Here is a 144179-nt window from a genome sequence, read left to right as displayed (position 1 = left end):
TCAAGACAACTCATTCAAGGAATTTTGCTGGAAGAGGGAGCAGAGAAATGGGGCATTATCTGAAAGAGGAGGTGGGTAAAAAGAGAGATTTTAAGATGGAAATAATTATATTATCTTGCAGACAATGGGAACAATACAGTAGAGCAAATTTTGAAGAAGTAGGAAATAAGGGTGGAAAATTGCAGGGACAATGACTTTGAGGAGGCTGGGAAGGGTCAGAATAGAGCACAACGAGAGTAGTTAGCCTTAGATAGGATTGCAGCTTTATCCAATAGCAAAGACTAAGTGCAGAGGCTTTTTGGTAAAAACATATGAACATTCTTTCTGTGTTTCTCCTATTTTCTCAGTGAAAAAATAAATGTTCATCAGCAGATATCAAGAAAAGGAAGTCTTTCAAGTTTGCCAGGAGAAAAGAGGTTAGAATGTAGGGAAAATACGCTGACTAGAGAAAAGTAATAGTACTGCTAGCTTCCCTCAAGACCTAATTGAAATCTGTGATCAGGAATTTAAAGTCAGACCAGGCAACATCTTAGTATGTATTCATCAGCTGAATATCCAAGTGCCACTGTGGGACAAAGGAAGTAGCATAAATTCATAGTCTGTATATTTACCCTCACTTCTATCTCAGCATAAACAGGGATATAGGGAGAGGGGAAGTAGATAGTAGAAGCAGGTATGGACTGTATAAGTGAATATACATGTAAATATATACATGCATGTTAACTACAAATTGACACTTGCCAAGAGCATTTGCCAGCGCCTGAACAACAACAAGGGCATTTGCCATCTGCCTCTGTGGAGGTTGAACCCTCTGCTGTTGCAGCTGCTGAACTTCAACACCTCCGAGGGGAATTCAAAGTGGAGAGAGAGGCACTCTGCTCCAGGGATACTGATGGAACAGGTCTTTAGATACTTAGATATTTTCAGGAACTGATTTCATGATCCCATCCTTGCATCTCTTCCTATCTAAAAAATCACTAAATCCCTTCATGGTGACATCAGCTCCTTGTGACTACCAGGAAAACTTTTGTAAAGTAAGTGCTTGATTGCATTGAACTCCCCCCTCACCAAGATCTTTCCTATTGACCTTCCCCATTACCTCTTTGAAGAAGTCTCTCAGAGCTATCTGAGGTGCTGTATCCCGGACTGCAGTCTTCATTTTGTCCCAAATAAAACTTAAATCTCACATTGTGCAACTTTTTAGTTGACACAATATGCACACATACATGTACATACACAAATCAGTTCTTCAGAAAGCAATATAATTATACTCATAATATGTCAGGGTCCAGTTTTCTTATTATAACCTTTTGTAAAATTTCCTACCCTTCAAGATAAATTCTTTTAAGTTTAATTAGCAAATAATTATTCATGCCAAGAGAAAAAACCAACTGTCATCATAAATAAAGGTAAACAATAGTTAGAAAAATATACCTAACAGTCAACTAAAATCAAGATACATCATGTAAGGATATAAACAAGCCAAATTCAAAAGAAACTATGCAACAATAGTTAGAATATTTGCCTTGCAATCTCCCATTAAATATTTTGTTTCAACAAACCAATATCATTCATCAAATTAAACCAAAATTGCTTTTAATTTTATTAGCTTCATTTATATATGTTTTAAATTTTTATTTTGTTAATTAACAAGACTTTAGAGTCATGTAAATATAAGGGATTTATGCCTAGATTTATGTTTGTACAGATTTGAATAGAAACATAATAAAATAATATAATCAAGTAGAAATTCACTCACTAATTATATTTGAACACACTGGAATTAAAAAGTATCCATAAAAACTTTCTATTTAAATGGGAATTTTTAAATTCCCTTTAAGAGTTATTATTAAATTGGGTTTCCCAGGTGACTTAGTGGTAAAGAATCTGCCTGCCAATGCAGGGGATGTGGGTTCATTCCCTGGGTCACGAAGAACACCCAGGATCTTCGTGGAGAAGAGAATGGTAATCTACTCCAGTATTCTTGCCTGGAATTGGACTTCCCTTGAAGCTCAATTGGTAAAGAATCTGCCTTCAGTGCAGGAGACAGAGGTTTGATCCCTGGGTTGGGAAGATCCCCTGAAGAAGGAAATGGCAACCCATTCCAGTATCCTTGCCTGTAAAATCTCATGGACAGGGGAGCCTAATGGGCTGCAGACCATGGGGTCGCAAAGAGTCGGGCACGACTGAGCAACTAACACATACTTACTTATTCCTGCCTGGGAAATCCCATAGACAGAGGGTACTTGAGGGTTACAGTCCCTGTGGTTGCAAAGAATCAGATATGACTGAGCGACTGAGCATGCAACCAGATATTTAGGAAAGACATGTAAGAGTTGAAGAGCCCCATCCAATATAGAAAACTATATACTTACCTCTATAAGCTAGGCATTTTACATGCATTGTCTCATATTTATAATAAAAATAGTATAACAACCATCACCACTACCACACTATCTGGACTCCTGTCATTTGCTAAGCATATCTTATGTGCCAGGAAAAGTCAAGTCCCTTTGTAAACATTTAATTTTCAGATGTTATTTACTAATAACTACAGTTTCTGAAATAGGATAGTCATTTCTCACCTTTTTTACGGATGAGGAATCTGAATCATAACAAAAAAACTGTCCATGATCAACAACAATTAAGACATGGATCCAGGAATTGGACTTCTGAATTCAGTGTCTAAGATACAATGAGCTTCAAGGTCGAAAGGAGTTCGCCCAATGCCACACGGCCAGTGGGCTGCCAGCTAAAGCTAGTCTCAGGTCAGCTCAGTTCAGTCGTTCAGTCGTGTCCGACTCTTTGCGACCCCATGAATCACAGCACGCCAGGCCTCTCTGTCCCTCACCAACTCCCGGAGTTCACTCTAACTCATGTCCATTGAGTCGGTGATGCCATCCAGCCATCTCATTCTCTGTCGTCCCCGTCTCCTCCCGCCCCCAATCCCTCCCAGCATCAGAGTCTTTTCCAGTGAGTCAACTCTTCGCATGAGGTGGCCAAAGTATTGCAGTTTCAGCTTTAGCATCAGTCCTTCCAGTGAACACCCAGGATTGATCTCCTTTAGAATGGACTGGTTGGATCTCCTTGCAGTCCAAGGGACTCTCAAGAGTCTTCTCCAGCACCACAGTTCAAAAGCATCAATTCTTCAGCGATCAGCTTTCTTCACAGTCCAACTCTCACATCCATACATGACCACGGGAAAAACCATAGCCTTGACTAGATGGACCTTGGTTGGCAAAGTAATGTCTCTGCTTTTTAATATACTATCTAGGTTGGTCATAACTTTCCTTCCAAGGAGTAAGCGTCTTTTAATTTCATGGCTGCAATCAGCATCTGCAGTGATTTTGGAGCCCAAAAAAATAAAGTCTGACACTGTTTCCCCATCTATTTCCCATGAAGTGATGGGACCAGATGCCATGATCTTTGTCCCTCAAACCAGAGGGCACATTGTAAAGGATCCAGATCACAGCCAGCTCCCCAGAGAAGAAGAGAATGGAATGCTTGTGAAAACTGAACAGTGGGACTCAAAGACAAACCTTTCCTTTCCTAATTTCCTCTCTGAAAATCAGGGTACCATCACTCTTAAATGTTGAGAGGACAGCCTATGGATATTTACATTGCAGAGATTTAAGCTGAAAATAAAACATAACAAAGAAATAATTTCACAACGAACTTTTATTACTATACAGCTATGTGATCTGTCAGAAATGCCTAAAGCAAAAATTAATAAAACAAAAGAACTTGGGATAACAGCAAGGGGATCAAAAAGAATGTAAAGTCAGAATCTTTTCTGATTTTTAAGGCATCACCAGGAGCTGACTATGGCTCAGATCATGAACTCCTTATTGCCAAATTCAGACTTAAATTGAAGAAAGTAGGGAAAACCACTAGACCATTCAGATATGACCTAAATCAAATCCCTTATGATTATACAGTGGAAGTGAGAAATAGATTTAAGGGACTAGATCTGATAGATAGAGTGCCTGATGAACTCTGGACGGAGGTTCGTGACGTTGTACAGGAGACACGGACCAAGACCATCCCCATGGAAAAGAAATGCAAAAGAGAGAAATGGCTGTCTGAGGAGGCCTTACAAATAGCTGTGAAAAGAAGAGAAGCAAAAAGCAAAAGAGGAAAGGAAAGATATAAGCATCTGAATGCAGAGTTCCAAAGAATAGCAAGGAGAGATAAGAAAGCCTTCCTCAGCGATCAATGCAAAGAAATAGAGGAAAACAACAGAATAGGAAAAACAAGAGATCTCTTCAGGAAGATTAGAGATTCCAAGGGAACATTTCGAGCAAAGATGGGCTCGATAAAGGACAGAAATGGTATGGACCTAACAGAAGCAGAAGATATTAAGAAGAGGTGGCAAGAATACACAGAACTGTACAAAAAAGATCTTCATGACCAAGATAGTCACAATAACGTGATCACTGACCTAGAGGCAGACATCTTGGAATGTGAAGCCAAGTGGGCCTTAGAAAGCATCACTACGAACAAAGCTAGTGGAGGTGATGGAATTCCAGTTGAGCTATTTCAAATCCTGAAAGATGATGCTGTGAAAGTGCCACACTCAGTATTCCAGCAAATTTGGAAAACTCAGCAGTGGCCACAGGACTGGAAAAGGTCAGTTTTCATTCCAATCCCAAAGAAAGGCAATGCCAAAGAATGCTCAAACTACCGCACAATTGCACTCATCTCACATGCTAGTAAAGTCATGCTCAAAATTCTCCAAGCCAGGCTTCAGCAATATGTGAACCGTGAACTCCCAGATGTTCAAGCAGGTTTTAGAAAAGGCAGAGGCACCAGAGATCAAATTGCCAACATCCGCTGGATCATGGAGAAAGCAAGAGAGTTCCAGAAAAACATCTATTTCTGCTTCATTGACTATGCCAAAGCCTTTGACTGTGTGGATCACAACAAACTGTGGAACATTCTGAAAGAGATGGGAATCCCAGACCACCTGACCTGCCTCTTGAGAAACCTGTATGCAGGTCAGAAAGCAACAGTCAGAACTGTACATGGAACAACAGACTGGTTCCAAATAGGAAAAGGAGTACGTCAAGGTTGTATATTGTTACCTTGCTTATTTAACTTATATGCAGAGTACATCATGAGGAACGCTGGGCTGGAAGAAGCACAAGCTGGAATCAAGGTTGCTGGGAGAAATATCAATAACCTCAGATATGCAGATGACACTACCCTTATGGCAGAAAGTGAAGAGGAACTCAAAAGCCTCTTGATGAAAGTGAAAGAGGAGAGTGAAAAGGTTGGCTTGAAGCTCAACATCCAGAAAACAAAGATCATGGCATCTGGTCCCATTGCTTCATGGGAAATAGATGGGGAAACAGTGGAAACAGTGTCAGACTTTATTTTTTTGGACTCCAAATCACTGCAGATTCTGATTGCAGCCATGCAATTAAAAGACGCTTGCTCCTTGGAAGAAAAGTTTTAACCAACTAGATAGCATATTAAAAAGCAGAGACATTACTTTGCCAACCAAGTTCCATCTAGTCAAGGCAATGGTTTTTCCCGTGGTCATGTATGGATGTGAGAGTTGGACTGTGAAGAAAGCTGATCGCCGAAAAATTGATGCTTTTGAACTGTGGTGTTGGAGAACACTCTTGAGAGTCCCTTGGACTGCAAGGAGATCCAACCAGTCCACCCTAAAGGAGATCAATCCTGGGTGTTCATTAGAAGGACTGATGCTAAAGCTGAAACTGCAATACTTTGGCCACCTCATGTGACGAGTTGACTCACTGGAAAAGACTGATTCTGGGAAAGGTTGGGGGTGGGACGAGAATGGGACGACAGAGACTGAGATGGCTGGATGGCATCACCGACTCTGTGGACATGAGTTAGAGTGAACTCCGGGAGTTGGTGATGGAGAGGGAGGCCTGGCGTGCTGTGATTCATGGGGTATCAGAGAGTCGGACACGACTGAGCGACTGAACTGAACTGTAGATGACTAGTGTTGTCCGGCACGTTACAGTCCACAGGTTTGCAAAAAGTCAGAAACAACTGAGCATGCCTGCACGCAGTGTTGCAGAAACCATTTGAGTCAATGTATGCAAGGCAGGGTGCCCACTGAGCACGTAAATGCAACTGCCTCAGGCTCTAAGCAGACTGCTTCCTTGGCTCATCTGAACCCTTTGAGAGCCTGACCTTTCTTCTCACCTGGTCCTGAATATGACCCAGATCTACAGAGTACTTAGCATTTTTCAATATGTTTTACCTCTCTTCAAGGCACCAAAGATTTATCTCAGAACTGAAAAATAAAATTAGTACAACAACAATTACAAAAACAGCTAACTCATTTGAGAAGACCCTGATGCTGGGAAAGATGGAAGGCAAAAGCAGAAGAGGGCAGCAGAGGATGAGATGGCTGGATAGCATCATCAACTCAATGGACATGAACTTGGGCAAATTCCAGGAGACAGTGAGGGACAGGAAAGCCTGGCATGCTGCAGTCCATGGGGTCAAAAAGAGTTGGACATAGTGACTGAAGAACAACACAAATGGTCTGTTTTACTCTTTACTATCACAGGGAACAGGCATATCCTTCACCCCATGTATTAGCTGCCTCCCCCACAGTACACACTTAATAAATGCTTAGTATATGAATGAAAAATGCTCAAAAAATGAATATATGTGAAATACAAAAAGATTATACAAAAGACAGAACTGTATATAAAATCAATTTCCTTAATTACCTATTAAGGAACACAGTTTGTAAAGGAAACTTCAGCTGTCACTGAAAACAAATTACTCTTTGAATCTGTTTCTTAAAAGGTTTGCTACCCAAAATGCCTGGATGTGATTGGAGATGCAGAATTTCAGGCTCCACCCCAGATCCACTCAATCCAAATCTGCAGTTTAGGTAATGAGTCTTAAGAAGTCTTGAGAAGCTAGTATGTTCTCAAAGCCTGGTCACCACTAACTCAGAAAGAGTCAGACACAACTGAACACCTAACATCCTCCATAACTTCAGATATTCTCACTGGTATCTCTGGATGGGAGTTCAGGACTGCATGTAGCAACAAGTACCATCTGTGATTTCAAAGTGATTGATGTTTGATAATTGTTACTTTAAATAAAATTGATATGTATGGCTCTCTATAGATCCAACAAAATAATATTATGAAAATTAAGAGTTTCTCAGGAAAAAATTCCAATGAGCTTTTTTTTCTTAAATCAGAATTTGGTTTGGCACAAATAGGTAGATTGGTCTATTAATACCTAGTCTCCTGGGATGTGTGTGTGTATATATATTTGTGTGTGTGTATTAAACCCTAGAATTAAAGTCTAGAATTTAATTAAGTCTAGAATTGGAGCTGAAACTCCAATACTTGGGCCACCTGATGCAAAAAGCTGACTCATTAGAAAAGATCCTGATGCTGGGAAAGACTGAAGGCAGGAGAAGAAGGAGATGACAGAGGATGAGATGGTTGGATGGCATCACTGACTCAGTGGACATGAATTTGAGCGAGCTCTGGGAGATGGTAAAGGACCCGGAAGCCTGGTGTGTTGCAGTCCATGGGGTCGCAAAGAGTTGGACACGACTGAACAACAACAAAATCTAGAAAGTCATAATCATCATTCAGATATATGAATTAATAAAATTATAGGTACAAAAGCCCAGAGGGAGAATAGAGCACTTAGGAAATATAGTTTCAATAGGAAGTCTTCCAAAGAAGAGATCTTCCCTTTAAAAACTAGATTAAATTCTACCCCCATAATCACCTCCCATATTGTGCCTATTGACAGTAGCCCATAATGTTGGTTTCTTCTATTTATACAGGACAATTCCCAAAGGTAACAAATAAATTGTAATCCTTGTGAGACACTATGGTTTAAATTGCAGAGAAGAGGGCATCACAGATTAGCACATACCCTTAGACTTGAAAACTCTCAAACCAGAACAGGAAACATTTCAGAGATTATAGTCCTTTAATCCATAGTTCCTTCTATATTCACATGAGTTTATCAGTGAATGTGCTCTGGAAACAAAGTTGGCTTCACATCACTGACAATCACAAATAGTATACAGGTCAGAAAGGCTGCATTTCTAGAGATTTTCCAGCCTTATTCTATGATACATTGGAACTTGTATCTAGGAAGTCTTTATACTGCTAACTTTATATCTGAAAGCTGTAAAATATTCTTTATAACCAAAGGTTTCATACATTTTATTTACTGAGAATATAACACTGACATGGAAATTGCTTTTATGCATAAGTATATTTGCTTGACAGACATGTTATTTAATTATTGGAATATGGTAGGGTAATCTTCAAATGAAATAAGCTTTCAGACAAATTCTCAAATCATAGTCTAAGCCATGAAAAGAAGAGATTTCAAAATATGAAGTTGAATGTATCTTTGAAAGATTATGAAATTGATTTTCAGTTCAGGGTTATATTTTTGTTTATTCCAAGGATCTATATCACATTAAATGTTTTCTAAAAATCTATATCCGAAACAACTTATTTTAATGTTAAAAAAGTATTTTATGAGAACTTCTTGTTTGAAAATTATCATTGCTTAAGAGACTAGAAATCAATGATGCTTAAAATACTGTAATTTTCTTCTTTCATTCAAACCTCACTTCAAAATTGTAAAATATAAGCTTCTCATAAGATCACCACAGGAAATCAATTTAGTTAAGAAAAAGATACACGAAAATATTCTACCAAAATTGTATAAGCCTCAAGCTAAAAAAAAGGGTTGTTTGAGAAAAAGAATTCTATTATATTCATAAGTCCTGAACAGAAAGATGACTTTTCCACCTATTCTAGGAATTTACAGTAGTTTGTCAGCCATGAGATAATAGTATATGGAAGTTTCTGAAAATCTTCAAAGAATCATACAGGTACATAAATCTATGAAAGATGACTCATATGGGAATGGCGCAGTCAGACATAAAATGAGAACTGTCACAAAAAATGGGACCTGGGGCAACTCGAAATAATTTAAAGTTGAACAGATAAGTCTGTTTGAAAAACCAGACAAATCAATATGGAAGACTTGATAGAAATTATAAGAAAAACTATTTAAATGTAAAAGAAATTATTTTGTGTGTGGTAGAGATAAAAGATTTCTGTTCCATTTTCCTTTTTTAAGCTCTCCAAAAATGCATAAAGCAATGAATTCCATGTATTTTCCAATTTCCTGTGTACTAGAGAAAAATTTTCATTACTATGAAACAGCCATTTTTTTCTGTTCAAGGTTTACACAGCACTGTGGATATCTTCCCTAAAGTCTAATATTGCAGTAATCAAAATACCCTTGGCCAGAAATAGTGATAGTTCAGAAAACTCCCTCAGATTTCCTTTCACCAACGTCTCCATCCAAGCTCTCATTAGAGTCTAGAGTAGGAGCACCAAACAACGTTTTCTTATAGTATACTGTGCTTTTAAAGCAAAACTCAGGAGTAAAGAACTCATTTTCACATTGTAGTTTGGCAATTATTTTAGTTGGACAAATACTAAAATATACTAACAGGCAAAGGTTTTCATGTTCACTCTTCTGTGCTCATTGGATGCTTGAATTTTAGAGGATGGTAATTTTTCAGTAACAATGTTGTACTCAAGGAAAATCACCTAAACAAAACTAATGGGTACTCTTAATTTAATTTTCATTATACAAAATCACTTTTCCCACATAAAATTAACAATGACATGGATTGATTTTTTTTAACTATGGTAATTTGAAAAAACCGTCACATTTCTTCATACAATTTTCACCTAACCTACTATATTTCATCTGTCGTGAATGATTTTAGCATTTGCATTAGCATTTGCAATAATGCCAGTGATTGCCTTAGTTGGATGAGAACATGCTTTATCCATAAAAGATGAAGTAAATAGCTACTTGGTTTTAGACAAAATCGGACTCTTCCAAAAAAGAAATAGATAAGAATCAGCCAGTATATTCCTCTACAAATAATATACCCTAGGATATAAAATTTAAACAAATGTCAGGGAGCTCAGTGCTCAGATGACTATATATGAAGTTCAGCAAATTGTGCTAATACTTAGGGCCCATACTTTATTAAAGATATCTCAGTTAAAGGATGAAAATATTTGATTTATTTTAAAAATAACCAATAAACCACAGAATGGGTTTTATATCCTAGGCAGAAATTACTTAAATATGTGAAGAAAGCTGATCGCCGAAGAATTGACGCTTTTGAACTGTGGTGTTGAAGACTCTTGAGAGTCCCTTGGACTGCAAGGAGATCCAACCAGTCCATTCTAAAGGAGATCAGTCCTGGGTGTCCATTGGAAGGACTGATGCTAAAGCTGAAACTCCAATACTTTGGCCACCTCATGCGTAGAGTTGACTCATTGGAAAAGAGTCTGATGCTAGGAGGGATTAGGGGTGGGAGGAGACGGGGATGACAGAGAATGAGATGGCTGGATGGCATCACCGACTCGATGGACATTAGTTTGAGTAAACTCTGGGAGTTGGTGATGGACAGGGAGGCCTGGCGTGCTGTGATTCATGGGGTCGCAAAGAGTCAGACACGACTGAGCGACTGAACTGAACTAAACTGAACTGTCACCAAGCAGAAGATGGATATTTTCACACACACAAATTTAGTTTGGATAATGAGACTAATAACACCATACAGATATTATGAGAGTATGAAAAGCTTATTACACATATAATGACACTTTCTGGGGAGAATAGAGTATGCTCCCAAGACTATGCAAAAATGGCTTAAAAGATCAGTGAGAGGACACTGGCTTGGGCTTGGATTTTTGTGATGGTCAGAAGGTACGACATAGATTTAGGTTACTACAAATATGGTTTCAACTTGCTGGCAACATCAAATGAGGCAATACTCCAGATTTCTTATCCCCTTGTTCAGCTATGGGTCAATAAAAGGGAGAGTAATGAGGGTTTAAAACTGTCAGCAGACAATCATCAAAAATGGAGTTGGACTCTGTATTATAATTCACTCTTGATTAATAATAACCAAAATGTGCCATGTTCAACTTCACTGATTTGAACTTAAGTAAACCATTACGGGAGTTGGTGATGGACAGGGAGGCCTGGCGTGCTGTGATTCATGGCGTCGCGGAGAGTCGGACACGACTGAGTGACTGAACTGAACTGAACTGAACTGAAACCATTACAGCACTTCATGAGGTCTATAGCCTGAGACCATTAAGGGTGATAAGAGTTTTTGGATGACTGACTCCAAGAGCCCAGAATGATTTTATTTTCTGAAGTGAAATAAATGCCCTGGTCACTATTAATAATGTTTGGAAATGAGAGGTATAAGGAGTGCTTTGGTAAGGTCTTACATTGTGGCTTTAGTGGTTTAAAGATATGTATGACCTTGGGTATCTATGAGGCAAGAAATTCTCAGAGTTTTCTACCCAAAAGGACCCAACCTTGGACAAGGAATCATTGCTACCATTGGCCAGGCCATCTGCCTAGGGATACCATAGGTAGTGGCTCAAGAGTATTTAGAACTGTGCGGAAGGGGCTACTTGTGAGCCAGGGCAACAGGTACTACGGTGACTGCATGAAGTTTAGTTAACCTTGCTAACCCTTGGGGGCCCATCCATTATGGGGATGGAAAGCAGGCATGCTCCATCTAGTTTCTTCACATGATAGGGGCTATGCCACCCATAAAATGTATAAACACTTTTACTCAATTGATCTCAAGAGGTTTCTCGTGTGGCCAAAGTGATGTGGAAGAGGAGGGGCCTCCTCAAAAATCATGACACTTCTCAATAGAGTTGACTCAGGAATCCAGCTCTTCTGTAGGTGAGAAAAGGCCAAGGACCCAGGCTTAGTTCTGATCCACAAGTAACATTTCTGCTTTAGCTTAGAGGCTTCAGCAGCTATTCTTAGCTTGCAAGGTGCTAGTTCTATGAGCCAAGGACTAATGGGCACCTGGTACAGTGAGCAGGTCATGGACTCAGAAACTGTGAGAGTTGTTCGCAGAAAAGCTCAGTATGCCAATAGAAACTTCAACTCTACTGGCTTACAGCATCCAAGCCAAGAAGGATAGTTTCTTGCCCTGCAAGCTCGGGGACAACTTTTGGCTGTCACAGTTGGTCCAGAAACTCCAGGAAGCATAGAGTGTTGCTAAAACCTCTACAATGCAGGAGTCTCTGGAAAGTACTGTTCTCAGATTGCGATTTAGTCAAACACTTGAGGCTTCTGTTGTAGGGACCCCATTCAAGATTGACCAGTTTGCAAGAAAAAACAAAGGGTCTGAGCACAATTTATAAATGAGAACTAGGTTGCCTCCAGAATCCAAAAGATGTTGGGATTATTCTAACATTGTTGGTATAGGGTTTTTTTTGTTGTTGTTGACAGCATTAGGAATGAAGATACCCTTGACTAATCAAATAATGCCAAGAAATTTTACTAAGGTAACAATGATCTCATACTGTGTGACAATGGTCCAATCTGCTTTGTCAGCTCCTTTGTGAATGTTTATATCTTAATGAGTGTGTCAAATGAGTGTTCTTAGAAGAGGATGTTTAATTGTGTTATGCTATAACTGTGCTCCTAGAGAAAGCTGGACAGGTTAAAATGCTGCAAATATTGTGTATGATGTTTTGGCTATTGAGATACACCATGAATAGCCAGGTAAAGGTGTACTGTCTTCCTTCTAAGGTCAAAGTTAACTGCAACTGAGAGGCTGTTGAAATAGTGAATCGTATTAGTAAAAATGTATGACTGCAGGGTATTTAGTCATTGCAGGTTTTCAGAATCAGTAATTTCAATAATATTAGATATGGGGTCCTTAATAGGTGGGACAACATCATTAAGATTGTGGTAATACACTGTGAGGTACCATTCGCTGGATTTTAGGTTACTAGCAGGCCAAATTGGGCTGTTATATACAGCACTGGGAATAGTCATTTCTTCTCTCTATAAGTTCTATATAATGGACTTTAATCTCTGAAGTCTTGTTTTAATTTCTATTCAGCTCTATTAACTGTTAAAGAATATCCATGGAGTCCTGTTTGTCAAGTCAGTTTTAAGCACAAATATCTAAAGTGATATTTACTCTATTGGTCAGAGATTCAATGTCTACTATGGTATATTTTAGGGCAACAGATGCTATGAGCGTGGGTAAATCAGGCAAAGCAAGAGTTCTGATGGAGGACAGATAGGTTTGCAGCATGATTAGTCACTCAGTCGTGTCCATCTCTGTGAGACCCCTTTGACTGTAGCCTGCCAGGCTCCTCTGTCCATGGAGATTCTCCAGGCAAGAATAGTGGAGTGGGTTGCCATGCCCTCTTCCAGGGAATCTTCCCAACCCAGGGATTGAACCCAGGTCTCCCACATTGCAGCAGGATTCTTTACCAGCTGAGATAGAAGGGAAGCTCAAGAATACTGGGTAGCCTATCCCTTTTCCAGGGGATCCTCCCAACCCAAGAATCAAACTAGGGTCTCCTGCACTGCAGGCAGATTCTTTATCAGCTGAGCTACCAGGGTCAATCAGGCAAAAAAATAATTCTGATGGAAAATATATAGGTTTCAGTTCAGTTCAGTTCAGTCGCTCAGTCATGTCCAACTCTTTGTGACCCCATGAATCACAGCACGCCAGGCATCCCTGTCCATCACCAACTCCCGGATTTCACCCAGACTCACGGCCATCGAGTCGGTGATGCCATCCAGCCATCTCATTCTCTATCATCCCCTTCTCCTCCTGCCCCCAGTCCCTCCCAGCATCAGAGTCTTTTCCAGTGAGTCAACTCTTCGCATGAGGTGGCCAAAGTATTGGAGATTCAGCTTTAGCATCAGTCCTTCCAATGAACACCCAGGACTGATCTCCTTTACAATGGACTGGTTGGATCTCCTTGCAGTCCAAGGGACTCTCAAGAGTCTTCTCCAGCGCCACAGTTCAAAAGCATCAATTCTTCGGTGATCAGCTTTCTTCACAATCCAACTCTCACATCCATACATGACCACGGGAAAAACCATAGCCTTGACTAGACGGACCTTGGTTGGCAAAGTAATGTCTCTGCTTTTTAATATGCTATCTAGGTTGGTCATAACTTTCCTTCCAAGGAGTAAGTGTCTTTTAATTTCATGGCTGCAATCAGCATCTGCAGTGATTTTGGAGCCCAAAAAAATAAAGTCTGACACTGTTTCCACATTTCCCCATCTATTTCCCATGAAGTGATGGGACCAGATGCCATGATCTTCGTTTTCTGGATGTTGAGCTTCAAGCCAACATTTTCACTCTCCTCTTTCACTTTCATCAAGAGGCTTTTGAGTTCCTCTTCACTTTCTGCCATAAGGGTGGTGTCATCTGCATATCTGAAGTTATTGATATTTCTCCCGGCAATCTTGATTCCAGTTTGTGCTTCTTCCAGCCCAGTGTTCCTTATGATGTACTCTGCATATAAGTTAAATAAGCAAGGTGACAATATACAGCCTTGATGTACTCCTTTTCCTATTTGGAACCAGTCTGTTGTTCCATGTCCAGTTCTAACTGTTGCTTCTTGACCTGCATACAGGTTTATCAAGAGGCAGGTCAGGTGGTCTGGTATTCCCATCTCTTTCAGAATGTTCCACAGTTTATTGTGATCCACACAGTCAAAGGCTTTAGCATAGTCAATAAAGCAGAAATAGATGTTTTTCTGGAACTCTCTTGCTTTCTCCATGATCCAGCGGATGTTGGCAATTTGATCTCTGGTGCCTCTGCCTTTTCTAAAACTAGCTTGAACATCTGGAAGTTCACAGATCATGTATTGCTGAAGCCTGGCTTGGAGAATTTTGAGCATGACTTTACTATATATATATAGGTTTAGCTCACCTTAAGTATTTTATGTTTGTTAACCACCCTAAAGGGGCTTACCTGGTAGCTCAGATGGTAAAGAATCTGTCTGTAAACCATACAGAATAGCTTAAGTTTAGTGGGATCCCAAGTTATAATCATAATTTGGGTACCAGTATTAATGAAGGCTTGCTATATATATATATTTAAGCAGATAACACAGTTCATACAGAATAAATGAGCTAGTTGTGCAAAGAACATTTTGCACCCATTATATTTTTGTCATACAAATTTATTTAGCAAATTTTTGCTTTCCAATTGGGTCAAGTTTTAAACCTCTGTTTCAGCTTTTGTTCCCTCTCTCAGTATCAGGTAGGGTTTAATTGTTTGGTTTTTGTTTTATTGCTTGTTTGTTTATTTGGCAGTTGGCTTCCCTGCTGGCTCAGATAGTAAAGCATCTGCCTGCAATGCGGGAGACCCAGGTTCAATACCTGGGTCGGGAAAATCCCCTGGAGGAGGGAATAGCAACCCACTCCAGTACTCTTGCTTGGAAAATTCCATGGATGGAGGAGCCTGGTAGGCTACAGTCCATGGGGTCACAAAGAGTTGGACATGACTGAGCAACTTCACTTCACTTATTTGGTAGTTACTGGTTAGACCTGAGGTGGGGAAGGAGGTACTCTCCACCCTGCTCATATTTGTAAGTTTATTTTTACAGAGAACCTCAAATCAGTATCATCAGTATCAGGTGTCTCCCATGGCAAGAGTGGCTTTGGTAGTTTCAAAGATCTCAGACTTAAATCAGGTTAAAATTAACATCTTGGCTGAGTCATGGGTGTATCATGAGTATTTGGGCATTTTTCCCTGTAACTTTGAAGATTAAAATTTTTTTGGCAACAGAGGCATAGGCAGTAGCAGCAGTAGAAGTATTCTGTAGGGTCCTAGTGAGCCATCTGCTTAGGTGTGTGGTCCTCAGTGCGACACAGAGTAACCACTCTTCTCTCTATGAGGGACCAACCAAAGAACCTGAGTGATACACAGAGTGTCGCTCTGTCCTTGAACACTGCACAGAATGGAGACTTAGTTCCTGGTTAAGACACATGACCAGTGGTAACAGGGATGTTCCCTGAGCCCCAAATTAATCATAACTTAAATTGGAATTGAGACAATTGGGGCACAGTTGGGTCCAGGCCATAGAATGGACTCCTTTTGTCCCTCACAGCACTCAAGCAAGCTAGATAAGGCTGCTGTTATGGCATGGCTGAGGTACAACCAGCAAGCAAGCCCATCGGAGTCAGAGAGCAAACAGAAGTACACAAAGGCTCAGAATGAACATAAGACACTTCTACCATATTCTGTTGGACAATGTGAGTTACAAGACCATCCCAGAGTCAGAGAAGGTGGGAACTACAAAATTACAGGGCAACAGGCATGGGTATAAGACAACCTTTATTTGGGGCCATCAATGTCATCAAAATATGGGAAAGTCATCATTCCTTGGGCTAATCAACTACAATAAATCTCAGCATCTTGTGACATATCCAAAAGATTGTCTTGAGGATCAAAAAAATAATTTTTATATAATAACTGACACACAGCAGACCCTAAAAAACAGCCACTTCTCTTTTCTCTCTATAATCCAGGGGCATGGTATATTTAAAAGAAGATTCTCCTCTCCTGACCAAGCAAAGTGATGCAAAGGTAAGGAGCTGATAAAAGCCAATCCAATTACAACTATTCCTTCATTTTTTAGGTCAAGTTAATGATAAGGGACGACAGAGAATGAGATGGCTGGATGGCATCACCGACTCGATGGACATGAGTTTGAGTGAACTCCGGGAGTTGGTGATGGACAGGGAGGCCTGGCGTGCTGTGGTTCATGGGGTCACAAAGAATTGGACATGACTAAGCGACTGAACTGAACTGAATGATAAGAGTCTAGTCAAGGCTATGGTTTTTCCAGTGGTCATGTATGGATGTGAGAGTTGGACTATGAAGAAAGCTGATCACCGAAGAATTGATGCTTTTGAACTGTGGTGTTGGAGAAGACTCTTGAGAGTCCCTTGGACTGCAAGGAGATCCAACCAGTCCATTCTAAAGGAGATCAGTCCTGGGAGTTCACTGGAAGGACTGATGCTAAAGCTGAAACTCCAATACTTTGGCCACCTCATGCGAAGAGTTGACTCACGGGAAAAAACTCTGATGCTAGGAGAGATTGGGGGCAGGAGGAGAAGGGGATGACAGAGAATGAGATGGCTGGATGGCATCACTGACTCGATGGACATGAGTTTGAGTGAACTCTGGGAGTTGGTGATGGACAGGGATGCCTGGCGTGCTGTGATTCATGGGGTCGCAAAGAGTCGGACACGACTGAGCGAATGAACTGAACTGAATGATAAGAGTCAGTGCCAATTAAATTTTTATGTTCATGAAATAGAAGACTTGGGAGCTATGTGTGATTCTGTTTCTTACTATCCTACTAAAAGAAAAAATCTAGAATGCAAAAGAACAAAGTGCACACAGAATATTTTTTATGAATCAATCCCAAAGAGACAGAGGGTCTTAGAATAGGTTGAAGTGCTCATTTCTAGTTGTCCTTGAAACCCACAAGCAGTGATTTCTCTTAGTGAAATACTCTCATACACATGCAATACATGTTCCTTTTTACCAATTTCAAGTTGAATTTCTGACACACCTACCAAAAGAACTTCAATATAAAAGAATATGTAGGTTCTAGTAAAAAATTCTCCTTCTTAGAATCACTGTACAGGTAAATAAGAAAAACTAGAAATTGTTTTGGTAATGTTTAAAGATTAGCAAAATAACAGAAGAAAAATAACTTAGGTGACCATAAAATTTAAAATAAATTGCATTTTATATTTATTTAATTTTTAACATTTGATATAGGTGGATTCCCTGGTGGCTCATCAATAAAAAGAATCTACCTGCAATTCAGGAGATGTGGGTTCAATCCCTGGGTTAGGAAGATCCCATGGAGAAGAAAATGGCAATTCACTCCGGTATTTCTGCCTGGAAAATCCTATGGACAGAGGAGTCTAGTGGGCTACATTCCATGGAGTCACAAGAGTTGTACACAATTTAGTGACTAAGCAGTACAACAAGCTATGAAAATATTAGTACAATTTTGTTTTATACACAATATTTGAGATAATGCAAATTCCCTCAAATGATATTATGAATTTTAATTCCCAGCTGTGTTTATGCTCAACATATGGCAGTGCCAACTTAACTGAAAAACACAAATACTGATTATTCTTCCTTATGATTAATCTTAAATCTTATGCAAATTCAATTATGCAATTTTTTTTTTTTTTTTTTGCCATTCCACATGGTATAAGGAATCTCAGTTTCCCCACCAAGGATGAAACCTGTGGCCCCTATGAAAATGGAAGTATAGGCTCTTAACCAATGCCAGGGAAGTTCCTTAATTGTGCAAGTGTTGAAGCCTGCAACCATTATGTAAGATATTATATTTTTTTATTACCTAAGTCTGGTTTAACCCTGAAAACTGTTACATGCTGGTTGGTTAAAAAGTCTCGAGTAGCATCAAAAAAGCAAACTGTAATCAGATGCTGATTTTCAAATTGCTGAGTACAAAACAACTATTAATATAATTATTTAAAATTCTAGACTATTTCACAAAATATATTTGAATATAACCAATTTTAAGCATTAATCATTAGAACATAACAAACAACTTGAATTAATGGGAGAATGGACTTTTTTCAACTTTGTCTAAGATCCTTAGGGTGTCAATGAAAAATCAGTTTTTTTCTGTATTTACACCAAAGATAACCAGTATGTAGTAGGTTGAATAATCTGTTAGATGGCTATTTTCAGTATAAATGGAAAAATTGAAACTGGATCAGAAATATAAAATATAATAACAAGCAATACAAATAACTGTATGTTATTGAGTGTCCAAATGTTTCTTAATGTGTTCTGTGTGTATTAACTCATTTAATCCTTAAAAACTGTTTGCAGTAGATCTTATAATTTTAAAAGGAAGAAACCAACACATAGAAGTGCTGAGTAACTAAACCAGGGTCAAATAACCAGACAGTGGCCAGTATTTGAACTGGGTAGTCTGGTTCTGGGGACATGCACCCTGAATCACTATTCTATTCTGTCTCTCACTGTATTGATAGTACCGGTCAGGGATTTTAGAAATTTGTATATGGGCTGAATATTTCTGTTACCTAAAATGTCTTACATTGAAATTCTAACCCCTAGTGTGATGGTATTAGGAGGTGGGGCTTCTGGAAGGTGACAAGTTCATGAGGGTAGAGGTCCCTTCTACCTTGTAAAGATATAGTGAGATGATAGCCTTCTGCTGCTGCTAAGTCACTTCAGTCGTGTCCGACTCTGTGCGACCCCATAGACGGTAGCCCACCAGGCTCTCCCATCCCTGGGATTCTCTAGGCAAGAACAACAGCCTTCTACACACCAGGAAATGGGCACACACAAGAAACCAAATCTGCTGGCATCTTACTTTTAGATTCCCCAGGTTTCAGAACTGAGAAAGAAATATTTTCTGTGTGAGCAATCCAGCATATTGTGTTTTGCTATAGCAGTCTGAACAGACTAAGATAGAAGGCAACCATTCTGGCCTTGGCATCAAGAATGAAACTGGAGCCTATTATACAGAGTGAAGTAAGCCAGAAAGAAAACCACCAATACAGTATACTAATGCATATATATGGAATTTAGAAAGATGGTAACAATAACCCTGTATACGAGACAGCAAAAGAGACACAGATTTATAGAACAGTCTTTGGGACTCTGTGGGAGAGGGCGAGGGTGGGATGATTTGGGAGAATGGCATTGAAACATGTATATTATCATATGTGAAACAAATCGCCAGTCCAGGTTCGATGCATGATACAGGATGCTCGGGGCTGGTGTACTGGGATAACCCAGAGGGATGATATGGGGAGGGAGGTGGGAGGGGGGTTTAAGATGGGGAACACATGTACACCCGTGGCGGATTCATGTTAATGTATGGCAAAACCAATACAATATTGTAAAGTAATTAGCTTCCAATTAAAATTAAAAATAAAATAAAAAATTGAAAAAAAAAAGAATAAACTCTATCCCTGTATTTGGCATGAAGCTATTTTGTGAACTGGTTGGGAGATTTGGGGTTGGTGAGATGAGGAGTGTTGAGTGCAGGAGTAGAGTGTTTTGAGTGCCACAGAAATAAAGGTCCAGAAACTCATGATATTCTGAAGGATGATAAAATGGTCGGTCAGTCACTACTGGTTCTTGGGCTGGCTGTTAGCGGCTCAGTCATGTCTGACTCTTTGGACTCCACAGACTGTAACCTACAATGCTCCTCTGTCCATGGGATTTCCCAGACAAGAATACTGGCATGGGTTGCCATTTCCTTCTCCAGGATATCTTCCCTACCCAGGGATCAAGCATGGGCCTACTGTGTTGGAGGCAGATTCTTTAGCATCTGAACCACCAGGAAAGCCCTGGCTCTAGGGTTCATAGGTAAAAATGACTGGTAACACCTTCTAATAAAAGGGCAATTCAGGGACTTCCTAGTGGCTCAGTAGTAAAGAATCTGCCTATCAATACAGACATGGCTTCAATCTCTGGTCTGGGAAGATCCACACCACAACCATTAAGCCCACACTGTAGAGCCAGCGAGTTGCAACTACTGAAGACCTTACACCCTAGAGCCTGAGCTCCACAACTAGAGAAGTCACAGCAATGAGAAAGCTCACACACCACAACTAGACTAGCCCCCACTCTCCACAACTAAAGAAAAGCCCATGCAGCAACAAAGACCCAGCACAGCCATAAATAAATAAATTGTATTTTTTTGAAAAGAGCAATTCATAACAAAGGACATCTACTATTTAGAACTATTAAAAAGTAGCTGGAATGCAGACACTGTAAAAGCTGGAGCAAATACCACACGAGTCAGTAGGTAGTGTATGAAAAACTGCATCCAGTACTGCACTCTAAGTTAAGGAAACTTGAATACATAGGTCTGCTCACAGGTGCTAGGGAACATTGAAATTAGACCACCCTGGAGTGGGAGGGTCCCAAACACCTTCTGAAGCAGTGTTTAGGAAAGTAGGGTAACTTCCTGGTGGCTCAGATGGTAAAAAAAAAAAAAAAAAAATCTGCCTGTCATGCAGGTGACCTGGGTTCAATCCCTGGTTGGGGAAGAACCCCTGGAGAAGGGAATGGCAACCCACTTCAGTATAATTGCCTGGAGAATTCCATGGACAGAGGAGCCTGGCAGGCTCCCCAGTCCATGGGGTTGCAAAGAGTTGGATATGACTTATATTTTCACTTTCACTTCAGGGAAACTTCAAGGCTCTTCTTGAAAGAGAATGCCTTCAAACTCTGAAGAGCAAAGAAAAAATGGAAAGACCATGTAGCAATATCAATAGTAAAAATAACTGAGAGCAGGATGAAATGAGACTCAAAAAATAGCTTGAAATTAATGGTTTCTTAGAAAAGATTGTGAACTGCAAGTCCATACTACTATGTCACTTTTATGTGGTTGCGGGGTGTCTCTGTGTAATACATCAGAACCCTAGACATTTGTGTTGGTCTGTTCTGGCTTCTGTAACAACATACCACAGACTAAGGAACTTCCCAATTATAAACACAGTCATCGCTCACAGTTTGAAGGCTGGACATCTGAGATCTGATTGCCAGCATGGTCAAGAGAGGGCACTCTTGGGTTGCAGACTTTATCCTCACTTGGGACAAAGGGCTAGGGGTTTTCATGGGGTCCTTTTACAAGTTATTAATCCTAACAAGAGGGCCCCATCCTGATGACCTGAATACCTCCCAAAGAACCCTTAGGATTTCAACATGAATTTGGGGGGTGGGGGACACAAACATTCCAACCATAGCAATACTTTTACATGCATTTTCTGATGTATGTGATTAGGGGAAATAAAAATAAGATGTTCTTACTGTAAGCAGCTCATAAAATAGTTGAGCCATTTCTGTGCAACCCTGTCCTATATAAAATTTAAAAGAGCTTTGAAAACAGATGCTGTCTTAGGATTCCCAAGAAATAGTTAAAAACAACTGACAACAAAGGATCCTGAACATAGATTGAGATGCAATTCTAGGGAATCGTCTTTTTTTGGTTTTATTCTTTCTATGATATGAAAGAACTTATTACCCTTTCCACCTCCCTTTTGTAGGTGATAAAAGTGGGGCAGTGCTCAGAGTTCTGACCACATCTCTTCAGTTTCCCTGGTTTTTACACTAGTATCTTCGAATGGAATGCTAAATTCTAGTTATAATCAAATAACTGTGTGTGTGGGAATGGATAGACTTGACTCAAATAACAGAGCCTATTGAGCTCTCTCTACAGGTCAGAGGCCAGAGATGCACTTGGGCCCCAAATATTCACATGCACTCATTTTGAGCATAAACTATGTAGAGGGCCCATTTCAAAGTATTTGCTAAACCTCAATAAACAAAAAGTCCTTTCTTTCACGCAGCTTGTTGATAGTAGAGAAAATAGATTTTTTAAAAAATATACACAAATGTATAAATTATCACATAGTGCTATTAAGAAAGCAGATAAAAAGCAAGATCATAGGTGGTAATGTATAAAGGACAGATATTTTAGGTAGGGGGACATGGAGGCCACTCTGTTATGGTGATAGTTTAGGAGAAAACTATAAGAAATTGGAGAGTAAACCCCAAATGTCGTGTCCCATGCAAAAAGAAGATTAAGTACACAAGTAACAAATGCTGGAGAGTATGTGGAGAAAAGAGAACCTTCCTACAGTGTTGGTGGGAGTGTAAGTTGATACAGCAACTATGGAAGAGTATGGAGATTCATCAGAAAACTAAAGCAGAATTACCATATGACCCAGCAAACCCACTCCTGGGAATATCCCCAGACAAAACTGTAACTCAAAAGGACACACGGACCCCTATGTTCATAGCAGCACTGTTCACAATAGCGAAAACATGGAAACAACCTAAATATTCATCAACAGATGAATAGATAAAGAAGATGTGGTACATATTTATAATGGAATACTACTCAACCATTAAAAGAATGAAATACTACACAGCCATAATAATGCCATTTGCAGCAACATGGATGCAACTAGAGAATATTATACCGAGCGAAGTAGGTCAGAAAGACATACCATATGATATCACTTATGTTGTTGTTTAGTCACTAACTCATGTCCGAGTCTTTCTGACCCCATGGACTGCAGCACGCCAGGCCTCCCTGTCCCTCATGATCTCCCAGAGTCTGCCCAAATTCATGTCCGTTGAATCAGTGATATCACTTACCTGTGGAATCTAAAACATGGCACAAGTGAAGCAATCTACAAAACAGGAACAGACACACAGACATAGACAACAGACTTGTGGGTGCCAGTGTGGAAGGAAGGAGACAGATGGACTGGGAGTTTGAGGTTGGTAGATGCAAACAATTACATTCAGAATGGACAAACAAGAAGGTCCTAATGTTTTAGCACAGAGAGCCATGTTGAATATCCTGTGACAAACCAAAATGGAAAATGATATAGAAAAGAAATGTATATACACATACAACTGAGTCACTTTGCTCTACAGCAGAAATTGGCACATTATGAACCAACTATACTTTAGTAAAGTAAAATAAGAGTAAATACAGAAACTCTGAAGTGAAAACGTGCTTTCTGTGCTTGATAACAGTGAGGAGACTGGTGTGGTTGGAATAGAGTGAAGAATGCAATCAGAGTAGAAGGAGCTCTCAGGAATGCTGGTGCGCTGGTATAACCACAAGAAGGACTCGGAGATGGAAAGCTATTAGGTTTGGAGCAGAGGTGCAGAGGATCATCTACAGGGAGACATGAGGAGTAGAAGTCTGTGTCTCCATGACAACAATCCAGTGCAAGATGATGCTGGCTTGTCCATGGTGACAACCGTGAAGGGAAGAGAATCAGTTTAGATTCTCGATGTATCCTGAAGGTAGAACCAACAATATTTGCTGATGGATTAAAGTGGCATTTAATAAAGTGAAGTCAAGAAAAATTGAAAAGGTTTTGACCTGAGAGAAAGTTACAGATATAAACTTGGACTTCATTAAGCACAGAAGGAGTTCATAACAAGAAGAGTTTAAAGGATAAGATCCTGGGGCCTACCGTGAAAGTAAAAGAACTGTGCAGATAACAGTATTAGTCATAGTTGGTGAGAGTTTAATACGATTCATATTCTGTGTTAAGCACTTTATATCCAGTATCTCATTTAATATCACATCAACAGTAGGAAATAGTGTTAAAATTCATTTTTTCTTACAAACATTTTGACAATATTTACTAAATTCTGGACCCAGATCATTTCTAATAAATGGGCAAAAGCAGAGAATCTTAGTAGCATTGAACCCACACATCTATCCAAAGTATTTCTATATTAGACTCAATCTAGCTCACTCAACTGGAGAAGGAAATGGCAACCCACTCCAGTGTTCTTGCCTGGAGAATCCCAGGGTCAGGAGAGCCTGGTGGGCTTCCGTCTATGGGGTCACACAGAGTCGGACACGACTGAAGTGACTTAGCAGCAGCAGCAGCAGCTCACTCAACACTAAATAGGAAAACAGCAATATCCTAAATGAACCTGTTATAAGCATTGTTTAATACCCAGCAATGATTCCCCCTTAAACCACAGTCACAACATCGTAGAGGCTTTTGAAGGACCGACAAATCTTTGGAGACTTTGTTGAGCTACACTGTGAAGACTTTACCTGACAAACACACTTTTTTTTTAAGACTTTCCAGTTACTTACTTGCATAAATGTTTTGATTGAAGTTTCCTGTATTTTTAAAGGATTGCTGAACAAAACAGAATCATATGAACAAAAAGGGCTTAGTGACGTTTCTCTATTCCATTTTCTAAGAATCAAGGAAATAAGTCACCCTTTTTTTTAATAGAAACATTTAAATAATTTCTTGTGAAGGTAACAAGACTTAAGCTCTTGTCTTTTTATATATAAAAAGGTATGTATTCTAACACATTAAAAAGGAAAATATATAGCTCAGAAGATAATCTTATTAAGGAAGCATGACTAACAGCTATAATCAATCATGTATTGATTACACATCCCCTAGATCTAAGGGTTTATTCACTTTTAGTTTCATGATCATTATTTCTTATACTAAGCACTTCCTAATAAAGACAGAGTGATTATGTTCTTTGTTTCACATTCCATTTGACTAAATTCATATTTTTTAAGTTAGGGCCATGACATAACAGCTTGACAATTAAAAATTAGAGCAATTAATAAGAAACTATAACCCCGATTGCTTCTGGAGAAGAAAACATACTAATTGGGGAATGGGGATCGGATGCCATTTTGTTTCTGTCTCTGTATCTTTTTTATATCTTTTGGGTTTTTTTCCACCATGGACATATAACCTATTCCAAAAAATGGTAATTTTATTTTAAAAGATTCAGTTTGAACATTCCCCTTTCCAACATAAGCAATCCTTTAAGCAATTCATAATACTGGAAGGGAAGTAAAAATATTCTCCTAAAATATTAAACAGTATTATGTAATTAATCCAGTCAGATACTCAATTTCCCAACAGATATATAAAATACAAAAAAGATTTATTTTATGTCTGAGCCCTTCTGTTTAATACTGCTTATTGCCAAAACTCAACATTTTCACATCATTATGATAAAAGACCTTAGATGTGCTCTATTTTTACAAAGCAAAGGAGGAAATTGCAGGTCTGGTTAGTAAGAAACTTCCTCCACAGCCTGCATACTGAGATAGGAAAACATCATTGGTAGTAATTCAATCATTCCTCAACAAGACACTTCAAAAAGGGGGATTGAAAAAATAATCGACCAATCAAGTCTTTACTGAGGCACTACAGCCTAATATTTGAACTCTGAAGCCAAATGGCCCTCTATCACATAACACTCTGTGGGATTCCCCTCTTTGCTTCAACTACATGGACTAAATTGTTTCCCCCTAAAATTTACATATTGAAGTCCTAACCCCATAGGGTCTGTATGTGGGAACTGAGCCTTTAGGGAGGCAACTGAGGTTAGTGGAACTCAAAGACAGGATCCTAACCCTATAGAACTGGTATCTTTATAAAAGAAGAGACAGATTTCTCTCTTCACATATGAGGAGAGAAAAGGCCACGTGAGGACAGTGAGAAGCCCAACTGAAAATCAGCCAAAAAGTCTCACTGGAAATCAAATGACCAGCACCTCACTTTGTTACTTTCAACCCCCAGAACTGCGAAAAAGTAAATTTCTGTTGTTTAATATTCAGTCTGTGATATTTTGTATTTTGTTATGGCAGCCCTAGTTGACTCCTAATGCAATCCAGGTGGCGCTGATAGTAAAGAATTTTACCATGCAATGCAGAGATCTTAACAGATGCAGTTTCAATCCCTGGGTTGGGAATGTCCCCTGGAAAAAGAAATGGCAACCAACTCCAGTATTCTTGCCTGGAAAAGCCCATGGACAGAGGAGCCTGGCAGGCTACAATCCATGAGGTCACAAAGATTTGGACACGACTGAGCATGCACACTCCAGGTGCTAGGTGACTACTACAGACTTCTTATCTGTAAAATAGGGGTAATGATTGTACCCACCTGTAGCATATGAGTTAATAAAATGTAGAATATATCTGGCATTTGTTCAATAATTTTCATGCTTTGTCCACCAATGATTTTTATTTTAGCTGTATTACAGATTCAGAAATTTAGAATTGCATGTCTCATCTGTATTCAACCACTTATTAACCAAAGATGTATTTATACGCCTTTTGTTACTTGAATGTTATTGACCAGAGACATTTCAATATTCACTTATATAACAAATTGCCAGCCGCAGGCACCAGTTTCTGCAAAAATCCCCAAGTCAGTAATGTGTTAAGACAAAACTCCATAAGGCTGTATTGCTTTGGGCTACTGGAGAGAAAGTTCAAAAAAAAAAAAGTTGGGCTTCATTATTAGCAGCCCACATTATGAGACTTAAGTCTGATTATAGTCTCACTTAAATATTTTATAAAATTACCCTATAATAGGATGCTGCTTAATGAAGTTATCCTCTTATTAGGCAGCAGCAGCTGCTGCTGTGGTACACTTGTCTGTCTGAACAATGTTTTCCAGTTATATGAGAGGTAGAATGCATAGAACTCATGGTGTTGTTGTTCAGTCCCTAAGTCATGTCTGACTTTTTGCAACCCCATGGACTATAGTACACCAGCTCCTCTGTCCTCCATTATCTCCAGGAGTTTGCTCAAATTCATGTCTATTGAGTTGGTGATGCCATCTAACCATCTCATCCTTTGCCACCCCCTTCTCCTTTTGCCTTCAATCTTACCAGCATAAGGGTCTTTTCAAATGAGTTGACTCTTCATATCAGGTGGTCAATGGATTGTAGCTTCAGCATCAGTCCTTCCAATGAATGTTCAGTCTTGATTTCCTTTAGGATTGACTGGTTTGATGTCCTTGCTGTCAAGAGGACTCTCAAGAGTTTTCCACAGCACCACAGTTCAAAAGCGTCAGCCCCTTGACCTCATAAATTACCACTAGGGGTAGCGATTCACCCTTTAATCACTAAGAAAGGGATAAAAAATGTATAAATATCAAAGGACAAATACACTAGGAGAGACAGTCTCACAAGATAAGATGGCAGCAATTTTTGCAAGATGTAAAACCAGATGGGAGACTTCTAGTCCTACTTCTCAAGATAAAAAGAATTGAAATTTCACTGCCTATGGAGAAGAAACTAGCCTCAGCGAGCAGATGTCTGGAAAGGCTCAGAAACTGAAAGCATCACATATGTCTAAAGACAGGATGCAATATTGTCTGTAAACAGGCTTGTCTGAACATTGATATGAGGAGCAGGTGGACCTTGGTATCCCCTCCTTAAGCCTGTGCAATCAGGCCCCTTATCTTTCCTTCCCAGCAACACTGAGATTCTGGAATCCGGGCCATCAGACACTGCAGCAGGCAGAAGCCAGTCACCAGCCAAAACTGGAGTATTAACAGAATACTAACAATTTCAATGTTTTTCCCCACTCAGCAATTAGAATACCACCCAACAAGAAATCAGATTTCTCCCCATGGAAACTGATACTCCCAAAAGAGACCCTGTAGATACTTTGAAGTTCTTATAAAGCTGAAGCACATGAGACAAGACATACATATACTTGGGACATTCATACAGCTTTTTAAATCTTGGCTCTTAAATATAAATAAAGTGCCATGGATCATAACTCTCTAATATGATTTGGAGAGACTCAAACAAGAAAAACATAAATGTGGAATAAACAGAAACAACATAGAGAAAACAAAAGAACACTTTTAAAAATGTATAAGGGGGAGATGGGCACCACCAAGAGAGATCAGTGATCCCGTGCTCCCCCGCCCCCAAAGTGCACACACACTCTCTCTCACACACACACACTCACACAAACACACAATCATACACACTCGTGCCAAGTGCTCGCTGGTTGGATCCCCCACTCAGGCGGAATGCAGCAGAGCCCGGGGAGCAGTGTGTCTCCAGCTACCTGAATGTGCCTCACTCCCAGGAGCCAGAGCCAGAGGGGGCAAAGGAAGTGACTCCCCCGGGAGAGCCTGGAGAGTTTCAGAAGGTACAGCCTTACTACCTGTTGTAAGAAATAGCTCTAGGAAATGACACTTAACGAAGTCATTCCATCATCCCCATGTTTTATATTTGTTGAGGGCAAGGCCTCTGCATGCAGTACCTTATGAGCCACTGAAACTAAGCACAAAGGGAAAAAAGGGTCAGTGTTTTCTTCTGCATGCTGTTTTGATGACGAAAGTATAAGACTCTTTGGAGCCATATGGAAAGAACTGCTTCCAGAAGGTCGGCCTCATGCAGTCATTTGAAGGCCTTAAAAGAACAAAGACTGACCTCCCTCACCAAGAAGGCATTCCACCGAAACATTGCCTTTGGACTCAGACTGCAACTTATCCGTGGTCTCCAGCCTGCCAGATTCAAGATTTGGGACTTACCAAAGACTAAAGTGAAGTGAAAGTTGCTCAGTTGTGTCCGACTCTTTGAAACCCCATGGACTATACAGTCATGGAATTCTTCTCCAGGCCAGAATACTGAAGTGGGTAACCTTTCCCTTCTCCAGGGAATCTTCCCAACCCAGGGGTCTCCCACATTGCAGGTGGATTCTTTACCAGCTGAGCCACAAGGGAAGCCTACCAAAGACTGAAAGCCTCCACGATCATAGATCAAGTCCTGAGCCTTTGGAGTGGGAGCACTGACTCCAAGACCCTAGACTACCAGAGAATTAAACCTGCTGCTGCTGCTGCTGCTAAGTCACTTCAGTCATGTCCGACTCTGTGTGACCCCATAGTCGGAAGCCCACCAGGCTCCCCCATCCCTGGGATTCTCCACAAGAACACTGGAGTGGGTTGCCATTTCCTTCTCCAATGTGTGAAAGTGAAAAGTGAAAGTGAAGTCGCTCAGTCGTGTCCAACCCTTAGCAACCCCACGGACTGCAGCCTACCAGGCTGCTACATCCATGGAATTTTCTAGGCAAGAGTACTGGAGTGGCTTGCCATTGCCTTCTCCGGAATTAAATAGTATCCTAGGGAGTATCAAATAGTGAGAACTCACACAAAGGAAACCACTTGAATATAAGACCTGGCATCACCCAACCACCACTGAAATCCTGTGCAGGACACCTCATCTAAACAACAAACACAAAAAAAAATACAAAACAAATCATCAGCAGACAGGATTATGAGCTCACTCAGCCTTGCCTCCGTTCCGTTCCGTTCCGTTCCGTCGCTCAGTCGTGTCCGACTCTTTGCGACCCCGTGGACTGCAGCCTACCAGGCTTCTCTGTCCATGGGATTCTCCAGGCAAGAATACTGGAGTGGGTTACCGTTTCCTTCTCCAGGGGATCTTCCCGACCCAGGGATCGAACCCGGGTCTCCCGTATTGGAGGCAGACGCTTTAACCTCTGAGCCACTTGCCTATCAGAGTAAAAACAAACAAAAACAAAACAACAACAACAAAACTCAGTACAAATCTCACCCTATACAAAGCTTACACAAACCACTAGACCAACCTTCAGTTCAGTTCAGTTCAGTTGCTCAGTCGTGTCCAACCCTTTGAGACCCCATGAATCACAGCACGCCAGGCCTCCCTGTCCATCACCAACTCCTGGAGTTCACTCAAACTCATGTCCACAGAGTCGGTGATGCCATCCAACCATCTCATTCCCTGTCATCCCCGTCTCATCCCGGCCCCAAACATTCCCAGCATCAGAGTCTTTTGCAGTGAGTCAACTCGTCGCATGAGGTGGCCAAAGTATTGGAGTTTCAGCTTTAGCATCAGTCCTTCCAATGAACACCCAGGATTGATCTCCTTTACAATGGACTGGTTGTATCTCCTTGCAGTCCAAGGGGCTCTCAAGAGTCTTCTCCAGCACCACAGTTCAAAAGCATCCATTCTTCGGCGATCAGCTTTCTTCACAGCCCAACTCTCACATCCATACATGACCACGGGAAAAATGATAGCCTTGACTAGATGGACCTTTGTTGGCAAAGTAATGTCTCTGCTTTTCAATATGCTATCTAGGTTGGTCATAACTTTCCTTCCAAGGAGTAAGCGTCTTTTAATTTCATGGTTGCAATCAGCATCTGCAGTGATTTTGGAGCCCAAAAAATAAAGTCTGACACTGTTTCCACTGTTTCTCCATCTATTTCCCATGAAGTGATGGGACCAGATGCCATGATCTTTGCTTTCTGAATATGGAGTTTCAAGCCAACCTTTTCACTCTCCTCTTTCACTTTCATCAAGAGGCTTTTGAGTTCCTCTTCACTTTCTGCCATAAGGGTAGTGTCATCTGCATATCTGAGATTATTGATATTTCTTCAGCAATCTTGATTCCAGCTGGTGCTTCTTCCAGCACAGCATTCCTCATGATGTACTCTGCATATAAGTTAAATAAGCAAGGTGACAATATACAACCTTGACATACTCTTTTTCCTATTTGGAACCAGTCTGTTGTTCTATGTACAGTTCTGACTGTTGTTTCCTGACCTGCATACAGGTTTCTCAAGAGGCAGGTCAGGTGGTCTGGGATACCCATCTCTTTCAGAATTTTCCACAGTTTATTGTGATCCACACAGTCAAAGGCTTTGGCATAGTCAATGAAGCAGAAATAGATGTTTTAATGGAACTCTCTTGCTTTCTCCATGATCCAGCAGATGTTGGCAATTTGATCTCTGGTGCCTCGGCCTTTTCTAAAACCTGTTTGAACATCTGGGAGCTCACGGTTCACGTATTGCTGAAGGCTAGCTTGGAGAATTTTGAGCATGACTTTACTAGCATGTGAGATGAGTGCAATTGTGCGGTAGTTTGAGCATTCTTTGGCATTGCCTTTCTTTGGGATTGGAATGAAGACTGACCTTTTCCAGTCCTGTGGCCACTGCTGAGTTTTCCAAATTTGCTGGCATATTGAGTGCAACACTTTCACAGCATCATCTTTCAGGATTTGAAATAGCTCAACTGGAATTCCATCACCTCCACTAGCTTTGTTCATAGTGATGCTCTCTAAGGCCCACTTGACTTCACATCCCAAGATGTCTGGCTCCAGGTGAGTGATCATACCATCGTGATTATCTTGGTCGTGAAGATCTTTTTTGTACAGTTCTTCTGTGTATTCTTGCCATCTCTTCTTAATATTTTCTGCTTCTGTTAGGTCCATACAATTTCTGTCCTTTTTCGAGCCCATCTTTGCATGAAATGTTCCCTTGATATCTCTAATTTTCCTGAAGAGATCTCTTGTTTTTCCTATTCTGTTGTTTTCCTCTATTTCTTTGTATTGATCACTGAGGAAGGCTTTCTTATCTCTCCTTGCTATTCTTTGGAACTCTGCATTCAGATGCTTATATCTTTCCTTTTCTCCTTGCTTTTTGCTTCTCTTCTTTTCACAGCTATTTGTAATGCCCCCTCAGACAGCCATTTTGCTTTTTTGCATTTCTTTTCCATGGGGATGGTCTTGGTCCCTGCCTCCTGTACTATGTCACAAACCTCCATCCATAGTTCATCAGGCACTCTATCTATCAGATCTAGTCCCTTAAATCTATTTCTTACTTCCACTGTATAATCAGGGCAAAATCCAAAAGGAAGAAAGAATTCAACCTTAAAGTCTGGGAAAAGGAGACCTCAAACACAATAAGTTAAAAAATAATAATGAAAAGGCAGAGAAATACTACACAAATGAAGAAAAAATTAGAAACACAGAAGTCCAAATAAATGAATAGGAAATAGGCAAACTACCTGAAAAAGAATTCAGAATAATGATAGTAAAGATGATCAAAAACCTTGAAAACAAAATGGAGAAAATGCAAGAATCACTTAACAAAGACCTAGAAGAATTAAAGTATAAACATACAGAGACAAACAATAACTGAAATTAAAAATACTCTGGAAGGAAGCAATATCAGAATATTTGAAGCAGAAGAACAAATCAGTGAGCTGGAAGATAAAATGGTGGAAATAACTTTTGAAGAGCAGAATAAAGTAAAAAGAATGAAAAGAATTGAGGATAGTCTCAGAGACCTCTAGGACAGTATCAAATGCACGAACAATCAAATTATAGGGGTCCCAGAAGAAGAGAAAAATAAAAGGTAAGAGAAAAATTTAGAAGAGATTCTAGTTGAAAATTTCCCCAATATGGAAAAGGAAATAGTCAATCAAGTGCAAGAGGCACAAAGAGTCCCATACAGATATACCCAAGGAGAAACAAACCAAGACACATACTAATCACACTAACAAAGACTAAACACAAAGAAAGAATATTAAAAGCAGCAAGGGAAAAGCAACAAGTAACATACAAGGGAAACTCCATACATTTAACAGCTGATCTTTCAGCAGAAACTCTACAGGCTAGAAGGGAATGGCAGGATATTTTTAAAGTACCCAAAGGGAAAAATCTACAACCAAGATATTGTACCTGGCAACAACAACAAAAAAATAAAATTGATGGAGAAATCAAAAGCTTTTCAAGCAAAAGTTAAGAAAATTCAGTACCACCAAACTAGTTTTACAACAAATGTTAAAGGGACTTATATAGTCAAGAAATAGAAGAGAAGATAAAAGATCTACAAAATCAACCCTAAACAATTAAGAATAATGGCAATAGGAACATATATATCAATAATTACTTTAAATGTAAACAGATTAAATGCTCCAACCAAAAGACACGGACTGGCTGAATGGATACAATAAAAAAAACTCATATATATGCTACCTACAAGAAACCTAATCCCAAAGACAGACAATGCCAAAGAATGCTCAAACTACTGCACAATTGTACTCATCTCACACACTAGTAAAGCAATGCTCAAAATTCTCCAAGTCAGGCTTCAGCAATAAGTGAACCGTGAACTTCCAGATGTTCAAACTGGCTTTAGAAAAGGCAGAGGAACCAGAGATCAAATTGCCAACATCCACTGGATCATCAAAAATGCAAGAGAGTTCCAGAAAAACATCTACTTCTGCTTTATTGACTATGCCAAAGCCTTTGACAGCATGGATCACAATAAACTGTGGAAAATTCTGAAAGAGATAGAAATACCAGACCACTTGACCTGCCTCTTGAGAAATGTGTGTTCAGGTCAGGATGTAACAGTTAGAACTGAACATGAAACAACAGACTGGTTGCAAACAGGAAAAGGAGTACATCAAGACTGTATATTGTCACCTTGCTCATTTAACTTATATGCAGAGTACATCATGAGAAATGTTGGGCTGGATGAAGCTCAAGCTGGAATCAAGATTGCTGGGAGAAATATCAATAACCTCAGACATGCAGATGACACCACTCTTATAGCAGAAAGTGAAGAAGAACTAAAGAGCCTCTTGATGGAGGTGAAAGAGGAGAGTGAAAGTTGGCTTAAAGCTCAACATTCAGAAAACTAAGATCATGGCATCCAGTGCTGCAGGCCTTGGGGTCACAAAGGGTCGTACACGACTGAGTAACTGAGCTGAACTGAACAGAACAGGAAATCCACTTCAGACCTAAAGACATATATAGACTGAAAGTAAGAGAATGGAAAAATATATTCGATGCTAACGCAAAGCAAAAGAAAGCTGGAGTAGCAATCCTCATATTAGACAAAGTAGAACTTAAAAAAGATTACAAGAGATAAGGAAGGAACACTACATAATGATCAAAGGATCAATCCAAAAGGAAGACATAGCAACTGTAAATATCTATGCACCTAACTTAGAAGCACCTCAATATATAAGACAAACATTAACAGACATAAAAGGAGAAATTGACAGTAAGACAATAATAGTAGGAGAATTTAATATCCCACTCACATCAATGGACAAATCACCAAAACAGAAAATTAATAAGGAGACACAAGTCTTAAATAATACTTTAGATGAGATGGATCTCATTGATATCTTCAAGACATTCCATCCAAATGCAGAAGAATACACCTTCTTCTCAAGTGCACATGGAACATTCTCCAGGATAGACCATATCTTGAGTCACAAATCAAATCTCAGCAAATTTAAGAAAATTGAAATTGTATCAAGCATCTTCTCTGACCACAATGCTATGAGACTAGAATTCAATTACAAGAAAAAACACAAGGAGATTAAACAATACGTTTCTAAATAACCAACAGGTTACTGAAGAAATTAAAAGGGAAATTTTAAAAATTCTAGAAACAAATGACAATGAAAACGTGAAAACTCAAAACCTGTGGGATGCAGCAGGGGCAGTTCTGGGAAGGAGGTTTATAGCAATGCAATCCTACCTCAAGGAACAAGAAAAACATCAAATAGACAGCCTGGCTTTACACCTAAAACAACTGGAAAAAGAACAAACAAACAAAAAAACCACACCAAAATTAGCAGAAGAAAAGAAATCGTAAAGATCTGAGCAGAAATAATTGAAAAAGAAATGAAAGATACAATAGTAAAGATTAATAAAACTAAAAGCTGATTCTTTTGGAAGATTAACAAAATTGACAAGCCTTTAGCCAGACTCATCAAGAAAAAAAGAGAGAAGCATCAAATCAACAAAATTAGAAATGCAAAAGAGGAGGTTGCAACAGATGATGCAGAAATACAAAGGATTATAAGAGACTATTATGAACAATGACATAGCAGTAAATGGATAACCTGGAAGAAATGGACAGATTCTTAGAAAAGTTCAATCTTCCAAGACTGAACCAGGAAGAAATAAAAATTAGAAACAACCCAATTACAAGCACTGAAATTGAAGCTGTGATCAAAAATCTCCCAAAATGGCTTCACAGGAGAATTCTATCAAACATTTAGAGAGAGCTAATGGCTATCATTCTAAAATTCTCAAAAAATTGCAGAGGAAGGAACACTCCCAAACTCCTTCTACAAGGCCACCATCACTCTGATACCAAAATCAGACAAAAATAACACAAAAAAAAGAAAAATTGTCCAGCCAGGCTTCAGCAATATGTGAACCGTGAACTTCCAGATGTTCAAGCTAGTTTTAGAAAAGGCAGAGGAACCAGATATCAAATTGCCAATATTCACTGGATCATCAAAAAAGCAAGAGAGTTACAGAAAAACATCTACTTCTGCTTTATTGACTATGTCAAAGCCTTTGATTGTGTGGATCTCAATAAACTGTGGAAAATGCTGAAGGAGATGGGAATACCAGACCATCTGACCTGCCTTTTGAGAAATGTGTATGCATGTCAGGAAGCAACAGTTACAACTGGTCGTGGAACAACAGACTGGTTCCAAATAGGAAAAGGAATACATCAAGGCTGTATATTGTCACCCTGCTTATTTAACTTATATGCAGAGTACATCATAAGAAACACTGGGCTGGAGGAAGCACAAGCTGGAATCAAGATTGCCGGGAGAAATATCAATAACCTCAGATATGCAAATGACACCACCCTTATGGCAGAAAATGAGGAAGAACTAAAGAGCTTCTTGATGGAAGTGAAAAATGAGAGTGAAAAAGTTGGCTTAAAGCTCAACATTCAGAAAACTGAGATCATGGCACCTGGTCACATCACTTCACAGCAAATAGATGGGGAAACAGTGGAAACAGTGTCAGACGTTATTTTTCTGGGCTCCAAAATCACTGCAGATGGTGATTGCAGCCATGAAATTAAAAGACACTTACTCCTTGGAAGGAAAGTTATGATCAAACTAGACAGTATATTAAAAAGCAGAGACATTACTTTGTCAACAAAGGTCTATCTAGTCAAAGCTATGGTTTTTCCAGTGGTCATGTATGGATGTGAGAGTTGGACTGTGAAGAAAGCTGATCGCCGAAGAATTGATGCTTTTGAACTGTGATGTTGGAGAAGACTCTTGAGAGTCCCTTGGACTACAAGGAGATCCAACCAGTCCATCCTAAGGGAGATCAGTCCTGGGTGTTTGTTGGAAGGACTGATATTCAAACTGAAACTCCAATATATTTAGCCACCTGATGCGAAGAGCTGACTCATTTCAAAAGACCCTGACGTTTGGAAAGATCTAAGGCAGAAGGGGACAACAGAGGATGAGATGGGTGGATGGCATCACCGACTAAATGGACATGAGTTTGGGTAAACTCCGGGAGTTGGTGATGGACAGGGAGGCTTGGCGTGCTGCGGTTCATGGGGTTGCAAAGAGTTGGAAAGAGTCAGACACGACTGAACTGAACTGAAAAAGAAACAAGTCTGAACTAAAAAAGAAACATAGGAGAATAAATGAAACATAAACTAAAACGTAAATGGTAACATCTTTTATTCTTTTTTCAAATTGTCTAATGGAATCAAACTTTGAAGATTGCATAAGATGCATATTGCAAAAGGAAGTAGAACAATAAAATTAAGTCTTTAGAAAACAGAAAAAAAAGCTTACCCCTATCTCTTTGAAGCAGTCAAGTAAAAGTATAATTTTGTGCCTGCAAGATCATTGAATATTACAATGCCAGATTCTCCTTTGAAACTCACATTGATCATTTACAGTTCTGTCATTACAATCCTTATCTGAGATTTTGCTGTATTTTATTTTCTGAAAACAGAGTGACCTTTTGCCAATGGGCATCTTTTTCAAATTGCCATTGCATAAATGAAGTCTTATATGGAACGCTTTCAGCCTTACACATTGCATTTATTTTGTGAAACCATTTCATCAGTGCTGCCTACTTGTCAACATTCCTTCCAACTAGCAGACTGAGATGATCTGGAATCCCATTGTTTCTAAAGTACAATTGTTTCAAAGATAATGGAGTCACTGCACACAAAAAAATTTAACTCAACTGGGCTGGTTTATGCATAGCAATTGACATCTTCAAGGTGAAAAACAAAATTGAACTTTTTTTTTTCTGCTTACCTCTTAAACAAGAACACTGCAAAAAACATTTCAGAATGTGAGACATAATCAAAGCACAGGTTGATGACAGCTAAAGCTGCCAGATGTGAGAGTTCTGTACTGAAGTAAGCTACACAACAGACCATGAAGTTCAGAGGTAAATAATCAGACTACCATGGTGGCCAGAAGAAACTGAGATTCATGTTATCTAGTTAATAATCCTTCAAGGCTAAATATACAGTGTGTATAGATACAGTATGTGAATGAAGAGATGGCCATACATGTAATTAAAGTAGATGGATGCTGTCTTGACCTGTTTGGATACTATAACAAATTACAATGGATTAGATGGCTTATATGGAGAAGGCAATGGCACCCCACTCCAGTACTCTTGCCTGGAAAATCCCATGGACAGAGGAGCCTGGTGGGCTACAGCCCATGCGGTCGCTAAGAGTCGGACATGACCGAGGGACTTCACTTTCACTTTTCACTTTCATGCATTCTAGAAGGAAATGGCAACCCACTCCAGTGTTCTTGCCTGGAGAATCCCAGGAACGGGGGAGCCAGGTGGGCTGCTGTCTATGGGGTCACACAGAGTTGGACATGACTGAAGTGACTTAGCAGCAGCAACAGCAGCACATGGCTTATAAACAACAGACTTCTCTCAGTTCTGGAGGTTGAAAGCTGAAAATCAGGTTCTGGTAATAGCCCTCTTTTGGGCTATAGACTGCAAGCTTCTCATTGTGTCTTCACATGAAGAGAGGAAAAACAAGCTCTCTGGTGAGTTTTACAAGGGCATAACGCTATTGCCCTTATTATCTCCCAAAGGCTCCACTCCTTATGACCATCATCTTGGGGTTTAGTATTTCAACATGAATTTGGGGGAGTATAGACACTGTCTACAGATGCTGTATAATATGATATCACAGACACCAAGAAAACACCTATTACTTTATAAGTTCCTGATCCTCCTGCTGTTTGAGAGGTTTATTTGATAAAAAAATAAAAATAACACCAAAGAAATAAGCCTTTTTTAGGATCAAATCTTATCATGAATATAGCTTTAAAAATTCAGTACATAAAAGGAATATATTCAGTCAAGAAAGATATTAAAAAGAGAGAAACGGAAACTTCAAACAGTTGGGAATTGTGTTCACTGACATAAATCTTTGTATATTTACTTCTGTCTTAGAGTAAGAGCTTTGACATTCGCTGGTATAAAGATAGATCTCTGAGTCCTGAGCCATTCACACAGCAAATATTATAGGATTAAAAGAAAAACCCTACCTTAAAATCAGCAGTAAGATTTTACTTATTCACTAGGATACTAAGACATTCCAGATTTGCCACCTGTGTACAAATCCTTTGAGACCATGACAGCATATTCCAGCCTCAGCTTCACGTCTTCAGACTGCACCCAACATGATGGCTCTTATTTCTAGCTACACATTAGAATTATTTGAAAGCCCTAAAATAAAGATGCCCAGGTCCCAAACCCACTTGTTTAAATCAGAATCTCTCTAGAGGGGGTTTCAGTTCAGTTCAGTCACTCAGTCATGTCTGATTCTTTGCGACCTCCATAGTCTGCAGCATACCAGGCTTCCCTGTCCATCACCAACTCCTGAAGCTTGCTCAAACTCATGTCCATCAAGTTGGTTATGCCATCCAATCATCTCATCCTCTGTTGTCCCCTTCTCTTCCTGCCTTCAGTCTTTCCCCATGAACAGTATGAAACCAAACAGTATGAAAATATGAGAATTCCAGAAACAGTATGAAAAGAGAGTGGCTAGGAACTAGTATCTGAGAAGGCAATGGCAAGCCACTCCAGTACTCTTGCCTAGAAAATCCCATGGATGGAGGAGCCTGGTGGGCTGCTGTCTATGGGGTCACACAGACTCGGACACGACTGAAGTGACTTAGCAGTAGCAGCAGGAACTAGTATATTTTTTAAACCTCCAGAGGATTTTAGTGCACAGCAACAGTTCAGAATGACTGGCAGGATGAGGCAAAGATTCTCTAATACAGGTGCACCCAAGAATCAGTTGAAGATCTTGATAAAGATGAAAATTTTAGAGAACATTTTATAGATCCTATTAAAATTACAAGGCAATAAATAAAAAGCTTTCAGACCTGGTAAGGAAGAAGTAAGATCGTATTTGCAGACAGCATGATTATCTATATAGAAAAACTCATAGAATATTTGAAAATGCTACTAGAACTAATAAGTGAGTTTAGCAAATTTGTAGGCTAAAGTCAATTTTTTAAATCCATTTTAACTTGCTATTATTGAAATTAATGGCAATGCCATTAACGGTAGAATGAAAATATGAAATAAAGATAAATCTAATAAAATATAAGACCTATACAATGAAAAACATTAGAATAATTGGAAAATTGCTTTAAAAATGAGATATTTCATGTTTATGGAGTGGAAAACACAATACAGTTAAGACTATCAAGTTCTCCTATAGCTATAGGTTATATGCAACCTCAATACCAATCTGAGAATTTTTTTAAGAAATTAACTATAATATGAAAATAGAAATGCAAAGGAACCAGAATAGCCAAATCAACTTTGTTTTCTTTCAAAGTTGGAGAACTAGAAATCAAGAGAGCTTTTACCATCAACATAGAAAGTGCAAAGGCAATTGAATGGGAAACAAATAGTGTTACATATTGTTCTGAACAATTTGATAGGTAACATGTAAAAACAGCTTCAATCTATGTGACATAAAAGTTAACCCTAATCATAGAATTAAATGTAAAGCCTAAAACTGTATCACTTAACTGAAAACCTTTGAATAAGGTGAATATTTGAGCAGACATTTCAAAGAAAAGATACAGTTATCAAATAAACCCATGAAAATATAGGCAACCTCAATCTTTAGGGGAATCCAATATAAATCCACAATGAGATATCACATATGACTATTCAAATGTAAAATTAAAAAGACTAGCTATACAAATACTGGTGCTAATGTAGACCAGCAGGAACTCTCATACAGTGCTTATGGAAATAGAAAATGGTACAACCATTGAAAAGCAGTTCAGCAGTTTGTTCAAAAGTTAAACGTACAGGCACTGTATGTTGCAGCCATTACACTTATAGGTATTTCCCAAAGAAAAATGTAAATCTATATTCATACCAAGATTTGTACATGAATATTCATAACCACTTCATTTGCAATTGTTCAAAACTTAAGACAAACCTGAATGTCTATCAAAAGGTAGAGGAATGAAAAAGCTGTGGTGTATCCACACAATGAAAAACTGATCAGTATTAAAATGCAATAAACTAATGCAATATGGATGTATCTCAAATTAATTGTGCTCAGTGAAAGAAGTCAGACAAAGAAAGGACATACTGAGTAATTCCGTGTATATAAAATCTAGAAAGTCCCTGTTAATCTATGGTTATAGAAATTATATCAGTTGGTTGCATGGGGAAAGAGTGTGAAGGAAGGAGCAGGAGGAAAAGATTACAAAAGAGCTGGCAAAAGCTTTGGGAAAAAAACGTTTATAATTTCAATATTAAGTACACATACAGAAGTTAATACTTACCTAATTACATCAGTTCAAATATGTTCAGCTTATTGTACGGCAATTATACCTCAATAAGTTGTTATAAAAATAGAGAATAAACAGAAAAAAAAGATAAGCCAAATAGAAAACAAGTAAAACTAAAATTACACTTTAATTACAAAAAACCACAGTTACTTGAATATGGATTAAACTTAGCTGTTAAAAGTAATACTAGTCCAAAAGTCCAGCAATATATTGTTTAAATGTTACATAAAAACAAAGAAAATTTTTAAGTAGGTTAATAGAGAAATATATACCAGGAAAACATTAAAGCTATATCAATATCAGGTGAACTATGTTAACCAAAACTTTCTTATAAGTAAAAAGTTCAGTGTGTTTCAAAGAAGTTTTATCAGGAATCAGTTCAGTTCAGTTCAGTCGCTCAGTCGTGTCCGACTCTTTGCGACCCCATGAATCACAGCACGCCAGGCCTCCCTGTCCATCACCAATTCCTGAATATATGGTTATAAATTTATAATAGAGATTCAAATTCTATAAAGCAAAGCTAGGAAGAATTTTAACCAATTGATTTCATTGACAGAAGATGAAAACAGTAAAAATATAAAAGATTTGAACTAAAATTTTCAAAGAATGGTCCTGCACAGAATATAACAATCCATAGAGAACATACATATTTTCCAGACACACATGAAACATCTGTGAGACACTTCCTTTGCATTAAAGTTTCTGATAAATTTAAAATATTTGAAATACTGACTACATCTTAACTACAAATTAAAATTCAGAACAGAATATAACTGGGAAAAAATGACATGCATTTGGGTTGATATTTGGATTCCACCATCTTAGGATACACTGAATCTGAAAGATTACTCTTAGCACAAGGACTTGAAAAAGAGTCTGTGCTATTAAAAGTAGAAAAGCCATGATTCAAAGCAAAGACAAGACACTAGTGGTACTGCTCAACAACTATTACAAAGGACCCCAAACACCTCATAAACTGAGAGTTGGTAGGGCTGCCTCTCCAATTACACACACACACACACACACACACAGAGCATGCATGTGTACTTGAATAAATACAAGTTTAATTTTGTCTATAATAAAATACCAGAAAATGAGATGTACATGTTCTTACTCACCTTCTAAAAATTGTCTTGAGCATAGCACCATCCTGATGGCCCTTCCAAATATCAATTCCTATAAAGAGGAAATATTACCTGTGATGCTTTTGTCCTAGAAACTCACAAACGCATATTAGAAATCTTGAGAGCATATGTATTTAACTTTGTTTAAACCATAATTCCTCATACAAGTGACCTCAGAGCACATTGTTCATGTAACGCCTAATAATCTTTGGCTAAATTAGTATTCGTAGGACATACACTGGGGAACCAGTTTTAGAACTGCCACCCAAATCTGGATTGGTTGTAAATAGAAATGATCATTTTTACCCCTATAAAGAAGCTAGACTCAGCTAATCTACATCTGCAGTACCTCAACCCATATTCTCCTGCCATTTATGGGAGTTCAATCTGGACCAAAGAGAGGTGAAAAGGAGGAAAGAATGGGAAATAAGCTATCAACATTCATGCTAACATTTCATTCTCACAAGACAAATTCAGCAATGGCGGTGGTGGTGATTTAATTGTTAAGTCATGTCCAACTCTTGGGACTCCATGGACTGTAACCCACCAGGCTCCTCTGTCCATGGGATTCTCCAGGCAAGAATACTGGTGTGGTTTGCCATTGCCTTCTCCAGGGGATCTTCCTGACCCAGGAATCAAACTCAAGTTTCCTGCATTGCAGGCAGATTCTTTTCTTTACCAACTAAGCTATACGGGTACCAACCAAAACCATACTTGGTTTCAATTTCTTTCTATAAACACCAAATATTGCTACTCAGTTCTGAATATTTACTCATCAGATATTTCAGCAATAAAACCAATTAAGTCACTGGACTTGACCAAGTAAAGTGAGAATATATTCAACACTAAACTATACATCTAGCCCCGTTTGACATTGCATTGAGTTGCACTGTGGATGTAACCAACTGCTTTTTCATAGTTTAGTGAAAAGTTTGCTAAAAGAAATTGAGCTAGTATTTTTAAATACAATGTGTCATTTCACACTCTACTATGATATTTGCCTGAATCCTTTCAAATTTTCCACTGCCAGCTGTCCATTATAAAACCCAGAGGAGAACCCTCTTATATTATAAAACAAAAAGCACGATGTGAAGTGATACAAATGAGTCTTTTTACTCCAAGCAACCTAGTGGTCTCTAGGGAGTAGAAGTCTAGAGGAACGGTGGTTGAATTTGAAAACCCTAAGTTTTGTGGTATTTGCTTAGATTTTTTTTTTAAAATCTTTTCATTTAGAATATTTACTAAGAACTGAGTACTGAAGAAAATAGAGGGCGTGGAAGAAAGCAAGCTATATAGGTCATGTCTGAAAAGGCCCAAGGGTAGGGAAGAGATCTACTGTACACAATTGCCATGTGAAAGGAAGGCAGCTTGGTCAGAGTTTTGTTTGTTTGTTTGTTTGTTTTGGGGGGCATGGCTCACGGCTTGTGGATCTTAGTTCCTCTACTAGGAATCAAAGTTGCACCCCCTGCAGTGGGAGCACAGCACTAAACCACCAGGGAAGTCCCCTTGTTCAGAATTTTGAAAGACTTGAAAGTCTCAGCTTCACCACTATGATCCTAGGCAGATCACAACTTCTGAGACATAGATTCCTTGAAAGTGAAAGTCACTTAGTCGTGTCCAACTCTTTGAGACCCCGTAGACTATACTGTCTATGGAATTCTCCACACCAGAATACTGGAGTGGGTAGCCTTTCCCTTCCCCAGGGGATCTTCCCAACCCCGGTCTCCCATATTGCAGGCAGATTCTTTACCAGTTGAGCCACAAGGGAAGCCCAAGAATACTGGAGTGGGTATCCTATTCCTTCTCCAGTGGATCTTCCCAACCCAGGAATAGAACTAGGGCCTCCTGAATTGCAGGTGGATTCTTTACCAACTGAGCTATTAGGGAAGTCCTTGTAAATTTCTGATATCATAAAGAGAAAAACCACTTGAGAACCTACTGATAACAAAAACTATACATCTTATTTAACTTCACGCTCAAAGTCGAACTATCCTCTGTCCACAGAATTTTCCAGGCAAGAATACTGAAGTGGGTTGCATTTCCTTCTCCAGGGAATATTCCCAACCCAAGGATCGAGCCAGCATCTCTTGTGTCTCCTACACTGGCAGGCAGATTCTTTACCACTGCACCAGCTGGGAAGTCCTGTGTTAGTAAGTAGTACAGATGATTTTCAAGCCTTCATAATATATTACCCTCTAAGCTACTAGTCAGCAGACTACAGTCCTGAGGCCCAATCTGGCCTGTCACCTGTTTTTATATGGCCCACAGGTTAAGGATAATTGAAAACCACCACAAAAATAATATATCATGACACAGGAAAAGATATATGAAATTCAAATGTCAACGTCCATGAACAACATTGTATTGAAACACAATTGTGTTTGTTCATTTACATTTTGTCTTTGGCTATTTTCATGCGACAAAAGCAGAGTTGAATAACTGTCTCAGAGACGTTATGGCGTGTAAATCCTACAATATACATTATCTGGTTATTTTCAGGAAAAATTTGCAGATTTTTGCTGTTGACTGTTTCACAGAGTGTTGATGTAATTATCAAATGAGATAATATAAACAAAAAGCTTTGCAATCTGTAGAGCACAAATTTGAAAGATTAGTATTCTGAGGAATAAGCAGAGAATTGTAAAAAACAGAAAAGAGCCAATAATGAAAATGACTAAACCGTTAAAAAGCAGAGAAAATATCATAAACAGAAGAACTTTTTGTGACTTCCAGTAAAATTGATGGTATTTTAATTAATAAAATAATTTGAGAACAGAATATTTTGCCTAGATTAGATTGACTCTGTAACATGTTAATCAATAAGGTTACCACTATGATTGAAATCCTGCTAAAAATCTCCAGCCTAGAAAGCAGTATTATAAAGAGAAGCACCCACTTTTGATGAAAGAGAATCTTGTATTGGTTTGACAATGTTGAACTTGACCTGACCCCTGGGCACTCTCAGTAGGATGGTTTAGAAAGTGACAGTTAAAAAATTCCCTCATCTTTGTGTGTCCTGAGAAATGGTTCTTAGATGTGTTGATTCCTTTCCTCAGTTAAACCCACCTCTACTCTCCCTCTGTGAGTTTGTTGTTATATAAAACCCCAAGTTTTATGCCTCTTCTTTGAGACTTTTCTGATCAAGGTGACCTTTGAGCTTCCCCTCAAATTGACTAAGTTTAGACATTTTTCTTCCCAACTATAGACTTCTGATTTCCTTTTTCTTAGGGCATTTATTTTAGAAAACTTTCAATTGTAAGATCTTTCTGTGCTCATCTGAACTATAAACTTTTCTGCAGTCTCTTGCTAACTTTATGACCTAGAAAATCTTTTTCAATGACCTGGTGGTCAGTCATCCCCTTGAAATGTAACCATCAAGAAAGATAGTGCCTCTATCTCCCAGGCTATGTGGGAAGTAGGAGCCTAACTTTGGTAAGTGCCAATTTGCAAAGAGTTGGTCTGATCACATTCATCAACCTCCTAAGCTCTTCCACAGTCCTTTTCTACTAATGTCACTCCAGTGTTAAAAAAAACTTCCACCTTTTTGTGGACAAATACTGTTTGATTCCAGTTATATGACATACCTAGAATAGTCAAATTCATAGAGTCAGAAAGTGTATTTGTGGCTGCCAGGGCTGGAGTGGGGGTGGGGGACACGGTGGGCAGTGATGGGGAAGGGGAACAGGGACTTAATTTTTAATGGGGACAGAGTTTCAGTTTAGAAAAGTGAGAAATTTGGGAGATGGATGATGGTGAGAGTTACATCACAACGTGAATATACTTAGTGCCTGTACACTAAGTGAACTGTAAAGTCAAATGTGATTTAAATAGTATGTTTTATATTCAGTTCAGTTCAGTCGCTCAGTCGTGTCCAAAAGATCATGGCATCTGGTCCCATCACTTCATGGGAAATAGATGGGGAAACAGTGGAAACAGTGTCAGACTTTATTTTTTTGGGCTCCAAAATCACTGCAGATGCTGATTGCAGCCATGAAATTAAAAGACGCTTACTCCTTGGAAGGAAAGTTATGACCAACCTTGATAATATATTAAAAAGCAGAGACATTACTTTGCCAACAAAGGTCCATCTAGTCAAGGCTATGGTCTTTCCCATGGTCATGTATGGATGTGAGAGTTGGACTGTGAAGAAAGCTGATCGCCAAAGAATTGATGTTTTATATTATGTGACTTTTGTCACAATAAAAAAAATCTCCCATTTCTTGTCTCAGTGGACTTGAGTTCAATCTCTACTCCTTATCACAATAGTCTACAAGTCTTTTCTGCCTGTTTAATTCCATCTGGTATAATTTCTCTTGAACATTACTCATTAACAAACATACACTTTATTGAAACAATTTGAATAAAATACCTCCATAACTAGCATGTTTGTCTTTCATGACTTCCAAGATTCTGGAAAGAAGTGTTTATATATAAAATTGTAGGTATAGATTTGGGAAGGTTGGGGTTTCCCTGGTGGCTCAGATGGCAAAGAATCCATCTTTGCCAAGGCAATGCAGGAGACCTTGGTTCAATCCCTGGGTTGGAAAGATCCCCTGGAGAAGGGAATGGCAACCCATTCCAGTATTCTTGCCTGGAGAATTCCATGCACAGAGGAGCTTGGTGGGTTACAGTCCATGGAGTCGCAAAGAGTCGGACATGATTGAGTGACTAACACACACACACACAGAAAATGAAAGGAAATCTGCAGTTAGGCAGTGATAGATCTAAGAAAGTCTAGAGCATTATTCCTTTCTCTTGATACCTGCACCTTCCATCTGAAGCTGAGACTTTAACTCTGTTGGGCTTTTACATATCCCTTTTAAGATCAAATTTTGTTGAATTTCAATCAACCCTTAGTACCCCAGAATAAGAAGTAAAATTAAAAATATTTCACCTGAATAGTTTAAATGACAAAATGTGGAACATACAATAAAATTTTTAATAATTCCATTTGCTGGATCACTCTCTTCAATTATTTGTAATGCCTCTTTAGAGACAGAGGGTAAACAAGTCTTCATGAAATGTGTGAAATAAATGCAATCAAGTTAAACACACATTTTCTTCTCTTTAAAAAAATAAAATGAAAAAGAGTACTTTATGTTAACACCTAAATGGTTGTCTTTCTCTTAGCCAAGCAATTAATATGAAAGCTGTCCTCTGTACAGTCTCTTGAAAAGTTTCTTCATTAGAGTTTTAATAACCAAATATTCAGGGAAGCACAATTCAATTTCCCATGTAATCTGAGAACTTTTCTCAGTTTCTGAGGGGAAATATTCACTGAAATTTTCTAGCCCTTTCTACCTCCTCTGTTATAATCACAATGATGATTATAATCACTTTCTCCCTTCCCTTACTGTACAAAAGATATTACTATTCTGTTTACTTACATTCACCTTGTATGTAAAAAGAACAAGTAATTCCTCAGTGTCCAGGAACTCAGGAAAATACTATGGGGCAGGAAATGGGGGTTTCTTGACCATTCACCATGTGACAAATAGCTTCATCTATGAACTTACAGATTTGGCAAGAAGTGTGCTGATTCTAATAAGCCTTACTTTTTACTCCCAGGAGATCATTTAAGTAGATTTACCAAAGAGAGGTAGAAAGTACATGAGGTAGTCTCCAGCCTTTATATTTTGCACTGTATCATGGTACTATCTCTATGCTTTCTCCCTTATCAGATACATTATTAAACAAATGAAGTCCACTTTAAGTGTCCTAGATAAGTGGAAAAAAAAAGGATGTCACAGAAATATTTCAGACAAAGTGGACATAAAACTGGTCATGTCTTGAGGAGAACTGGCCAGGCCATGTCCACAGAGTTTGATGAAATACAAATTTATTTCTATTCTACTGTTCTAAGACTGGCAAAGGGGGTTAGGAATTTCCATTTATGCTGAAATCATTAATACAGTTCAAAGAGACCTTAAAACAGAGCCATGAGAATTCAGTGAAAATAATGTTGGATGATTATTTAATCTATCTTAAATGGAAAATAAAAACACTGTTACAAACCCATTTGACAGATGGCTTTTAGAGTTCTGAACCTTCTAAATATTTGGCTTGTACATTACGAAAATAAACAGAAAAGAGCTTCCCTTGATATCCAGCCTAGGGTTCTCCTAAAACATGTACCCATTTTCAAACCCCACAAACCAGTTAACTCTGAAAGATTTTTAATGGTTCTTATCAGACAGTTTTCTCTTCCTCACCTCCTGACAACCCAGCCTTCAACAGTGGTTTGGCCTCTGCCCCAGTTGGTCATGTGACCAGCTCTTATAGAGGTAAATATTAATAATTTAACCCTCCTTAATGGACATAAACTACAAAGCTCTTTATCTTCTTTGGGGAGAAAAAGAAAAATACATATATAAAAATAGCTCAAACTTTCACTCAATTCTGTAAACAACCTAAATATCTCTTGACAGAAGAATGGGTAAATAAAATATGGCATATCTCTTTAACTGCTACATAGCTACAAAAATGTGGAGTTACTAATGTCGACTCAGGAATCCCCAAAGCATTGTTTTGCAGGAACGAAAGTCATGTTGCACAAAGTAGCCTGCAGTATTGATAGTGTTTAAGTACTGCTGCTGCTGCTGCTAAGTCACTTCAGTCGTGTCCGACTCTGTGCGACCCCATAGACGGTAGCCGACCAGGCTCCGCCGTCCCTGGGATTCTCCAGGCAAGAACGCTGGAGTGGCTTGCCATTGCCTTCTCCAGAAGCATGCAAAACAATATTACTCAGTGAATCATTCAGAATGAAAATAGTAATACTCACAGGAGTAAAAAAGTGCAACAACAACAACAAAAAATGATGCTAGTTACCCCAAAGATGGGAGAACAAAACACTTCTCCCTGATTATAACTTTTTATATGACATGTATATGGATTTTAACTAGGTAATTATCTGTACCTCTCAACATGTTTGGACTAACTCAGAAGAATTAAAATTTAGGGGTGAGCAAAGGGTGAGGAAAGGAGATATTCATGCTTTTGTTCCCTATTTCACCCATTGTTATTTAAACCATAACTAGCCAGCATCAGCTAGGTTATGCTTCACTAATAAACTCCAAAAGATTTACGGCATAACTAAACAGACGTTCAATTTTCACTCTTGCAGAGTGGCTTCCTTACAGTGGCTCCATATTTCAGATGGTTTCATGTCAACACAAGTTTATACAATTACCACAGCTAAGAAAGAGCAGGGATGATTAATTGCATAAAAGATCCAAGAGCTTCCAAGCATGGCCAATGACATCACATAACCATTCCTTTCTTCAAGGAGCTAAGTATGTCTCAGGCTGTATTATCCTCCCTACCCCCATCTCCAGCAAAAAAAAAAAAAATGGAACCTAAGTAAAGTGCATGCCTGTAAATCATTTAGTTTATAAAGTAATCTAAGAAATAGGATGAGATTAGGAAGAATACAGGGAAGGAAAGAAACGCAGTTCTGAGATGTGTTAGCAAGCTGATTCTCTGTCATACTGGGACGCCTCACAGGAGCCTTATAGAATGGACCCCAACTGCCCAGCTGAGTGTTTACTGTGGCTCAGTTGGTAAAGAATCCGCCTGCAATGTGGGACACCTGGGTTCGATCCCTGGGTTGGGAAGATCCCCTGGAGGAGGGAATGGCAACCCACTCCAGCATTCTTGCCTGGAGAATCCTCATGGACAGAGGAGCCTGGCAGGCTACAGTCCATGGAGTCACAAAGAGATGGACACGACTGCGACTAAGCACACACATACACCTTCTTCCAATTTCATTAGCCAAGAGTCACCCGCAAGTAATAACTCTCTTACACTCCCTGGTTCGTGGATGCCATGGAATGGTTGAGCTGTTTCTTACCAATGTTCTATACTGGTATGTAGAAAAACACCAGGGCAAAAAGCAAGAGATACACCATCCAGCTGAGACAAGTTGCTGTCGAGCTGTGGACTCCCACTGCAACGTCTGGAATAGAAAGGGAGACTGAGAAGTTGAGAGCAGAGCACAAGGATCATCTCACGCAGTCTAACAATTGTACCACTCTGGGCTATACTTTTGTTCATATGTAATCCAATATGTCACAGAGGAACAAACCAAAGTTCCCACTGTTGCCACTCATCCCAAGGCTATCCCAAGTATTTATGATTTCTCTCTTCCACCTCACACTGTAGATTTCCATAATTCTTGGGCAGCAACTCAGTAGCTCTAGATTTCTTGCTTAGTGAGATATTACAGATCTCTGAGAAGTCAGAGCCTTGAGTCACTTTTCTGTGGTTTAACCATGTTTGCTGCAATTACCCATCTATAGTCATGCTGGGCATAGAAGCAGCAGGATAGTCTCCTGGATTCTGATGTATTCCTTGTGCCCTCTGTTAACAGCACCATCACAGGTAATCAAGGGCAATTATCCCCAGCTGCATAGCAACTCATATTTGTCTAGGTTCAACAGAATTAGGAGTTAAATGATGGAGAGTAATGGAGCTTCAAACCATTTAAATTCTTATCTCTGGCAGAAGTAATTTCATGATAAGAAACACTTTCCTTCTATTTCAGCAAATTCCAGGAATAGGGAAAGCACAAATTCCTAAAGAAGGTCACTTGGAGAGGTGACAGGGATCCTCTCTGTAAACATAGGTTCCTATTCCCATGTGTTCTAGGTCAGGAAGATCCCCTGGAGGAGCACAAGGCAACCCACTCCAGTGTTCTTGCCTGGAGAATCCCATGGACAGAGGAGCCTGGCAGGCTATGATCCATAGGGTCACAAAGAGTATGACATGCATGCCCATGTGTTCCAGGTACTGAGGAAACAGCACCATGTCTCATACTAGGTAAACCAGTGTTTCAGTGTGCCAACTACAAATTGGCACTTGTGAAGAGCATTTGCCAGTGACTGAATGACAACAAGGGCATTTGCCATCTGTCACTGCATAACAACTACTGTAGTTTACTCAAACTCATGTCCACCAAAGTGATGATGCCATCCAACCAGCTCATCCTCTGTTGTTCCCTTCTCCTCCCAGCTTCAATATTTCTCAGCATCAGGGTCTTTTCCAATGAGTCAGGTTTTTGCACCAGGTAGCCAAAGTATTGGAGCTTCAGCTTCAGCATCAGTCCTTCCAGTGAATATCCAGGATTGATTTCCTTTAGATAGACTGGTTTGATCTCCTGGCCTGGAGAATTGTGAGCCTTACTCTTGAGAAACCTATATGCAGATCAGGAAGCAACAGTTAGAACTGGACATGGAACAATAGACTGGTTCCAAATAGGAAAAGGAGTACATCAAGGCTGTATATTGTCACCCTGCTTATTTAACTTCTATGCAGAGTACATCATGAGGAACGCTGGGCTGCACGAAGCACAAGCTGGAATCAAGATTGCTGGGAGAAATATCAATAACCTCAGATATGCAGATGACACCACCCTTATGGCAGAAAGTGAAGAGGAACTAAAAGGCCTCTTGATGAAAGTGAAAGAAGAGAGTGAAAAAGTTGGCTTAAACCTCAACATTCAGAAAACTAAGATCATGGCATCTGGTCCCATCACTTCATGGGAAATAAATGGGGAAACAGTGGAAACAGTGACTGATTTTATTTTTCTGGGCTCCAAAATCACTGCAGATGGTGATTGCAGCCAGGAAATTAAAAGACGCTTACTCCTTGGAAGGAAAGTTATGACCAACCTAGATAGCATATTAAAAAGCAGAGACATTACTTTGTCAACAAAAGTCTATCTAGTCAAGGCTATGGTTTATCCAGTAGTCATGTATAGATGTGAGAGTTGGACTATGAAGAAAGCTGATTGCCAAAGAATTGATGTTTTTGAACTGTGGTGTTGAAGAAAACTCTTGAGAGTCCCTTGGACTGCAAAGAGATCCACCAGTCCATCCTAAAGGAGATCAGTCCTGGGTGTTCATTGGAAGGACTGATGCTGAAGCTGAAACTCCAATACTTTAGCCACATCATGTGAAGAGTTGACTCATTGGAAAAGACCCTGATGCTGCGAAGGATTGGGGGCAGGATGAGAAGGGGACGACAGAGGATGAGATGGCTGGATGGCATCACCGACTCAATGGATATGAGTTTGGGTAAAATCCAGGAGTTGGTGATGGACAGGGAGGGAGGCCTGTCGTGCTGCCTTTCATGGGGTCACAAAGAGTTGGACTTGATGGAGCGACTGAACTGAACTGAACTTGCAAGAATGAGATGACTGCAATCGTGCCATAGTTTGAAGATTCTTTGGCATAGTTTGAAGATTTCTTTGGGTTTGGAATGAAAACTGACCTTTACCAGTCCTGTGGCCATTGCTGAGTTTTCCAAATTTGCTGACATATTGAATGCAGCACTTTCACAGCATCATCTTATAGTATTTGAAATAGCTCAACTGGAATTCCATCACCTCCATCAATTTTGTTCATAGTGATGCTTCCTAAGGCGCACTTGACTTCACATTCCAGGATATCTGGCTCTAGATAAGTGATCACACCATCATGGTTATCTGGGTCATGAAGGTCTTTTAGTATAGTTCTTTTGTGTATTCTTGCCACCTCTTCTTAATATCTTCTGCTTCTGTTAGGTCCAGACCATTTCTGTCCTTTATTATGCCCATCTTTGCATGAAATAATCCCTTGGTATCCCTAATTTTCTTGAAGAGAATCTCTAGTCTTCCCATTCTACTGTTTTCCTCTATTTCTTTGCATTGATAACTGAGGAAGGCTTTCTTATCTCTCCTTGCTATTCTTTGGAACTTTGCATTCAGATGCTTATATCTTTCCTTTTCTCCTTTGCCTTTAGCTTCTTTTCTTTTCACAGCTATTTGTAAGGCATCCTCAGACTACCATTTTGCCCTTTTGTATTTCTTTTTCTTTAGGATGGTCTTGATCACTGCCTCCTGTACAATGTCACAAACCTCCATCCAAATTTCTTCATGCACTCTATCAGATCTAATCCCTTGAATCTATGTCTCACTTCCACTGTGTAATTGTAAGGGATTTGATTTAGGTCATACCTGAATGGTATAGTGGTTTTCCCTACTTTCTTCAATTTCAGTCTGAATTTGGCAATAAGGAGTTCATGATCTGAGCCACTGTCAGCTTCTGGTCTTGTTTTTGCTATGTAGAGCTTCTCCATCTTTGTCTGCAAAGAATATAATCAATCTGATTTCGTATTGACCATTTGGTGATGCCCATGTGTAGCGTCTTTTCTTGTGTTGTTGGGAGAGGTTGTTTGCTATGACCAGTGCATTCTCTTGGCAAAACTCTGTTAGCCTTTGCCCTGCTTCATTCTGTACTCCAAGGCCAAATTTGCCTGTTACTCCAGGTGCTTCTTGACTTCCTAATTGTTCATTCCAGTCCCCTATAATGAAAAGGACATCTTTTTTGGGTGTTAGTTCTAGAAGGTCTTGTAGGTCTTCATAGAACTGTTAAGCTTCTTCAGCATCACTGGTTGGGGCATAGACTTGGATTACTGTGATACTGAATGGTTTGCCTTGAAAATGAACAGAGATCATTCTGTCATTTTTGAGATTGCACCCAAGTACTGCATTTCAGACTCTGTTGTTAACCATGATGGCTACTCCATTTGTTCTAAGGGATTCTTGCCCAGAGTAGTAAATGTAACGGTCATCTGAGTTAAATTCACCCATTCCAGTCCATTTTAGTTTGCTGATACCTAAAAGGTCAATGCTCACTCTTGGCATCTCCTGTTTGACCACTTCCAATTTGCCTTGATTCATGGACCTAACATTCCAGGTTCCTGTGCAATATTGTTCTTTACAGCATCGGACTTTACTTCCATCACCAGTCACCTACACAGCATGCTCATGGTTTCACTGATAGTTAGATACTTTCAGGAACTGATTTCATGATGACAATCTTTGCATCTCCTCATATATAGAAAAGCACAAAATCCCTTCATGGTGACATCAGCTCCTCATGACTAGCAGAAAGCCTTTTGTAAAGTAAGTACTTGATTGCATTGAAATCCCCCATCACAAAAATCTTATATATTTTATTTTTCCCCCTGCCTCCTTGGAGCAGTCTCTCAGAGCTATCTGAGGTGCTGTCTCCCAGGCTGCAGTCCTTGTTCTCCCCCCAAATAAAACTTAATTCGCAACTCACTTTGTTCATCTTTTTTAGTCAACAAGTGCACATGATGCATTCTGAAGGACAAGTCCAATCTAGTGATGTGCTGGTAATGATGAGCTTTTAAAACTCAACTCATGTTCTGGCCCCATTCAAACATACTCAACTTTCAAGTCACTCCTAAATGGGTGAGAAGTATTCCCGAAGTATTTTATGTGCCTGTTCCAAAATCCAAAAGATTACCCAGTGCAGAGTTTCATTTTCACAGGACATCTAAACATTTAACCTGTATGAAAGACCCCTGGACCTTCTTGGAATTTCTCTCACCCTCTGCAACTCATGTGTCCTACTGAGATATCAGAGTACAGCCAGATTCCTATTGAATGTGTCCAATTAGTTTGGTGGCAATAATACAGTGAAATAGTATGATATTCTGCAGGTCAAGAAATTCATGGTCTTCAGATTATAATGTTACAAAGAACAAGAAAGTTAACTTAACCCTGGGGCAAGATAGTGATTGTGCAATGACTGCAGGAGTTACAGCTCTAAACACTGCCATGGAGGCTCTCAATTTCAGAGCATGGCTTGAATTGATAAGGAGCCAAACAGTCTGATTTGTTTTTCAAAGTTTTTCAACTAGTTAACAGAACCCAGCCAACCCCACAGTTATTAGTCCATACTGTTACTGTATAAACCAATGATTTACTATCTGCGGACTGGAAAAGGTCAGTTTTCATTCCAATCCCAATGAAAGGCAATGCCAAAGAATGCTCAAACTACCGCACAATTGCACTCATTTCACACGCTAGTAAAGTCATGCTCAAAATTCTCCAAGCCAGGCTTCAGCAATATGTGATCTGTGAACTTCCAGATGTTCAAGCTGGTTTTAGAAAAGGCAGAGGAACCAAGGATCAAATTGCCAACATCCGCTGGATCATGGAAAAAAGCAAGAGAGTTCCAGAAAAACATCTATTTCAGCTTCATTGACTATGCCAAAATCTTTGACTGTGTGGATCACAATAAACTGTGGAACATTCTGAAAGAGATGGGAATACCAGACCACCTGACCTGCCTCTTGAGAAACCTGTATGCAGGTCAGGAAGCAACAGTTACAACTGGATATGGAATGACAGACTGGTTCCAAATAAGAAAAGGAGTATGTCAAGGCTGTATATTGTCACCTTGCTTATTTAACTTATATGCAGAGTACATCATGAGGAACGCTGGGCTGGAAGAAGCACAGGCTGGAATCAAGATTGCTGGGAGAAATATCAATAACCTCAGATATGCAGATGACACCACCCTTATGGCAGAAAGTGAAGAGGAACTCAAAAGCCTCTTGATGAAAGTGAAAGAGGAGAGTGAAAAGGTTGGCTTGAAGCTCCATATTCATAAAACAAAGATCATGGCATCTGGTCCCATCACTTCAAGGGAAATAGATGGAGAAACAGTGGAAACAGTGTCAGACTTTATTTTTGCAGGTTCCAAAAACACTGCGGATGCTGATTGCAGCCAGGAAATTAAAAGGTGCTTACTCCTTGGAAGGAAAGTTATGACCAACCTAGACAGCATATTGAAAAGAAGAGACATTTCTTTGCCAACCAAGGTCCATCTAGTCAAGGCTATGGTTTTTCCACTGGCCATGTATGGATGTGAGAGTTGGACTGTGAAGAAAGCTGATCGCCAAAGAACTGATGCTTTTGAACTGTGGTGCTGGAGAAGACTCTTGAGAGTCCCTTGGACTGCAAGGAGATCCAACCAGTCCATTCTAAAGGAGATCAATCCAGGGTGTTCATTGGAAGGACTGATGCTAAAGCTGAAACTCCAATACTTTGGCCACCTCATGAGAAGAGTTGACTCACTGGAAAAGACTGATGCTGGGAGGGATTGGGGGCGGGAGGAGACGGGGACGACAGAGAATGAGATGGCTGGATGGCATCACCGACTCTGTGGACATGAGTTTGAGTGAACTCCGGGAGTTGGTGATGGACAGGGAGGCCTGGCGTGCTGTGATTCATGGGGTCACAAAGAGTCAGACACAACTGAGCGACTGAACTGAACTGAACTGTACTTCTTAATCATAAAAGTCCTCATCATACTGATACCAGGGTTTATACTACCACCAGGCAGAGGATGAGACGGTTGGATGGTGTCACTGACTCAATGGACATGAGTTTGAGCAAACTCAGGAATATAGCGAATGATAGGGAAGCCTGACATGATGCAGTTCATGGGGTCACAGAGAATCAGACACGACCTGGTGACTGAACAACAGCAACCAGCAGTGGGGTGTGATCACTGTGACCAATGAATAATAATCACTTCCAGAATCCTATCTTAAGGTCTGTTAGAAAAGTACTATGAGAGCTATAATATTACCAAATATCTTTGCCTGAGTTTCCCCTATGAGTAAAGACGAAGACAAAGTTTGTGTATGTGCATTTTATTTAGGGATGTGCTCACACTCTAGAATGGTTCCCTCAAAGGGACCATTTTGAACCTCAAAATTCTCTACCTGTGGATTTAAAAGAGTAGCATTTATCTATAAACTCCTACCTCCATTGTTTAGGCTTATCTCATAGGGTGATTGTTGGGGAAATTAATATTAATAGACATAGTCTTGTTTATGTTTCAGAGGCAACAATAGGCCTTTGACTGAACAGAGACCCTGAAGGGATTTATATGCCAGGTACCCAGTGAACAGCAGAAACAGCTAAAGTAGGTCTTGGGAACCAACAGGTATGGAAGGTAGTAAGTTGAGAAGCTTCCTGAGCCTTGAGAATCTGGCCAGTTCCCGGGGATCAGAGAACATTCTGAGATTTATGATTAGAGACATAAGCATTTATAATACTAGCCACAGCTGCATCTTTGCACATAAGCTGATGATCATTGGCTTAGAGTTGGCAATAAAGCAGTACTCCTTTGGAAGGCATTCTGAGGTCTCACCCATGGGATGGATACACTGCTGGGGTCTTCCAAATGGGAACTCCAGATTGCTATCAAGGTATCTCCGAGCATTGGTTGGTCTGGATGTGTTTCTCCAGTTTGGTGATGTATACATTTGCTTCTTGTTGTACCATGTGCATGCTTCCCAGATGGCTCAGTGGTAAAGAATCTGCCTATCAATGTAGGAGATGCAGGTTCAATCCCTGGGTTGGGAAGATCCCCTGGAAAAGGAAATGGCAACCCACTTCAGTGTCCCTGCCTTGGAAGTCTCCTGGACAGAGGAGCCTGGTGGGCCCCAATCCATGGGGTTACAAAAGAGTTGGACACAACTTAGTAACTAAACAATAACAAATAACTTCTTGTGTATTGGGAACCATTTTCCCAATTTGGTGATAACTATGTATATTATGTTACTTGTCCTCATACTGTAACTTACTATTAACATAATAAACTTCCTTATTTCTTCCTAAGTGTAGAGTGGTTTTGTCAATGAATCCTCTGAACCTAAAACCGAAAGTAAGTCTTTCAGGAAACCATAAATCTTTCTGCAGTACAGTGATAGCTCTCATACTGCCAGCTTTGAACATTCATCAGAATAACAGGAGAGGTTTTGTAGGTGTCCCATGCAAATGTAGCAGAGAAAACCTAAGGCAGAAAAAAATGGCCAGTTATGGTGAAACTTCAGTTCACAGGGTTGCAAAGTGTCAGACATTACTAAGTGACTATGACAATGGTGAAACTATAGCCATTAAGAATTTTTACAAACTAGTGCTTAATAGGCTCAAGTCCTAAGCAAAGGACCCCAAAATCAGTATTGCAAGCTTCCAATTTTATGGCTCCCAACTTTTTCAAGTGTAAAGTGTGTTAGTCACTCAGTTGTGTCTGACTCTTTGCGACCCTGTGGACTATAGCCCACCAGGCTCCTTCATCCATGGGATTCTCTACTCAAGAGTACTGGAGTAGGTACTTCCCTTTTCCAGGGGATCTTCCCCACCCAGGGATCCAACCTGGGTCTCCTGCGTTGCAGGTGGATTTTTTACTATCTGAATTACCAGGGAAACCCCAACACTACCTACAGTGATCTAAAGAAGCAGTGTACACCCTACCAAAATCCCAATGACTCTTTTTGCAGAAAAACGTTGTAAAATTCACGTGGAATTACAAGGGATCCAGAATAGCCAAAACAATCTTGAAAAATAACAAAGATGAAGAACACACAATCTGATTTCAAAACTTACTGCAAAGCTACAGTGATCAAAACAGTGGTGCTGGCTTACAGACAAACATATGGACCAATGCAACAGAAAAGACAGCCCTGAAATAAACTCTCACAAGTTTAGTCAAAAGATTTCCAACAAGGGTGCTGAGACCATTTGATGGAAAAAAGACAGTCTTTTCAACAAATGGTACTGGGAAGACTGGATATCCACGTGCAACAGAACTAAGAGCTTTTATCTAACATCATGTGCAAAAGTTAACTCAAAATGTACCAAAGGCTCCCCTGCCCAAATGAAAAAAAAAAAAAGGACAAAAGCCTCCCAACCCTTTGCTGACAAAGGTCTGTATAGTCAAAGCTAGGATTTTTTCCAGTAGTCACATACGATGTGACATTTGGACCAGAAAGAAGGCTGAGTGCTGAAGAATTGATGCTTTCAAACTGTGGTCTTGGAGAAGACTCTTGAGAGTCCCTTTGACTGCAAGATCAAACCTGTCAATCCTAAAGGAAATCAGTCCTGAATATTCATTGGAAGGACTGATGCTGAAGCTAAAGCTCTAATAATTTGGTTACCTGATGCGAAGAGCCAACTCACTAGAAAAGACCTTGATGATGAGAAAGATTGAGGGCAGGAGGAGAAGGGGGTGTCAGAGGATGTGACAGTTAGATAGCATCACCAACTCAATAGACATGAGTTTGAGCAAACCCTGGGAGATAGTGAAGGACAGGGAAATCTAGTGTGCTGCAGTCTATGGGGTTGCAAAGTCAGACACAACTTAGCGATGGAAAAAAGACCCTTTTTACTAGCAAAAAATTTTTCTACATATTTTCAGTTCAGTTCAGTTCAGTCGCTCAGTCGTGTCCGACTCTCCACGACCCCATGAATCACAGCACGCCAGGCCTCCCTGTCTATCACCAACTCCCGGAGTACACTCAAACTCATGTCCACAGAGTCGGTGATGCCATCCAGCCATCTCATTCTCTGTCGTCCCCTTCTCCTCCCGCCCCCAACCTTTCCCAGCATCAGAGTCTTTTCCAGTGAGTCAACTCGTCGCATGAGGTGGCCAAAGTATTGCAGTTTCAGCTTTAGCATCAGTCCCTCCAATGAACATCCAGGATTGATCTCCTTTAGAATGGACTGGTTGGATCTCCTTGCAGTATAAGGGACTCTCAAGAGTCTTCTCCAACACCACAATTCAAAAGCATCGATTCTTCGGCGATCAGCTTTCTTCACAGTCCAACTCTCACATCCATACATGACCACGGGAAAAACAATTGCCTTGACTAGACGGACCTTGGTTGGCAAAGTAATGTCTCTGCTTTTTAATATACTATCAAGGTTGGTCATAACTTTCCTTCCAAGGAGCAAGCGTCTTTTAATTTCATGGCTGCAATCAGCATCTGCAGTGATTTTGGAGACCCAAAAAAATAAAGTCTGACACTGTTTCCACTGTTTTCCCATCTGTTTCCCATGAAGTGATGGGACCAGATGCCATGATCTTTGTTTTCTGAATGTTGAGCTTCAAGCCAACCTTTTCACTCTCCTCTTTCACTTTCAACTAGAGGCTTTTGAGTTCCTCTTCACTTTCTGCCATAAGGGTAGTGTCATCTGCATATCTGAGGTTATTGATATTTCTCCCGGCAATCTTGATTCCAGCTTGTGCTTCCAGCCCAGCGTTCCTCATAAGTTAAATACATATTTTACCCAAATACTATTCTTAATTTAGTTCTTTTAAATAAAATTGCATTTCAATAGCCAGAAGAGTACTGAATATAACTGAAAAAGAGTAGCATGGAAAATATATGTTCCTGCTGATAGTAAAGTGCTGGCTTAGCGGTAGCTCTTGATCAAAATGCTTGATTTAAATTCAAAGTTACCTTCTAGAAATCTCCAAGGCTCAGATTTTTCATCTATAAAGAGGTGATGATATGCATTTTATGTGCTATCATAAAGACTAAATCCATGTAAAGCATTCAGCATGGTACATAGCAAATGTTAAGCTCACTCCATGGTAATTTTTTTTTTTAATGGAATACATAGGGACCCACTGACTATTTGTTATAACATTGATCCTCTCCCATCATAAAAACTGGGAAAACTACTTGTATTAACTAATCTAGCTAGTCCAGGCTGCAGAGAACATACAGACCACAAGAGCTATAGGACAGAAAGAGAGAGATTAGTATTAAGTGTCCAGAGAGCATTGGGAAGTTTTTAGTAGTTTGTTGAGATTTTTATTTAAATAGCAACAGATTTTATTGAATTTGGAGTAATTCCATAAATTCTATAAATAGACCTTGGTGTAAATTTAAGAATGACCCAAAATATGAGTTGATAATGAAAAGGAAATTTTTCCTTGAAAATAATCGTTACCACAACTATAAAATGTAACCTTCTTAATTAGAATTTCAGGTTTCTTATTTATAAAGTTTATAATATTCTGTATACCAATACATATTTAAGAACAACCACCACCCTTCTTTCAGCTAACCTTGGAAAGCCTAATTTAAATCCTTAAGTGTTTGTATACATGTTAGGTGATATATCATGAAGGCAATACAAGAGATGAGGAGAAAATATAATAAAAGAAGATGGTAATCATTGGTTATCGCTTTATTTTTTTATTTTTAGCAACACCCCCCACCAAAAAAGAGATGTTTCATCTAATGCTTATGAATCGCAAAGCAGTACTGAAGTGCCTGTGATATTGCTCACATAGCACATATCTATATTCATTTGTTTTCAAAAAGACTTCTTAAGAGCTCTTGTGGTTTGACTTTACACCAAATTTTCTTTGTGAGAATTCAGTAGAATCACAGATATCTCAAGCAAAAGGACAAAAAAATAAATAGAATAACAGAAATAGCCAGTGTTGAGACTGTACTGCACCCTATTACATTTAGCTGGACTCATTTTTCAGAGTGAATCTTCATACAGAATTCACATGGCAGCATTTTAAAACAGGAAATGGAGAAATAGGTAAAATTTTCATTGTACAGTAAGCTCCGTTTAAAGTCTCCACATTTGAAGTTAGAGTGAACTTTCTAGTAGGTAGTCGGAGACTCCGTTTTTTTTAAAGACACTGGATTAGATACAGAATGAGAATAAATTTTTTTTCTGTTACCAGAAAACAACTTTTCTTTGCTAGTACTTTTTATCTCCATTCCAGTTAGAGTTTGGGTATGATATCAAACTAAGTTCATCAGACTCCTTTCTGTCCTAGTTACACATTTGAGTATTTCAAATAGTGGTTTGACTGAATCAAGCAGCAATTTGACTGTTATCCAGCTAATTCAATCAAAATGATGTCTGAATAGAACTAATTAAACTCTGAGATATCAAGAATGAGAAGGGCAATGTGAAAACAATTTGACAATTTTGTATGGTTTAATTTTTTTTTAATTTCCTATTAACATCAGTTCAGTCTCTCAGTCACGTCTGACTGTGACCCTCATGGACGGCAGCATGCCAAACTTCGCTGTCCACCATCTCCCTGAACTTGCTCAAACTCATGTCAATCAAGTTGGTGATTCCATCCAACCATCTCATCTTGTCATTCGCTTCTCCTCTAGCCTTCAATCTTTCCCAGAATCAGGATCTTTTCCAGTGAGTCAGTTCTTCACATCAGGTGGCCAAAGTATTGGAGCTACAGCTTCAGCATCACTCTTTCCAATGAATATTCAGGACTGATTTCCTTTAGGATGGATTGATTGGATCTCCTTGCAGTCCAAGGGACTCTCAAGAGTCTTCTCCAACATCACAGTTCAAAATCATCAATTCTTTGGCACTCAGCTTTATGGTCCAACTCTCATATCCATACAAGTACACTGGAAAAACCATAGCTTTGAATAGACAAACCTTTGTCGGTAAAGTAATGTCTCTGCTTTTCAATATGTTGTCTAGGTTGGCACAGCTTTTCTTCCAAGGAGCAAGCATCTTTTAATTCCATGGCTGCAGTCACCATCTGCAGTGATTTTGGAGCCCAAGAAAATAGTCTCTCACTGTTTCTATTGTTTCCCCATCTATTTGCATGAAGTGATGGGACCAGACTCGATGCCCTGATCTTAGTTTTTTGAATGTTGATTTTAAGAGTCAACAAATACTAATGTATTTACATCACAAAAACTACAAATACTAATTAGTTTCTCCATCCTAAGGGTCTTGTTTTCGTGTGACTTCACCTAATGACTTTGCATGTGAATACTCCTGGAAGGTAAATGTCAATTAAAAAAAAATATATATATATATATTATACATGCATGCCTGTGTAGTCGCTAAGTCATGTCTGATCCTTTGTGACCCCAAGACTGTAGCCCACAAGGCTCCTCTATCCATGGGATTTTCCAGGAAAGAATTTGGAGTTGCCATTTCCTACTCCAGGGGATTTTTCCCACCCAGGGATCGAAGCCAGGTCTCCTACTTGGCAGGCAGACTTTTTACCACTGAGCCACTTGGAATGCCATATTATTTATATATATATTATTATATATAAATATTTATACATATATATTATTTCTATATGTATACACACAAAAACATAATATTAAGCTTAAACTTCAAATTAATATGGAAGAAACTAAGACTGTTAAAATAATGAAATGTTTATTGGAATAGGTAATAAAAAATATTTAAGATGGTGAATATATGAAGGTATTAGACTAAAGGATAATATACAATACTTAGAGTCAAGACAGCTGTTCAAGCAAAGCAAAGAAAGACATTAAGACTATAAATATTCAGAAAACAAAGATCATGGCATCTGGTCCCATCACTTCATGGGAAATAGATGGAAAAACAGTGGAAACAGTGTCAGACTTTATTTTTTAGGCTCCAAAATCACTGCCGATGCTGATTGCAGCCAGGAAATTAAAAGACACTTACTCCTTGGAAGGAAAGTTATGACCAACCTTGATAGTATATTAAAAAGCAGAGACATTACTTTGCCAACAAAGGTCCGTCTAGTCAAGGCTATGGTTTTTCCCATGGTCATGTATGGATGTGAGAGTTGGACTGTGAAGAAAGCTGATCACCGAAGAATTGATGTTTTTGAACTGTGGTGCTGGAGAAGACTCTTGAGAGTCCCTTGGACTGCAAGGAGATCCAACCAGTCCATTCTAAAGGAGATCAGTCCTGGGTGTTCATTGGAAGGACTGATGCTAAAGCTGAAGCTGCAATGCTTTGGCCACCTCGTGCGACGAGTTGACTCATTGGAAAAGACTCTGATGCTAGGAAAGGTTGGGAGCGGAAGGAGAAGGGGACGACAGAGAATGAGATGGCTGGATGGCATCACCGACTCTGTGGACATGAGTTTGAGTGAACTCCGGGAGTTGGTGATGGACAGGGAGGCCTGGCGTGCTGTGATTCATGGGGTCACGGAGAGTCGGACACAACTGAGCGACTGAACTGAACTGAACTGAAAGTCAAGTAGGGAAAACCACTAGACAATTCAGATATGACCTAAATCAAATCCCTTAAGATTATACAGTGGAAGTAAGAAATAGATTTAAGGGACTAGATTGGATAGAGTGCCTGATGAATTACGGACGGAGGTTTGTGACATCGTACAGGAGACAAGGACCAAGACCATCCCCATGGAAAAGAAATGCAAAGAAAGCAAAATGGCTGTCTGAGGAGGCCTTACAAATAGCTGTGAAAAGAAGAAAAGTGAAAAGCAAAGGAGAAAAGGAAAGACATAAGCATCTGAATGCAGAGTTCCAAAGAATAGCAAGGAGAGATAAGAAAGACTTCCTCAGTGATCAATGCAAAGAAATAGAGGAAAAAACAGAATAGGAAAAACAAGAGATCTCTTCAAGAAAATTAGAGATATCAAGGGAACATTTCATGCAAAGATGGGCTCAATAAAGGACAGAAATAGTATGGACCTAACAGAAGCAGAAGATATTAAGAAGAGGTGGCAAGAATACACAGAAGAACTGTACAAAAAAGATCTTCACGACCAAGATAGTCACGATAACGTAATCACTGACCTAGAGCCAGACATCTTGGAATGTGAAGTCAAGTGGGCCTTAGAAAGCATCACTACGAACAAAGCTAGTGGAGATGATGGAATTCCAGTTGAGCTATTTCAAATCCTGAAAGATGATGCTGTGAAAGTGCTGCACTCAATATGCCAGCAGATTTGGAAAACTCAGCAGTGGCCACAGGACTGGAAAAGATCAGTCTTCATTCCAATCCCAAAGAAAGGCAATGCCAAAGAATGCTCAAACTACCGCACAGTTGCACTCATCTCACATGCTAGTAAAGTCATGTTCAAAATTCTCCAAGCCAGGCTTCAGCAATATGTGAACCGTGAACTTACAGATAGTCAAGCAGGTTTTAGAAAAGGCAGAGGCACCAGAGATCAAATTGCCAACATCCGCTGGATCATGGAAAAAGCAAAAGAGTTCCAGAAGAGCATCTATTTCTGCTTCATTGACTATGCCAAAGCCTTTGACTGTGTGGATCACAATAAACTGTGGAACATTCTGAAAGAGATGGGAATCCCAGACCACCTGACCTGCCTCTTGAGAAACCTGTATGCAGGTCAGAAAGCAACAGTTAGAACTGGACATGGAACAACAGACTGGTTCCAAATAGGAAAAGGAGTATATCAAGGTTATATATTGTCACCCTGCTTATTTAACTTCTATGCAGAGTACATCATGAGGAACGCTGGGCTGGAAGAAGCACAAGCTGGAATCAAGATTGCCAGGAGAAATATCAATAACCTCAGATATGCAGATGACACCACCCTTATGGCAGAAAGTGAAGAGGAACTTAAAAGCCTCTTGTTGAAAGTGAAAGAGGAGTGTGAAAAGGTTGGCTTGAAGCTCAACATTCAGAAAACAAAGATCATGGCATCTGGTCCCATCACTTCATGGGAAATAGATGGAAAAACAGTGGAAACAGTGTCAGACTATTTTTTTGGGTCTCCAAAATCACTGCAGATGCTGATTGCAGCCAGGAAATTAAAAGACGTTTGCTCCTTGGAAGGAAAGTTATGACCAACCTAGAAAGCATATTAAAAAGCAGAGACATTACTTTGCCAACCAAGGTCCGTCTAGTCAAGGCTATGTTTTTTCCCGTGGTCATGTATGGATGTGAGAGTTGGACTGTGAAGAAAGCTGATCGCCAAAGAATTGATGCTTTTGAACTGGAGAAGACTCTTGAGAGTCCCTTGGACTGCAAGCAGATCCAACCAGTCCATTCTAAAGAGATCAATTCTGGGTGTTCATTGGAAGGACTGATGCTAAAGCTGAAACTCCAATACTTTGGCCACCTCATGTGACAAGTTGACTCACTGGAAAAGACTCTGATGCTGGGAGGGATTGGGGATGGGAGGAGAAGGGGACGACAGAGAATGAGATGGATGGATTGCATCACCGACTTGGTGGACATGAGTTTGAGTGAACCCCGGGAGTTGGTGATGGACAAGGAAGCCTGGCGTGCTGTGATTCATGGGGTAGCAAAGAGTCAGACAGAACTGAGCGACTGAACTGAACTGCAAGTCAATTAGTTCACAGTGTTATTTTGCTCACTTCCACAGTATTACAGAAAATTTAGGTTGGTTTTTTCAAACACATGATATTTCCATAACTAAGACTAATTTCCATCTCAGAATTAAAATAGACTTTCAGAATAGATAAAAAGGAAAATTACACGAAGTTACTGGAAAGTTGAGAAGTTACAGAAATTTTAAAAATTAAAGTCTAGTAATTTAAAATTTTTAGAATGTGCTAGTAAAGTTCTTAAGTAATTATTCATTATCATTAACATTTACATTTTATATTTCAGGTGAATGTAATTGTATCTATATATTTAGAGTATTTTCTCTTATGGATATAAAGCAATAACAGGAAAGTCAAGTACCACACTAGAGTCCATGCTGTAAGAATACATTATTGAAGTACCTGCTTTCAGACATCGGACGATAGGTTAGTTTGAGATCCCTTTAAGTAAGAAACCTTACAAAGGTGAGCCCCAAGGTAACCTTGATATTCTCTTTGTGGAAAATGTCCTGACTTCAGTGTACCAAGTTGAAATCCAAAAGCAGAGCACAAGGACCCAGGGAGGCAGAGACTAGAATTTAAACCAGTGGAATTTTCAGGGTAGGATACCAGAGGAGAAGAACGTGTGCAAGGGGAGAAAATATACTCAGGAGAGAAAGCTTCCCCACAGGACCTACACCGAAGACTGGGCTATGAATTCACTGGGTAAAGATACATGAGGTTTGCTAATAAGCTTTTTTTTTTAAGTAATGTCTGCTTTGTTGAAATAGTTCACGTATTATATAATTTATTCATGTAAAATGTTACTGTGTTCACAGATACACACAGTTATCACACAATTTTAAAACATTTCATCACCTCAAAAAGAAATGCTATAGCCTTTAGCTATCACCACACCAATCCCCTATTCCCTCAAACCTGCTGCTGCTGCTAAGTCACTTCAGTCGTGTCCGACTCTGTGCGACCCCATAGACAGCAGCCCACCGGGCTCCCCCATCCCTGGGATTCTCCAGGCAAGAACACTGGAGTGGGTTGCCATTTCCTCCTCCAAACCTAGACAATCACTAATCTATTATGTTTCCATAGACTTGCCTATTCTGAATATTTAATATAAACAGAATCACATCACATGTGATCTTTCATGACTTTCTTTTTTCACTTAGCATAATGATTTTCAAGTTTGTCCATGTTAAGCATGTAACCACACTTAGTATTCTGTAAGGATACACCACATTTTGTTTACCCATTCATAGGTTGATGGACTGGAGTTTTTCCACTATTTGGCTATTATGAATGGTACTACTAACATTTGTTTATATTTTCATGTGGACATATGGCTTTGTTTCTCTTCGGTAGAAATCTAGGAGAAGAATTGCTGGTTCATACAATAACTAAGTTTACACATTTAAGGAACTTACAGGTGATGTTTCAAAGTGGCTGCATCATTTCACACCCCCACAAGCAGTATATGAAGGTGAAGATTTCCCTACATCCTTCAGTTCAGTTCAGTTCAGTCACTCAGTTGTGTCCGACTCTTTGCGACCCCATGAATCACAGCATGCCAGGCTTCCTTGTCCATCACCAGCTCCCAGAGTTCACTCAAACTCATGTCCATTGAATCGGTGATGCCATCCAAGCATTTCATTCTCTGTCATCCCCTTCTCCTCCCGTCTCCCAATCCCTCTCAGCATCAGAGTCTGTTCCAGTGAGTCAACTCGTCGCATGAGGTGGCCAAAGTATTGGAGTTTCAGCTTTAGCATCAGTCCTTCCAATGAACACTCAGGATTGATCTCCTTTAGAATGGACTGGTTGGATCTCCTTGCAGTCCAAGGGACTCTCAAGAGTCTTCTCCAACACCACAGTTCAAAAGCATCAATTCTTTGGTGATCAGCTTTCTTCACAGTCCAACTCTCACATCCATACATTAAGAATACATTATTATCTGACTTTATTAAGCGGTGCCTTATCGCTGTTTTGATATACATTTTCCTGGTGACTAGTTAGGTTAAGCATCTTTCATGTGCTTAGTAGCCATGAAATACCTTAGTAGCTATGTATACCTTCCTTGGAGAAATGTCCTCTCAGGAGGATTACCTCTCAGGTAATCAGATCTTTTACCATTTGTAATTGGATTGTCATTGTTGTTGAGTTGTAAAAGTTCTGTATGTATTTTGGATACAAAGACTTTTTGTTTTTTAGCTTTGCTGTGTGGCTTGTGGGATCTTAGTTCCCTGACCAGGGATTGATCCCAGGTCCTCAGTAGTGAAAGCACTGACTCCTAACCACTGGACCACCGTGGAATTCCCTGGATACAAGACACTCATCAGATATGACTCATAAATATTTTTTTCCTACCCTGTGAGTTGTCTTTTCACTTTCTTGATAAAAAAGAAAAGAAAATTCCACTTCAAAAGGGTATTAATTTTGACAAAGTCCATTTGTCTATGTTTTCTTTTGTTGTTCATCCTTCTGGTGTCATATATAAGAATCCACTGCCAATATAAGATCATGAAAATTAGCCTCATACTCTTTTCTTGGAAATTAATAGTGAAATAGAAGTGTAGAGTGTCAGCTGAGTTGAGCACCCAGTAGAGGGAGTAGGCATCAATCCCAGGTCCTCCTTGGCTTGCCTCTCTTGTCTTAGAGCTCCTGCCCATAGCTGAAGAAAGAGCAGTCAGTAATGCCATGTCCACGGTGGAATCTACATCCCACAAGTGGGATATGAAAGGAAAAAGAGCATCTACTTTGGGGCTGCACTTGCCTGGAATTAAGCTCCAGTGTAGGTAAAGGTAGGAGGAGAAATGCTGGCATCCTACCCCTCTCAAGAAGACAGACCTCTAACTGGAAGTTGGGGTGAGAGGGAGCCCTGAGTACTGAGTTATACTTGTCTTGCTGAGCTGAAGCTAGGAGTGAGTAGGTCTTAGTCAGATACTACAGATTGTCACTTTTCTTACCAACTTTAGTTGATTTTCTTGATTAAGTTTCATTTGCTCTGTGCCCTTAAAACCATTTCCAGAGACTTCTACCAGTCTCTCTGGGGAGTAAGTTCATAGAGCTCCTTATACTATCATACCAAAAGGGAAACTATAGGGCTTCTCCTTGGTGTAATGAAAATGTTCTAAGATTAGACAGGGTGTTGGTTGTTTAATTCTAAGTATACCCAAAGTCACTCGATTTTATACTATAAACAGGTAAACATTATGGCTCAAACATAATACTTAGTAGACAAAGTCTACAAAGTACCTTTTATTAATATGGAGAAAGATTTAAAGGATAATATGTTTAAAGAATTAAAAGCAGATATGGTCTTGAGTAAACAAACTCAAGCAAAATAGAAACAAGAAAACCAAAGAGAAATTCTAAAACTGAAAAATGCTAAATTTATTGAATGAGATTGTAGATACAAGAGTAATGAACTTGAGACTAATAAACAGTAATTTTCCAAACTGACTAGCAGAGATAACAAAGGTTAGAAAAGCAGAGTAGAAGCTCAGGGATGGGATATAATATCAAATACTCTAAAACACCATTGGGAGCACATATAATTATAGTGCTAAAGAAGATGAGAATGAAGCAGAAATGTCCTTCAAAAATAATATGTGAACCTTTCACAAATTGATGAAATATACTGAATTACAGAAACAAGAAGGTCTATAAATCTTTATCAAGCTACATAGGGAAAAAAAACCACACCTTTCACATCAGAGGATAAATACTGAAAACCAAAAGTAAAGTGCTAAACTTGAAAGCAGCTGCAGGGGATAAAAAACATACTATAGACTTATATATAAGGCAAAAAGAATAGCTTTGAAAGAAAGGTTTATCAAACAAAGAGATACAAAATATGACAAAGTACAAAGAATGAGGTAAATAAATGGTTTTATACTGTGTAAGCTTCTAAAATGTGTGAAATGGGAATAAAAATACAAGGTGGAAAGTAGGAAATGAAAACTATCAGATGTAAAGTGAAAAGGGTGAAATAGAAAGAGGAAAGTGTCAGATATAAAATCAGTAAACTTTGATTAAAGATGAGTATTGTTAGTCCTAGAGCAGTCACTGAAAAATAAAAGCTAAGAAGTTGCCAAAAGTAAGAAGATTATTAATAAGATTAATAAGCTAATACAAAAGAGGCAAGAAAAGAACAAAGGAACAAAACACAGAAAAGAAGAATGGAAAACATTCAAGCACATAAAACAAAATGATATATTCAATTATTTCAATAATAATATTAAATATAAGTGAACTAAATACTCCAATCAAAAGGAAGAGATATGTCTTAGTTGGAAGGATGTGCCTATATATGCCTTTATCAATAGATTTACTTTGCAAAGACACAAATAGTTTCAAAATAAAAACATGGAAAAAGATATAATATGTAAAAAGTATAACAAAGCTGACTTGGCTACATTAATATTAGACAAAAGAGACTTCAGGACAAAGTAATACATAAAGGGGAGTAAAAGGGGAAGTGTACTAGAAAGAAAACAAAACTCTATATGTATATAATAACATAGTTTAAAAATTCAAAAAACTACAGTACAGGAATACAAGGAAAAACAGAAAAATCCTCAAAATCTGAAAATGTTAACACCCCTGTTTTCTTGCACTTTCAAGCTTCTAGAGGCTGCCTACTTCTCTTGGCCCCCTAGCTATCTTCAGAGCCAGTAATCACATCACTTCCATCTCGGCTTTCTACCTCACGTCTTTCTCTGATTAAAATTTTCTGCCTTATTCTTTCACATTTTGGAGAGCCTTGTGATTACACTGGACCTACCAGGATAATACAGGAAAAGTTTCATATTTTATAGCAATCCAATTAGCAATTTAATTTCCTCTTGCTACACAGAAGAACTGTACAAAAAAGATCTTCATGACCAAGATAGTCACGATAACATGATCACTGACCTAGAGCCAGACATCTTGGAATGTGAAGTCAGGTGGGCCTTAGAAAGAATCACTACGAACAAAGCTAGTGGAGGTGATGGAATTCCAGTTGAGCTATTTCAAATCTTGAAAGATGATGCTGTAAAAGTGCTGCACTCAATATGCCAGCAAATTTGGAAAACTCAGCAGTGGCCACAGGACTGGAAAAGGTCAGTCTTCATTCCAATCGCAAAGAAAGGCAATGCCAAAGAATGCTCAAACTACCGCACAATTGCCCTCATCTCACACGCTAGTAAAGTGATGCTCAAAATTCTCCAAGCCAGGCTTCAGCAATATGTGAACCGTGAACTCCCAGATGTTCAAGCAGATTTTAGAAAAGGCAGAGGCACCAGACATCAAAATGCCAACATCCGCTGGATCATGGAGAAAGCAAGAGAGTTCCAGAAGAGCATGTATTTCTGCTTCATTTACTATGCCAAAGCCTTTGACTGTGTGGCTCACAATAAACTGTGGAACATTCTGAAAGAGATGGGAATACCAGACCACCTGACCTGCCTCTTGAGAAATCTGTATGCAGGTCAGGAAGCAACAGTCAGAACTGGACATGGAACAACAGACTGGTTCCAAATAGGAAAAGGAGTACGTCAAGGCTGTATATTGTCACCATGCTTATTTAACTTGTATGCAGAGTACATCATGAGGAACGCTGGGCTGGAAGAAGCACAAGCTGGAATCAAGATTGCTGGGAGAAATATCAATAACCTCAGATATGCAGATGACACCACCCTTATGGCAGAAAGTGAAGAGGAACTCAAAAGCCGCTTGATGAAAGTGAACGAGGAGAGTGAAAAGGTTGGGTTGAAGCTCAACATTCAGAAAACAAAGATCATGGCATCTGGTCCCATCACTTCATGGGAAATAGATGGAAAAGCAGTGGAAACAGTGTCAGACTATTTTTTGGGGCTCCAAAATCACTGCAGATGCTGATTGCAGCCATGAAATTAAAAGACGCTTACTCCTTGGAAGGAAAGTTATGACCAACCTTGATAGTATATTGAAAAGCAGAGACATTACTTTGCCAACCAAGGTCCGTCTAGTCAAGGCTATGGTTTTTCCCGTGGTCATGCATGGATGTGAGAGTTGGACTGTGAAGAAAGCTGATCGCCGAAGAATTGATGCTTTTGAACTGTGGTGTTGGAGAAGACTCTTGAGAGTCCCTTGGACTGCAAGGAGATCCAACCAGTCCATTCTAGAGGAGATCAATCCTGGGTGTTCATTGGAAGGACTGATGCTAAAGCTGAAACTGCAAAACTTTGGCCACCTCATGCGACGAGTTGACTCACTAGAAAAGACTCTGATGCTGGGAAAGGTTGGGGGCGGGAGGAGAAGGGGACGACAGAGAATGAGATGGCTGGATGGCATCACCGACTCTGTGGACATGAGTTTGAGTGAACTCCGGGAGTTGGTGATGGACAGGGAGGCCTGGTGTGCTGTGATTCATGGGGTCGCGGAGAGTTGGACACGACTGAGCGACTGAACTGAACTGAACTGAACTGAACAGAGCATAATGTTCACAAATTTCAGGGATTATGATATGGGCATTTTGGGGCGGAGTACAGAGGGCTCAGAGAGGCCTGCAGGGAATTGTTCAGCCTATCACAATTAATTCACTAATTCTTGACTTTCTAGACTCACTTAAATAGAAATTCATGAAAACCAAGATATTACACTTTCCCCCAGGTAGATTCTATTTGATAATCTAATATTAACTAGTGTCATAGATGTCCCTGAAAACTTCAAACCCATATAATCTGATTTAAATATCACTTTTTATTTAAATCACCAGTCTTCCTTCTTTAGAGTACTGTTTATTAGAGAATACACAGGAAACAGCATTATGAGAAACCTTAATGAAGTTTCACGTAGGCTAAGAATATTAACACATTCTATCTTTGTGGTTCCTATTCTATTCCGAGAAAGTATTTTAAAATGTGGAAAAGAAATATGTGTATTTTGGGCACAACCATCTGTTACTACTCATAGAAGATATTTGACCGCTGGATCATGGAGAAAGCAAGAGAGTTCCAGAAAAACATCTATTTCTGCTTCATTGACTATGCTAAAGCCTTTGACTGTGTGGATCACAATAAACTGTGGAACATTCTGAAAGAGATGGGAATACCAGACCACCTGACCTGCCTCATGAGAAATCTGTATGCAGGTCAGGAAGCAACAGTTAGAACTGGACATGGAACAACAGACTGGTTCCAAATAGGAAAAGGAGTATGTCAAGGTTGTATATTGTCACCTTGCTTATTTAACTTATATGCAGAGTACATCATGAGGAACGCTGGGCTGGAAGAAGCACAAGCTGGAATCAAGATTGCCGGGAGAAATATCAATAATCTCAGATATGTAGATGACACTACCCTTATGGCAGAAAGTGAAGAGGAACTCAAAAGCCTCTTGTTGAAAGTGAAAGAGGAGAGTGAAAAGGTTGGCTTGAAGCTCAACATTCAGAAAACAAAGATCATGGCATCTGGTCCCATCACTTCATGGGAAATAGATGGAAAAACAGTGGAAACAGTGTCAGACTTTATTTTGGGGGGCTCCAAAATCACTGCGGATGCTGATTGCAGCCATGAAATTAAAAGATACTTTCTCCTTGGAAGGAATATTATGACCAACCTAGATAGCATATTAAAAAGCAGAGACATTACTTTGCCAACCAAGGTCCGTCTAGTCAAGGCTATGGTTTTTCCCGTGGTCATGTATGGATGTGAGAGTTGGACTGTGAAGAAAGCTGATCGCCGAAGAATTGATGCTTTTGAACTGTGGTGCTGGAGAAGACTCTTGAAAGTCCCTTGGACAGCAAGGAGATCCAACCAGCCCATTCTAAAGGAGATCAATCCTGGGTGTTCATTCGAAGAACTGATGCTAAAGCTGAAACTCCAATACTTTGGCCACCTCATGCGACGAGTTGACTCACTGGAAAAGACTCTGCTAGGAGGGATTGGGGGCGGGAGGAGACGGGGATGACAGAGAATGAGATGGCTGGATGGCATCACCGGCTCGATGGACATGAGTTTGAGTGAACTCTGGGAGCTGGTGACGGACAGGGAGGCCTGGTGTGCTGTGATTCATAGGGTCACAAAGAGTCAGTCATGACTGAGCGACTGAACTGATCTGAACTGAACTGAGACTCATTTTCTCGTTTTCTTTCATAGTTTATTTTCCCCATTGTTTCATTTTGTCTTTATCAACCTCTGCCTTTTTCTCTACACGTGATACAAAAAAATATACCACCATTGGCAATAATCTAGAAAGTAACTGCAATTTTAATATCCAGTCCTGTTTTCACAGATTACTTGGTTTCAGAGTCAAAAAATTGTTGAACAAGAAATTGCTATAATTTCTTTTTAACTGAACCTAGACATTTTTTTCCCCAGCAGTACTGAGAATATTTAGCTGACAGTTTATTAGTTATTACAAGGGTGACTGTGGAGCGTTTCATTCCATCAAACAACAGAGACAGAAAGATGGAGCTGTTTGTCTAAGGTTATTGATGAAAGCTCAGATATACCTTATTCCCGAATTCCTTTATTTTCTTTTTTATTCTTTTTGTGTCTTTCTAGGCTGAATATAAAATAGTTTTCTTCTAGTCTGAACAAGCATTTCTCTTAAATATCTATGGCTGATTTTAGTGATGTGTATTTCTTTATGAAAATGTTCTTGGGAAACCGATGATTTGCCAGTTTATCACATAAGACTTCTTAAACTACTGCTGTCTTGGTAGATGGAGCCATAGTAAAGCACAATTTTCTCTAATGTCAGCTCAAATTTTCCTCTTAAAATAAATGAAGCCATCTTGCTTAATAAACCATTTATGTTTGTGAAATTTTCTAACTTCTGCACTCTGTTGAAAATATTTATGTAACAGCCTCTTTGTTTTAAGTACAAAAATCATTCACAGATTTGCATAAAAACCAAAGTAAAATTATAAGTTAATTAGCTTTTTCATCAAAACAGTTATTTGTTCAAATTTTACCTAGATTTCAATTTGCAAATATACATATATAGAGAGAGAGACTTCTATCACAGTCTTCAATTTTTAAAACAGGATTGACAAACTCACTAGATATTTAAATTCCTCCATTAAACTGATTATTACTCAGGATTTATCATGTTGAGTTTTTGGGCTAACTGTTGGGAATACCTAGATGAACAAGTTTTAGCTAGAATAAGAGTTCATGGTCCAGGAAGATCCCGCATGCTGTGACGCAACTAAGCCCGTGAGCCATAACTACTGAGCCTATGCTCTGAAGCCCAGGAGATGCAACTACTGAAGTCCCACGCTCTAGAAGCTGTACTCTGCAACAAGGGAAGTCACCGCAATGAGATACTCACACATCACAACTAGAGAAGAGCCCACACAGCAACAAAAACACAGCACAGCCAAAAATAAAATATAAGTAAATAAAATTATTTTTAAAACTCAAGAAAACATAAAATACTTTGATAAAAACAAACAAATAAAAAAAAAAAAAACAGTTCAGAAAAGGAAGCCTCAGTGCAGCCTGAAAATTCAGGTCTCTTCTGCACTCAAGGGTAGTAGTCATCCCTCAGTATCCCGAGGGCATTGGTTCCACAATCCCCACAGAAACTAAACTCCAAGGATGCTCAAGTCCCTTATATAAGATGGTACAGTACTTGCATATGAACTACACACATCCTCTGGTATACTTCAAAACTTTTAATCAAGTGTAAATGCTAACATGGTCACAGAGCTAGAGCTAGACATCTTGGAATGTGAAGTCAAGTGGGCCTTAGAAAGCATCACTACGAACAAAGCTAGTGGAGGTGATGGAATTCCAGTTGAGCTATTTCAAATCTTGAAAGATGATGCTGTGAAAGTGCTGCACTCAATATGCCAGCAAATTTGAAAACTCAGCAGAGGCCACAGGACTGGAAAAGGTCAGTCTTCATTCCAATCCCAAAGAAAGGGAATGCCAAAGAATGCTCAAACTACCGCACAATTGCCCTCATCTCACATGCTAGTAAAGTGATGCTCAAAATTCTCCAAGCCAGGCTTCAGCAATATGTGAACTGCGAACTCCCAGATGTTCAAGCAGGTTTTAGAAAAGGCAGAGGCACCAGACATCAAATTGCCAATAACCGCTGGATCATGGAGAAAGCAGGAGAGTTCCAGAAAAACATCTATTTCTGCTTCATTGACTATGCCAAAGCCTTTGACTGTGTGGATCACAATAAACTGTGGAACATTCTGAAAGAGATGGGAATACCAGACCACCTGACCTGCCTCATGAGAAATCTGTATGCAGGTCAGGAAACAACAGTCAGAACTGGACATGGAACAACAGACTGGTTTCAAATAGGAAAAGGAGTACGTCAAGGCTGTATATTGTCACCCTGCTTATTTAACTTCTATGCAGAGTACATCATGAGGAATGCTGGGCTGGAAGAAGCACAAGCTGGGATCAAGATTGCCGGGAGAAACATCAATAACCTCAGATATGCAGATGACACTACTCTTATGGCAGAAAGTGAAGAGGAACTCAAAAGCCTCTTGATGAAAGTGAAAGAGGAGAGTGAAAAGGTTGGCTTGTAGCTCAACATTCAGAAAACAAAGATCATGGCATCTGGTCCCATCACTTCATGGGAAATAGATGGAAAAGCAGTGGAAACAGTGTCGGACTTTATTTTTTTGGGCTCCAAAATCACTGCAGATGCTGATTGCAGCCATGAAATTAAAAGATGCTTGCTCCTTGGAAGGAAAGTTATGACCAACCTAGATAGTATATTAAAAAGCAGAGACATTACTTTGCCAACCAAGGTCCGTCTAGTCAAGGCTATGGTTTTTCCCGTGGTCATGTTTGGATGTGAGAGTTGGACTGTGAAGAAAGCTGATCGCCGAAGAATTGATGCTTTTGAACTGTGGTGTTGGAGAAGACTCTTGAGAGTCCTTGTACTGCAAGGAGATCCAACCAGTCCATTCTAAGGGAGATCAATCCTGGGTGTTCATTAGAAGGACTGATGCTAAAGCTGAAACTGCAATACTTTGGCCACCTCATGCGACGAGTTGACTCACTGGAAAAGACTCTGATGCTGGGAAAGGTTGGGGGCGGGAGGAGAAGGGGACGACAGAGAATGAGATGGCTGGATGGCATCACCGACTCTGTGGACGTGAGTTTGAGTGAACTCCGGGAGTTGGTGATGGACAGGGAGGCCTGGCGTGCTGTGATTCATGGGTTCACGGAGAGTCAGACATGACTGAGCGACTCAACTGAACTGAAGTGAAACACTGTACAATGCTATGTCAAGAGTTGCAAATACAGCAGAAATGCTATGTAAATAGTTGCCATACACTGCAAATTCAAGTTTTGTTTCTTGGAATTTTTTCTAATATTTTCAAGTCAAGGTTGGTTGAATCCAAGCATGTGGAACCTGCAGGTATAGAGAACCAATAGCAATATTCCTGTACCTAATTAAAGTTCTCCCTAACACACGTTCCCCCAAACTATGTGTCTCCCCCAGTGTGTGCTAGCGCAGAAAATGACACTAATACTCACCTGCCTGCTTAAGCCAGAAACCTGGGGAATCACCTCTGACTCCTCCCTCCCCACTTCTAGCTATCACCCCCTAATTCTGTCTTCTAAGTAGAGTCTCTTCATCCATTGCCAGTACTATAGGCTTAGCCAGTCATTCCTCGACTGAACTTCAAAGCAGCCTTCAAACTGGTCTCTCTGCAGCCCCCTTACATCCCACACACACTCTCCATTTGTTGTTTTTATCATCTGCCTTCCTAGCTGGGTTAGAAGGTTCATGAGGACCAGGTAGGTATGTATGCCACTGTAACACCAACTATTTGCATGACAGCCGGTGCAGAGTGGTGTCAATTAAATATATGTTAAATGAATAAGTGAAAACCTTTCTCTATTAAAAGCAAACACACAAAATGCCATAGAGAAGTCGTCCAAGGAAAAGGCTGTGAACAAGACCTTTGGGAGCCCAGCAGCACAATGTGTTCCATGAACCACAAGCAGGTCAGCTGTATTAAATTTTAATATGCAAAAAGTACCCTACAGAGGTAAGCAGGATGAAGTCACAAACTTTAAACACAGGCATTTAGCTGAAGGGTTTTAAGTGGGGAAGCAACAGCATGGATCGTTTTGCATTTCAGATAAATAATGACAGCAACAGAGGAAAGACTGGTCTAAAAGTATGTTAGTTAAGATGCGTTTAATTGCAAATAAATGCTGCTTGAGTGAGCTTAAGTAAAAAAAGGACTTATAAGGATATTGGAATTTCTCATAGGATTTGAGAAAAGCAAGGTGGTTGGGTTTTAAGAGTACCATGCAATCAAGACAGAGTTCTGTGCCTACTCTGCACATTAGCTTTAAGGACATCACTTGACCAACATCCATTTCATCAGGTCATTTATCGGAAAGATAGTGACAATGCACTTCAACAGTATTAAGAGAATCCACATAAAAACTTACTTGTGATAAAATAAATGAAGAAGTTCATTTCTACTGGAATACTATAATGGGAGAGTTTTAAGCAGCCTGTCACAGCATAAAATGCTAAAATTTCTCTTTAGTTAAGTGCGTAAGATCTAGGAGTTCACTAAAAAAAGAAAATGTGACAGCGAAAGAACTAAAGTGGGCTTTAACTCAATTTTGCCTAGAACTAGCTCTGCCTAGGGAAAAACTTACATTTCTTCTTAAGCCAGTGTTTAGATAAAGAGGCAGGAGATTTCTCCAAATAGGCTTTTTAACTGGTTATAATATTATATCAATGTCACGCATACAAAAATTTATTTCAACCCTTGTATATTCTATTCTCTGTGGGCAAAAAATTCCTTTGAAATTCTACTGCTTAAATACTTAATAAATAATTCTTTAAAAATAACTTTTTATTATGATTTTGAGTTGCTGCAACAGTGGCAGAAGATTTCACTTGGTCTTTTTTATCCTCTCCCAACCCCCAATTAATAGAGTAGTCATGGCAACTTGAAATGTCTCATTGAAGCCAATTAGTTCTTCCCAGTAGAATTACTATAAGCCATCAACATTTGAAAGAATTAAGGAGAGTTATATAAATAAGATTGAGAAAAGTTTCATGTATTTTTCTATTAGCACATGAGGGCCAATTTTCAGTTGGAAAAGTAAACCTAGACAAGAGAATGCATTTGGCAGCTTGTGCAGAGATTTCTCAAGAGGGCACCTAAATGAGGTGTTGCAACTCTTACTCCATGTAGTTTATCATTAGACAAAAGTGGTAGACATTATTGCAAAAGCATATATAAAGTTATAATTTTTTTTAAATGAAAGAACAGGCTGATCTTATATTGTAACAAAATAAATGGGAAACCTAATGTACCTTTCAGTGAACTAATCAGAAGATGAAATACTGTTAAATAAAAAACTATAAGTGTATGTATGTGGATTATCTTTTTAAAAATAATTTATTTATTTACTGGCTATACTGGATCTTCATGGGGTTGCAAAGAGTCGGACACGACTGGGCGACTGAACTGAACTGAATACTGGATCTTCATTGCTGCTCAGTCTTTTCTCTAGTTGCAGAGAGTGCAGGGTACTCTCTAGTGGTTCTTGGCTTTCTCATTGCAGTGGTTTCTCTTATTGCAGAGTACTGGTTCAATAAATATGGCACATGGGCTTAATTGCTTTGCTCCACGTGGGAACTTCCCAATCCAGGGATCAAACCCGTGTCTCCTGCATTGGCAGGCAGATTCTTTACCACTGAGCCAGTAACGCTTGACATGGATATTATCTTAAAAATGGAAACTATAATATGTTAATAGTCATTCTAAGTTCTAGGATTCTTAGTAATTTTTTTTTAAAACATATGTATTTACTTTGGCTGCACCAGTTCTTAGCATGTGGGGCATAGTTCCTTGACCAGCGATTGAACCCAGATTTCCTGCATTGGGAACACGGAGTCCCAGCCACTGGACTAGAAAGGAAGTCCCTCTTAATTATTTTTAAGTGCTTTGGTACTGGTTTATTTTCTGTTTCCAAATAACCTATAGTAAGACAAAAACACACTTGCAAATTAACTTGCAAAATAAACTAAGAGTTTGCTGTTGTTTAGTCACTAGTCGTATCTGACTCTGCAATCCCGTAGATTGCAACACACCAGATTTCCCTGTCTCCCGGATTTTGCTCAAATTCAAGTTCTTTGAGTCAGTAATGCTATCCAACCATCTCATCCTCTGTCGACCCCTCCTCCTCCTGCCCTCAATCTTCCCCAGGATCGGGATTTTATCCAGTGAGCCAGCTCTTTGCATCAGGTGGTCAAAGTATTGGAACTTCAGCTTCAGTATCAGTCCTTCAGACGAATATTCAGGAATGATTTCCTTTAGGATAGACTGGTTTGATCTCCTTGCAGTCCAAAGGACTCTCAAGAGTTTTCTCCATCACCACAATTCTGAAGCAACAGTTCTTCCGTGCTCAGTCTTTTTTATGGTTCAGCTGTCACATCCATACATAATTATGGTCACATTCATACATAACTAGTCAAACCATAGCTTTGACTATATGGACTTTTGTTGGCAAAGGGATAGCTCTGATTTTTAATATGTTGTCTAGGTTTGTAATAGTTTTCTTTCCAAGGAGCAAGTGTCTTTTAATTTCATGGCTGCAATTACCATCTGCAGTGATTTTGAAGCCCAAGAAAATAAAATCTGTCACTGTTTTCACTTTTCTCCCTTCTATTTGCCATAAAGTTATGGGACTGGATGCCATGAAATGAAGAGTTTAGCCAAGGGAAAAGTTTAGAAGACTTGTGGTAGGCAGGCAGTTGATCTTTGAAAAGCATATAATTAGTCATTGACCAGTAAGACAACCTTCCCATCTGGCCTCTAAAAAATTTAACGAATTTCTTTCAGTCTCCTCTAGAACATGGATTTCCATTGACTTTATTGAGATATCTCTCCTTTAATCTTGCTTAGTTATCTTTTCCATTTTCTGAACTTTCTGGACTCCCTTTTCTGAACTTCAGTTCAGTCGCTTAGTCGTGACCAACTCTTTGCGACCCCATGAATCACAGCACACCAGGCCTCCCTGTCCATCATCAACGACCGGAGTTCACTCAAACTCATGTCCATAGAGTCGGTGATGCCATCCAGCCATCTCATTCTCTGCCGTCCCTGTCTCCTCCTACCCCCAATCCCTCCTAGCATCAGACTCTTTTCCAGTGAGTCAACTCGTCGCATGAGGTGGCCAAAGTATTGCAGTTTCAGCTTTAGCATCAGTCCTTCCAATGAACACCCAGGATTGATCTCCTTTAGAATGGACTGGTTGGATCTCCTTGCAGTACAAGGGACTCTCAAGAGTCTTCTCCAGCACCACAGTTCAAAAGCATCAATTCTTCGGCGATCAGCTTTCTTCACAGTCCAACTCTCACATCCATACATGACCACGGGAAAAACCATAGCCTTGACTAGATGGACCTTTGTTGGCAAAGTAATGTCTCTGCTCTTTAATATGCTATCTAGGCTGGTCATAACTTTCCTTCCAAGGAGCAAGCGTCTTTTAATTTCATGGCTGCAATCAGCATCCGCAGTGATTTTGGAGCCCAAAAAATTAAGTCTGACACTGTTTCCACTGTTTTTCCATCTATTTCCCATGAAGTGATGGGACCAGATGCCATGATCTTTGTTTTCTGAATGTTGAGCTTCAACCCAACCTTTTCACTCTCCTCTTTCACTTTCATCAAAAGGCTTTTGAGTTCCTCTTCACTTTCTGCCATAAGGGTGGTGTCATCTGCATATCTGAGGTTATTGATATTTCTCCCAGCAATCTTGATTCCAGCTTGTGCTTCTTCCAGCCCAGCATTCCTCATGATGTACTCTGCATATAAGTTAAATAAGCAAGGTGACAATATACAGCCTTGACGTACTCCTTTTCCTTTTTGGAACCAGTCTGTTGTTCCATGTCCAGTTCTAACTGTTGCTTCCTGACCTGCATACAGGTTTCTCAAGAGGCAGGTCAGGTGGTCTGGGATTCCCATCTCTTTCAGAATGTTCCACAGTTTATTGTGATCCACACAGTCAAAGGCTTTGGCATAGTCAATGAAGCAGAAAAACACCCTCTTCCAACAACACAAGAGAAGACTCTACACATGGACACCACCAGATGGTCAACACCAAAATCAGATTGACTATATTCTTTGCAGCCAAAGATGGAGAAGCTCTATACAGTTAGCAAAAACAAGACCAGGAGCTGACTGTGGCTCAGATCATGAACTCCTTATTGCCAAATTCAGATTGAAATTGAAGAAAGTAGGGAAAACCATTAGACCATTCAGATATGACCTAAATAAAATCCCTTATGATTATACAATGGAAGTAAGAAATAGATTTAAGGGTCTAGATCTGATAGAGTGCCTGATGAACTCTGGACGGAGGTTCATGACATTGTACAGGAGACAGGGACCAAGACCATCCCACGGAAAAGAAATGCAAAAAAGCAAAATGGCTGTCTGAGGAGGCCTTACAAATAGCTGTGAAAAGAAGAGAAGCAAAAAGCAAAGGAGGAAAGGAAAGATATAAGCATCTGAATGCAGAGTTCCAAAGAATAGCAAGGAGAGATAAGAAAGCCTTCCTCAGTGATCAATGCAAAGAAATAGAGGAAAACAACAGAATAGGAAAAACAAGAGATCTCTTCAAGAAAATTAAAGATATCAAGGGAACATTTCATGCAAAGATGGGCTCGATAAAGGACAGAAATGGTATGGACCTAACAGAAGCAGAAGATATTAAGAAGAGGTGGCAAGAATACACAGAAGAACTGTACAAAAAAGATCTTCACAATGAAGATAATCAGGATGGCGTGATTACTCACCTGGAACCAGACATCTTGGAATGTGAAGTCAAGTGGGCCTTAGAGAGCATCGCTATGAACAAAGCTAGTGGAGGTGATGGAATTCCAATTGAGCTATTTCAAATCCTGAAAGATGATGCTGTGAAAGTGCTGCACTCAATATGCCAGCAAATTTGGAAAACTCAGCAGAGGCCACAGGACTGGAAAAGGTCAGTCTTCATTCCAATCCCAAAGAAAGGGAATGCCAAAGAATGCTCAAACTACCGCACAATTGCCCTCATCTCCCACGCTAGTAAAGTCATGCTCAAAATTCTCCAAGCTAGGCTTCAGCAATATGTGAATCGTGAACTTCCAGATATTCAAGCAGGTTTTAGAAAAGGCAGAGGCACCAGAGATCAAATTGGCAACATCCGCTGGATCATGGAGAAAGCAAGAGAGTTTCTGAACTTAACACTCCACAATTTTCAATATAGATGGAGAAGCTGACTAAAAATGTAACTAGTTATGCAGTTTGAGATTTTCATGAAATATACCCATGCGGTTCATCCTTAGTTACTAAGTTGGTATCAAAATTCTCTACCACTTATCTGTGATGGTCCTAAAGCCAGGATATAGGCTGGCTTTAAGATTTTCTACTGAGTTCATCAACCTTCTCAGTTATTATAAATTTAGAGAGCCAGTGAAGAGAATAGCTAGAATAATAGCAGTGGTTAACATTAACGCATGCTACCCTGTGTGTGTTGTTATGGCTAATCCTGCACATCATTTTATTACACTCACAACACTCTTGTAACAAAAGTGCTAAGAGTTATCACTACTTACATAGGTGAGAGGTAAGGCTTAGAGAGACAAAGTGATTTCCCAAGGTTATACTGCCAATTAGAGCTGAGTAGGAATTTGATTCCAGAGCTAGTGTACCCAAACCTTATCTGACCCCATTTCCTGAAAAGAGGACTACTGCAAGAACCAAACGCTGACCTGATTCCAATGATGGATGAACAGCAACTGCCTGTGCCTCTCTGGGCAAGTCACAGACTGGGGGTTTAGTTCTGTTATCTGCAAAATGAAGATAGTGGATTCTGCATTCTACAAGGCCAATCATGAACTCAAGTTCAGTTCAGTTCAGTTCAGTTCAGTCGCTCAGTCGTGTCCGACTCTCCGCGACCCCATGAATCACAGCACGCCAGGCCTCCCTGTCCATCACCAACTCCCGGAGTACACTCAAACTCATGTCCACAGAGTCGGTGATGCCATCCAGCCATCTCATTCTCCGTCGTCCCCTTCTCCTCCCACCCCCAACCTTTCCCAGCATCAGAGTCTTTTCCAGTGAGTCAACTCGTCTCATGAGGTGGCCAAAGTATTGGAGTTTCAGCTTTAGCATCAGTCCCTCCAATGAACATCCAGGATTGATCTCCTTTAGAATGGACTGGTTGGATCTCCTTGCAGTATAAGGGACTCTCAAGAGTCTTCTCCAACACCACAGTTCAAAAGCATCAATTCTTCGGCGATCAGCTTTCTTCACAGTCCAACTCTCACATCCATACATGACCACGGGAAAAACCATTGCCTTGACTAGACGGACCTTGGTCGGCAAAGTAATGTCTCTGCTTTTTAATATATTATCAAGGTTGGTCATAACTTTCCTTCCAAGGAGCAAGCGTCTTTTAATTTCCTGGCTGCAATCAGCATCTGCAGTGATTTTGGAGCCCAAAAAAATAAAGTCTGACACTGTTTCCACTGTTTTTCCATCTATTTCCCATGAAGTGATGGGACCAGATGCCATGATCTTTGTTTTCTGAATGTTGAGCTTCAAGCCAACCTTTTCACTCTCCTCTTTCACTTTCATCAAGAGGCTTTTGAGTTCCTCTTCAGTTTCTGCCATAAGGGTAGTGTCATCTGCATATCTGAGGTTATTGATATTTCTCCCAGCAATCTTGATTCCAGCTTGTGCTTCTTCCAGCCCAGCGTTCCTCATGATGTACTCTGCATATAAGTTAAATAAGCAAGGTGACAATATACAACCTTGACGCACTCCTTTTCCTATTTGGAACCAGTCTGTTGTTCCATGACCGGTTCTAACTGTTGCTTCCTGACCTGCATACAGGTTTCTCAAGAGGCAGGTCAGGTGGTCTGGGATTCCCATCTCTTTCAGAATGTTCCACAGTTTATTGTGATCCACACAGTCAAAGGCTTTGGCATAGTCAATGAAGCAGAAATAGATGTTTTTCTGAAACTCTCTTGCTTTCTCCATGATCCAGCGGATGTTGGCAATTTGATCTCTGGTGCCTCTGCCTTTTCTAAAACCTGCTTGAACATCTGGGATTTCACGGTTTACATACTGCTGAAGCCTGGCTTGGAGAATTTTGAGCATGACTTTACTAGCGTGTGAGATGAGTGCAATTGTGCGGTAGTTTGAGCATTCTTTGGCATTGCCTTTCTTTGGGATTGGAATGAAGACTGACCTCTTCCAGTCCTGTGGCCACTGCTGAGTTTTCCAAATCTGCTGGCATATTGAGTGCAGCATTTTCACAGCATCATCTTTCAAGACTTGAAATAGCTCAACTGGAATTCCATCACCACCACTAGCTTTGTTCGTAGTGATGCTCTCTAAGGCCCACTTGACTTCACATTCCAAGATGTCTGGCTCTAGGTCAGTGATCACATTATCGTGACTATCTTGGTCGTGAAGATCTTTTTTGTACAGTTCTTCTGTGTATTCCTGCCACCTCTTCTTAATATCTTCTGCTTCTGTTAGGTCCATATCATTTCTGTCCTTTATCGAGCCCATCTTTGCATGAAAAGTTCCCTTGGAATCTCTAATTTTCTTGAAGAGGTCTCTTGTTTTTCCTATTCTGTTGTTTTCCTCTATTTCTTTGCATTGATCACTGAGGAAGGCTTTCTTATCTCTCCTTGCTATTCTTTGGAATTCTGCATTCAGATGCTTATATCTTTCCTTTTCTCCTTTGCTTTTCGCCTCTCTTCTTTTTAAAGCTATTTGTAAGGCCTCCTCAGACAGCCATTTCGCTCTTTTGCATTTCTTTTCCATGGGGATGGTCTTGGTCCCTGTCTCCTGTACAATGTCACGAACCTCCGTCCAGAGTTCATCAGGCACTCTATCAATCAGATCTAGTCCCTTAAATCTATTTCTCACTTCCACTGCATAATCATAAGGGATTTGATTGAGGTCATATCTGAATGGTCTAGTGGTTTTCCCTACTTTCTTCAATTTAAGTCTGAACTTCGCAATAAGGAGTTCATGATCTGAGCCACAGTCAGCTCCTGGTCTTGTTTTCGCTAACTGTATACAGCTTCTCCATCTTTCGTTGCAAAGAATATAATCAATCTGATTTCGGTGTTGACCATCTGGTGATGTCCATGTGTAGAGTCTTCTCTTGTGTTGTTGGAAGAGGGTGTTTGCTATGACCAGTGCATTCTCTTGACAAAACTCTATTAGCCTTTGCCCTGCTTCATTCCGTGCTCCAAGGCCAAATTTGCCAGTTACTCCAGGTGTTTCTTGACTTCCTACTTTTGCATTCCAGTCCCCTATAATGAAAAGGACATCTTTTTTGGGTGTTAGTTCTAAAAGGTCTTGTAGGTCTTCATAGAACCGATTAACTTCGGCTTCTTCAGCATTACTGGTTGGGGCATAGGCCTGGATTACTGTAATGTTGAATGGTTTGCCTTGGAAACGAACAGAAATCATCCTGTCATTTTTAAGATTGCATCCAAGTTATGTTATCCTAAAATATACTAGTTGCATAGTATTAGTAACAAGAACTTTAAATTAGCTCTAAGGAATCCAAGCTTTGCCGCTGTGATTTAGGGCAAAGCATTTAAACTCCTCAGTTATTATCTACCTCACTTCAAGGGTTATTTCAATATGTATCTCAGTGCTTTCAAAATGTATGTGTAATATAGCACATAAAGTACCATCCTATCATCCTCAATAAAATTTGTAGCATTACGGTGATGGATTTCAGCAATTGTGATAAATTGGGTTCTCACTTTTTCCCCTTTTACTTAAACATCTGGTCAGCACTATTTTAAGATACTCTTTACTTGAAGTAGGTTTAAACAAAGAGAGACCTCAAGTTTCCATTTGTATACATGAGAAGAGTAGGGAATGTTCAAAGACAACACATAAAGAGGGAGGGAAAATGTACCCATAAATACACTAGATAAGCTTCAGTGAAAAACAGCAATGGCGGGGGTGGGGGTACCTATATATATCCTGATTCTTTTGCAGTTTGACAAAGTTAATGATTGAAATCTCCTAGATTTTCCACTACGTTTTCTCCAGCTTGTCTGTTTGCTTTGATTGATGATACTTTGTCTCTTGTGGCCCAAGGATGACTAACCTTGCTTCTGTGTAGAGATTAATAATTGATTAGTGCATAGCCTGGAATCTTAGTGAAAGGGAATTGGTTACTTTGGGCTGCTCTTTTTTTTTAGACTGGATAACCTACAGGAGAAGGAGGCGATACAGGACGTGGTGGCAGAAAAATGAAGAGGATCCTGGTTTTCCTCCTTGCTGTAGCCTTTGTGCATGCTCTAGAGAGAGGTAAGATTTCCAGTGCTGTGACCATTTGTAAGAACTTCCACTAGTTTAATTTTCTTACCATTTAAAAGAGGGAGAGAGGGAAGAATAAAAGTGGGTTAACCTTAAATTCAGATGTGACATATAGTTTTCTAATAGAATAGCCAAGAAGAATCTCAAGAAAGAAAGGAAAACTATATGATTTGTCATTTATCTTTCCCTGCTTTCTTAATAACCAAGACCTAAGAAAATGGTTCAAAATTAGAATGTTTTTATTTGTTAAAAGAGAGTGCAGAGGGAGGCTGTGATCTATCACTAAGCTTTGTTTTTCACTGCCATTGAGAGCACAATGTACCATATCAATGATGCATAAAGTCAACTGAGATTTTTTTTTAACTTCTTCAAGGAATCCTCTATATGTAATATTTGAAACTACATTATAGTTTCTAAAATGTCTCACATAAAAGCACTTAACAGCTATGAAATATGACTATTAAGATCTTTGAGCTATATTTCTCATTAAGCTCATTTATCAATTAGTGTCTACATCTTTGAGCAATATACAACTTTGTGGCAAGTTCCCAAGCTGCAAAATTCATAATCTGTCTCAGTTTACTTTCTGGGTGATTCTTTAATGCTTATAAAAGGAATCTGCATTCATCCTGCTCTGAAAAGTTAAAATTTTTGTGTAGTGCTGCCAGTTAACAGCTTTACCCAAGCCATATGTTAGAATTCATATGAACAACATTTAACCAGTGGGATAAAAATGTGTTTACCCCAGGAATCAGTTATTAACTGTGACAAGAATAATCTTACTCCTGCCTTTCTTATTCTTTTACATTCACTTTTTAAGAAAATAATCTTCTTTTGTCATTCAAATTATTTTTAAATTTTGTCTTATACATGTCTGTTACAAGACCTCTGAATAGCCCAGGTCCCAAGGAACCCTGAAAGCCTATTGCTTTTCCCAGGGTTTCCCTGGGGCAGATCTGAGCCTGGAAAGTCCTCCAGAACTAGTTTCAGATCTGGATCTTTACAATACAGAAAGTCCAGTGATGGTTAAGTCCTGGGACTACATGTGAATGCCAGAATGTGTCATTTTGTTCTACTGACTCAGTAAGTATACACTGGATTAACTTCAAACAGTTATAGTGCTTTGGAGAATACCAGTATTCTGCAACCTCTTTTTTGACATCCTTTAGCATTCTCCCAGCCCATGATGTAATGGATGCTAAAAACTTCAAGCCAGCTTCCCTGAACTGAACTTCACAATGAACTTGGTTAACTATGTGCCCTAGATCAGATGATGACGCCTGAGACATAAAATACAATTACTAATAAATGCCCAATATTTGGTGAGCCATCAGTCCTCGGTTCTATAATACCTGAGCATGACCCAAATACTAAGTCGATGATTTACCTGAAAGCTAGGTGTGGTCACTCCTGGCAGGAAGTGTACATATTAAAGTAATTGAAAGGAATTTTGGATGGTGGAGAATTGACTAGGGTTACAGTTCTCTCTATCTAATTCTTGAGAGTTCACTGATCACCCACCCAAAAAAGAACCTCTTTTCCAAAGTGTATGTCCTTCAACACTCATTTTAGAAGAAGTTTCTGTATCCAAATATATTTAAGAAATAAGCCATACATTAGTCCTTCTTGGCTGGTTTATGATCAATGTTTTAGATTTCTCAGAACTCATAGGACAACAAAACAAGATTTAACCCATAGTTTCCCAGATACATGGGCTCTTTCCTAAAATGCCTATATCCTATAGAAATAGTCTCTGGAAAACATCAGCTCTAAAATGTATACAGTATGAACATTAGCTCCAGTCAGGCCCATACTCAAATATCAAATGGCACTGGGGATTCAGCTCATAGCCCTTGTATACATCTTGTGAGTGAAGGGCTTAACAAATATGCTAAATCTAAATGATATAATATCCACTTTAGCTACCCTGTGAGTGACAAGAAAATTATGTCCACCAATTGCCTCCACTTGGCTTCTGTATTCAAAACTGGATAAAGCATTAATCCAAATTGTATCTTTCCCTCTTCTAAGAAACAAGCAAGAAGGCTACTGACATAGCTTCACAATCACCACAGAAATAATGCTACAAGAAATAAACCACTGCTGTTTATAAGAGCTGTTGGCAAGAACGTTTTCCTTTTGCTTTAAGCATTTAATTCTCAGCATAATTTTGTTAAACATGATATCAAACGTCAAGAAGAAAGTAAATTTCCCTCGGGTTGCTGGGTACGCTGTATTTTCCTTTCTCCCAGTTACCTGTCACAACAGTCCTAAGACAATATGGTTTAACCCAATCTTCCTATCCACCGCTGAATCATTCTGTTTCTCTTTTCTACAAGTTGACCACCACTTCTTCAGTAGCCATGTGAAAAACAAAGTTGTCCTAAGTTTGATTAAGGAACATAGCTATACAGAATGCTAAAGAGAAGTAATTTAAAACAAGTAGATATTTTAATTTCCCAGATATGTCTATATATTATCTCTGCAAAGCAAACATAATGGTGACTGGGGAGGTGACACAGGATTTGAGATCTGCATAATGAAAAGAAGACAGCTATGTAAATATCCAGAAGTATGTTTCAAGCAGAAGGAAGCCAGGTGCAAATGTCCTAGACTAGGAACAAATAAGACCTGATCTAAGTTCACAAATCAGCCCAAGTAAATGCTTAAAGAGGTTTAGATGATAAAGGAAAGGAGGAAGAACTGAAGTCAGAGAAGAATCTAAACTCAGTCATCAAAAGCAATGCTAACCTCCTTGGAAATCAATAGCAAAGTTAGGCTTCATTGTTGTCAAGTGCAATGGGAGCTATGCACTCAGCATCACAGGTGGGCTATGGGGGTGTATACACACACTTTAAAAGGTCACAAGGTTGATCTCTATAGGAAGAAGTTGAAATCATTAACAAGAACTGCTTGGCCTCCCTCTAGTATCTATGGTCACTTTGCATGGATCCCCCTCTGTCTGCTCCAAGTTCATATATAGAGAAGGCGTCCCTGACCAACCTACCTACCAATAGCACCTACTACATTTTTCTCCATTCCCTTACCTTGTTTTAGTCTCATTTTGCTTTTGTTTTTAGCACTCATCATCTTATCACCAGCTGTTCATTTGTATTTTTGTAATGAGCGTAAGATGTAGAATGTAAACTCCATGAAATCAAGGACTTTTTGTTCCCGGCTGCTGCTGCTGCTGCTGCTGCTGCGTCACTTCAGTCGTGTCCGACTCTGTGTGACCCCATAGACGGAAGCCCACCAGGCTCCCCCGTCCCTGGGATTCTCCAGGCAAGAACACTGGAGTGGGTTGCCATTTCCTTCTCCAATGTGTGAAAGTGGAAAGTGAAAAGTGAAAGTGAAGTCGCTCAGTCGTGTCTGACCCTTAGCGACCCCACGGACTGCAGCCTACCAGGCTCCTCCATCCATGGGATTTTCTAGGCAATAGTACTGGAGTGGCTTGCCATTGCCTTCTCCGTGTTCCTGGCTAGAATTCTCAATTTTAGAACACTACTTGCCATATAGTGCATTTAGTAGACTTTTTTGTGTGTAAAATCACAAAATTAAGGTTATTAGAGTACCTACCTCATAAGACAGTTTTGAGTATTTAAGGAAAATTAAGGGGCTTTCCTGGTGGCTCAGTGGTAAAGAATCCACCTGCCAATGCAGGAGATGTAGGCTTCATCCCTGGGCCAGGAAGATCCCTGGAGAAGTAAATGGCAACCCAATCCAGTATTCTTACCTGGAGAACTCCATGGACAAAGGAGCCTGTGGGCGGCAGTCCATGGGATGGTAAAAGAGTCAGACATGATTTAGAGACTAAAAAGCAACAACAAGAAATGTCAACTAAGACACATCACAGATATCCTGGAAAGAGTAAATTTTAAGTCTTTTGTTATTTCCATTATAAAGCACTGACACTAGATTTTAAGCACTGAATAAAATAGGTAATAATTTACAATGTGCCAGCTTAGATCTTTTAGATACATTCTTTTAAAATCTTTTAGATACATTCGCTTCATCCTTTCAACACCATGATGAGCTCAGTACTATTATATCCATTTTATAAAGGGAAAAATTGAGGAAAAGAGGGGTTAAGTAACTTATCCAAAATAACTGAGCTAGTAATTGGCAGAATCAGAATTTTACATTAATTCATTGGGTTTACAAAGGCAATGCTTACAATCATTGTTTTCCTGCCTCTCATGAGACACATAGCTGAAATAGTTTTTAACTAATCTTAGGACAAGTATAAGAGAGAACCAGTCATTACCACTGATTTAGAAAGTGCTACACTCAATATGCTAGCAAATTGGGAAAACTCAGCAATGGCCACAGGACTGGAAAAGGTCAATCTTCACTCCAATCCCAAAGAAAGGCAATGCCAAAGAATGCTCAAACTACCGCACAATTGCACTCATCTCACATGCTAGTAAAGTCATGCTCAAAGTTCTCCAAGCTAGACTTCAGCAATATGTGAATCGTGAACTTCCTGATGTTCAAGCAGGTTTTAGAAAAGGCAGAGGAACCAGAGATCAAATTGCCAACATCCGCTGGATCATGGAGAAAGCAAAAGAGTTCCAGAAGAGCATGTATTTCTGCTTCATTGACTATGCCAAAGCCTTTGACTGTGTGGATCACAATAAACTGTGGAACATTCTGAAAGAGATGGGAATCCCAGACCATCTGACCTGTCTCTTGAGAAACCTGTATGCAGGTCAGGAAGCAACAGTTAGAACTGGACATGGAACAACAGACTGGTTCCAAATAGGAAAAGGAGTACGTCAAGGTTGTATATTGTCACCCTGCTTATTTAACTTATATGCAGAGTACATCATGAGGAACGCTGGACTGGAAGAAGCACAAGCTGGAATTAAGATTGCCGGGAGAAATATCAATAACCTCAGATATGCAGATGACACCCTTATGGCAGAAAGTGAAGAGGAACTCAAAGGCCTCTTGATGAAAGTGAAAGAGGAGAGTGAAAAGGTTGGCTTGAAGCTCAACATTCAGAAAACAAAGATCATGGCATCTGGTCCCATCACTTCTTGGGAAATAGATGGGGAAACAGTGGAAACCGTGTCAGACTTTTTTTTGGGCTCCAAAATCACTGCGGATGCTGATTGCAGCCAGGAAATTAAAAGACGCTTACTCCTTGGAAGGAAAGTTATGACCAGCCTAGATAGCATATTAAAAAGCAGAGACATTACTTTGCCAACCAAGGTCCGTCTAGTCAAGGCTATGTTTTTTCCCGTGGTCATGTATGGATGTGAGAGTTGGACTGTGAAGAAAGCTGATCGCCGAAGAATTGATGCTTTTGAACTGTGGTGCTGGAGAAGACTCTTGAGAGTCCCTTGGACTGCTAGGAGATCCAACCAGTCCATTCTAAAGGAGATCAATCCTGGGTGTTCATTGGAAGGATTTATGCTAAAGCTGAAACTGCAATACTTTGGTCACCTCATGCGACGAGTTGACTCACTGGAAAAGACTCTGATGCTGGGAGCGATTGGGGGCAGGAGGAGAAGGGGACGACAGAGAATGAGATGGCTGGATGGCATCACCAACTCGATGGACATGAGTTTGAGTGAACTCCGGGAGTTTGTGATGGACAGGGAGGCCTGGAGTGCTGTGGTTCATGGGGTCGCTAAGAGTCGGACACGACTGAGCAACTGAACTGAAATGAACTGAACTGAACTGAAATTCATTCTGTCCACTAAGGTCATCCACAACTGATCCAAACCTCAGTTCATCCCTACTCCTTGAAACCGGCTCTGTCTTCTAAACTTCCCTATTTTTAGGGCACTATCACCTCTAAGTCATCTATGTTCAGTCTTGCAGAGCATTGTTGGATTTTATTCTATCCATTTGTTAATCTATACTCAATCACTTCTATATTCTAAATATTTTAGCCCTGAAATACATCAGCCTTTCACAGAGCCTCTTCAGTGTTCCCTTTTGTCTGTCGCTCTTGCCCTTGCATAGCTCTAGTTCTTAACACCTGGGAACACTCTTATCTGCATGCTAAGTTGCTTCCCAGTCATGTCCAACTCTTTCTGACTCTATGGACTGTAGCCCACCAGGTTCCCCTGTCCATAGGATTCTCCAGACAAGAATTCTAGAGTGAGCTGCCATGCCCTCCTCCAGGGGATCTTCCCGACCCAGGGATCAAACCCGCATCTCTTATGTCTCCTGTACTGGCAGGCGGCTTCTTTACCAGCACAGTTCCATTTCCTTCTACTCTCCTTGTGCAGGTTCTTGCTCCCTTCATCCAGCTATTGTAATGGCTTCCCTAACCAAAACCCTACCTCCCATCGCTTCCCAAACAATTCAAACTAAGAAACAATGCAAAATTTGGCACAATGTGGTAAGTAGAATTCAAAACTGAATTATATCCAAAGTAGAATCACTATTGAGAGGCTAATGAAATGATACTGTTGGAATGGACATAGATTTGAACAAACTCCAGGAGATAGTTGAGGACAGAGGAGCCTGGAGGTCACAAAGAGTTGGACATGACTTACCAACTTTAAAACAACAATGAAACAATACGGGTGAACATGCATAGCTGGCTAGTGGGATTCCAGGAATCAGACTGTCTTATACGAATCCACAACAATTCTGGTCTCTGTTTGGAGTCACCTGATGGTGGGTACAACCTCAGGCTTAAATATTAACATGTATGGTAGGCAGAAAGAGCATCCTCCAAAAATGTCAACATCAGAATGCCTGGAACCTGCAAACTCTAGCTTACATCATAAAGGGGAATCAAGGTTGCAGGTAGGCTAAAGGTTGCCAATCAGCTGTGTAAGGTCGTGGAAACGGGTGTCTCAAGCTGTAAGGAAATAACCCAGACACCAAGGGAAAGTAACAGGCTTTATTGGCAGTGCGCTCCCGGGCAGAACACACTGACCGCAAGAATGGCCACGAGGAGTTCTGCCCCGAACAAAGGCAGGGTGCGATTTTTATGCCTTCGGGGCAGGAAGTGGTATCATATAACCTGGACAGGCCTAAGATAAGGTAAAGCTCGGGAATACGAGATTGTGAGTGGTCAGCTAGACCGGGTTGGTCACTCTGGAGGTCAGGAAGGGCGGGGATAGATCTCGGCAGAGGGTTATTACGTCAGAAATTCCTCAGCGGTTTGGCGGGACTTTTTCCTCCGGCAGGGGATGGAGAGGAGAAGAAGGAGCCAAGATAGCCACCAGGAAGGGGAAGCCAAGAAGGCCACCAGGGTCCAACCTTACAAGCTGTTCTTAAAATAGAAAAATACAGAAAGTATTATCTGAGTAGGGCCAATGCAATCACAAGAGAGAAACAGAAGAGAATCAGTCAGAGGAAGACAGTGCTAAGGAGAAAAGGCACAGAGAGGTACAAAGTTGCCAGTTTTGAAAATGGAGGAAGGGGCTCTTGAGCCCAGAAGCATAGGTGTCTAGAGACTGGAGCAGGCAAGGAAATGGATTCTCCCCTAGTGCCTCCAAAGCAAAGAGAATTCTTAAGAGGTGGGAATACCATACCACCTGACCTGCCTCCTGAGAAATCTGTAGGCAGATCAAGAAGTGACAGTTAGAACTGGACACGGAACAACAGACTGGTTCCAAATCGGGAAAGGAGTACGTCAAGGCTGTATATTGTTGCCCTGCTTATTTAACTTATATGCAGAGTACATCGTGTGAAATGCCGGGACAGATGATGCATAAGCTGGAATCAAGATTGCTGGGAGAAATATCAATAACTTCAGATATGCAGATGACACCACCTTTATGGCAGAAAGTGAAGAAGAACTAAAGAGCCTCTTGATGAAAGTGAAAGAGGAGAGTGAAAAAGATGGCTTAAAACTCAACATTCAGAAAACTAAGATCATGACATCCGGTCCCATCACTTTGAAAGGTTGTCGAGGAATGACACAAAGACACCAGGATCTTGGCCTCCCGAGGAGAAGAATTCAATTCGGGGCCAGAGACGAGGCTTGATCACTCAGAGCTTTTGTGTAATACAGTTTTATTAAAGGATAAAGGAGATAGAGAAAGCTTCTGACATAGACATCAGAAGCGGGCAGAAAGAGTGCCCACCCTGCTAGTCTTCAGCTGGATGTTATATAGTCACTAAAAGTCTGTTAATGAAAGAAAGGAATGTCTTAAGGCTTAGAATGGCTTGAATCTTGTAGAAAGGCAGATTACCGTACAAATAGTTTTGTTTTACATAGATTAAGGGAACAATATCTGAGTATAACATAGAGGTTTATCAAGTAGGCTCTGAGCCATTTGGCAGAACTGACTTGAAGATAAGAGTCTGGGGTAAATGCATAGTACATTAACATATCTTAAGACCAACATTTCCATAAGAAAAATGCATTGGTTAACTCAAGATTTGAGAATAGTTAACTTCAGGTGAAACCAGGTGTCATTATGGCAACACAGTATTTTAAGAGAGACTTCCTTTTAAATTTGTATCTGTTCCTTCGTTTCGTTCCGTCGCTCAGTCGTGTCCGACTCTTTGCGACCCCATGGACTGTAGCCTACCAGGCTTCTCCGTCCATGGGATTCTCCAGGCAAGAATACTGGAGTGGGTTACCGTTTCCTTCTCCAGGGGATCTTCCCGACCCAGGGATCGAACCCGGGTCTCCCACATTGGAGGCAGATGCTTTAACCTCTGAGCCACCAGGGAAGCCCTTAAAAAATATCATAGATAGTTTGTTTCCTCCTGCTGCTTAAGAGAGATGAAAATGTCTGACACTTGCAGGCTGTTTCCTCTGTTTGGAGATCCCTGGCCTTCCTGCCTGTTACCCTCTCAAGTTCAGACTGCAGCCATGAAATTAAAAGATGCTTGCTCCTTGGAAGAAAAGCTATGACCAACCTAGATAGCATATTAAAAAGCAGAGACAATAATTTGCTGACAAAATTTCATCTAGTTAAAGCTATGGTTTTTCCAGTAGTCATGTATGGATGTGAGAATTGGACCATAAAGAAAGCTGAGCACCAAAGAATTTATGCTTTTGAAGTGTAGTGTTGGAGAAGACTCTTGAGAGTCCCTTGGACTGCAAGGAGCTCCAACCAGTCCATTCTAAAGGAGATCAATCCTGGGTGTTCATTGGAAGGACTGATGCTAAAGCTGAAACTCCAATACTTTGGCCACCTCATGTGAAGAGTTGACTCACTGGAAAAGACTCATGCTGGGAGGGATTGGGGGCAGGAGGAGAAGGGGACGACAGAGAATGAGATGGCTGGATGGCATCACCAACTCTGTGGACATGAGTTTGAGTGAACTCTGGGAGTTGGTGATGGACAGGGAGGCCTGGCGTGCTCTGATTCATGGGGTCGCAAAGAGTCGGACACAACTAAGCGACTGAACTGAACTGAACTGAATTTATTACCATAGCAATAGAAATACAGCACTGTAGGTTTCAGGGCCCTGTGACAGGCTGGGACTTCCCAAAGGAAAGAGTCGATGATTGAAAGCATCTCACTTTTGATAGATTACAGTTTTATTGACCAGATCCAGGGGGAGTTGGCCAGGAGGTAACTGGGATACATGTTAACTCAAATCCCTGATTCCTAGGAGTTTGGTTTTTACCTTCTCTACCATTTTCGTCTGACCAGAAAGTAATTTAGCTTACCACCTGAGAGAAGGACTGTAGCAAGTTACATGGGATCCTGATCACAAGGCATATAAACTGTATTTCATACTATGTACTGTCAGTAGATTTTTACCATGAGAAGAACTGCTAACATTCATTGAGTTTGAACCACGTTTTGTTGTTGTGGTTCAGTTGCTCAGTTATGTCTGACTCTTTGCGATCCCATGGGCTACAACATGCCAGGCCTCCCTCGCCCTTCACAATCTCCCAGAGTTTGCTCAAACTCATGTCCACTGAGTTGATGCCATCCAACTATCTCATTCTCTGTGGCCCCCTTCTCCTCCTGCCTTCAATCTTTCCCAGCATCAGAATCTTTTCCAATGAGTCAGCTCTTTGCATTAGGTGGCCAAAGTATTGTAGCTTCAGCATCAGCATCAGTCCTTCCAATGACTATTCAGGGTTGATTTCCTTTAGGATTGACTGGTTTGATCCCCTTGCAGTCCATATTAGGCAGCAGATGTGCTGTATATTTTTACATAGGTTAACATATTTCATAGAACAGCCTTAATAACAAGGTACTATTTCACTTAAATCCTAAGATTACTCTTCCTTGAATACAACTCCAAGCTGTTCATGCCTGTACATGAATGTATTTCAATAAATACCCCATTACCTTATAAAAAATAAGTAAAACTTTGGTGATCACCTTTTCTAGTATTTAAGTCCCTCACTTCAGTTTTATTGGATTATTCATTCTCCAGATATGACTGATTTTCTGACTTCAGATATTTTTTTCATGTTGTTCTCTCTACTTAAAATCCCTCTCCCAATTCATTTATCCTTGTTAAGATCCTACTCATCATTTGTGGTCCACTTCAAATGATAGTTCCTTCCACGAGTCTTTCTCAAGGCTCTCTTCCATTCTAGGAGTTCATATGCTTTGTTTCAATGTCTTCTATGGTTATGATCACCATTGCTGCTATTGGCGTTGTGGTCTTATTCTTATCTATCAGACCTCAGTTCCTTAAGTATTAGTGGCATTCAAATTTCTTACATGGTGCTTTATCATGTTATTTATTCTTATGCTGTTTTAAAAACCAAGACCTGTAATGCATTCTAAGTTTCCAAGTCAGGATACCAAAGACAACACTGTCTCTCATGCTAAAGGTAGAAGGAAACTTACTCCTTTATCTTCACCTCTGCAAAAGCCTTTGTAGATGACAAGGTGCTCAATTTGTGAAGTGAAGGACATGTGAAATGAGATACATGGAGAAAGAATGCCTCCTTTGGGACTTTGGTGAGTGTAGCATCTATATGGGCTACCACCCATGTTGAACCCAAAGACATCACATTTGAGTGAATCTATGAGGCTATCCTCTACTGCGATTGTTAGTATCTGGGCAACTGACCCATTGCTATGCTATCTTCTACTGTTTGTGACTTTTCAACATCTGAAATGTTCCGTTGATGGCATCCTAAGAGGTACAGTTAATTTCTTCTTGATTAGTCTGTAGAAGTCATGCAGAGCTCTAGGTTCAATATTAAAAAGAATTTAATTTCTGCCCATTGACTTAAACTCGAAACCACATACCTGCCAGTAAAATCAGCATGAAACCAGATCAATGGGTTAGATAACAATGATTTAAAATATCAATGGAAATGAGCCCCCCCAAGAAAACTGGGGGAAATAAATGAAATAAAAGTACCAATTTGATTACCACTTCTTCATTGACAGTGTTTTTAGTGACATCTCAGTTTTTTGTGATTTTTTTTCCTTTAGTTTCGATAAACAGAGCAATTTCCTAAATTAGCCCAACAATGTTTAATTTCTCAACTAAAACCACTACTCTGAATATCGAGCCCAACTAGTCCAAACAAATAGTACAAACCTTATTTTTTAAGTCTAAAAAATTAAAAGCATGAGTATACTGACCTTTTCTGACATAGATGAGTCTGTCAGTGCAGAATGGAAATAAAAATGTCAAAGAAATAAAACTGCAAAAATGTAAATGCCTAACAGCTCTGGAAGTCCATGATTCTCCAGAACATAATAGGAAAATAGCAGCTTAAGACAGTTCCTAGCATCTTGCTTGTTTTTCTTTTTTTAATTCAATTCAGTATTATTTAGGCTCTCACCATAGCTACTGCTATACAGCTTTTCTAGAGGATCAATATGGTTTTAAAAAATCATAACAATTGTTAAAACATTCAAAATACCCTAAAGGTTGTATCACCACAGTGAGTATCATGTTGTCTATCCCCACTACAGTAAAAGTTCCACAAGGTCAAGGTCATGTCTATTTTGCTCTTAATCGTATATTTAGTACTGAACCCAATACCTGGCACAGAGTAAGTCCTCAAGACATGTCTGTCCCATGTATGAACAAGTATTGTCAGCTATGTTGCAAGAGGTGAGAGATGCATGAAGCAGTAAAGATTTCCCAAAAGTAAACCAAATGTTTTCAGACTCCCAGAATGAGGCACAAGTTACCAGAATGTTTTGCAATACAGAAAGAAAAGGGGCGTGCTACTGCAAAAAGCAATTCTGTTAAGGACATTTGTAAACATTGAGTGCTGAGGACTCAGGATGTATAAATGATTTTCCAGTATCACCAGGATTATGCCAATATTTACCAGAGCTGCCTCAAAGTCCAGACTGCCCTCTTCCTAGCCACATGACACATGAAAGAACAGAGTATGTCATTTGAAATTCATTTGATATAGGGTTTAATCATATGAACCAAAGTGAGCTCAACTGCTGTGAAAACATTATGCAGTATTCCATGGAATAAGGAATCGATATATAATAAATCACAGTTCAAATTAACTTCAGTATTTGTTTCTTTTTAGAAGATGAAAAAGTGATTAGCATACTCATTTAGCCAGTAAAGCTCCAGATCTTCTCTTTGAATAAATGAATTTTTTTTTTTTGTCAGAAATATTTAAAGTAATCCACCTAAAAGATACACGGTGTAACAGCTTCCTCTACGAGTTACTTCTATAAGAGCAGTTTTATCTTATAATTTAATTCTAAATTTCTTCAGTGCCTTTTTTGGGCTTTTTCCCTTGCTTCTGTCTTGCCCAAGGCTGAATATTCCAAGCAAACAAGGTTCCAAAACCATTTTAAGTTTTGTGTAGTTGATCTAACTTTTCAGTTTTCTGTCATTCTAACTAATAATAGCTATCATTCTAACTAAAAATACACATGGATTCCAATGTGCTTCTGTACAGACACAGTTGATTTAATTAAAGCTGTTTAAACTACTGTTTAAGCAGTAGTGTCCACTTGGACTACCTTCACATGTGCTCACATTCTCAACACACTGAGTGAAAGTCTATTTCCTTAGTAAAGTGAGAAACCTGGAAAGCTAGAAACAAAATAGTTCCTTAAATGTGCAGAGGTGTCCCCACTTAATGCAGGCTCTCATTTTGCATTTTATTGACTGGTCACAATAAAACAAAAGTGACCTCTGAAGTTTTATAGGGAGAGTTTATAAAACAAAGTTAGCCCCTCTGCATTGAGAATAAATGAGTTCTTATTCCAGCTATGTTTTTGTGTGCCTTGAAACAATAAGCTTTGGAAAAAAGATTCTATATAATTTCTTACTCTTGCTATTTCAAAAAGGGGTGACTTTGTAACTTTTAGAAGTGAGCTGGAAGATCATGGGGATACAATTGTGTACTAAATCCAGGAGTCTATAATGCATGGATGCACGCATACTTAGTCACTCAGTTGTGTCCAACTCTTTGTGACCCCATGAACTGTAGCCCACCTGGCTCCTCTATCCATGGGATTTTTCAGGCAAGAATACTGGAGTGGGTTGCCATTTCCTCCTCAAGGGGATCTTCCCGACCCAGGGATTGAACCTGAGTCTCCAGTGTTTCCTGCATTGCAGGTGGATTATTTACCCAGGAAGTTATTGGGGAAGCCCCCAATATACTGTTATTTAAACTCCATTTGAATATTTCTAAGATAAAATGAACTCACATCAAAAAGCTGTTCATCATTTCAGTTATTAATTAGCCACAGCTATAAAATTCTCTCACACTGAACTAAAATTTACTGTCAGCCATTTCTCTCAGCTTCACCCAGGAATATCCTCATACTACCTCTTCTGTCCTTATAGGAGGACAGCTGTATCCTAAAATCTTTCCCTCTGTGTCCTAATCTTCAGTCCCACCAGATACCATTAATGATTAACAGAAAACTCCTGCTTTATTTTGACCTTTTGAAACTGACAATATCCAACCTTGTAAATGAGTTAATAAATTACAGGAAATGTACTAGATATGAAGGTTTTCAGATAGTCAATAGAGTATAAAAAGCTACTGTCAATCCTAGTGTCTTGTCCTAGTTTCCAAGATAATGTGATATTTGATTATGCAGGGTTTTATCCACTTTGCGATTTTGATGGTATTTGAGTTAATCCCTATCACAAAATGACACTTAAGAAAGCTTTTGTCCCTCAATTCTGACTTCTCACCTCGGATATATACTTTAAACAGTTCACCTGAAAGACAGGATGCAGCAGCTTCCTCTATGAGCAGTTTTCACCGAAATCAGGCATTTTCACCATTAATTCAACCAAATCCTAAAGAGAGTCTTTTTAAAATGGAAAAAAACAATCTTCCCCAGTCAGTATCCAACCACTACCACCTCCACGCCAAATCATAAAACAAGAATTTCTACATATAAGCAATAGATGATATAAAATAGGTAACTAATAAGAACTTATTGTATAGCACAGAGAACTCAATACTCTTTAATGGGAAAATGATCTAAAAATAGAGTAAATATATGGATAACTGATTTACTTTGCTGTACACCTGAAACTAACACAACACTGTAAATCAACTATATTCCAATTTAAAAATAAGAAGAATTTCTACCCTGTGTTATATATATTTATTCTTCCATGGAGTTGAGATAAGGACATCTAGGTGGTAAAAGACACACCAGTAGTTCCATCATATCACCCAAGATGGATTTCCCAATATATAAATCCAGGAGGATGAGTTATTAAACATCAAAACAATTTAGAATAGGAACTTGGCCATTTATATACTTATTTTTTTTAATATAGCATCAAAATATTGGGAAATTTCCTAGATTTACTAGAATGAATGATGAGTCAGGGACAAACATTGACTGCCTTCCCTGTGTTCTCCTACTGCATATGTACAGTAATAGGTATGTTGAAAACATGGGTCTCACCATCAACAAAGTACTCATTCCCTGTGGTAACTCGCTCTTCCCAGCCACTTGGAGGGACTTGAAAGTAGGCTTTTATTTTTCTGATCACACAAATACAGTCTTATGGTCTTTTTGAACCTCAAAATAACCACCTTATAACAATCATGGTAATTTCTGGTTAATCATCAAAAATTTGTAAATTCAAATGTGTTCCTTTTTATGGATGAGTACTATTCCACTGTATATATGTACCACAGCTTTATTTATTCATCTGTCAAGGAGTAGGAAAGGGTGAAAGGTGGGAGGGAGGTTCAAGAGGGAGGGGACACATTTGTATTTCAGTCTTGTTGCCTTTAGTGGCAAAGGGAATCATATACACTCCTCTGCCTGTTCTCTTCTCCTTCTTCCTACTCTCTAGGCAGCTTTTAGTTCCTCCAGGGTTAACACAAGGAAGAAAGAAGCCAGCAGGAAAGGAAAGCAGCATCAAATCTCATTCAGTGGGCAGCTTGGTGAGGTAGTGTTCCTTTCTCTGGTTGCAGATGTTCAGAGTTAACACATTCTTTTTTTTTTTTTTTACTTTAATTGGAGGCTAGTTACTTCACATTATTGTATTGGTTTTTCCATACATTGACATGAATCCGCCCCAGGTGTACATGTGTTCCCCATCTTGAACCCCCCTCCCACCTACCTCCCCATCCCATCCTTCTGGTTCATTCCAGTGCACCAGCCCCGAGAATCCTGTATCATGCATCAAACCTGGACTGGCAATTCGTTTGTGGGTTCTTTGGACATCTCTTTCCCCATCATCCCTGGTGATCACTCATATCATCTGACAACTTCAGAACTCCCTCTGGCCCTTTGATTTTCAAATTGTCTGCATCTGCACAAAGGCATCCTACTGTTGGTAGCCTACTGCCTTCTAGATAAATGTCTCCCCACTTCAAAAAAAAAAAAAACAAAAACGAGATAGGATGATTCCAGGCCAGTTTTGCTCTCCTGCCCAGTCAGCATCAGGTACAGAGGCCACAGCAGAGTTTCCCACTCACAGCCCAAACTTTGTTGCCCCAGGCCACTTAACCAGCCCTTGTAAATGTACAGATTTCTCGAGGCTGAGTCAGATACCTGAGCATGCCACCACATCTTCCAAGGATCACCTATCAAGGTCTAAATGGGTTCTTTGAAGCCCCTCTTATGATTCTTGAAGTGAGGAGAAGCACTCTCTTACCACTCCCAAACCTATCACATGGACTGACAACTTTCTTCAAAAATTATTTTGCCTAATTTCCAATTTTTCCCTCAGCTTACCCAGCCTTCTGTTAGAGAGTCTGGAGGTGTGAATGAAGCAAGAGTGGCAGCACCAGGGCTCACACCCCTCCTTGAAAGGCCTGCATGACTGTGCCTAGTGCTTCCCTTTGAAATGTAGACATGCTCTCCATTTATTTTCTTCTTGGTTCATTTGAGCTCTTGGATGAATCTGAAGCAAAGAAAAGAGGGAGGGATAAAAAGCTTTCTTTTAACATTATCATAAAGAAGGCTGAATGCCAAAGAATTGATGCTTTTGAACTGTGGTGTTGGAGAAGACTCTTGAGAGTCCTTTGGACTGCAAGGAGATCCAACCAGTCAATCCTAAAAAAAAATCAACCCTGAATACTCATTGGAAGGGCTGATGTTGAAGCTGAAGCTCCAATACTTTGGCCACCCAATATGAAGAGCTGACTCATTAGAAAAGATCCTGATGCTGGAAAAGATTGAAGGCTGGAGGAGAAGGGGACGACAGAGGATGAGATGGCTGAATGGCATCATCAACCCAATGGACATGGGTTTGAGCAAGATCCGGGAGATAGTGAAGGACAGGGAGGCCTGGTGTGCTGCAGTCCAGGGGGTCGCAAATAGTCAGACATGACTGAACGACCCAATAACAAAAAGAACACTTCCAATTTACTAGTCGGCATATATATTTTGATTCACCTACTTTCAGTATTATTTCATTCTTTTTCTTAACTTAATTTTCATTACAGTTTATAGAATGCCATCAAATAGTATGTTATCAAATTCTGATCCATTGTGAGAAACAGAAAGGCACGCCCAAAATGAAACTGCACGAAGATATTAAGAAAATGCTAGCTTCGTATCAATGAATCATGTCCCCTTGTATATACACATTTAATGGAGCATTCATTCAAAGAGGAAAGATTCAATTTTTCTATTTCTGATTGTTAGGTCGAGATTATGAGAAAGATAAAGTCTGCAAGGAACTTGCCAGCCTAGGAAAAGATGACTTTACATCCTTGTAAGTATGATGTATTCATTCACTCTTCCTGGTTACCTGACCTTGCATGAAGCTCAGTGTGAGGTAACTTCAATTCAGCTTCAGGGGCTAAACTCAGTTCCACTGAGATTAAGAGGATAGAGTCCTGGGGTCAAAGGGCGCAGAGATGTTAGGCATATGGAGGTCATCCAAAGATTCAAGCTGAACTACCACTACCATGGTCTGATAATTTGTTTTAAGTTTACCAATGAGTTGATAGAATAAGCAAGCATAGTTTTCTAAGGTGAATCAAAAGGCAGCAGTACATGCTAGGCCTATGGCAAACTACATGACAAGGGCAAGAACAGGTTCATTCAGAGAAGCTTGAGAAAGGAAAGAACATGAGGCTGGTTTGACGGAACCCCTCAACTCCATCTTCTACTGCTTTACAAGATGAGATTTTGTTCTAAGTGAACCTATTTTTAAAGTCAATGTCCTATTTTTATTGGTCGAGAACATGTGCACAAAATTCCACTAAAAAAACAATGGAAGAGACTTCATATTAAAATATGCACAAACATGAAGACTTTTTAAATTTCTGAGTATGTTCATTTTTCTCCTCAGGTCAATGGTCCTATATAGCAGAAAATTTCCCAGTGGCACCTTTGAACAGATCAGCCATCTTGTGGACGAAGTTGTCTCCTTAACAGTAACCTGCTGTGCTGAAGGGGCTGATCCTCACTGCTATGACAACAGGGTAGGGATATGTGGTTGGCCTCATCTGTTGTGGCCCATAGAATGGAGTCGAGATAGGCCTTTACATCGTATCTTGGGGAAATCTTACACACCAACCCACCTACTCCAAGTTTAGGGGAAATATGAAGCCTATTATCTCAGAACTCAAATTTATTCTAGTATAGTGAATCAGTTTTGTCTGTTGGTCCTACAAGTTTCAAATGAGAAAACTGGGGTGTACATTAATTCATGAACCTCCTGAAATAATTCTAATATTCTGTATATCTTAGAAACCTACCAATATGCATACCTGTATCATGCCAAGACTGGTACCAACTGCCCTGGAAAAACTTAGCATTGGTTTCAAACTATTTGGGGGTTCAAAAATTGCCCTATATATACACATATACTAAGTTATGCATTTTCTCCATTAGAGTATATCTGCAGAAATTTAAAATGCTGAAATGATAGTTTTCAAAATATAGGCAGTAGCTAAAAGAGGTGGGACTACATGTGTTTCTAGCAATTTACTGATACTGTCATCAGGCCAAATAAAAATGGCATTTAACTGCATCTTGATAAATGCCTCTACAGGCAAATATCTCCCTGTTCAAAACTGCAGCAGTTAGCCAACAGAAACAATGTTCCAAAGATCTGATTAGAATATATTCTACACAGTGACTCCTACCCATTAATTGCTTTATCTGGCCCTTATCCACTTTCTAAGAATTTTATCATTTTCTCCCATAAAACACAAAAGCACATTATTTCAACCCTACCTTCTGCACTATGCTAAAAGAAACAAGCAAGCTACCAACTATAATCAGAACAGAGAACATTTTTATTTCCATTTTATTTTATATATTTGCTAACCCATCCATTGACCAGAGATGGGCTCCAAGATTGTTAGAGACAAATCATAAGAACAGAAATGGCATTGATGTTTTTTGGATTACACCTTCCTTCTGTTGTTCAAAGCAATTTTTTTCTATAAATATGTTACTTTCTTTGTAAACTTTTCAGCAATATGTGAACCGTGAACTCCCAGATGTTCAAGCAGGTTTTAGAAAAGGCAGAGGCACCAGAGATCAAATTGCCAACATCCGCTGGATCATGGAGGAAGCAAGAGAGTTCCAGAAAAACATCTATTTCTGCTTCATTGACTATGCCAAAGCCTTTGACTGTGTGGATCACAATAAACTGTGGAACATTCTGAAAGAGATGGGAATCCCAGACCACTTGACCTGCCTCTTGAGAGAGCCAGACATCTTGGAATGTGAAGTCAAGTGGGCCTTGGAAAGCATCACTACGAACAAAGCTAGTGGTGGTGATGGAATTCCAGTTGAGCTATTTCAAGTCTTGAAAGATGATGCTGTGAAAGTGCTGCACTCAATATGCCAGCAGATTTGGAAAACTCAGCGGTGGCCACAGGACTGGAAGAGGTCAGTCTTCATTCCAATCCCAAAGAAAGGCAATGCCAAAGAATGCTCAAACTACTGCACAATTGCACTCATCTCACACGCTAGTAAAGTCATGCTCAAAATTCTCCAAGCCAGGCTTCAGCAGTATGTAAACCGTGAACTCCCAGATGTTCAAGCAGGTTTTAGAAAAGGCAGAGGCACCAGAGATCAAATTGCCAACATCCGCTGGATCATGGAGAAAGCAAGAGAGTTTCAGAAAAACATCTATTTCTGCTTCATTGACTATGCCAAAGCCTTTGACTGTGTGGATCACAATAAACTGTGGAACATTCTGAAAGAGATGGGAATCCCAGACCACCTGACCTGCCTCTTGAGAAACCTGTATGCAGGTCAGGAAGCAACAGTTAGAACCGGTCATGGAACAACAGACTGGTTCCAAATAGGAAAAGGAGTGCGTCAAGGTTGTATATTGTCACCTTGCTTATTTAACTTATATGCAGAGTACATCATGAGGAACGCTGGGCTGGAAGAAGCACAAGCTGGAATCAAGATTGCTGGGAGAAATATCAATAACCTCAGATATGCAGATGACACTACCCTTATGGCAGAAAGTGAAGAGGAACTCAAAAGCCTCTTGATGAAAGTGAAAGAGGAGAGTGAAAAGGTTGGCTTGAAGCTCAACATTCAGAAAACAAAGATCATGGCATCTGGTCCCATCACTTCATGGGAAATAGATGGAAAAACAGTGGAAACAGTGTCAGACTTTGTTTTTTTGGGCTCCAAAATCACTGCAGATGCTGATTGCAGCCATGAAATTAAAAGACGCTTGCTCCTTGGAAGGAAAGTTATGACCAACCTTGATAGTATATTAAAAAGCAGAGACATTACTTTGCCGACCAAGGTCCGTCTAGTCAAGGCAATGGTTTTTCCCGTGGTCATGTATGGATGTGAGAGTTGGACTGTGAAGAAAGCTGATCGCCGAAGAATCGATGCTTTTGAACTGTGGTGTTGGAGAAGACTCTTGAGAGTCCCTTATACTGCAAGGAGATCCAACCAGTCCATTCTAAAGGAGATCAATCCTGGATGTTCATTGGAGGGACTGATGCTAAAGCTGAAACTGCAATACTTTGGCCACCTCATGAGACGAGTTGACTCACTGGAAAAGACTCTGATGCTGGGAAAGGTTGGGGGCGGGAGGAGAAGGGGACGACGGAGAATGAGATGGCTGGATGGCATCACCGACTCTGTGGACATGAGTTTGAGTGTACTCCGGGAGTTGGTGATGGACAGGGAGGCCTGGCGTGCTGTGATTCATGGGGTCGCGGAGAGTCGGACACGACTGAGCGACTGAACTGAACTGAACTGAACTGATGCAGAGTACATCATGAGGAACGCTGGGCTGGAAGAAGCACAAGCTGGAATCAAGATTGCTGGGAGAAATATCAATAACCTCAGATATGCAGGTGACACTACCCTTATGGCAGAAAGTGAAGAGGAACTCAAAAGCCTCTTGAAGAAAGTGAAAGAGGAGAGTGAAAAGTTTGGCTTGAAGCTCAACATTCAGAAAACAAAGATCATGGCATCTGGTCCCATCACTTCATGGGAAATAGATGGAAAAACAGTGGAAACAGTGTCAGACTTTATTTTTGGGGGCTCCAAAATCACTGCAGATGCTGACTGCAGCCATGAAATTAAAAGACTCTTACTCCTCGGAAGGAAAGTTATGACCAACCTTAATAGTATATTAAAAAACAGAGACATTACTTTGCCAACAAAGGTCCGTCTAGTCAAGGCTATGGCTTTTCCCGTGGTCATATATGGATGTGAGAGTTGGACTGTGAAGAAGCTGATCGCTGAAGAATTGATGCTTTTGAACTGTGGTGTTGGAGAAGACTCTTGAGAGTCCCTTGGACTGCAAGGAGATCCAACCAGTCCATTCTAGAGGAGATCAATCCTGGGTGTTTATTGGAAGGACTGATGCTAAAGCTGAAACTGCAATACTTTGGCCACCTCATGCGACGAGTTGACTCACTGGAAAAGATTCTGATGCTGGGAAAGGTTGGGGGCGGGAAGATAAGGAGACAACAGAGAATGAGATGGCTAGATGGCATCACTGACTCTGTGGACATGAGTTTGAGTGAACACTGGGAGTTGGTGATGGACAGGGAGGCCTAGTGTGCTGTGATTCATGGGGTCACGGAGAGTCGGACATGACTGAGCCACTGAACTGAACTGAACTGAACTGAATAAAGGAAAAATAGGGAAGTTGCCAGGCAAAGAAATGGTGAAAGGTTCACTGTTTACTTCTGGTTTACAAAACTAATATCACGTTGGTTTCCTTCATTGACAGGAAAGATCTTTAGAAGTTTTGTCCTAAAAAGATAACTTATAAAGTAAGTGTAAAGATGTCAAAGTCTTTTTCCCATGTAAATCCTCAAATAATTTTTTCCATGATGACTATTTCTATCCATGCTTCAAATTATTCCAGATATCAAATTCTTCCCCAAAAGAACAGTTTGTTGCTATAGTTGTTTGGTGGTATTACCATGGGCTTAATCTCCCCACATGAATAAGTCTACCACTGTTGAGGCTGTAAATTAAGTTGTACCACTGCTTCAACTGTGATACTTAGGAGAATAAACTTTGGGGCTTTGGGAAAAAACAGAATCTCAGGCCTCATCTTTGACCTAGTGATTCAGAATTTCTGTGTTATGCAGCCCAGGCAGTTCCAATTTTTATACAGTCTGTGATATGATGCAAAAGCAGGTTCAAGAACCACTGTGTTCAAGAACACAGATCAATGTTGAAGACCAAGGCAGACAAGGATTAAGAGTCTGTTCAAGTAGCAAAGGGAAGGGAGGAGGGCAGAGAGAGGTCACCATTCTTAGCATAGTATTTAGAACAGAGTGCAGATGGCAGATCATATCAGAATCATGGAGTTTTTTAAAAGGACCTCCCTCATCTTCATAGATGTTAATATCCCCATGGAGAAGCACTAAACTAGAGGATCCAACCTCTAAAGGCTGTAGTCACACACCATCCACTCATTAATGAAGGTTTTCTTTAGGTCCTACTCTGAGTCTTAACATAAGACTCTGTACTTGCTTGTAACTAGAAGTATGCAACTTGTCATGGACAACTTTGCTTCCAATGAGAGTTTTCAAATTTAGAGCTAAGATGCTATACCAAGTGGAGAACTATAAGCCTAGAAATTGTATGTGTGTGAGTTTACTTGTTTTTCCTTTCTCATCCTAGACTTCAGCATTGTCTGACAAGTCCTGTGAAAGCAACTCTCCATTCCCAGTGCACCCCGGAACTCCTGAGTGCTGCACCCACAAGGGCCTTGAAAAGAAGCTCTGTATGGCTGCCCTGAAGCACCAGCCACAAGAATTTCCAACTTACGTAGAGCCAACAAATGACGAGATCTGTGAGGCATTCAGGAAAGATCCCAAGGGGTTTGCTGATCAGTAAGCAGCTTTCATCACATGTAAAACTTCAGGATACAAAATAACAAACATGTTTAAACTAACCCCCTACTCTGTACAGACACCTTTTATACCATACCACAACCCAGACAGTTTCCAATAACAGAAAATTGGCTGTTACCCAAGACAACCCATCTTTGTCAATGTTGATTATTATAAATGCCTTTTCTCAGATGAAGATGAAAGCAACTATCCCAAACCCCCACCTTCTATTATCCTAGTCCTAGTATCTGAAGCAGAATCACCTGGAATGCCTCCATCCTTGTGACATTTTCAAATATTTAACAGCAGCTACTTATGTTAGGGATCTTTGCATACTCCGTCCGATAGGATTTTATTGCTGTGTACAAGTATTTAACTCCAGGTAGAGCATAAGATTTCCCTGGTGGCTCAGAGGGTAAAACATCTGCCTGCAATGCAGAAGACCTGGGTTCAATCCCTGGGTTGGGAAGATTCCCTGGAGAAGGAAATGGCAACCCACTCCAGTACTCTTGCCTGGAGAAGCCCATGGATGGAGGAGCCTGGTGGACTACAGTCCACAGGGTCACAAAGAGTCCACACGACTGAGCGACTTCACTTTCACTTTCATTTTCAGAGCATAAGAAATAAATAGCTTTTTCTCATTCCTACAGTACATCCCCAGAAACAGCTGTGAACAAGACACATATTGCACCCCATAAGCAAACATATTACATTTATCTTCTCATTGTTTAATATTCTTGAGATTATATGTTGATTCTTTAGACTTGCTGCTGCTGCTGCTGCTAAGTCACTTCAGTCGTGTCCAACTCTGAGTGACCCCATAGACGGAAGCCCACCAGGCTCCCCCTTCCCTGGGATTCTCCAGGCAAGAAGACTGGAGTGGGTTGCCATTTCCTTCTCCAATGTGTGAAAGTGAAAAGTGCAAGTGAAGTCGCTCAGTCATGTCTGACTCGTAGCGACCCCATGGACTGCAGCTTACCAGGCTCTGCCATCTATGGGATTTTCTAGGCAAGAGTACTGGAGTGGCTTCCCATTGCCTTCTCCATCTTTAGACTTAGAAGGCCATAAAAATGAAAAATTGACAATATTTATTTGTGATAATAGAATATATAGATATATATATATATACACACAGAGAGAGAAGTCAAAAAATGTCACTAAAACTGGCTTTAGAAATAAGTCAGGGTGATAATTTTATAAAAATTGATTGGTTTGCTTATGCCTGTAAATTTTTAGAGAGGATTTTGCCCAGGATTTCAGAGTCTCTTTAGATCCTTAAGGGCTTATACTCCTAAAAATTAATTTCTTCAAATAAACAAGCCAATACATAAGAATTATCTAAACTAAACAGATAATGAAAGGTAATTGCATTACAGTCATTTTAGTTTGTTTCATTAACGTTAATAAGCAGCCACCCCAGGCCATGCATATGGTAGAAGCTAAATGAATGAAGGGACAAATGACCTCTCTCAAGTAATCTACATGGAAATTTAGGGAAGTTTTTTAATGAAAATATTGATTAAGAGTGACTAGTATATAGTGCCTTAGGTACCTCTTTCCAGCTCCCGTTCTGCTGGAGACGCAGCCCAGAGACTACATTGCCTTATAGTGAGCTTCTGAGCGGGTTGTCCGGCCCTGTCTACTGCTGTGGCACCGTCCGTGCGTTCCAAAGCAGAGTCCTGCAGCTACCGTCCCCACCCTTGGTGTTTGGTGAACACAAGCCCCAGCGTACCTGGAGTGTGCAACCTGTCTCCGAGCCCAGCGAGTCCCGGGCGTGAACCACGCAAATGGAGGGAGAGTGGCAGCCTCTGGGGTGGAGAAGAGCATCAAGAAGAAGACCAAGAAGAAATTTTCTGCTGAAGAGGAAGCCCAATTGTTGGCAGGTTTCATGGGTGTCATGAATAACATGCGGAAACAGAAAACACTGTGTGATGTGATTCTTATGGTCCAGGAAAGAAAGATACCAGCTCATGGTGTTGTCTTGCTGCAACCAGTCATTTTTTTAACCTAAAGTTCACAACTAACATGCTTGAATCAAAGTCCTTTGAAGTGGAACTCAAAGATGCCGAACCTGACATTATTGAACAACTTGTGGAATTCGCTTATACCACTAGAATTTCTGTGAATAGCAAAAATGTTCAGTCCTTGTTAGATGCAGCAAACCAGTACCAGATTGAACCTGTGAAGAAAATGTGTGTTGATTTTTTGAAAGAACAAATTGATGCTTCAAACTGTCTTGGTATAAGTGTATTAGCAGAGTGTCTAGACTGTCCTGAATTGAAAGCAACTACAGATGACTATTCAGCAGCATTTTACTGATGTTTCTAAAACTGATGAATTTCCACAACTTGATGTCAAGCAAGTTACACATCTCCTCAACCAGGACCCTCTGTCAGAGCAGAGGATCAGGTTTATATGCTGTAGTCAGGTGGTTGAAATATGATGAACCTAACCGCCAACCTTTTATGGTTGACATCCTTGCTAAAGTCAGGTTTCCTCTTATATCAAAGAATTTCTTAAATAAAACAGTACAAGCTGAACCACTTATTCAAGACAATCCCGAATGTCTTAAGATGGTAATAAGTAAATTGCCTTAATATCCATTTATATAACCTGATCATGTAGCCAGTTTCTCATGGACTTAAAACCCTTCAGAATGGATCAGACTGGGCAGCCAGGGAGAAACACTTGAGACTTGGCCCTTCTGGATAGTTAATCTTTGGTGTTCTCAACTGTCTATCTGGAAGGAACTTAGCCTCATCCCTTATGTTATAGGAACACGTGTGATAGAAGGTAAAAAATTAGACTTTGTCTCATTTCATGTAAGTAACTTTCAGTTTATGTGTTTTATTTCCTTTTTAAAGTTCAAGTAGTGTACTGTGATCACATTTTCTTTCTTGAAGAAAAAGTTGGTTTGTTGTACCTGGAGCACATTTTTATCCACATTCTTTTTTCATTTACTTAATTTTTCTTGACTTGCAGACTTGAGTTCCAACCAGTCTGTAAAATACCACTTAATAAAATCATACAATTGAAAAAAAAAGTGACTAGTATTACAACCCCTGCTCTATATCCCTGGTGCTTTTTAGATATTAAAAGTATAAAGTAACATGCATCCTTTTTTTTCCATCAAAATACTTCTGAAAAAGTGAGTTGTTTCCCACAAATATTTTCATTAATCCTACTATTTTTCCCCTACAGATTTATGTATGAATATTCCATTAATTATGGACAAGCTCCTCTGACACTTTTAGTCAGTTACACCAAGAGTTATCTCTCTATGGTAGGGTCCTGCTGTACTTCACCAAACCCAACAGTATGCTTTTTGAAAGAGGTAGGTGTCATTTTATCACATAGCTAATGTAGTTTTTTCTTCTTCTATTAATGCCATTCCTTTTAAATAATGTTATAAAGATTAAGATTCTGGAATCTGAAAATATTTTTTAAATGCCTCTTTTTTATTTTGTTAATTGGAAAAACACACATAAGCATCTCTGGGGGAAATGTTCCTTTGGTCAGAATTCAGTTTTCTAGTCATCAAAAGGAGTCAGAATGTCTTTTTTTTCTGCTATTTCTGCACACTGCTTTCACTATATCCTGACCATCTAATGAGATTTTTCTCATTTATTTTCTAGAGACTTCAGCTTAAGCATTTATCACTTCTCACCATTATGTCAAACAGAATCTGCTCACAATATGCTGCTTATGGGAAGGAGAAGTCAAGGCTCAGGTAAAAATTAAACACAATCAGCATGTGTAGCTATTTCTGTACTATCAATCCATATTAGGATTCTCTAAGAAAATGTTTGCAATAGAAAATACAAACCATAGTGTTATGTTCTTATAATCCTCAAAAATAGCGCTCAGCTACTTTGTATTTTCTCTACACAGAACATGAACAAAAGGAACAAGACTATTATAAAACCTAATTTGCTTTTAATCAACCTTTTCCATATATTCATCATAAGACTGGTAGACCACTAGAAATTATTTTCTCAATATTCATAATGCTGTATATTGCAAACACACAAGCAAAAACAATCATTTTCTTATTCACCATCCATTACTTGCTTTGCCCATTTTTCCCTGGGGAAGAAAACTTCCTGAATTCTTTTTATATATCTCTTAAGCTCCATGAATTTATTTTAATTACTTACTTTGTTTTAACCTTCACTTTGATTTTTGTATGGCTTTGTTAATGTCACACTTTAATTTTGACAGTTTCTATGTTTGCAATTCTCTCATAGCTCATCAGACATCTACATTTGCCAGCTTTATATCTTTAGTATTTACCGTCTCTTTAATTCTTCTTACTCTGATTCACAAATTATTTCCTCTAATGATAATGAAAGAATTCATGCAAGCACCAGATCTTAAGATTCCCCTAAAGGGCATAGAAGCTACTTTCATGAGTCCTTCAAAAATAATCTTTCATTAGAACTACTGAAAAACTAAATTGTATTTTCTCTTGAAATTCCCTTTAGTTTTTCTTTTGCATTAAGAGTATTAGGCATGTAGAGCACAGTAATTCATAGTATAAAACCTCCTGTAAAGAAGTACATATATAAATGTCTTTATAAATCTTAAATATATAACATAAATAATATATAATATATAATTTTTATATATTGCATTAGTGCATAGATATTTACTCTGAAGAGCTGAGTGTGAACAAAAGTTTAGCTAAAAATATTGCTGCTACATTTTTTTAAATAGGAAAAACATTTCCTAATATGCCTAGAATAGAGCATGTTTAAATCAATTATAATATATCCACATGAGAGAATGCCATACAGTTAGAATTATATTTTAAAAGAATAGTTAATGAAAACAAAACATCACTGAAAGATATCAAAGCTACAATAGAAGAAATTCCATTCTTATGGATTAGAAGAATTAACTGTAAAAATAGCCACAATATCCAAAGCAATCCACAGATTCAATGCAATCTCTGTCCATACCCACTGGCTTTTTTTTTTTTTTTTTTTTTGCTGATATAAAAATGTACCCTAAAATTCTTATGGAATATAAAAGGACTTAAAAGATATTACAAAGCAACAGTAATAAAAATACTATGGTACTGTTACATAAAAGCAAATATACTTAACATTACTGAATTATACAGTTAAAAATGGCTAAGATAGCCAATTTAATTTTATATGTTTTTTGCCATAATTTTAAAAGAAAGATATAGAACCTATTCCTGATACAGAAAGTGAAAAAGGCAAATAGATAAATAGTATAGCAGAGTAAAATCCCTTATAATATACCTTGTAAACCTTGTAATATACTTCAGGGTAATACACCAAAACATCAACATTACCTTGTGTTCTAGGGCTACAAGTCTTCATTATTTCTTTTATCTGTAGTTTCTAAATAAATTTATGAACAATTCTAAAGACTAGGAGGGGCCACATAACACAACATTGGCCTTATGAACAGATGTTAGAGATTTCTTTATTACCGTTTTAGGTCTAACATTTTAACTTTTAAAATGTATTTATTGGCTGTGTCAGCTCTTAGTTGTGATGTGCAGCATCTTTTCATTGTGGTGTGAAGCTCCCTGGCCACAGATTGAACCCAGAACCACTGGGAGCACAGAGTCTTAGCCACTGAACCCCTAGAGATGTCCTTGGAGCTAATATTTCAAAGGCTTGCGTCAGCTACAAAAATCTAGCCAGAAGAGAAGTTCTTTATCAGTACTGAAAATATGAAGAGAGTCATTGGGAATGACTGAATTTTCAGTAGTGACTTCTGCACAAAGGATCTGCTACATGACAGATATGCTCTATGCAAATGTAGAGGACAAAGAAGTAAAACTTGGGTATTACTCCTCCAGACTATGTTCATAATGAAACCAAGAAAACTGAGAATATAGGTAAACTAATCATTCATTTTTAACTATTCAGCCATCTCATCAAATTTGCCCAGAAAGTGCCTACTGCACATCTGGAAGATGTTTTGCCACTTGCTGAAGATATTACAACAATCCTCTCCAAGTGCTGTGAGTCTGCCTCTGAGGACTGCATGGCCAAAGAGGTAAGAAAATCTTCATCATCGTGGACCACTTACCAAATGGCAGGCACTATCCTAAGCTGCTTTTTACATGCATCATCTCAGTGAATCCTCCTATGTATCCTATGAAATTTAAATACATACACTGTTAACTCAATTTTACAGATGAGGAATCAGAAGATTATCAAGGATTAATAAACTGAAGTCCTACAACTAGTCAGCGGCAAAGTCCACACAAAAGCCAAGATTCTGATTCCAAAGACCTTACTCTACCTACAGAGCCCAGAGCATATCCACTAGCCATAGATGGTTACATTTAAATTAAACTTCAGTTCTTTGAAAACACTAGCCTCATTTCAAGTGCTCAGTATTGGACAATACAGATAGAGACTGTTTCATCATCACCTGTTATTTCATTCATCATCTGATCTATTAGACAACACTGAACTCATTATTAAAAGCTTCTAATGTTTTATTTGTTAAAATTTGATAGTCATCCAACTTTTTCACCATTTTTCATTTATATCGTCCATTCAAGTAGATACAAATTTGTACTGTTACTTTAGATAGAAGTCACTCCATGTCTGTGGACCTCTTTAGAAACAGATACTTTGACATCTGGTCTTTCTTTAAGGATACATCTCAGTGATAGGTGTTTCTCTATAACCTGACTTATAATGGGTAAGTGGGACTTTACTGTATATATCTACTGCATATACTACATTTAGCTACCTGGTGGTGGTGGTTTAGTCACTAAGTCATGTCCGACTCTTGAGACCCCATGGACTGTAGCCCACCAGGCTTCCTCTGTCCATGGGATTTTCCAGGCAAGAATACTGAAGTGGGTTTCCATTTCCTTCTCCAGAGACATTTAGCTACCTAGATATACCATGTTTTAAACCAGTTCCCTTTCATTGGATTTAGGTTGTTTCAGTTTAACATGGTAAGTGGTGCTGCCCTTAATAGTTTTTAGCTAAATCTTCCCTTCATTCATAATTATGTTCCAAGAATAAATTCTTGGAAATCATACTGTTATACTTTAAGTACATACTGACAAGGGCATCCCTACTGGCTCACTGGTAAAGAATCTGCCTGCCAATGTAGGAGGTGTGGGTTCGATCTCTGGTTGGGAAGATCCTCTGGAGGAGAAAATGGCAACCTACTCCAGTCTTCTTCCTTGAAAAATACCATGGACAGAAGAAACTGGCAGGCTACAGTCCATAGGGTCACGAAAGAGTCAGACACAGCGATTGAACAACAATAACATATTGACAAATTGCACTCCATGAATAGTCTAAGAGCATTCTTGCTGACTTTTTTAAGCTTTCCTTATTTTTAATGAGACTAACTAGGAAACTAACAATGCACAAACTCATAATTTCTCTTGTAGCTTCCTGAATACACAGTAAAACTCTGTGACAACTTATCCACTAAAAATTCGAAATTTAAGGATTGTTGTCAAGAAAAAACACCCATGGACATATTTGTGTGCACTTACTTCATGCCAGCTTCCCCAAACCCTGACTTGCCAGAAGTCAAGTTGCCCTTGAACAAAGACGTGTGTGATAAAGGAAACACCAAGGTCCTGGATCAGTAAGTAGGGTTGATTTAATTTGACAGTATTGACATCCACTAGCATTAAGTGACAGAAGAAATTAAACTTGAAACAGATGGTAAGCCTTTATCTGTTTTCCTCCATCTAAGAACTGAGATACACCATGGGCTACATACACTGAGTTGCATATACTACAAGTATGTGTATACTTAAGGCCTCAAAATACCTGTTTGAATTAACAGGCCCAAAAAATCAATTACTGGTATTAGAGATTAGAATTTAGACTGAACTTGGACTGAAACTCTAATTTACATTTGTCTAAATACTCATCATTTTTATAAATGCATAAATATTGGGATGAGACAACGGAAGCATTTATACAAATTACTTTCACAGAAAAGCTACTTAAGGTACCCACTTGAAGCATTATATTGGATTTATTGTATTATCTTTGCACAAATGCAGTTCAATATATATCTGAAGTATTGATAGATCTGTTAATGCATAAATTTATAAACAAATGTATATTTGTTACATACAGAATTTTAATTTAACTAGTCACACTAGCTTCAAAGCAACTATCAATAACTTGTATTTCAGCAAGTTTTAACTTAAAACATGTTGGAGTCATTTTTAGTTCAGTCTTTTATTTTTAACTAAGCCAGGTGTTCTGCCATAATAATAGATATTAAATTTCAGAACATGACATGCATACGCAAATCTACTCATGGTAAAGAGTGTTATCTCCTTTCTCTCTCTGCCAGGTATATACTTGAACTAAGCAGGAAGACTCAGATTCCAGAAGTATTCCTCAGTAAAATACTTGAGCCAACTCTGAAAAGCCTTGATGAATGCTGCCACTCTGAATCTTCTACTGCCTGTTTAAATGCGAAGGTACAATTTGCTATTTTCTTTATAATGTCGGTATAGCTCAAGGGTTAACAAACCAAATCTGGCCTGGTGCTTGTGATCTAAGAATGGTCTTATATTTTTAAATGGATTAAAAATAGTATTTCATTATACATGAAAATTACATAAACTTCAGGGTTCATAAGTTTTCATTGTAACACAGCCCTGCTCATTGTTTAGTTGCTTTTATGCCATGTTTTCAGTTGATTAGTTACAGCAGAGACTGTATGACACTTACACAGCTTGAAATGTTTACAATTTGGCCTTATGTAGAAAATATTATCCAATATCCAATGTAGATAATAGACACTCATAATTTTTTAAATTTATTTATTTATTTTAATTGGAGGCTAATTACTTTACAATATTGTAGTGGGTTTTGCCATACATCAACATGAATCAGTAATGGGTGCACACATGTTCCCCATCCAGAACCCCCCTCCCACCTCCTGCCCAATCCCATCCCATCCCTCAGGGTCATCCCAGTGCACCAGCCCTGTCTCATGCATCGAACCTGGACTGGTGATCCACTTCACATATGATAATATACACGTTTCATCACTACCCTCTCAAATCATCCCACCCTCACCTTCTCCCACAGAATCCAAAAGACTGTTCTTTACATCTGTGTCTCTTGCTGTCTCTCATATAGGATCATCGTTAACATCTTTCTAAATTCCATATATATGCGTTAATATACTGTAGTAGTGTTTTTCTTTCTGACTTACTTCACTCTGTATAATAGGCTCCAGTTTCATCCACCTCATTAGAACTGATTCAAATGCATTCTTTGTAATGACTGAGTAATATTCCATTGTGTGTGTACATGTACCACAGCTTTTTTATCCATTCGTCTGCCAATGGACATCTAGGTTGCTTCCATGTCCTAGTTATTGTAAACAGTGCTGCAATGGACATTGGGGTACATGTGTCTCTTTGAGTTCTGGTTTCCTTAGTGTGTGCCCAGCAGTGGGATTGCTGGGTCACATGGCAGTTCTATTTCCAGTTTTTTGAGGAATCTCCACACTGTTCTCCATAGTGACTGTACTAGTTTGCATTCCCACCAACAGTGTAAGAGGGTTCCCTTTTCTCCACACCCTCTCCAGCATTTATTGCTTGTAGACTTTTGGATAGCAGCCATTCTGACTGACATGACATGGTACCTCATTGTGGTTTTGATTTGCATTTCTCTGATTATGAGTGATGTTGAGCATCTTTTCACGTGTTTGTTAGTCATCTGTATGTCTTCTTTGGAGAAATGTCTGTTTAGTTCTTTGGCCCATTTTTTAATTGGGTCATTTATTTTTCTGGAATTGAGCTGCAGGGGCTGCTTGTATATTTTTGAGATTAATTCTTTGTCAGTTGCTTCATCTGCTATTATTTTCTCCCATTCTGAAGGCTGACTTTTCACCTTGCTAATAGTTTCCTTCGTGTGCAAAAGCTTTTAAGTTTAATTAGGTCCCGCTTATTTTCACTTTTATTTCCGTTACTCTGGGAGGTTGGTCATAGAGGATCCTGCTGTGATTTATGTCAGAGAGTGTTTTGCCTATGTTTTGCTCTAGGAGTTTTATAGTTTCTGGTCTTACGTTTAGATCTTTAACCCATTTTGAGTTAATTTTTGTGTATGGTGTTAGAAAGTGTTCTAGTTTCATTCTTTTACAAGTGGTTGACCAGTTTTCCCAGCACCACTCTTTAAAAAGATTTTCTCTTCTCTGTTGTACATTCTTGCCTCCTTTGTCAAAGATAAGGTGTCCATAGGTTAGACACTCATATTGGTACATTGCCTGGAATTCTGATTTAACATCTCTCTGAAGAGTGTTTCAAAACAAGTAATTGTTATATAATCATTGTTTTCTTACAGGGCCCTCAATTGACAAGGGAATTATCATCTTTCATTCAAAAAGGACAAGAACTATGTGCTGATTATTCAGAAAACACATTTACTGAGTACAAGAAAAAGTAAGGGTCTTGTTCTGGCTGATTCCTTCAAATTTATCAATCATAATAGCCTGGTATTGTGATTTGAAGCAGGGTTGAAGACTTAAGATGTGTTAAGTGAGCAGTAAAAAGAGGAGATGCAATTTAAGAGTTGTAAAGAATAGTCAGTCTAATACCTATATAAGAAAAAATAGTTCTTTTTTGGGGGGATGTCATGTATATCAGATGAGAAGTCAGTTAGAACACAATCACAGAAACATAAATTCCAAGATCCACAGGGACTTAATTTTAAAAATATGTAATTAATTCATATCAACACTCTCACCATAAAGTTATCTATAGTTGTTGCTATACATAACTGAGAAACTAAAACTGCTAAAAAATATTACCTAACTTCATGGCATATTGTCTGATAAGACAACCCAAACTTTCAATCAAGTACAGTGTTATCCATTACCAGTATATATTCTCTATAAACTAGAAATAGAAATGTTAATCGATAAGGTACAATAGCCAATTTTCTCAAGTCAAAGAAGGAAGCATGTCTTTATAAATAGGTGTTAATACTAAAATAACAGGTCATAACAAAAGTTTTGCTGGCTTCCTAGAAAATATCTCTGTGAGATCATGTCATTCTCAATTTCATTAAGCAAATTTCTTAGATCTATTTCAAACCATCAACAACACAGCCCTCAAATACGCACAAATACAACCTCACAAAAAAACCTTTTAAAGAATCCCCAAAGGAGGAAACCTTCAGTGACCCCTATGAAGACCTTAACAAAGTCTAAAAGAAAAAAAAAGTGAAAGCCTTAAGTTCAAAATGGTTGTTTCCCATTTATCAGGAGATTATATAATTAATAAATTATGGAGGTGGTATAGAATATTATGGATAATACAAAATTAAGTTCCCTGTCAACAGTTTTGTTTTGAACTCTAGGGTTACATGGGACAATTCTGTGATAATTTATATAATCTCAGTACGTTAAAAGGGTTAATGCAGTAGAACTGATATTTGGGATTTTGAAAATAGAGAAGATTGAAACTATTGAGTCTAGGTATTTAAAATCCCACACACCCTCTTTTTCTCCCCATCCTGAGTTGCATCTGGTCTGACTTCCTTTCCCTCCCAGCTGGGACCTACTATTTTCAATAATTCTTTAATAAGCAAGCTAATCCCCCTCACCCTTCTGTCCTTTCCCAGCATCCATTATACTATTCCCAACTTTAGATAAATTTGGGTCTCCATTATGTCCCAATGCCCACTACTGGGCTGGCAAGTATCAGTATTTCTTGGAAAAGTCATAAACCAGGCTGAGTTATCCATTATAACTCAGGAGAGAGAGTTAATTTAAACTGGGAGGGACTATTCAAACCGGGAGGGAATCAAGAAAGTCAAATCCTAGCACCATCTTAAATGGAGATAGAGAGTTCATAAAGAGCAGGGCTTAGAAAACACAAAGACCTTGTTGTTCCTTCCAGCATAGCTAGTTGAGTAGCAGGCAAACAGAAGAGATTATATATGAGAGAAAGTACATTAAGGTGACAAAGTCCTATAAGGGAAGTACTCTTTGAGGAGGAAATCTAGAACTGGAGAGAAGATGAAAGATTAGGGAGAAGAGAGGAGGAGGTCATCCATGTGATTGATGTAACTGAGTGAATGAAAGGAAAATAATAGGAATTCAAATTCAGCAGCAGGTTGTATGTTTACTTTCATGATCTAAAAAGACATAGATTTCACTTCCTAATCTTCAACTGAGGGATCAAAAATCATTCCACAGATAACTCAGTTTTCTTAAGGGTAACTATTTTCCTTTGTTTTTGTTGCTGTTGCAAAAGATATGAAGTGGCTATCATTTTGCTCTGGACATGTTTATAGAATACATCTAGTAGAACTTTACATAAAATTGGCCTTTCAGACTGGCAGAACGACTAAGAGGAAAATTTCCTGATGCCACAGAGACGGATCTCCAAGAACTGGTTGCCAAGCTCTCAGACTTTGCCTCCAAGTGCTGTTCTATAAACTCACCACCTCTCTACTGCAATTCAGAGGTAAGAAAATTTAATGTTCGACTTATCACTGCATAGTATGAAGAACTTGTATGGTCAGAATTGCTCATTTGTTATTGATTGCCTGTCCTACTCATGCGAAATGTCTTGTTGGTCTTTTCAGATGCAGGTATCCTATTTGTTCATATCCTCCATTTGACTATTTTCCAGCAGTCATTTCAGAATGCTGTATTAGAATGGTCAAAAAAGATAAGGAGGTCATTTCATCTCACTTTATGGCTAATTCGGAAGTAGTAATGACAATTCCAAGGATTTTGATGTCTCATCTGTTATATTTCTGGAATATAGAGGCAGGGTTAAGAACAGATCTATGCCATGCTAAAACAGATTCTTCCTTGGCTCACCTTTCTAAAGTTCATGATATTAAGTTGTATTCCTTTTGACTGGATTATACTATTGTTTATTTTGTAGTCTATTGGGAAGGAAATAGTTATGGTCCGTTTTGGACCCATCATTTCTGTGTCTATACATAAAAATAATTTTACTATAGTGTTAAAGTTAATACTACTTATGCCAGGAATTTCAGGTCAATTAGAAGTCCTTTTCTATAAATTAAAGGATTTTTTTTAAGAATTTATATGAATTTTTATGCAAATAAACCATGAAAGCAACAAAGCCTGATTTAATTTTATGGATCAAGAAGATCCCCTGGAGAAGGAAATGGCTACCCACTCCAGTATTCTTGCCTGGAGAATTCCATGGACAGAGGAACCTGGCAAGTTACAATCCATGGGGTAGCAGAGTCAGATACAACTGAGTGACTAATACTTTCACTTCATTTTTCTATTATTATTCTAGTAGAGCACATTTGATAAGAACTTAATAAGAAATCAAATGTTTATATGAAGAAAACTATAAAGATCGTTTAGTGTAATTTTTCACTCAGTTCATCCCTGCCAGAGGTCATTCGGCCTCCATTTAAATATCTGAAATTTGTTTTCTCCTAGAGGCAGCCTATTTCACTGCCCAGTAGCTTGATTTATGATAACATTTTTTTTCTCTAAAACATGATATTCCCCTCATAATTTCTGCTGAGTCTGGTCTGGCTTTCTTTATCAACTAGAAAATGTATTTTCTCGGTTCTCTGATAGAGGTTCTTTTATATTTCAACTGGTTTTCTAAAAGTTAGGCTGTGAAAAGTTTTGTTTGTATTTAAGTCTTGGTTATACATACTAATTCTTTTACATATTTTGGTTGTTTTATTTATTATTCTGTGTGTGTGTGTGTGGTGTGTGTTAGTTGCTCAGTTGTGTCCGACTCTGTGCAACCCCATGGACTGTTAGCCCGCCAGGCTCCTCTGTCCATGGAACCTTTCAGACAAGAATACTAGAGTGGGTTGCCCTTTCCTCCCCCAGGGGGTCTTTCCCACCCCAGGGATCTAACTGGGTCTCCTGCATTGCAGGCAGATTCTTCACCATTTGAGCCTTTTTACCTTATAGTGTCTAACGAAGTCTTAAATCAATTTAACAAGTTGAGCTACATCACATTACTCACTTTTGTGCTCTATACCCTTGGAAATTATAATTTCTCCTCCAGTTTCAATGCATACCCTTCAAATCCCAAACCTATCGTCAATCTTCCTAGTAATAATTTGTAAAGCCAGAATTCTGGAATGAAAAGAGAACAATAAAATAAAAAGAAGCCTATTCTTAAAATTCTGCTGAGAAACATATCATGTTCATCTTTCATTAAAGTTCAAAACAAGGTTCTAAAAAACGTGGATTATTGGGATATTTTGATCATTACTGGCATTAAAACATTTATCATAAAGCAACTAAATCCAACAGTTTTTCTTCCTTTACTAACAACTGGCTTTGGGTAATATGACAACTGAATTTAGGTTGCCTTTACCAGAAGTAAAAAAAAAATTACCTTACCTAGAAGCTATTTTCTACCAGGAGAATTTGCTATGAGGGTCTCATTCAGTCATTAAGACAAAAAAAAGAAAAAACCCTAACTCCTTTTTTTTTTTTTCACATTCTGTCAAAAATACCACTTTGCTAACCAGTCCCCAGTCCCTTTACCTGTTCATCCACACCCACTTTCCTTTTTGACCTTGTACAAGGCAAATGGAGCTGTATGCACGAAGCACATACTTCCTTCAAGCCTGTTCCTTTTCATTTCTTTAACTTGCTTTTCAGTATATTTCATTATAATACATTGCCATTTTAAGACTTTATTTTCATATTTTCAACAACCGTGGTGAGAACTCAGTTTTGCAATGTTCTATTTTCTTGCTCTATAACCAGTAAATTTATGGCAGTGCTGCTGCTGAGTAGCCAAACTTTCAGAGATTGCTAAAGGACGGTGAGATGAATGGAGTTGAGCCACTCATGGATAAATGGTTATTTAGAGCCCTGGGAGGGTAGACTCTCTGGTGTTTCTGTTAGCCTTTTGATGGTCTCTACATTAATGTTACTATCATAGCTAGGTAAGTGAGCTCACCTTTGACTTCAGGTTAAGCCAAATCTGTGAGAACAGACTTTAATTCTCAATGCTTAGTGTAAGTATTTGTCCCACTCACCCTATAATTTGGATTATAGTTTATCATCAAATCTCCTTGTCCTATATTTGCTTGAAAGTTTTCTCCTTAAAAGCAGTGCTTGTGCACTCCATGCACACTGAGTCATTTATATCCAAGGATCCACCGCTATCTGCGATTCCACACGTACATGGCACAGTGGCTAGAGGAGTGGCAGGAAGGCCTCTGAACCATACTGAATTAGTGTTTAATTATGTCATCTACCTCTTCTACTCCCTCCCCTTGATCTTGAAATGACCAAGAAATAGAACAGTCAATGTAGCTTTCTTTCAGCTTTACCACAGCATTCAGAAGTCACTCCTTTTTATTCTATAGAGGCCCATTGACTGCAGAAAAACTTACAGTTGCAAAATTAGGCTTGATTTTTTTCTCTCCATCATTCAGGCAGGTCATTCCTATTCATGACCTGATAATATAGCTTCTGAAAACTCATCACTATATTATCCCTAAGATGTCCCAACAGATTCCCAAAGTTTTCAGAAAGCCACTGTCGTATGCTGGCTTTGATCATTAAAAATTTTTTAAAGATCAAATGCAAATCTCCATGAACAGCTGGGAAAAGAGGAAACTAATTCTTCGGTTCCCATCCCTTTCCCCTTCTGCCTCCTCTTTCCTTTTCTCTCACACTTCAAGAAAAATGTCAATCTCTCAGTATAAGTAGTTTTTATAATCCTCAATGTCATAGCTAGCGTTTATTAAGCCATTACTATTTGTTAAGCAGAATATTAATAGCTTCACATGTATGTATTTGTGGAGTGATCTAAAGCAATTCTAAAATGTTGGGTACCATTTCAATTCCCCTTTTATGAGTGAGTTGAGTGAGATATATGGAGGTTAGATGATGTTAGAAAAACCATAAGTTTATTTCACGTGAGTCTGTTATTCCATGAGATTGTCAGAATTTAGCCCGAATTTCGCTAATAATGGTGAAAATAAATTATTGATACCAGAAAACTATTAATTACTGACTGGAAGTCCAAAATGATTGTTAAAATAGTAAAATTGATACCAGGTTAGTAGTATCACTCTGAATTCCATTCATTCCAGTTCCTTGGACTCTTTTTTCATTAGTTATACTCTTCTGTTTCAACAATACCTTTTGAATGATTCTAATTAAAAGATTTTTATCTCCTGATATTAAATAAGGTAATTCAGACACTACTCCCTAGGCTACTTTTCTTTCTCCTCTCCTTAAAGCCAAGATTCTTGAAAGAATAGTATATACTCTCATTCATCACTCCTCCTATGAATTCCTCTTCCCTTTGCAGTATGGCATCTGATGCTACTATACCACTAATGACAAAGCCACACTGAAAATTTCTTGGTAAATCTAACAGTTTTTCAGTCCTTATCAGCCTTCTCTGTAAAACACTTGATACCTCCAATGTTTTCTTTCTTCTTGCAACAATTGTCATCTTATCATATTCTACCTTTTTCTCCTATGGTCCTTCCCTTCTCACCCTCTTTAGTATTGTCCTCTTCTCCTACCTACAATTTAAACTTCTTTTCTTCCAGAGTTTTTTCCTTGATCTTCAATTTTCATGACATTACCGTTTTCCCTGAGCGTTCTTGTCCATGGACATGTGTTTAATATACAAACCTCCACCTCCAGGCAAAATCTCTCCTCTCAGGACCAAGATTTTCATCCAACTGCCCATGGGGGCTCTTATCCCACAAGAAATTCAAACTCAACGTGCCCAAAGTCTTCCCCTAAGAAACTCCTATTTCCCTACATTTATAAATACCATCACCATTCACCCATTGTCTAAAATAGAAACAGTAATCTTTGACTTCTACATATATTCAATTCAGTTCCAAATCCTATGAATTCTAACTCTTCAATATCTCTCAGTAAATACCTTCTTCTATATTATCAGTACTTAGTGAGGACAATGAAAGATGGCATTTCTTGCACCATGCAAAGAGAATTATGATACAACTCTGCTGTAGTGTCTGGAAAAAGAAAAATAGACAAGGGGGAGACACACGTGCCTAATCACAAAGTAGAAGATGACTGGATAAAAACTCATACTCAATGGCTTCCCTGATGGCTCAGAGGGTAAAGAATCTGCCTGCAGTGCAAAAGACATAGGTTTGATCCCTGGGTTGGGAAGATCTACTGGAGGAGGGCATGGCAACCCACTCCAGTATTCTTGCCTGGAGAATCCCTATAGACAGTGGAGCCTAGCAGGCTACAGTCCGTAGGGTCGCAAAGAGTCAGACACAACTAAGCAACTAAGCACAGCACAATTTAGGCAACATTTTACCTAGACTATAAGCTGCCCACTGGTCTCTCATCTCTAGTCCTCCTCCAGTGTCTCACACCCAATCCCATCTCTATACTGAGGTCAAAACAACCTTTGTGATGCACAAAATGGGAAATACATCTTAATTGCTCTCCATCACTTCTAATTACATCCAGTTTTGTTTTGTTTTCTAATCAAAAGAATTTGGACCATTGGTTTCTTCTTCAAACTGGTCATGACTTATTCTTATTGCTTTGGCTCTCCTAAACTACTTGCAGTGTCCTAAGTACATTAAGCTTGCTCTTACCTCAAGGCTTTTGCACCTACTAATTCAACCCAGATTGCCCTATTCACACACTATAACTGGCTCAATCCTTCCACAAGCTTCAGGATTCAAATTAGACATCAGCTCCCCTGGGAATCCTTCCCCTGGCACCCAAGCTCGTCTGCTATGACTTAATATTCTGTGCATACCCAATAATTAGCTCCTATTAACTCATATCATTGTTTCTTGTCTTTTTTCCTGGAATACTGTAATATAAAACTAAATAAATATGAAGGATGGTCAATTAAAAATTTAATATAAAACTGTATTTTGACAAGAATCATTTCATATAAGCAAGGTTCAAAAAATTTTTATTCCTTCTGAATGATGTTATCTTAAAACAAAATACCCCATGATTTAAATAATATTTTTCATTTCAGATTGATGCTGAAATTAATACCCTACAGTCCTGATGCATGTGTACCATCTTAAGTAAGTACAGTTTTTAAAGGCAGCAAAGAACCTAGCTTTGTACTATGTATTGTTTTAAATCATAATAGGAAGGAGACTATTTGTTCAAATTATTTATTCTAACAAGTTTCTAGTCAAACTCATTTTATAGGTGAGAATATTAAGCATATGGAGAAGTTAAGGAACTTAAACAAGAATATACAACCAACTTCTGATATATTTAGGACTAGAGTCCTAGTCCCCAGCCCAGTACTTTATCCATTATAACCCCACAGCTAAGATAATGACCTCATAGAGATTAGGGGTCTTGATGCATTCAGCAGAAAAAGCTGAGTTTGAAGACAGAATCCATCAAGTCTTAAAGATAATATGGCAGTATTCTCAGGAGGAAAATGACATTCCTCAAGCTAAAGCAACACTGTTGTAATATTGCCACTTGCTTTTTTCAGATAGCACATTCTCATCCATTAAAAAAATGTCTGGCATTATAGTCGGAAACTATAAAAAAGGTGAAAAGACAGCCTTCAGAATGGGAGAAAATAATAACAAATGAAGCAACTGATAAAGGATTAATCTCCAAATTATACAAGCAGCTCCTGCAGCTCAATTTCAGAAAAATAAATGACCCAATCAAAAAATGGGCCAAAGAACTAAACAGAAATTTCTCCAAAGAAGACATACAGATGGCCAACAAACACATGAAAAAATGCTCAACATCCCTCATAATCAGAGAGATGCAAATCAAAACCACAATGAGATACCATTTCAAACCAGTCAGAATGGCTGCTATCCAAAAGTCTACATGCAATAAATGCTGGAGAGGATGTGGAGAGAAAGGAACCCTCTTAAAAAAAAAAAAAATTAAAAAAAAAAATTAAAAAATGTCTGGCAAAGATATTGAGTATAAAATAATTTAGATAGAAGTCAATACCTTAAACTGAGGTGACCTTAACTCTGCATTTTTACAAAACACATTTTCTCTTCAAATTTAATTGTATTCATTTTAAAGATATTGCTTCTGATACTTTTTTAAAATGACTAAAAACAATGGTTTATCTCAGATCTTAATTAAACTGAGGCTTTTCCATTATATAAAATTTTAATTTTTCTGATTTCCTGACAATGTTTCCTAAAATGCTTATGGAAGGAAAAGCCATCAACTAATGAAATCCAAGCTTCCAACTCTCAACAATTTGAATCATTAGAAAAAGCAAAAAAGAAAAGTAACATTCTGAGATGTGGTGCAGTGGGGTTAATCAAGGGAACTCATTTTTGGACTCATCCTATCTGGTTTAGAATTCTCTTTGTCTTTGTAAACTTGAGCAAGTTACAATCCCTAAAGCTAAGTTCCATTTTCCATAAGAAGAAAAGTGTAATTATATCTACCTTTCAGCATTTTTTGAATGATTAACTGAAATGATGATGTATTATATAAAAGTCCTAGCAAATAGTAGCAGAAATACTAGCAAAAGTTTTTACTGCTGTTGCTTCTACTGCTGATAAAACTGTTGACTAAAGAAAAACACACAACCTGACAAAGTTGTGAGTTATGTTTTGTTTGGGGACATTACTACTATAGTCCAGGAAGATAGCCTCTCAGATAGCTAAAAGGAACTTCTCTGAAGAGGTAAGGGAGGAACCAGAATATATAGACATAGGCTTTTTTTTTTTTTTTTTTGCTGAAAAAGCAAACATATAGTAAAACATCAAAGATGATGCTATTTACAAAGAATAGACATCTCAAGTTAATGATTTTAGTTCTCTCTATTGTATGAGAAGGTGCAACAATCTGGGATCATTGAAGTTTTCCCTTTAGATACACATCTTAACTCTCTATGACCAATGGCCAGAATCCAGAACACTGAAAGTTTTCTGTTATTCTCCATTCTAAATCCTTTTCGGGGCACACCGTTAGCACAGCTGAAGTATCTGATGGTGGGTAACATTTATTATTTCCTGGAATAGCAGGCAACATTCTTTGTCTAAAATATGAACTGTAACTAAAACAAGTTTCCTTGTCTATATATTCTGTGTGCTCTAGCATATAAATATTATGTCCTAAAGGGAAAGTAAGTTCACTGAATAATTTCTGGAGAAAAAGGCTAAAAGCCACACCTGAAACTAATGTGTTTTGTCACTTTCATTGTTTAGTCGCTAAGTCATGCCCAACTCTTTGCAGTCCATGGACTGCAGCATACCATCCTTCACTATCCCTCACAATCTTCTGGAGTTTGCTCAGATTCATGTCCATTGACTCAATCAACTCAATTTCACTTATATCTCAATGAAAAAAAATGAAAAATCCAGGTTACTTGAGTGTAAATATTCTAGAGTTAAAAATAGTATATGGTCTCTATTGCTGCTAAACTAATCCTTTTCCCTCATTTAAATTAACCCAGTATCCCTTTATCTCAACCCACATGTAATCTCAGTAGAGTTAAAAATCTCAGTTCACAACAGCCACCTCACCTCCCACCCTCCAAGGCACCTCTAGCTACTGTACATGAAAACTTTGCCTTTGAGTTTGTTTTAACTGAACTATTTTTCTCTAAAAACACAGCGCATTTTCTTGGTGTCTCATGTATATTCACATTCTTTCAGTCTCTGGGAGCACAAATTGAAAAGGAGGGTGTTCTAAGAAAAAGAGAGGGAATACTAATTTGAAGAATTAAGAGTTCATTTTTTTTTCAACCTGACAACTTTCCAAAATACTCAATGCGAGCTAAATCAACAGGGTAAGGTTTCTCAGTGACAGATTGATGAAGGTTCTAATATACTGATTCCTCTGGTTCTACTCATTAACTCAATCTTCTATAAAAAACTTTTCAATCATTTCTCTCATATTAGCATTTTTTCTATTATTGCCTTTAATTAGTCCTACGATTTCTGTATCACCCAATTGGCCACCCAGATACCATTTGATCATCTAGATGGAAGCCCTAAAAAAAAAAAAATCACTCATATGTTCCTTCATATGCTTCCACAATGTGTATTGATTCTTTCGGGCTCTATTTACTTAGTGTGTGTTAGCCGCTCAGTCATGCCCGACTCTTTGCAACCCCATGGTCTGCAGCCCACCAGGCTCCTCTGTCCATGAGATTTTCCAGGCAAGGATACTGGAGTGGGTTGCCATTTCCTTCTCCAGGGGATCTTCCCAACCCAGGGATCGAACCCGGGTCTCCTGCACTGCAGGCAGATTCTTTACCAACTGAGCTACAAGGGAAGCCTATTTATTATAATCACAATCCGGAATTATAAACAGTTATATTAGGAGCAGTTATGTGGCCCTTGAAAGAGCAAATTATAACTTGCTCATAAGGTTGTAAGACTAAGGCACTTGATGTCTAGAAATAATGATGCCACACTCTAAAAATTCTATTAGGTTTCCAGAACACAGCCAGCAGACTGCGGTTCTTGGGTTTCAGGGAGAATTCTGTAGCTCTGTAGGACAGTCGTTTTTGTGAGTTGCTAAATGCAACTCTTTGCAACCCCACAGGCTATAGCCTGCCAGGTTCCTCTGTCCTTGGGATTTCCAGGGTAAGGATACTGGAGTGGGTTGCCATTTCCTTCTCCAGGGGATCTTCCCCATCCAGGAATCCATCGCCCAAGTAGTTCCAGCTGTGAGCTGCTCTGAATCCAGCACTTGACTTTGATTCCAAACTAAGTAGTGAGCACTTGTCAGACCTCTCCCCTTCCCCATAGACAAGCCTTTTCTTCATGTTTTAAACCTGACTTGTCATCTTGACAGTTATTGGTCCCCTTAGTCAATTTCTTCTAGAACACATCCATTTCCTTCTATGGTTTTTCTTACTAAAACAAGTATGCCCTAGGTGATAGCAGTGGCATATTATTTAGTGCAAAACAGTCCCTAAAACTGTTTAACTGTGACTGGCTATGTATTCTTCAGTTAGAACCTACCCCTCTCTAGAGACCTGAAAAACATGTAGAAGCTGAAGCTTTTGTCTCAAGGTGTTCTTCTCCTTAGGTACGTGTACAATTCATGTCTTCCACTCAATAGTTTGATGCTATTTTATCTTAACTAAAGTGTTTATAAACCTGACTCATCATCCTGACAGTTATTGGTCCCCTTCGTTTCTTCAAGCCTCCATATGATTGTGATCACATTTGCATGCCCCATTGGAGAGGGATTTGCTGTCTTTTAGTAAGTCCCAAAAAGCCAGTTATCTTTTTCCTCCAGTTCTGGGAACAATTAGTGTGCCTTGGGTTGCCAACTGATAAAGGAGTCGGCTCATGCTGCAAGATCGGGTGGGAGGGAAACGACTACTAGGATTGCACTCGACAACGTCCAGTGCTGACACGATGAGAGAAGTGAGAGAAAGAAGCGTAGAGGGACCTCCCTTCTCATCCTGCTCCCAAGGTACACACTCACCGAGGACTATGAAGAAGGCATTTCTTGCACCATGCAGAGAGAATTACGATGCAACTCTGCTGTAGTGTTTAGGAAAAGAAAATGGACAAGGGGGAGACACTCTTGCCTAATTACAAAGTAGAAGGTGATTGGATAAAAACTCATACTCAGTGGTAACTCAGTGGTAAAGAATTTGCCTGAAATGCAGGAGACTCAGGTTCAATGCCTGGGTGGGGAAGATCCCCTGGAGAAGGAAATGGCAACCCACTCCAGTATTCTTGCCTGGGGAAATCCCATGGACAGAGTCTGGTGGGCTATAGTTCATGGGGTCACAGAGTTGGACACAATTTATTAACTAAACATCACACTCAGTGAGTTATTAAAATAACTACTGAACTTTTATCTCAACCCCATGACTGAGGGGCCTCATGTGCCATTGGCTGCTGCTACTTTTCCCTCTGACAGTAATTATTCATACTCATACATCAGAAAGTTACTTAAATAAATTAGTTCAAATTAAAAAAAAAAAAAAAACTGCATGATGTACCTTAGCCAAACAGTGATGGCTTTATATTGAGGTCTTGGGAATTTCTTACATTTACTCAAGACCCATCAAGTGGGCCATAGAGGATATACAGATCACACTAGACAAGTTTACCTCTATACATAATAACCCGACTTTATGTGCATCTGTTGAACTGTAGGATGATTGGTGTCCATTAGTTCTTGCCTGGAGAATCCCAGGGAAGGGGGAGCCTGGTGGGCTTCTGTCTGTGGGGTCACACAGAGTTGGACACGCCTGAAGTGACTTAGCAGCAGCTCTATTTTGCTAACATGTATTTCCATGGTTCTCACAGACCTCAAGCTGGAAGCACTCTGGGAATGACAACTGCTGGCCTAAACTCAGCAACACCAGAGCTCCTGGGGAGACAGCTAGGATACTTCCTGCTTGTTTTCAGCTACAATATCCTCGTCTGATGTTAAGCGTGATGATTTGTTACCAAAATAAATTGAAATACAATGCAAACCATAAATGCTATTTCGCCTGATGATACACTGTCAGTCTCCATCCAGCACTGTTTCTATGACCTCCACAAAGACACTATAGGAGGCTACTCCAGCCCACCAGCCCTTGATTTCTTCTAGCTCTACGCTGGCCTTCTAAAAGATTCACAACAGAAGCATCCACTTTACAGTTCCCAGCACACTGAGCTCCATGGCTTGATTGCATCTCAGGCTTAATATGTACCATTAAGAAAAAGTTAATAGTCTTCAACAATAAAGAGCCCGGAAAAGCTCACTTCTTAAAGAAAAAAAAAAATGTGTTTTTAATTAAAGAAAATATAACCTCCTGTGGATACTTTCTTGCTTCTAGCCATAAGTTGTACAGCTTTAGTTAGGTAGTATCTGCCTTGCAAAAACACCCAAAAAACAAACTTTGTGACCTAAACAAGTTCATTGTTGCTAAAAAAAAAAAACAAAAAAACACTCCTTGGAGCAATTGATTAAGTCAAAGTTCTAAAAATAATGATTTCTGCTTAATTCCATTTACCATATACACCCTATATGATATTCTTTCTACATGCTTACTTTGCCCAGGGAAACTGAAAGTGTTCTAACTGATTTTGCTTTGAAAAAAAGATCATATTTTCAGAATAAAGACTCCTTGGAAACCAATACAAGCCAAGGAAAGTCTTCTGTATTTATAGTTAACTGCTTCAAGGAATTGGAATTCATCTCATGGTAGATGTAGAGTTTTATGGTACAGATAAAGCATATTTTATAGCAAATACAACTGGAGTCATAGTAACCAAAATCATCCCTGGTCCCCTCTCGAGATGCTAAGTCCCAGCAGGCTGCACTGAATTAACTAGAGGAAGATCAGGTGCCTAAGAACTGAGACAGCAAATGCCTGCTCCTTGTGGCTTTTACAGTAGAATGTGGAGTTCTACCTCACACAGATTCCAAAAGGAGAAATTAACCTCAAACAGGGAAGTTGTTTAGATGATGCCATGAAATTAAAAAAAAAAAAAATCCTACCCACTACATACATAGGCAGTATTTTTTACTTTTTAAAGTTCTTTTTTCACTTCTAAAATTAGCTTGTAGCTTCAAAACAAACTCTGAGAAGAAAATAGCATTGATATACTTTTCACTTTCTTGCATTGGAGAAGGAAATGGCAACCCACTCCAGTGTTCTTGCCTGGAGAATCCCAGGGACTGGGTAGCCTGGTGGGCTGCCGTCTATGGGGTCGCACAGAGTCGGACACGACTGAAGTGACTTAGCAGCAGCAAAGTATGAGAAGAATAAGACTCCATAAATGAGTTCAACAACAACAAACGACATGAAAGAAATGAGACCCCATAAAGGTGGGTGAGGCGCCCAAGGTAGCAGAGTTAGTATAAAAAAATACAAAACATAAATTCCGTGCAAGATTCATGGGTCTACCTGAAGAATACACTCCCCGATCCAATTAGTTTTGGAATTACAATACAATATTTGTCCCATGAAAAACCACAGCTTACAGTATAAAATTTATTACTGTCTACATTCAACCACTGACCTCTTTTCCTTCAAATAGGACCCAGACTTATTCAAAAATTCAAAAATCTGAAAATAATTTTGAAAAATACTGCTCTGCTCTTATTTGAGAGGTTGCATTTACAAATTATTCATGAACTGCTTACAAACTGGTCCCTTTTGGTCAAGTATTTTTATGCCTGACCAGGTAGAAATGGGCATCTTTTTACCACTAAGTATTCAAGTAAATATTACATGATTGGTTGAAGTAGTGTTTTTATGGTTCCCCTGGATATATTTTCTAGCAAACTCTCAACACCTTTCCCCATTTTTTAATATTAAGAATCACGGACCCAGATAGTTCATCATTTTCGTACAAGAGTTTCAAAGTTTAGACTTTATAGGTATAATTATGCCTGTATTTGTTCCATTTGGCAGGAAAAACAGGCCTTTTAAGAAGCCATTATAATTTAAACTTACTTCCCAAGTGCGTCCCAATATTAGAGACACTTCTGAATTTCCACCTACTATCAATCGTGGCTGATTTTACTGGTTAATGTCTATAATATAAGTAGTCCTCAACTTTTTATACCTTCCAAATCACCTTCCTTCAAAAACACTGATCGTCATGAGAGAAACAAACCAAACAATGCTTTGTTTCTGAGAATGAAATTCACAAACCGTATCAGCCAGGCATTCTCCAAGGAAATAAAACTAATAGGAGATAAATTGATTTATGATTAAAACTGACTCACACATAGAGCTGGCAAGTCCAAAGTCCGTGAAGCCAGCCAACAGTCTGGAAACTCACGTGTGTGGCCGTCTTAAGGTGGAATTCTCCTCTGAGAAATCTGTCTTTGCTTTTAAGACCTTCGGTTGACTGATAGTCCATAGGGTCTCAAAGAGTTGGACACCACTGAGCGACTTTCACTAAAGCACCTTTGTTTCTCAAGAATTTCCAGGTGAGGTATTCACACATTCTTGACCTGAGATGTATTAACACCACAAGCATTAGTTTCTACAAAAATCACCTCCCACCCAGTCAATAATGTGATAATACAGGAATCCTGTGCAGACCTTTAGAGGTGATGGTTCTCAGGTAAGGGTTGAAGAATCGCCTGTGGGATACCTTTGGCAGGAAAACACAGAACATTAGTCCTGCAGTTTGAAAGACTTTAAACTTTTGTAAAGAGCAACAGCAATAACAGAAGGCTTGTGTGATGGCTAAATTTTAGGTGTCAACTTGTCTAGGCTATGGTGCCTATTCGTTTAGTCAAACATTAGTCTAGATGTTTCTATAGGTATTTTGTAGACATGATGAACTCTCCCACAAGCTGACTTTAAGTAAAAATGATTACCCTTGATAATGTGTGTGGGCCTCATGCAATCAGTGAGTGAGTGAGTGAGAGTCACTTCGTCCTGCCCTACTCTTTTGCACCCCATGGACTATCAGTCCATGGGATTCTCCAGGCCACAATACTGGAGTGAATAGCCTTTCTCTTCTCCAGGGGACCTTCCCAACCCAGGAATCAAACCCAGATCTCCCAAATTGCAGGCAGATTCTTTATCAGCTGAGCCACAAGGGAAGCCCAAGAACACTGGTGAGTCTAGCCTATCCCTTCTCCAGGGATCTTCCCGGCCCAGGAATTGAACAAGGGTCTCCTGCATTGCAGGCAGATTCTTTACCAACTGAGCTATCAGGGAAGCCCAAGGTGCTTTATGTGGAGATTAGAATATAAAAACATAACAAGGAAAAAGCTATCCAATTATGTCATTTAATTCAACAGTCATACACTCTAATGAAGCAAGAATTAAAACAACTTAACTATTTCCTTTTGGTGATAAATAGCTAACAATAAAGACTTCCCAAGTGGCTCAAGTGGTAAAGAATTCGCTGGCAAATGCAGGCAACTCAGGTCCAATGCCTGGGTCAGAAAGATTCCCCTGGAGGAGGAAATAGCAACCCACTCCAGTATTCTTGCCTAGGAAATCCCATGGACAGAGGAGCCTGGTGGGCTATAGTCCATAGGGTTATAAATAGTTGGACACGACTGAGCATGCACGAACAGGCAGCTAACAATAAACAAGAAGGCTTAGAAGGTTGTTCTTTTAGGCCTCTCAGTTCAGTTCAGTCGCTCAGTCGTGTCTGACTCTTTGCGACCCCATGGACTGTAGCACACCAGGCTTCCCTGTCCATCACCAACTCCCAGAGTTTGCTCAAACTCATGTCCATTGAGTCAGTGATACCATCCAACCATCTCATCCTCTGTCGTCCCCTTCTCCTCCCGCCTTCAATCTTTCCCAGCATCAGGGTCTTTTCCGATGAGTCAGTTCTTCACATCAGGTGGCCAATTTTGGAGTTTCAGCAAAGTATTGGAGTTTCAGTTTTAGGTCTCTGAGTTCCCTTTTATGTACCTCTCCCCACCAGATAGTGAAGGAAAGGGAAGCCTGGCATGCTGTAGTCCATGGAGTGGCAAAGAGTTGGACATGCCTGAGTGACTTCACAACAACCCCACCACAGAAGTCTCACCCCCACCCATCCTATAGACCAAGTGATTCTCAGGCATAGTTACACATTAGAATCATCTGAAGCATCTCGAACGGGAAAAATAATGAAACAGGACAGTGCCCAGGGCCCCCTCTCAGAGATTCAGATTTAATCAGTCTTGATAGAAGCCATGGTGCTACCAAGCTTGCAAGTCCTGTCCAAGTAGCATGACACCTTCCCCAATTAGAAAAAGGAAAGCCTCAGAGATCAACCTGTTAGGCCTCTCTTGGCTAAGTGATTGTACTAGAGAAGGGAAAAGTTCCAATGCTGCTTTATCTCAATCTGCCACTGCATTTCAAAAATTCTGTTGAGTACGGAATGAAATTTTTGTCTCCCATTGTAGAAAATCCAGTCATAGATAGTCGAGTCAAAAGATGACCTTTAAGAACTTCACTGGTAGTACAGTGGATAGGAATCTGCCTGCCAATGCAGGGGACACGGGATTGATCCCTGGTCTGGGAAGATTCCACATACCGTAAAGCACCTAAGCCTGTGTGCTGCAACTGCTAAATGTCTCACACCTAGAGCCTGTGCTCTGCAACAAGAGAAGCCACCACAATGAGAAACCCATTCCCCATAAGTAGAAAAAGCCTAAGAGAGGAAAAGAAGACCCAGAAGAACCAAAAAAAAAACAATGATGGCTTCTCCCAGAGGCGATTTCTATCTTGTCCATTTTTTCCGGGACCTAAAATACTATTTTTCTCATTAGGCCAAAAGAATACCTAATTGTTCTTTCCATGACACCCATCATCACAAAACTCTTAGTTTCAAGACTTTAGCTTTTTTTGGCAAGTTCTGGTTTACAATTAGGGATAGGACCTACTTACTCATCCATATACTTACTCATCAGTGGTTTGGGATTCCTTTATTACTTCTACCCCAGTAAGGAAGTTTCTAGCAGTCAATCATGTTTCTATGTCCTCACTTTCCAGGCAAGAATACTGGAGTGGGTTGCCATTTCCTCCTACAGGGGAGTCTTCCCAATCCAGGGATTGAAACTGTGTCTCTTTCATCTCCTGCATTGGCAGGTGGATTCTTTACCACTGCACTACCTGGGAAGCCCCTTTTAATATCAAAAGCATGGATCTTCATATCCCTTACATATTGCACCCTGAAAAGCCTCAGGAGGGCTTCTCCATTTCAAATCAAAATCTTTACTGCCACCATGTGGACGACATATATAAATTCAGATGATTGTGCTGAAATCTATCCTAAAATCAGATACTAATAAAATTGATATTAACAGTACATAAAATCAACCCTAAATATTCATTGGAAGGACTGATGCTGAAGTTGAAGCCCCAATACTTTGGCCACCTGAGGCAAAGAACTGACTCATTGGAAAAGACTCTGAGCCTGGGAAAGACTGAAGGCAGGAAGAGAAGAGGGCAGTTGAGGATGAGACGGTTAGATAGCATCACTGACTCAATGGACATGAATTGAGCAAACTCCTAGAGACAGCGGAGGACAGAGAGGCCTGGCGTGCTGAAGTCCATGGGGTCACAGAAAGTCAGCTGGGACTTAGCAACTGAACAACAATCACCTGGAATAAGATTACTTTGTGCTACAGCTGTTTATATAATAACAAGAAAAGTTTGGAGGTAAGTTAAAGACATGCAGAACTTTCAACTTTTAGTCTCAGATTTTAACTGTGTCAATTTGGCCACTTTGTGCACACACACCAAATGATTGATCTAAATTTTTCATTTTGTTCCTTCAAATTTTTTAAATTTTAGGGAAAAAACTGACCCATTTTGTCTCTTACAAGATAGTATTAGTGATAAAGTGTATCTTCTCAATATTAAACTCCCACCAATATTGATTAAAAGATGTTAAAAATAGTAAAAATAAAAAAAATAAAAATAAACATACTGTATTGCTTTTCAAAGGACTTTCCTACATTATCTCATCCAATCTTCATCACAGTCACATGAAGCAGATAATCCAGGTCTTAATACATCCAATTTACAGATAATGAATGCACTAACTGTGTGGATCACAATAAACTGTGGAAAATTCTGAAGGAGATGGGAATACCAGACCACCTGACCTGCCTCTTGAGAAACCTGTATGCAGGTGAGAAAGCAACAGTTAGAACTGGACATGGAACAACAGACTGGTTCCAAATAGAAAAAGGAGTACGTCAAGGTTGTATATTGTTACCCTGCTTATTTAACTTATATGCAGAGTACATCATGAGGAACGCTGGGCTGGAAGAAGCACAAGCTGGAATCAAGATTGCTGGGAGAAATATCAATCACCTCAGATACGCAGAGGACACCACCTTTATGGCAGAAAGTGAAGAGGAACACAAAAGCCTCTTGATGAAAGTGAAAGAGGAGAGTGAAAAGGTTGGCTTGAAGCTCAACATTCAGAAAACAAAGATCATGGCATCTGGTCCCATCACTTCATGGGAAATAGATGGGGAAACAGTGGTAAACAGTGTCAGACTTTATTTTTTGGGGCTCCAAAATCACTGCAGGTGCTGATTGCAGCCATGAAATTAAAAGACGCTTACTCCTTGCAAGAAAAGTTATAACCAACCTAGATAGTATATTAAAAAGCAGAGACATTACTTTGCCAACCAAGGTCCGTCTAGTCAAGGCTATGGTTTTCCCAGTGGTCATGAGAGTTGGACTGTGAAGAAAGCTGATCGCCGAAAAATTGATGCTTTTAAACTGTGGTGCTGGAGAAGACTCTTGAGAGTCCCTTGGACTGCAAGGAGATCCAACCAGTCCATGCTAAAGGAGATCAATCCTGGGTGTTCATTGGAAGGACTGATGCTAAAGCTGAAACTCCAATACTTTGGCCACCTGATGCGACAAGTTGACTCACTGGAAAAGACTCTGATGCTGGGAAAGATTGGGGGAGGGAGGAGACGGGGACGACAGAGAATGAGATGGCTGGATGGCATCACTGACTCTGTGGACATGAGTTTGAATGAACTCCAAGAGTTGGTGATGGATGGGGAGGCCTGGCGTGCTGTGATTCATGGGGTCACAAAGAGTCGGACACAACTGAGCGACTGAACTGAACTGAACTGAATATCAAGTTAACAATGGTGATCTAACAATGATCACTGATCACGAACACTGATCTAACAGTAACAAAATTTACTTAGCACATTCCTTAAATCAGTTAGGGCGCAGACTGCTTTGTAATTGTGCCACTTCTCTATGGCTTAGTAACATGCCACCCTGAAAAAGCAGCTTAAAACAATAGCAATATATTTGTAAGCAATATATGCTTACAAATCTGGGGTTTGACTGGACCCAGAGTTTCTCAGACAGTGACAGTAAGGCAGTGGTTGGGGCTGGGGCCATCTTGCAAGTTTTTCATTCATATAAACTGGCCTGGGCTGAAAGAAATCCAACAGCTGTAGTCTGAATAGTGGAACTCCTTGGGCCTCTTTCTCTAAGTGGTCTATTCAGGTATTTTCCACACGGTGGCGCTAATGGTAAAGAATCTGCTTGCCAATGCAGGTGACACAGGAGATGGGGACTTGATCCCTAGGTGGAAGTTCCCCTGGAGAAGGAAATGGCAACCCACTCCAGTATTCTTGCCTGGAAAACCCCATGAACAAAGGAGCCTGGCGGGCTACGGTCCATAGGATTGCAAAGAGTCGGACACAACTGAGCGGCTGAGCACAGCACCACCCGGCAGCCTCTCGGGAGCCAGGCTTTGCATCGGCCGTCTGAAAGTTCTCATAGTGAATTTCCCAAGATATGATGGAACGTGTAATCGATCCTCAGGAATCAGGCAGCATCCCTTCTACCACATTCTATTCTACAGTCTCACTGAGTTACCAAGGAAGGTGAAATAGCATTTTTTTTAATGAATGTAGTATCACATAATTTGTAGATATTTTAAAACCACTGTTAGTTTCATTGACCTCCATGAGCTAGGAACTACTATTATCCACATTTTACAGATGGAGAAATTGAGGCACAGAGTGTTTAAATAACTGCTCTCAAGGTCGGCGACTAGTTTACAGTGTTAGGATTTGAATCCACATAGTTTGACTCTTAATCTATATACATATCTTATTGACATTGAAATTGGTAGTTAGATATACACTGACAGTTCCAAAGGGTATTTCACTCTCAACCATAATTATCAAGTTAAAAAGTGGAAAAACCTGTATTTATACTTCTCTTTATCCCATTTCCACAAGGAAATCAGATCTACCCAGGCTACACTTTGCAGAATATATTACCTTTTAAATAAACATTTATTGACCATCTGGCCAGCATTTACAAAGGACATTCCCCACTGTCAGAGGAATTTCCACTCTAGAGGAAAGACCGGCATCTATACCCATAAACTAGAGAGTAAATGACATCCCCAACAGAAAGGAAAACACAGAGGTAAAGGTTGATCAGTGACAAGTCTCCACAACTGAACATCAGCACAGGTTCTTGAAGGCTTCCCTGGTGGCTCAGATGGTAAAGAATCTGCCTGTAATGCAGGAGACCTGGGTTCAATCCCTGGGTCAGGAAGATCCCCTGAAGAAAGAAATGGCAACCCACTCCAGTATTCTTGCCTGGAGAATCCCATGGACAGAGGAGCCTGGCAGGTTACAGTCCATGGGGTCACAAAGAGTTGACATGACTTAGCAGCTAACACTTTCTCTTTCTTTTCAGTTTCTTGAATGTGATGCTGCTCTCTGCAATTAAGTCAGCTCAGGGCCAGGTTACCTTGTAATGCCCCTTGCGCATGCAAGAAGCATGCCATCTGTCTTCTCTTGCATCTCACCAGCCAAGTCATCTTTCCTGAAAATTCCAGCTGGCAATTGAAGTTCAGAAGGGCAATGAGAATAATACATCAATCATCAGCCTTTAGTTGAAAAATCACCATAAACTGTTTGGTTTTATTTTGTTAGTTTATTTAGTGATAGGTGGGAAGATGACACATCAAAAATAGTAATTAAAATAAGTCATGCTGCCACATCTACAATCAGGCTCTGGATAAATAGAAATGAGACAGATATGTCTTCCAAAGTCATCAATAATCAGCTCTGGACTTTCTTTTGTACTTGTTACTTAATCCTCCTTTTTACTCAAACTCTCCACAGGGTTTCCAGTGTTCAAATAACAGTGATAATAATACTTTATGTTTATACATGTTTGACACTTTTCAATGTATCTATCCTTCGTATAGCCAGGACACTCCCCATGGGGCCAGGCATTCACAGGGCCAAAAGGATATGCGCACCCAAGAATCCATTTTTCCTCCTTACAGACCTTGCTCTAGGACACAGGGTGCAGAATGACTTGCAAAATTCCAGCACCTACACAGGCATCATCTGCAGGCTGACCACACTGTCAGCGGGCCAAGAGGGAGTTGTTTGCAGAAGATGTGGACAGGGTTCAGACACGTGGGCTGAGGACTGAACATGCGTGTCAATGAGATCATTAGAGACCTGGACAGATTGGACCTGGCATGGAAACAGTGACAGGTCATGGGCTGGAGGCTGGCTTTCTGCCTTCTGCCAAGTTCAATCACAGAGTTCAGAGGACTCTAAGGATTTTAAACTTAAACCCGGATGTTCAGGTTGTTATGAAGACATACTTGCCAAACTAGGAGAATACAACATATTTTATTTATTTATTTAACAGTCTGTTAGCTTGATTTCAAACTTTTAAATATTCAGATATGTGCTGCATTTGGATTCATGCACGTGGGCCTACAGTTTCAGGTCCAGTCTACATTTCCAGGTACTAAAATGAGTCAATTAAATAATTTCTTCCCTTTCTCCCCCGCCACATAAAAGCAGTTCTCAGCTGTCTCACCCAAACAGGTTTAACAAGTTACACCCAGGCTTATCAGGATGGTGACTTAAAGCAAGCTACTGGCCCTCTCTCCTCCAGAATCAAGCCAAGAAATTGTGAAAGAAAATGAAAATGATTTGAGGGACTAACAACCATAATGATAGTTATTATGAGAATCCTGGAGAGTCTGAAGGCTGGAGGACCCCCCTAAATGCTATCTTGAACTTGGGGACAGAGAGGAGAAGGAGGCTGAATTGTAGTGGTTTCAACCCTACAGAGAAAAGCCGGAGAAAAGCTTCAAAACTCTGCTCATGCATTCAGAAAAGTTTTAAACTCTAAGAATATCATAAAAGAAAGCCTGAATGAATGAAAGACAGTCTATGCTCCCAGAGTCAATGACTTGCTATCATAAAAACATCAATTGTCTTCAAATTTATCTATAAATTAAATGCAATCACCATTAAAATTCCCAATGAATTTTTTATCAGTCATTCCAAATCCTTATTTGAAAATGGTGGACTTCCTGATGTGGACCATGAATCCACATGCCAAAGCAGGGGATATGGGTTTGATCCCTGGTCTGGGAAGATCCCGGAGCAACTAAGCCTGAGCACCACAGCTACTGAAGCTGTGCACTCCAGGGCCCACATGCTGCAACCACTGAAGACCATGCACCTAGAGCCCATGCTCTGCAATAAGAGAAGCCACCACAATGAGAAGTCCAGGCACCGCAACGAGATTAGACCATATTCGCCGCAATGACAGAAAGTCCCCACACAGCAATGAAGGCCCAGAGCAGCCAAACATAAATAATAGAGAAAATGATATTTAAAAAAGAAAATGGATGTAGAAATATAAAGTCTACAACAAAGAAGGCTAAAAAAGAAAGCGTAGTGTACGGGAATGTGCGTAACCATATGTTAAGACATAGTACCACTGCTGCTGCTGCTGCTAAGTTGCTTCAGTCGTGTCCAACTCTGTGCGACCCCTTAGACAACAGCCCACCAGGCTCCCCCGTCCCAGGGATTCTCCAGGCAAGAACACGGGAGTGGGTTGCTGTTTCCTTCTCCAATGCATGAAAGTAAAAAGGGAAAGTGAAGTCGCTCAGTCCCATCCCACCATCAACGACCCCATGGACTGCAGCCCACGAGGCTTCTCTGTACATGGGATTGTCCAGGCAAGAGTACTGGAGTGGGTTGCCATTGCCTTCTCCAAAGACATAGTACAAAACCATACAAATAATAAACAGTATAATAACATACAAAAATTTAAAAAGAATAAAATAGGAATCCAGGTATATATAGAAACCTAAAACATGATGGCAATGGCACCAGAAATCCATGTGAAAAAGTTGGACTGTTTTGTAAATGGCTTAGAATTTTTAAATTGTGTAGGAAAATTGAATTGAAACCCTACCAAATAGACATGCAAAGATAGACTGCATGCAAATGGTCTAAAGGCTTT

At 39.4% G+C, this 144179-nt stretch overlaps 1 protein-coding gene and 1 pseudogene across 1 annotated transcript; both read left to right on the top strand.

The window, feature by feature from the left end:
- The first annotated feature begins 86641 nt into the window (after nucleotides 1–86641).
- GC (GC vitamin D binding protein) lies at nucleotides 86642–132873 on the top strand. Its single transcript, XM_055434772.2, has 13 exons — nucleotides 86642–86859; nucleotides 103845–103914; nucleotides 104497–104629; nucleotides 109284–109495; nucleotides 112697–112829; nucleotides 113131–113225; nucleotides 115405–115534; nucleotides 116901–117103; nucleotides 117830–117959; nucleotides 119836–119933; nucleotides 121832–121964; nucleotides 127476–127527; nucleotides 132733–132873. Exons 1-12 carry the CDS (start codon nucleotides 86802–86804, stop codon nucleotides 127506–127508), a joined length of 1428 nt encoding a protein of 475 aa, XP_055290747.2. The 5' UTR covers nucleotides 86642–86801; the 3' UTR covers nucleotides 127509–127527; nucleotides 132733–132873.
- LOC148777874 (kelch-like protein 7 pseudogene) lies at nucleotides 110850–112092 on the top strand (annotated as a pseudogene).
- Nucleotides 132874–144179: the final 11306 nt, after the last annotated feature.

Source organism: Moschus berezovskii, chromosome 5, assembly GCF_049115385.1.
Source record: "Moschus berezovskii isolate FMDL1 chromosome 5, NW_MosBer_1.0, whole genome shotgun sequence".
Taxonomy (NCBI): domain Eukaryota; kingdom Metazoa; phylum Chordata; class Mammalia; order Artiodactyla; family Moschidae; genus Moschus; species Moschus berezovskii.
Note: the sequence above shows the minus strand (reverse complement) of the source record. Positions and strands in the feature narration are given on the sequence as shown.

What these genes read in the sequence shown, in the direction of transcription:
- GC (XM_055434772.2), top strand. Translation starts at nt 86,802, where the DNA reads ATGAAGAGGATCCTGGTTTTCCTCCTTGCTGTAGCCTTTGTGCATGCT. An exon ending in AGGACTGCATGGCCAAAGAG is followed by an intron (nt 115,535 to 116,900) that starts GTAAGAAAATCT and finishes TTTCTCTTGTAG; the next exon opens with CTTCCTGAATACACAGTAAA. An exon ending in TTTACTGAGTACAAGAAAAA is followed by an intron (nt 119,934 to 121,831) that starts GTAAGGGTCTTG and finishes TTGGCCTTTCAG; the next exon opens with ACTGGCAGAACGACTAAGAG.